We start from the raw sequence: 144179 nt of genomic DNA, 5'->3' as shown, positions 1-144179 counted from the left end.
AGTTGGGGCGACCGTTTGAGTGCCCGCAGAGATGGCTCTGCATGCCACCTGTGGCACACTTGCCATAGGTTTGGCATCACGGTCCTACATGCAATGATTGTTCTTCAGGCCATGATTTCAGAATTCGGTTTGAGAAACAGCTGTCAATTCCTTAAATAATTTAGATAGAAAAAGAAACATAGAAGATTGATGGTAGAAAAAGACCTCATGGTCCATCTAGTCTGCCCTTATACTATTCCCTGTATTTTATCTTAGGATGGATATATGTTTATCCCGGGCATGTTTAAATTCATTCACTGGATTTACCAACCATGTCTGCTGGAAGTTTGTTCCAAGCATCTACTACTCTTTCAGTAAAATAATATTTTCTCATGTTGCTTTTGATCTTTCCCCCAACTAACCTCAGATTGTGCCCCCCTGTTCTTGTGTTCACTTTCCTATTAAAAACACTTCCCTTCTGAAACTTATTTAACCCTTTAACATATTTAAATGTTTCGATCATGTCCCCTACTTTCCCTTCTGTCCTCCAGACTATATAGATTGAGTCCATTAAGTCTTTCCTGATATGTTTTATGCTTAAGACCTTCCACCATTCTTGTAGCCCGTCTTTGGACCCGTGCAATTTTATCAATATCTTTTTGTAGGTGAGGTCTCCAGAACTGAACACAGTACTCCAAATGTGGTCTCACCAGCACTCTATATAGCGGGATCATAATCTCCTTCTTCCTGCTTGTTATACCTCTAGCTATGCAGCCAAGCATCCTACTTGCTTTCCCTACCGCCTGATCACACTGCTCACCCATTTTGAGACTGTCAGAAATCACTACCCCTAAATCCTCTTCTTCTGAAGTTTTTGCTAGCACAGGACTGTCAATACAATACTCAGATTGAAACACTCTTGCGTGGCAGATACTGTAAAGTAGGATTATGCAGCCTGTGGACTTAAGTTTGGGTTTTGTGCTGTGATTGCAAAATTCCTAGGCAAGGGACCAGACCGAATCTCCTAAGTTTACAGTAATGCCTCTTTTTGAATCCTGCTGCTTGGGAGGAGGAGATGAATCAGTTAAGATAAAGAACTTCAGACTTGCATAGAGAGCCACCATGCTTCAGAGCTTGGAATTTGCCTCCGTTCTGGCCACCATGAAGAGACCCGGTAGATCATGCCTGGAGGAAATATTTCTCTGACAGTAAAAATATTGTGTTGCCATTCCAGTTTGACAGAATGGTGAGCTGGAAGCACACAAAACCCGTTTCATTATGAAAACTGAATGTACACATTGAAGCATAGTAAAGAAAGGAAATCAGAATATAAACCAGGGGAATGTTCTTGAATGAGGGCCAACATTTCATTAAGAAACGATTTTGGGGGTGGTTGTGGCGATGGTAAAATAATAGTAAACATAAGGTAAATAGTAAACATAATACTAAACAAGGGGAGTGCATAAGAGCACCAGCATGCCTTCCGTCCCCTGCCTTAATGTTTCTTTATTTTACTTGTTGAGTGTATTTTGATATTTAGACATTTACTTGTACCTTGTATTTTAATATTATCAACAAAATAAATAGATAAAAAATAAACAAATAAGGTATGCAGGAAAATCTTTGGATGGGTTTTTGCAGCTTGCCTCTTTGCTGACCAAGCTGAGCCAGCAGGGGGCACTCTATGTCTGAAGCTTCACACCTCTGGAATTGCCCTGGAAGCATGGGACACTTTAAGACACACCCTTTCCCCCCTCCCAATTCATCAGTCCTAAAGCAGAGGTACCCACAGCTGGAAAGGCCAACAACTGGCCAGCCTTGGAATATCAGAATGCTTTCCTCTCAAGCACCAGAAGATAAGCTCCAAGTGGAAATTAACTTACCATACTTTTTTGCCACACTGGCACAAGCACAACTCCACATCTGGGAGAAAAACATGTCAGGACTGAACCCGGGACCCCTTTATGCTCCCCAATGTGGATGCCCCTCATCCCAGCCTTTCCTGTTAGCAGTAAGCTTTGCGGATATCTCCCCTTCCTCTCTGCCCCCCAAATGTCTACGCTGCTTCAGTGCTGGACAGAAAGGCCTATTTTACTGAATGGTTTAAAACCAAACTATTTATTAATATAATTGAATTACACTTGGCCAATAAAGAATTCTATTCTATTATTCTATTATTCTACTCCCCGAGTCTTCGGAGAGGGGCGGCATACAAATCTAATAAATTATTATTATTATTATTATTACTCTAATTAATTAGAAATTAATGTATTGAATTGATAGCCTTTCTTTTTCTTTGAGCATCAAGGCAATTTACAAAGTAAAACTGAACAGCAAATGGAACTGAACACAGACCAAACAGTGGCACAACTAAAACATGACCAAAACATAATGTTCAAACTTTTAAAAATAATAAAATAAAACAAAGCATTAAAATCCTGGCAGAAGGTCGGCTTTCACTCTTCCTGAACTCCCATTTGGAGTCAACACTGTTATTTATCGAGGGTGCAGTAGATAAATTTGTTATTTATGCATACTTTATTATTATGGATTGTTGTATAATGTCTTTCAGTGCTGTTAGCTGCCAGGAGCCATGAATTTAATATGAGTTGGCAATATAAACTGAAAGATGAGACAGACAGACAGACAGACAGACAGACAGACAAACACTGACTGGACTGGATGGATGGGTTGATGGACAGATGGATGCAGAGAGAGAGAGAGAGACAATTACTTGAGAGCAAACTTCTGCTGGGAACCTAATTCTGTTGCTTTTCTTCCAAATGGATTTTTTTTCAAATGGGAATTTTAGAACAAAATCAGTTTATTTATTTATTAGATTTGTATGCCGCCCTTCTCCAAAGAAGCAGCAGCAGAGTGAAGCTAAGATGGGGACTTCAGGGGAGTTCTGCCTAGGATATTTTAAAATGTTTATTTTGTCTCTATTTTTTAATCCCTCTAAAGATAAAAATGTACTACTTAGGAATCTCCTGGTTATGCGTGCTTCAGCATTCTTCCTTGCTGTTCCCCACCCTTCCTGTCTTTTTATCTGCAGGCGGACATGAACGGCGAGCGAGTTATCAGAACAGAAGATGGGGAATCCTTAGCCAGGGTAAGTGAACGAGTCCAAGTGTAACTATCTTACAGCATAGCAAGATAGGTGATCCAAGCCTTCTGCCCAATTTCAGAAAAAAGCCATATGTATTCAGCAAGAATTGTCTCCTGTTAATACAGAGCAGACAGTATCCTGGTCATCGGCTTAACTGAACCACATAGCAAGATTTTCCGCCTCCACTTTGGGATTAGTATTTTTAAAGTCCCAGGGCTTTTGTTAAGGTTCCAGCACAGGAATTAAAAAAAAATCATGGTGCTTGCTGGCAAGATGTTGCCACTTTTTCTTGCTCTGTTTTCATTCCAGGAATACGGAGTGCCTTTCATGGAGACCAGTGCCAAGACTGGCATGAATGTGGAACTGGCATTTCTGGCCATTGCAAAGTGAGTAACAGTCTGCAGATAGTTTGCCTTCAATCCCTGGGATTAAAAGGAGCATTTGGAGAAGATGTTCAGCAATTTTGGTTTTGTTTTATCAACCCCTTCCAGGATTCGAGGCTGGTGCTTTAAGATATTGGGGATAGTAAGATCCAGAGCACCTGGCCATCCTGGTGGGACTGGTAGGAATGAGCTCCAAAATATCAGGAGAATTTGGGAAAGGGGCTCGCCAAGATACCGTATTTTTGGAGTATAAGATGCACCAGAGTATAAGACGCACCTTAGTTTTTGGGGAGGAAAATAGGTGGAAAAATCTGCCCACCAGGTATTCATCTGGCTAGCGTCCTTAGTCTGGTCAGCTTCAGCATATTATTTTATCCCCTGGTTAGCACTGAAAAAAACCTTATTCAGAGCGAGTAGCAATGAAAAAAAGCCTGCAAAGACTTAGGACTGGAAAAAATATTCTTTGAAAAAGCTACACTCAGAGTATAAGACGCACCCAAATTTTCAGGGAGGGGGAAGTGCGTCTTATACTCCGAAAAATATGGTAACTGGTCATTGGGTTGCTATGAACTTCCTTAAGAAAAGTCTATCGTAGGGCGAGACCAAATAAAACTCAACCTTCAAAAATGTAAGGAGTTCCCTCTGGTATCCATAATCAGAGAATAATCCAATCCCTTGGCAGAAGGGTTAAATGGGGCAACCGAAATTACATACCTTAGTGAGGTTTTCCGTGAGAGTTCATCCATCTCCTCCTGACACTTTTCACCCCCCTTGGATGTTTCACTATTTTTCCTCCCCTTTTGCTGCTTGCCCACTTACGCAATTTGTGTTCTGTTCCTCCTGGAACCCTCCGTAATCTTTGTGTTGAAATGAAACATCCAAGGAATGGTGCACTGTAGCTGGTTTTCAAGGTCACGGCAAACCAGGAAGGAGTTGTGAGTGGCATCTATTTCTGGGCATGGGTGGGAGGGGTAGACATTCACACGCTGTACTGTATTTTAAATTTTCTCCTAGAGGTCCAAGAAAATGTTTCTCTTTTCAAAAGTCCCTTTAAAAAAAAAAAAAGTAAGATCTCAGCATTATTTCGACCCTTTGATTTCCAGGGAGCTCAAGCAGCGAGCTGTGAAGCAGTTGGATGAGCCCAGGTTCCAAATCCATGACTACATTGAGTCAGAGAAGAGACGGTCCAGCTGCTGTACTTTTCTCTGAAGTAAGGAGAAGATGCTGAATGACCTACTGCTAAAGAGACCAAGGAGCAGAGTGCCACCCAGGACATGCAGGGAAGGAAGGAAGGGAAGTAATTTGGGGTGGGGGAATCTACTCCAAAGACATTACTTTTTAGAGAATCCTTTAAGAGACTGTACATAAGAAGTTTTTGTCTGTTGCTGGTTGCCATGTGTGGATGTGACGGAAGAGTTAAGAATGCATGTGAGAAAGCATGCAAAGGCAATCGGGTTTTATAGTATTACTCAGTGTAAGAGGAAAGGTAGGGCCCACACCAAAGCAAATCAAGCTTTCCCTTAACCTCTTCACAGCTCTGCGCTTTGCCTTGAAAAAAGAAGTTGGGGGGGGGGGGTTGACCAGGAGGTCTCTCTCTCTCTCTCTCGTTCAAAAGCCATGGGAGACATTTGGATAACATTTAAAAGACAATGTCTTAATTAAAAGCATTGCCCTAAAAAAGCCACGGTTTGTACGAATACTGAAACCAGCAGGAATATTCAGTAAAGTAAAAGTAGGCAGATTTCCTTTGACCTCTGGCCTTTCCTGCTTCCCACACCCAAAGATCCTGCCAAGAGGGCTGCTTTGCTTCTCCTCCCTTCCTCCCTCGGCCCAAGGAAAGGACTCCGGGATCTAAGTGTGCCTTTTGTCCTGGCTGGAACATCAAGAAAATGCGGCTGACCGGAGTTAGGTGAGGGGGGGAGAGGGAGAGAGACCACTATATTTTTATGAGCGTAAACAAAGGAAAACGTTAGAAAGTTGATTGTTTGTTTTGATGGTGCAACGAAGGACCATTTGTGGGTGGTTGGGAGAGAAGAGTCAGCCTGCTGGTGTAGCAGGCTAGAAGGCTCTCGCATCTGCTCTTCAGGTGGACAAAGGCTGCTTCTAGAGTTGCTTCCCTAAGAAAACAACCAGGATACGTGCCCATCGTGGAGTGGTGGCTCCTCTGAGTTTTTGGTCCCTTCTTACAAGCACATCTTGGGATTCTTCAGAAGAACTGAATCTTTTTTATAATGACCAAGCACTCGGATCCTAAACATTCTGGAAGGGGAAAATTTATGTTTGAACCAAGAAGCTTGTTTCTGTCCCACCACCATGTTTTCTAAGCACATGTCGTTTGGAACAATGCTGGGTGTTTCGCCATCATTCCAGTACACCCAACCATTCAAACAACAGATGCAATCCAGGGAAAACTGCATGCATTGGCAGCCCTAAATATATATATTTATATATCTCCCAGACGGGGAGGCTGTAACATTGGGTTGCAGTAGGATTTATCTCCTGGATGGCGTTCAGTGAGCCTTCTGTCTTTTGCTGTATCTCTTTCCATTGGATTGGAGGGTTATTGCCAACAGCTGTTCAACCAGGACAATCTCAACCAAATTAGTCTGCAGACTTCTTTCCGTGAAGGAGGAAGATGGGGAGCCCTTCCTTCAACCAGTGAAGCAGAGAAGGGTAACATATAAGCTGCGCTTGGATGGGAGGGAGACAGAGGGAAAATAATTGGCTGGGTGAGGCGAGGGCCCAGGAACACTCTGTGACGGGTCAGGAATGCTTTGGTATTAGGCTGAGACAGCGCAGAGGAAGATCCATGAACAAATGCCAGGTTTTGTCCACCTGTGTTCAGATACACCACACTGTGCAATACATTTTTGACTTGAATTTTCCTTACATGTTTAACTTGTCATCTAGCTCACGGCTGTCCTTCCCCTCTCCTGCATCTGGAAGTAAGCAGCTAGTAGATTGTATTTAGATCAGAGTCCCCCAACCTTTTGGACTTTGCAGACTAGTGGGAGTATGAAGGGCAGGAAGATGGTTCCATGTGAGAGGTGGGCAAGTGTGCATGCGTGCACAGGTGCACAGCTCCATTTGCACAGGCGGTGGGCATACACGCCCACCGCTCATGCAAATAGAAATAGTAGTTAGTATTGTATACCACTTTGCGCACATGCTCACCTACTGTTCACACAAGTGGGGATGCGTGTGCGTATACCTGTACTTACCTGCAACTTCCGCAACCTGGTTTCAAACAGCCCAAGGCCCAGAGGTAGGCTGCGGATCAGGGCTTGGGGAAACCCCTGCTCTAGTTTGATTGAGCTTTGCTGAACTAGCACGGTGGCCTTTTGCTTCTTTTTAAACCTCCTTCTAAGCTTTCTTTTTCTTTTTCCTTTCTAAAGTTCCAAAATGTGATGCTATTCTTATTGATCGTCCCCAACACAATATATCCCTCCGCCTTCCGTTTCCCGTGGGAGGGTTAGGCAGGACCCCTGTGGGTTAGGCAGAAGCTCTCTGTAGCCGGCCATGCTCCTTACATGTTATGCGAGGCAGGTGCAGCTAGCACTGTGGCAAGAAATGGAAGCCTTCTCTGCGAAAGAGCGCTCTTCCTAGCAAAGCCCACGTATTTGTTGCCCTGGTAGCGTGCACAGCTTCCCAGAGAAACAACAGCAAGAGTGCCAGGGTTTAAGAGAGGGAGGCGGATTCTAGAAAAAATCGGAGCATAGTTTCATATTGCCTGCACCTTTCCTGGGCTCGGGCAAATGCATGACCTTTTCAGATCTTTGTACAAGCTTAAGTACCTCGAAATCAAGAAAAGGAATAATGTCATCACCATCGTCCTTTCTTGGATCTGCTCATCCTTTTTTCTCCGATCAGAAATTCAGAGCTTTTTGTTTTTAATGCCTGTGGGAAGGCACAAGTGCTTTTTCAGCTGTTTCCGTGTTCAAATCATTAACAGACCTGTGCAGTTGTGACCCAGTACATGTAGGCCGTATAGCAGAAGTAGACAATCTTTTGGGTCCACCACACATTTGGAATTTTGGCTCATGCTTCTTTTAAGAATGGGTCACCCTGCGCAGATCTCCTGTTCACTCAGCTGATCTATGCCTTTGCAGGCTTGAAGGTACTACAGAAAATAATTCCTATGTTTGAAGCTGGCACAATGCTTTGCAACATGTCAATTTTATTTCTTCTTTAAAAAAAAAAAAAAAAGCATCTACCAAATGTACTCCACCTCTGTCTACTCCCTGCTCCAATTCAAAGAATCTCAGGTAACATTGTTGGGGTCAGGCAGTTGCCTAAAACCTTGGAGAAACTCTTACAGAATAGTTAGGAATGGTATAGACCAGCGGTAGGCAAAGTTGGCTCTTCTATGACATGTGGACTTCAACTCCCAGAATTTCTGAGCTAGCATGATTGGCTCAGGAATTCTGGGAGTTGAAGTCCACAAGTCATAAAAGAGCCAACTTTGCCTACCGCTGTTATAGACTGGCACTTTCATTTCTGCACTATATTTTCTGAAAATTAGATAATATATATTTTAAATAAGCCTTATCTACTGCTTTGGCCTTAATTTGAGAACAATAAAAATAGGAATAGTAGAAAGAAATAGGAATACATGGTGAAGAACCACCTATAACTGCCTTGCAACTAGCTATAATGTTAATCATTATCCGAATGGTTGATAAATGGGGTGTCCTTTGGGTGACAAATAAGATTGTAAGGCCATACGTTGGAATAGGAGAGACAATGTGAGCTCACTCCTTTGCTTTTGTTGTTAAGTTTCCTTTCTGCATTTTTTTGTATAACAAATCTTTCTGCCTGATTCACCAGGCATTAGCGGGATCAATTTTCCAAAGAATTAAAAGGGGACATGAGGAATGTGTAATAGAGTACTGTATTTGATTGTACAACAGATTGTTGATTTTTTTTAAAAAAGGTTGATCTGCATTTTGATGTGTTTGATTTTGTTGTGAACTACTCTGGGGAAGCCTGTTTTTGAAGGGCAGCGTATAAATAAATGATACATGATTGTACATAGCTTTGTACTCGTAATATCCCCTATAAAATAAAGAAAATTGCTTCTTACTTTAAAGAGAACTTATAGTTGTTCATTTGCTTGAAAGAAAGACCTTGATACATTTCTGCAATTTTTTTTTACAAAAACTCTGCTGTTGAGATTTATTTTGGTGAAATACCTTTTTAGATTTGGAATTGGGATAAATTCTTCTGGTCTTGAGAAACTCCCTCCCTCTCATAGTTGTACCAACTCTAGTAGCACCAACTCTACCAACTCATGTACCAACTCTAGTAGTAAGCAAATATCTAAAGCCCTACAAGTAGTCTTCAATTTACAGTCATTTATTTAGTGATTATTAGAAGTTACAACAGTCCTGGAAAAAGTGACTTATGACCAGTCCTTAACAACTCTAGTTGAGCCATAGTGGCGCAGTGGTTAGCATAGTACTGCAGGCTACTTCTGCTCACTGCCGGCTGCCTGCAATTTGGCAGTTCAAATCTCACCAGGCTGAAGGTTGACTCAGCCTTCCGTCTTTCCCAGGTTGGTAAAATGAGGACCCAAATTGTTGGGGGCAATATGCTGTGTAAACCACTTAGGGGGACTGTAAAGTACTGTGAAGCAATATATAAGTCTAAGTGCTATTACTTATCCCCATGATTATGTCACCGGAATCCAGGTGCCCGGCAATGCCCTGTTCTTAAAACAGTTGCAGCATCCCAGGTGTTATGTCCCGGCAACAGCCGGACACTGCTGATTGGCTCTCAAATCAAGCGGGAAATCCAAGGGCGCCTATTGGCTGCCGCACCTGACAATAGGGTATTTAAGAGCTGTCAGGGCACATGGTGAGGTGATCCTTTCCAGCTGCCCGTTCTCTGCATTGTGACTGTTGTTCTTTTTCCTGAATAAAGCAGTAACCGTTAATGAGTCTTCATTCTTGCAAGGATCTAACACCAGGGTCATGGGAATCACCATTTGTGACCGTCCCAAATGGCTTCTGAGAGGCAAAGTCAGTGAAGAAGTTTGGATTCAATTAACAACTGTATGGTTCAACTAACAACTGCAAAGATTCCGTTAACTGGTCAAAAAATGTAAAGTTGGATGTGATTCACTTAACAGCTTGCTTTGGTTAGGCACAGAAATTTGAATCCAAGTGTAGGCTACCTACATAAGACCAATGAAGACAGTAACTTCAGATAAACTCACAAAACATTCCCCCCCAAAGAGTTTATTTATTTATTTATTTATTTATTGGATTTGTATGCCACCCCTCTCCTGCATTAGTGTATAAATTTAACCCTTATTGCCCTGTTGTTGATTAGTTTTATTGACATCAATGGTATCATAATAACTCATAAACAGTTTATTAAAACATTGAATAAAATGTAAGTATTTGTTTCATCTGTCGTGTTGAACTGTTGAAATTACCTGTTCAAATCGATTGAGAAGCTAAGTCCTCTTGCTGTGACCTTCCTTAGCAATCAGGGATCTCATAGGAAGAATGGAGACATATGGCAAGGAACGGCAAATTAGATTGGACTCTGGTTATATGATAAATTGCAGTAAGAATCTGAAACAATGGCCTAACTGCATCAGCTTTACCAAGAACTCTGTCTGCTAAGTGCAGACAAAGATTCCTCAAAGGTTAAGTCTTCTTCAAGTCAAACTTGATTCATGAACACGTGCAGTAGTTTTCTTGACCATACTACACGTGTGGTTTGCGAGCACTTTCAAATACTGTTTTGACTTTCTAAGCTATTCCTGAATAGTTTTACATCCAAGTGATAGTCTGATTTGATGCTGGTAAGTTTTTCTGAGAACAGCCTTTTTGAAGTACAGTACGTCACATTGGCTATAGGTATGCATTAGATTAAAAATCAGGGTTTTGCTGGCTTAGGATATTCTTTAATTTAAGCCGTAATGTGCTCTACTTAACTCAGTGATAGTAATGTGTTAGGCCAAAATGAATCAAACCCTTTTATAGATTAGTGGAATAGGTAAATCCAGCCACTGAGTTCAATTGCCTAGTCCAGTGATGGCGAACCTTTTTTCCCATGGGTGCCGAAAGTGTTCACACATGGGCTATCGCACATGCGCGAGTGCCCACACCCATAATTCAATGCCTGCAGGGGGTGAAAACGGCCTCCCCCTTCCCCCTGGAGGCCAGAAATGGCCCATTTTCCAACTTCTGGTGGGCCCTGTAGGCCCATTTTTCATCCTCCCCAGGCTCTAGAGGCTTCCCCTGGAGCCTGGAGAGGGCAAAAATGCCCCCCTCCATTCCTCCAGAGGCCATCAGTAAGCTGAAAACGCCCTCCCATAGCCTCTGTGTGAGCCGAAAATCAACTGGCTGACATGCAAATTGGAGCTGAGCTAGGGCAGTGGTTTGTGTGCCAACAGATATGGCTCCAGGTGCCACCTGTGGCACCCACGCCACAGGTTTGCCATCACTGGCCTAGTCATTATAGACAGCCTTCTAATGTAAAGCATGAATTTTTCATTAGTCTATTTATGAGATGATTCGGTGCACGATGATTACCAGATGTATCCCAACAAAATTGTCCATAGAGTTGAAATGTACAGTTCCGATTTCAACTAATCTCTGTCATTCTCATTCAACCTTTTATTTCCAGATTCACTTCTGCTTTCTCTGCTCTTGACAAGAAGCTTTCCCATAATTACATTGCACGGAGCTCTCAGAATTTTTTTAAAAATTTTTTTACTGCCCAAGCTTATCTGGTTAGGATTTCGCATCTGCATTCACTTTGGAATGAGTGGTAGGAATGACTTACAATGCTATGCGCACAGAATAAATCACACGGAGTACAGAGGCGCTGTCTTCTAACAACCCAGGTATGTAGCTGAACTCTGTGTTCCCGAGGGAGAAGGGGAAGAAGATCCACGTTATTAGTCACTTTTATCCCACTACTGATTACACTGTTCCTTCCAACTATGGTGCATTGCATGCCTTCTTTGCCCCTGCCACTGCCCAGAGAAACAAGATGAGAGAGAGAGAGGCCCTGCTGCCTTAAAGTCACCTTGTGAGTTGCAGCAACCACTGATTTTGCTCTCTCCAGTCCAGTCCCAGCTCAACAACTTTGTATCAACTACACCAGCGAGCCTTTTTTTTCCTTGGGTGCCGAAAGAGTGTGGGTGTGGGCTATCATACATGTGTGAGTGCCCACATCCATAATTCAATGCCTGGGGAGGGCGAAAACAGCTGCTCCCTCCCCCTGGAGGCCCTCTGGAGACTGGAAACGGCCTGTTTCCCAACTTCTGTTGGGCCCCGTAGGCTCGTGTTTCCCCCTCCCCAAGCTCCAAAGGCTTCCCTGGAGCCAGGGGAGGGCAAAAATGTCCTCCCCGTCTCCCTCCATAGACTCTCTGGAAGCCAAAAAAAACCCTCCCAGAGCCTCTGTGCAAGCCAAAAATCAGCTCACCGGCATACACATGCACATTGAAGCTAAGCTAAGGCAACAGCTCATGTGCAATGTTCCCTGTAAGGCGTGCGGCTGTGTGGCCGCGTGGCCGCGTGCCCCAAAACAACCCCCTGCACACGCTTTTCCAAGGCCATGCAAGGAGCCGAGCGTTGGAGTTGGGAGCGGGGAGCGACAAAAGTGCAGAAGCCGGCGAAGGTTACTTTGAATGTTGGCCGCGGTCCCCCCGGTGCCTCCAGCCCCCTCGCTGCCCTGGCTTCTCGCCGCTGCCTCCTGCCCGCCCGATCCGCCCCTTTCTCCGGCTTTCTCCTCCACCGCCTCCCACCTTGGAGCGCTGCTCCTCCCGCAGCGGTGGCTGCAGCGGCAGTGGCGACTGCGGCTTCTCGTCCTCCTCATCCGGCTGCTAGCCACTCCGAGTGCTTTGGGAATACCCACCCCGCCCCTCTTGCAGTCCCTTTGCTGAGAGCGCTTTTGTCTTGGGCTGTCAGCGAAGGGGCTGCAGGAGAGTCGGGGCAGGCGTTCTTCTCACAGTGGAGGCCGTCGAAGATTATTTTGAATGTCAGGCGCGCCTGCGCATGCGCTCCCTATCCCCCTGCCAGCCCGCCTGGAACATTCAAAATAAGAAAAACCTTTTCTGGCCTCTGCAGAAAATAAAGGAAGAGAGAGAAAGAGAGAACGAGAGAGAGAGAGAGCAACATACAGAGCGAGTTAGAGAGAAAGGGAGAAAGAGAGAAAGGGGAGAGAGAGAAAGAGAGAGAGAGAACAAGAGAGAGAGAAAGAGAGCAACAGACAGTGAGATAGAAAGGAGAGGGAGAGAGAAAATGAGAAAAAGAAAGGGGAGAGAGAAAGAAAGGAAAAAAGAGAAGAGAGGAAGGAAGAGAGAGAGAAGAGTGGAAGGAAGAGAGAGATAGAGAGAAATGATAGAAAAAAGGGGAGAAAAAAGAGAAATGAGAAAATGATTGAGGCATGGAATGACAAGAAAGAGATAGAAAAAAGAGAGAAGTGACTCTTGATTTAAAGCATATGGTAAAAAGCATCCAAATAATAACAGAGAAAAAAAAAAACCCAGCCCTCACCTGTTTTTGGAAATGGTTCAAGGATTTATTAATAGTTGTATTTTTGGTTTTGCTGGTTGTTTTAGTTTTAACAGTAATAGATTTTGGTTTTGTTTTATTATTAATTTCTTTTAATAAAAAGAAGGGAATTTTTTAATTAATTAACTAACCCGTTTATCCATTTATTTATTTATTTATTTATTTTTATTTATACACATATACATACATACATACATACATACATACATACATACATACATACATCTATGCTGCCGCTCAGACACTATACTTTTCCACCCACACCGAAAAAAAATTAGAGGGAACATTGCTCATGTGCCCGCAGATATGGCTCCACCTGCCACCTCTGGCACCCGTGTCATAGGTCTGCCATTCATTGAACTACACCACACTGATTTTGGGGCATACTTCTCAGTAAATATGCACAGAATTTCAGTCATGAGGGAGAGAGAGGCTACTCCTGACTGGAATTTGCCCTCCCGTGGCGAGTGGGTGTGGGAGAATCTGGGTGCACGATGCCTCTGCCAAGTAACAAGCACCCAGAGTTTCGCTGACTTGTTTCATGGTCCAAAGGTGAAGGGGAAAAGTAAACACAATCTGTTAAATTAAAACCCTCCTCCTCCTTCTCCTCTTTCTCCCACTATTCTTTTCCTGCAGACTTTAGCATTCTCCAAATGCCTTTAGCATCCCACTGGTGGCCTTGCTGCTGTTGCTGGACTGCAGCTTAGGCTGCCCGAACAATATTTCCTGTGCTTCTGAGAAAAGGCCCTTTTAAGCTTGTAAATGTAATTCTTGCAGCTCAGTTTATCGCTAGCATCATCATTATCATCATCCGTCAGAGGTCACTGCTGATAAAAACAGACATGGAGTTTGCTGAGCTGTAGTCAGTCTCGTTCTTTGCTTCAACTTCAATGCTTCCATACTGAAGCTTCTAGGCCAGTGGTTCTGAACCTGGGGGTTGGGACCCCTTTGGGGGTCAAATGACCGTTTCACAGGGGTCGCCGAAGTCCATAGGAAAAGATAAGTTTCCCAGAAAGTTTCTATTCTGGCGCCTTGGAACATATTTTTACAATCCGACCAATCAGGCGTTTACAGTGGGAGTGTCCCTTTGACCTTCTTGCCAATCAGCTTAAAGCTCTGTTGGGAGAATTGGCACTAGACCTATGGTTGGTGGTCACCATAACATGAGGAACTATTAAGGGTCGTGACATTAAAAAGGTTGAGAACCACTGTTCTAGGCCAAAATGTTTATCTTTATTTTCACTTTGTCTATCGCTTGCTGGTATGGTTTTAAGGCCATTGAAGTTCTCCTTAGGAATGGTTCAGGCAGCGACACTGAAGTTTTGAGACCCAGTTTAGAGTAATGATTAAAGGAACAAGGTCAGAAATCAGGTGACAGTGAGTTCTAGTCCCACCTTAGGTAGGAACGTCAATTGGGATAGACAATCTCTCAGCCCAACTCACTTTACAGGATTATTGTGGGAAAAATAGGAGGAGGAGGAAGCAGTATTACATATGTTTGCCCCATTGAGCTACTTATAAGGTAATAAAAGAGGGATTAAAAATCACCTACAGAACACAGCAAAAGCAGAATCAGAAGTAAACTTGGAGTTCTTCAAGTCCTTTTTAAAAAAAAACCAAGAAGGGCTCACCAAGCCCACAGTAGGGAGAATATCCACTGTACACAGTACTCTACTCCAGTGTTTCCCAACCTTGGCAACTTGAAGATATCTGGACTTCAACTCCCAGAAGTCCAGATATCTTCAAGTTGCCAAGGTTGGGAAACACTGCTCTACTCCATGATGCAAAACAAGTCCCCAATTATCCAGTGTGGACATTATTCCTTGCCCCTTTCCCTCCAGCCTGTCTCCTTGGAAACTCACAAGAAATCGACCCCATTCAAGCATGCTGCCCTGCCCCTGTCTGTTTTCTGCCAGCTTCCCCACCAAGGAGGAGGAGATTAGGGCCTACGGTGCTATTGTGATTTCAAGGGTTCCTGAATGGTACATGAAACCCTGGCACCAATGCAGGCTACGGCTAGCAAAAGCCTCCCATCAAGGGACACGTTTTGAGCTACAGACCTCTCTGCCGGCCTGTTTGGATTTGTTCCCTACAGCTCCAGCTTTTGTCACATCTTGTCTGAGGAGAAGCGCAGGAGGGACAGAACCCCTCTTTTCCTGCTACTTCTCAGCTCCCCCCCCCCCCGGCACCAAGTACAGTTGCTCTGGACCTTCAAATGTAAATAGGTGGCATTCGATAGGGGCTCTTGCCTACGTGATGACTGGCATGTCTCACCTCAAGCCCAGTAAGGAAAATCCTCTCTTCCCCCCTCCCCCAAAAATGTGTGCTCACCTGATTGGCTGTTTGTCACCATCAAATTCCCTCCTCACTCTCAGCTCCCTCGGGGAACAGGGTTAAATTTGCTCCTCTGAGATTTAGCTGATCATCAAACATGCTGAAGGGGAAGTCAATTTGCTGATTCTCTGTTTGACCGGTACACACTTAATTGGGAAGCCTTTTATTTCTGTTTGTCTTCCGTCTTCTCCCAAAGCCTTAATACACTCACTCGACATGCATTTGAGATTGACTGGGTAGTATGGATAGTTTGGGGGAGTTTGTCCCATTTCTGCCCTAGGTTCTTCCTTTGCAGGCAATGTACTGGACTTTAAAGGGGGGCACAACAGAAAATTTTGTAATTCATAAGTAAGTAAGTAAGTAAGTAAGTAGATAGATAGATAGATAGATAGATAGATAGATAGATAGATAGATAGATAGATAGATAGATAGAATGATAGATAGATAGATAGATAGATAGATAGATAGATAGATAGATAGATAGATAGATAGATAGATACTATTGCAATCCAGAAAACTTTTTTCTTCCCTGCCTCTTTCCATTGGAAATTGGTAAAGCCTAGGCCAGTGTTTCCCAACCTTGGCAACTTGAAGATATTTGGACTTCAACTCTTAGAATTCCCCATCCAGCGAATGCTGGCTGGGGAATTCTGGGAGTTGAAGTCCAAATATCTTCAAGTTACCAAGGTTGGGAAACACTGCTCTACTCTATTCACAAAGGTGGGGGTGGGGGAATGAGTGAGCTGGGCCCATTCCTTGAGGGCACATTAACAAGGGTTGGGGCTACTAGGAGTGAGTCTGTTTCCTGCCTAAAAACATGTTTCTCCATTTTCTCATCCAGAGATATTCTATATAATATTCTGCCTTTTAATATTTCCTAAAATATTTTATTCCTCTAGGAGCGGGGTAGGTGCGAACTTCCTACACTTTCAATAGACTCTTTGGACTCTGGCCATGAATGGTTCCTTACACATAATACTTTACGTATAATTATTCAGCTTTTCTCCCGTTTGTATTTTTTAAAATTCCCTTTTCTCATAATACTTAGTCGATACTTGCCTTTTCTTTAGTGGTTAATCAGCTTCATAATGGAATGCATGACCATTTAAATCTTCTCCTTTAAGAGCTTGGGCATGAATCGGGCAACATTATAACGCTTGTTATAATGTTATATATAACATTTTGTTTTATGCAAATGCAGGCAAGAATGTAAAACACTTTAAAAAATATCTGAAGCCTATAAAAGGTTTCTGCACTTCCTTTTTTCCCCCTATCCCTTAAAAGGAACCAAAGCACACACCACCCTTTACGCATAATGCAGGACATGTTGATGAATTAATTTATGTATATTGGCCACATCTTCAATTTGCACAAATCTTTTACCAGATGAGGAACGAATTTCTTTTGTTGTGCTTTTGAGCAGAATTACATTCCTCCCTTTGTGTGAAGCTAAAGCCCATTTGCAGAGCCTATGTTGAAATGCGGTTTGATTTAATCCTTTCTGTAATTTAACCCATAACGTTCAAGTTAATAAAGCAACTGTGAACTTCTGGGCCTTTGACTATGCAAAAGAGGGAATTGGGGCAGCTTCAAGTGTGTAGATTTCAGGAGCATCAAATCAAACAATGTAGAGTTCAGGAGCATAAAATCAAATAATGTAGAGTTCAGGAGCATCAAATCAAGGTATCTTACCCCCCTATCTCATAGAAGGACCATGCGATTATTCCTGAAACCTACCACAGCTCATCTAAAAAGTAGCTGCAGGATTGAGACAATTAGCACAAGTTCTGTATCAGAAAATATATTCCCTTTGAGCAAGGCTTTCTCTGCAGCAGCTAAGTATCATCAAAGATCTTCTGCTACTGTAGGAAAAAAAACAGGATAGTATCTCTGTTCAATTTTCAAACTGAAGCACGAAGGCTTCAGTCAGGTCCTCCATTCTGGAGGGAAAATACTGACTGCTAATTGGCTAGACTGTCTGGCAGCTCCCTATAAAAGGACTGGCTGTCAGACAGAGCCTTTGCTGTCAATGACTCTGAGTGGCTTACAACCATCAAAGAAATTACAATGCACTCAATACAGATGAAATACAGTGGTACCTCTACTTAAGAAATTAATTCATTCCGTGACCAGATTCTTAAGTGCCGCTCTCAAACTTCCTGGGAAATTTTTCCGGGCTTGGGTTCTTAAGTAGAAAATGGTTCTTAAGAAGAGGTGAAAAAATCTTGAACACACGGTTCTTATCTAGAAAAGTTCTTAGGTAGAGGCATTCTTAAGTAGAGGTACCACTGTATTTAAAAAATAGCAAGTGTGATGAAATTCATCTTGACTATTCCAATGTACTCTACATGGGGCTACCCTTGAAGAGTGTTTGGAGACTTCAGCTGGTGCAGCAGCGCATACAATAACAGGTGTACCAAGGTATGCCCGTATTACTCCAAAATTACGCGAGCTGCACTGATTGCAGTCAGAACGCAATTCAAGGTGTTGGTTATCACCTTTAAAGCCCTAAATGGCTATTTACGAGACCGCCTCCTCCCTCATACCTCACTGCAGCCAGTAAGGGCCCACAGAGTTGGCCTTCTCCAGGTCCCATCCACCAAACAATGTTGGTTGGTGGGACCTTGGGGAAGAGTCTTCTCTGTGGTGGCTCTGGCCCTTTGGAACCAACTGCCCCCGAAGATCCACACTATCTTCACTCTCTACCAGTCTTCCTGGCAGGCCTGGAATTAAGTTGATTGCAGGTATTTTATGTCATTACTGTTTTACTGTACTGTTGGTTTTTATTACTAGATTTTAACTGTTTTTATTGTTGTTATATTTATTCCTACTGTTTGCCTCTCAGAGTCCGTTTTGGAGTGAGCAGCATATAAAACAGACAGACAGACAGACAGACAGACAGACAGACAGACAGACAGACAGACAGACAAAGAGTTGTCACTCTCCCTTGCCAAAGACCTGGCTGAAGATCTCTTCCAAATAATAGCAGAATAGGGGAGGCAGGCAATCAGATCTCAGGAGAGGAATTTTGTCCTAGTAGGCTAAATCCTTGGTTTATGAAATCATTACAATTGGCTACGTTCCCACAAATCCAAGTCCATGCCACCTTAGTAATTTGCAAAGTGCAATGTGTAAGGTTTATGTAACATATTAAGTCAAAACCAAACATAACCAAACATAATCATTATGGATTATGGCCTTGCCTGATCTCAGCATCTGCCTTAATGATCAGAATAACTCAGCAATGCTAGTTATTGCTTTCTATCAGTGACTTTTTATCTTCTTTTCTTCTCTAATCTGCTTGAGGAGGAGATGGGTATAGAATTAGTGACTTATCAAGCCAGAAATATTTTCCCCAAGAAGACAATTTGTTCAAGAGGCCAAAAGAAGAAATATCTTTTCATACCATATTAATGAATAACTTGTATACATTGTTTACATATTTTTTTATAAAGCCTCTCTTTAGTCAATATGATTATATTCCAGGAATTAATATGCTGAGCTACTCTTGGAAATGCTCTGGGGGGGAAAAAACAGCTACAGTAAACACTCACCCCCAACCCAGAATTTTTTAAAATTGTGGATTGACTCCGAAAGAACAAGCTGGACCTCTACAATATCCAACAGATAGGCTCAACAACATAGTAAGAAATCCACTGGGGTGAAAAAAGCAGGAGGAGGAAGTTGAATGTACTTTGGGCCCGTACTTTGCCCATCAATGCATAGCAGCATTTTTCAAGCTTGGCATCTACTGGTAGGTTGGATGGACTTCAACTCCTAGAATTCCCTAGTCAGATATTCTAGGAACTGAAGTCCACACCTCTCAAAATTGCAAGGTTGAGAAACAATCGTCATGGTATGTTAGCACAAAACCAAGGCCACATTCTGTATTATATGTTCAAGGATACACTGAATATTAATTTATTTATTTATTTATTTATTTATTTATTTATTTATTAAATTTGTTTAACACCCATCTTGCTACAGGGTAACTTTAGGCAACTTACAATGTTAAAAAAGATAGAACTATACAAAACATGTATATAATACAAATAAAATACTACAAAAGTATAAATTATCAACTGTGACTAAAAGTTGGGGAGGGAGAGAATAGGAGCGGGGAGCAGGATCTGTTATTAATCTATTGACCATTTCAAGCACAAGGTTCCCTCATTGAGGCTCCAGGGCAAACTGGAAGAACCAGATTTTGAACCTCTCACATAAGAGGGTGGGAGCCTATTCGATGGCACACTTATGTTGGCAAAAATGTGTACATACAGGAGGCAACCCCTTACTGACCTCTTAGGAATTGGGTTAGGTCAACAGTGGACAGTCTTTTAGAAGGACAAACAGTGCATTGGCATAGATTTATTTTCCTTTGCATTATATAGAGGAATTTGCAGCCCTTATATTCACCCACTCTCCCCCACACACACATCAGATTATGTACTGTAGTTATTAAAACTTGGGTGTGTATTATTGCTTCAAACACAGTATGACCACCAGCTGATGAATTAAGTGTGCTCTACATGTACTCCAACAGACCCTGCCTCCCCCACAGGCTTGTCTCTTATAGCTCTGTGGACGGGGGAGCCACAAAGATATCTTTGAAGTTATTTCTGTCATTTCACCCCAACTGTGAAAGGAAATGAGCAAACCTACATTATTTTCACTTTTGTTACTTGAATAATGTTGGGTACTAACTCCCAGTTTCTCATTTGTGTGAAACTTTTGAAATGGAGCACAGGGAATGGAAATGCAGCCTAAATTAAATATACTGCTGGCAGAATTTAGAATGAAGCCATGTATCACATACAGTATATTGGGTAGGTATATCTGCTCTTTAAAAAGATAACAATAAATCATATAGGTAACTGCTTTTGACCCCTTAAACAAGAATAGCCAATCCTAGGCAGCAATAAAAATTAGATACGAATATGTAGTTCACTCTAAATCAGTACTTCTCAATCTGGCAAAGTGAAGATGTGTGAACTTCAACTCCCAGAATTCTCCAGCCAAGACACATTCAAATTGCCAAGTTTGAACAACATTATTTTAGGGTTGGCTGGGGAATTCTGGGAGTTGAAGGCAACAATTCTTCAAGTTGTTAAGTTTGAGAAACAGCACTCTAACTCATGTACCTATGATTTCAGGGGAGAGTTCTTGATGTGGTAGATTTGTCTAGCCTAACCCCAAAATCTTCCCGATATGCTAGTCATGGCGAACCTACAGCATGGGTGACACAGGTGGCACACGGAGCCATAACTGCTGGCATGTGAGCTGTTGACCTAGCTCAGCTCCAACGTGCATGTGTGTGCTGGCCAGCTGATTTTTTGTTTGCACAGAGGCTCTGGGAGGGCATTTTTGGCTTCCAGAGAACCTCCGGGAGGGATGAGGGAGGGCATTTTTATCCTCCCCTGGCTCCAGGGAAGCCTTTGGAGCCTGGGGAGAGCGAAACACAAGCCTACTGGGAAACAGGCCATTTCTGGCCTACAGATGGCCTCCAGGGGTGCGCGGGGGCTGTTTTTGCCTTCCCCAGGCATTGAATTATGCGTGTGGGCACTCACATTTGTGCGACAGCATGCACACATGCTCTTTCGGCATCCGAGGGAAAAAAAGGTTCACCATCACTGCTATATGCTTTTCTTTGAGGCACTTTGGTATAGGATTAAAGAAGACCAGAAAACCAGGAGATAGTGAGCTCTAGTCTTAAGCTGGCACAAAGGCCAGCTGGGTGACCTTGGGCCGATCACTTTCAGGGCTAAAAAAAAGAGGCGAGAGCAAACCACAAGTGCAAGCAACAAAGATGATTAGGGGACTGGACACCAGTTTTTTACATATGAAGAAGGGTTGCAAGATCTAGGCATGTCTAGTCTAATGAAGAGAAGGACCAGAAGAGACAAGATAGCAATGTTCCAATATTTGAGGGGCTGCCACAGAGAAGAAGGAGTGAAGCTATTTTCCAAACTCCTGAAATCCAGAAAAAGGAACAATGAATGGAAGCTGATCAAGGAGAGATTCAACCTAGATACTGTATATGGATAAATTTTCTGACAGTGAGAACAATCAACCAATGGAACAGAAGTTGCCTTTAGACCATTGGAAGCTTTCAATAAGAAACTGGACAGCCATCTATCAGAAATGGTATGGCCTCCTGCTTGAGCTACACGGTCCCTTCCAACTCTGTTATTCTATTCTATTCACTTCCTAAAGGCCTTGCCAAGAAAACTGCAGGGAACCATCCAGGCAGATGCCAGGAATTAAATGTGACTCAAAAGCACGCACACGCAAAAGATATAGGCTTGAAATATATAAGCTTTATGCGCTTCCTTATGTGGGAAGTCCCCTCTCCTAGAAGAATGAAATATTTTGGGAAATATTAAAAAGGCAAAATATTATATTTCCCTAAAGGTGAAATGGAGAAACATGCTGTTAAAGACAGAAATCAGCCCCCAAGTGTTTCTTAATTGCCCACAGCAGATGCTAGCACTTAAGAAATAAAGAGCTGATAGAAAGAGGAAGACAAGTATCGAGATAGCTCTATTCACAAGCAAAGCAAATACTGCAGGTAGAAATCCATTCAAGATAGGATATTTTGATATTCCTTACAGCAAAGATTGACAGCTAACAATGGCAGAATGGTAGGATTGCAAAGCAGCCCTTCATCCAAGATCCAACACAGAATGAAAGCCATTAGCCACAACAGGAATTGCCCAACACCCTTTCAGAACACAAGCCCCTTCATTGCATGACCCCCAGACTGGGAGCTCAGATAAACAATAAGACAGAGTTTGGTCAGATTAGCTCAGACAAAACACCTAGGATCTGCATTTCCCCTTTTTGCCTATAGAGCCAGCTATGACCCCTACATAACCCTTACATGACCCCCATAGGAATCTGACAACAGCCAATAGAATATTAAAGGTAATTTTCTTGCACAGGAACAGGAAGCTCAAAGCCCAAAGAAAGTATAAAATCCAGCCACTCTCAACTCCATTTTGTCAGCTGCCCAGAATCACATGAGTTGGTGGTTCTGCTTCATCGATAAACCATCTTTCCCATCAGCCTCCCATGTTTCCAGTGTTTTCCTCCCAGTTTGGAACTGAACCAGATGGATATTGAATTGAATTTGAATTGAATTTATTAGATTTGCATGCTGCCCCTCTCCGAAGACTCCGAAGATATTGAATCGTATTGAATGGTATGTATGTGTTGATTGGATTGTTGAGTCATGGGTTTTAACCGGGGTTATTGTTTTAATTTATATTTGACTTCTTTTTACTGTAAATTGTATTTTTATATTGTTATAAGTCGCCCTGAGTCCTTCGGGATTGGGCAGCATAGAAGTCGAATAAATACAATATTTTCTTCCAACACTTACAAATAAAAATGTGCCCATGCACGCCTCAAAAGGATAAAACTAATCAAGGGGAGTAGTTACTATCTTGAGGAAAGGAACAGCACTGTAGTATTTTGGTAAAACAGGACTTTTCAATTAATTGCATCCCTAGTCCAGCCATTCTGTGAGTAGGGATCTACCGTAATTCTCTTTCCCAAGAGATTCTTTGAGGCCGGACCAGGTGATCTGGTAGTAACAACCATCCCGCTTAGGGACGTTTTGAAGCCGTGCACGTGCATGCATGCTGTGCATACGAGCAACACACATGGGCAGAAGGCTGCATCCATGTTTGGAAGGGGTGCATGCAAGCGTAGCGAGTACATGTGCTCACATTTTCGGTGTTGGGAGAATCGGTAGGTTAATTATGTGAATCCCACCTGATTACATTGCATTGACCCACTTAAGGAGATCAGGAATTGCTGATTATAAAGAAATATGGGAAATAATGGGAACAAATTTATTGTGCTAATAATTATTTACAATATCTGGCAGAAGTTATGCGTTGTTTGATCCAATAGTATTTGCAACTCTACCCAAAGAAATTGGCATTTTTCTTCCAGATGACCCAATATTGAGTTAACATATTTATTTCAGAATTATTGCCAGACCTTAGACTATGTTCTGATGTATGCTTGTTACTATTTTAATTTTTTTTATTCTTGAGGTAGGGTTTTCCTGTGCATGTTATTCAGTAATAACACAAGTTGTTTGAAAATGAAGTTGCTTATTTAAAATGCATGCAGGCATACATATGCATGTAAAAGAACCTGGCTATCTGAATAATTTATTTCAGATATTAAAAAATGAAAAGCTAAGATTAAAATGTAAATCAAGACAATAAAGCGGACAATTAAAAGCTAGCATGATAAATCACACAAAAGAAATAAGGGGCTCTTTTTTAAATGATGAGAATTAAAAAATAAGAGGTTCAATTTAATCTTTGGATGATACAAAGATATTAATTAAATGTTCTAAACTGTAATAGTATTAACATCATATATAATACAACAATAAACAAAATGTTTTTGATAAAACAAGAAATATTTGCTTGGAAGTCTTCTGTTTCATCCTTCTACTGAAAAAAAAAATATGGACCAGAAAACAGCAAAATGGAACTGCTACAAATCAAACATATTCTATCCATCCAATGTAGTTATATTGTTTTTGTAGTTATTGTATATTGTTGTAGTTATATTGTTTCTTACACAACAGATCGATAATTCTTGATGCCTTAACAGATTCCAAATCCTGGAGATAACGTCAAGAAACTAGCAGGCAGCCTTGACAAGCATCAACAGCTCTAAAATAATTTGCATGATTTTCAGTGTAAAAGTGTAACAAGAAGATGAAAAGTCCCCAAACAAAAAAGATGTGTTTATTTCCAAATTATTTCTTTGCATCACCATTCTATCATGTTCAACATGCACATTCAGTAAAAAACTTTTCTGTTGTTGGCAACACTTTGGAGGGGGTGGGGTGTTAAATTTTTAATAACAATCTGCAGTTTGCATGTGTGTGTATGTGTATCTACACAGAGAGGGAGAGAGAGGGAGAGAGGGAGAAATGTACACTCCTACATATAGGCGTGGCACACATAAACAAACACACACTTTATAAGAAGATAAAGCGTGCCAGGTAAGGCAGATCAGTATTTGAGAATAAGTAAATGTGGCATAGATAATTTCTTAAGAAATTATTTTACACGAACTGAGATGGAAAATCATCTAAGATTAGGGAAATATCAGCATAGTGGCTATTGCGAAGGGGAGGGAAAGGGTTCCACGGAATCCAGATGTTTTCAAGAGAAAAAGCTCTTATCTGCATCAACTTGGAGAGCTTACTCTTTAGAGCTAAGACAGTGCTGGAGCCAAACAAATGAAGCATTAAGGCAAGATTGGTTGAAGATAAGCAGCAAAATTTTCCCTGTTGATGTATAATTCCTCACCCATTTCTCAGCTTGTCGGCCTTTTGATGTAATCCAGGCAAGGAGCACTTGATTTAAGAGAGCCATCTGGAAATCAGATTAGTCTAGTCTAATGGGTAGGGAGCTTACCTTCAAGCAGGGCAAGGCAGGGCAAAGAATGTAGATTCATTATGAGTCAACCTGGCTGAATTATTACCAACTAGAATGGGTAACGAAACAATACAAAGGCCCTGACAGCACCTTCAGATCAGGTGAGTGGATGCCACTGACTGATGAAAACAGACAATAACACAGCAAAGGCCCATTTAAATCATTAGGGAAAATCCAAATCAAATAGCTGCAAAGGAATTTCATTTCTTTTATTATAGGAAATTTCTGTGCATCAGTACAGCAGAATTGCTGACCACCCAGGAGGCAGATTGTTTTGGAAAAAGGGAGAACGGATCTTATGTCCAGAGATTTTTCATGAGAACTTAACACGAAGTTAACACAAGTTAACGCAAGGCAGAAAAGTGCACCTTTTTGCCTACCGTCCCTGTCCTACTGTCTTTTATCCTTTCTATCTCTACTTTATACTTATGTTATGTTAATACATACCATAATAATATACTTGTTTGACAAATAAATAAATAAATAATAATAAAATGGAGATGCTCCCTCAGTCAACAGACAATGCAGTGGTTTAACAACTTTCCTCACTCCCAAAACAATTGTTATTATTATTATTATTATTATTATTATTATTATTATTATTATTATTATTTATTAGATTTGTATGCCGCCCCACTCCGCAGACTAGGGGCGGCTCACAAGACAACAAAAACAATCTTTAACAAATCCAATAATTTACAGTTTAAAATATTAAAAAACCCCATTATTAAACAGACATACACACAACCATACCATACATAAATTGTATAGGCCCGGGGGAGATATCTCAGTTCCCCCATGCCTGACGACAAAGGTGGGTTTTAAGGAGTTTGCGAAAGGCGAGGAGGGTAGGGGCAGTTCTAATCTCTGGGGGGAGCTGGTTCCAGAGAGTCGAGGCCGCCACAGAGAAGGCTCTTCCCCTGGGGCCCGCCAACCGACATTGTTTAATTGGCGGGACCCGGAGAAGGCCCACTCTGTGGGACCTGATTGGTCGCTGGGATTCGTGCGGCAGAAGGCGGTCTCGGAGATATTCTGGTCCGATGCCATGAAGGGCTTTAAAGGTCATAACCAACACTTTGAATTGTGACCGGAAATTGATCGGCAACCAATGCAGACTGCGGAGTGTTGGTGTAACATGGGCATATTTTGAAAAGCCCATGATTGCTCTCGCAGCTGCATTCTGCACGATCTGAAGTTTCTGAACATTCTTCAAAGGTAGCCCCATGTAGAGAGCATTACAGTAGTCGAACCTCGAGGTGATGAGGGCATGAGTGACTGTGAGTAGTGAGTCCCAGTCCAAATAGGGCTGCAACTGGTGCACCTGGCGAACCTGGGCAAACGCCCCCCTCGCCACAGCTGAAAGATGGTTCTCTAATGTGAGCTGTGGATCGAGGAGGACTGTGGATTAAGAGAATGAAGGAGAAACAAATTTCAAAACCAGTATGTGTGTGGGAAAAGACTGGGTAAAGAGGAAAACCCAATGTGTAAGGAGTGAGTGAGGTTCTTGAAAAAGGGAGAGGTGAGACATTTAAGAAACAAAACACAATATATGAAGCAACATATGGACATAATGGAAGCCAGCACCATCGGCAAATATAAAAGACATGGGGAGATTTAGTGAATACTGTTGGTACACATTTAATTTATTATTTATTTATTTACTTATTTTATTGCTTGCTTGCTTGCTTTTGTTAAATTTAAAGCTGCCTAATCCCCTTATGACTTTTAGGCCTGTTTCCCATTTTTTTTACCTCATGTCTTTAATTTCTTTAGTTTATTATTTCCCCCTCCTCTCTTTTTTCCGCATGGCAGTTCCTCTGAAAGGGAACAGTGTGATGTTATTAATTGTAACTATTGCACGTTCCAGTTGATTTTAAACTTTTTTCCCCTCAAGTAAACTACTTGGGGGTGAGGGAGGAGCAATACAATACAGAATTAGTATCAACTTAGCTGCTTTCCAACAGATAGATTTGCAGACTGATGTGCTAATGAGATGGAATGGATTTAAGGGTGAACACCAGGGGACCCGGCATAGACTGACCTCATTTTTCTGCAGCATCGCCTGCCAGACAGAATTGAGTAAAGAAGAAAGCTCATAAGCCAAGACATTTTCACAAGTAAAACTGAGGCTGTTTAGATATTTCCAAGCCCAAGCTCTCAGGAGTAGAACAGAAGAGCAGACTTTCACACACTTTATAAGGTTGAGCACAGAAGTTGAAAAACAATGGAAGTCTGGGGCATAAAAATACTCTGTTGCTCCATTTAAACTATTCCAAGGGCAAACTAAGCATCCAAGGGAGCTGACCACTCCACCACGCAGAACCAAGAGAAGGGGCTAAAGTGGAAAAAAATGTGATGAAGATGGGCAGTTTCTAAAAGACAGGGTGGGGGAGAAGGAGGCAGGCAAGATATTGTTACTTCTTCCCATACTCCAAGACCTGCAGGCCAAAAGATGGAATGTTCTCAACTAGACAGTGGTAAAATCCAGTATTTTTTTTACCACTGGTTGTTGTTGTTGTTGTTATTATTATTAATTAATTAATTAATTAATTAATTAATTAATTAATTAATTAAATTTGTATGCCGCCCCTCTCCGTAGACTCGGGGCGACTCACAACAATAGTAGCAAAACAATATGTAATACAAATCTAATAATTTAAACTAAAAAACCATAATTTAAAAACATGCACACAACACACCATACATAAACAATATAGGCCTGGGGAAATTATTTCAGTTTCCCCATGCCCCACATCGTTCTGTGGGGATGGCAGGGGAAAGATATTCCAAAATCTCCATTCCCACCCACTCTAGGGAAAGGATACTGTGAAATCCCCAACACTACTCCCACTCTGGGTCCAGCCAGAGGTAGTATTTTCCGGTTCTCTGAATTACTCATAATTCTTGCTACCGGTTCTCCTGTCAAAACCTGCTAACTCTAGGGTTAGAGAAATTCCCATGAATTTCTGGGCTGCAATAATCCAGACTTCCACTAGAAAGAAACAAAGAGACAAAAAGCACCACTTACTAATTAAGAAAATGTATGATTGTGCAGAGATGGACCGGCTAACTATGGCAATGAACGACAAAAAAGACTTGGATTACTATAACACTTGGACAACATAGCATAAATAGATAGAAAAAAGGAAAACGGACTTATAATAAAAACACATATTATACTAGAATATAGGTACAGATAAATATTTTTATAGCATATGGATAAGTAGAAACTAACTGGATTTTAACTTACTGGAAAAATAGATGGATTTGTACAGTATTTGTATTTGGGTTGGCGTTCGTCTGAACATTGTGTCTATACCTTTTTTCTATGTTTTTTTTAATGTATGAAATCTAATTTAAAAATTTTTTTAAAGCACCACACTCTTGACACCCACTTGGGAATTACATTGATTGCTGTGGTCCAGATGTGATACTCCTATGCTCATAGCCATTACCAGTTCAGCTTTCCTTTGCAGAACTGTTCAATTCAGGGAATGTCAAGTCTATGAAGGGGCCAGAAGACAGGATAGTTTCCTGGAGAGGTAGGAAAGACTCAGATTGATTTGACTGGTTCAATTTCCTGCAAACGGACTCCTGCTAGCAAAGAAGGCCTAACTGGTGCATGGGCTCTAGTTCAGATGTTTCAAGAATAAACTGAAAGCATAGAAATAGCCCAGCCCTTTCATTTTTATGGTATACCAAAAATGGAGGGAGATCAGAAATGAAGAGAGAGAGAGAGAGACAAACTACTATAAATTATCCAATTATTCAATCAATAAACACTTAATTTAGTTCCTGTCCAACCTATTGCTATAAACCTAGTTTGGAATGTTACACAGAAAGGATTGTTCTACAGATCATATCTTCCTATGTAATTTTGCTGTTTCTTGGGAAATTAGATGATTGAGATCAACTCCTACTACGGTAATATTGCTCCAATATAATATCCTGTAACCTGAAGCAGGGGGGCCGGTCATTGGATGACCTAGCTCAGAGTAGGATTCAGCTATAAGAAAAAGCCCTGCTTTATGTGAGATAAATTGGGCTGAGAAAGATTATAGCATAGCATTCATAGAATTTAGACTTATATACCACTTAGAAACATAGAAACATAGAAACATAGAAGACTGACGGCAGAAAAAGATCTCATGGTCCATCTAGTCTGCCCTTATACTATTTTCTGTATTTTATCTTACAATGGATATATGTTTATCCCAGGCATGTTTAAATTCGGTTATTGTGGATTTACCAACCACGTCTGCTGGAAGTTTGTTCCAAGGATCTACTACTCTTTCAGTAAAATAATATTTTCTCATGTTGCCTTTGATCTTTCCCCCAACTAACTTCAGATTGTGTCCCCTTGTTCTTGTATTCACTTTCCTATTAAAAACACTTCCCTCCTGAACCCTATTTAACCCTTTAACATATTTAAATGTTTCGATCATGTCCCCCCTTTTCCTTCTGTCTTCCAGACTACCTGTATACAGATTGAGTTCATTAAGTCTTTCCTGATACGTTTTATACTTAAGACCTTCCACCATTCTTGTAGCCCGTCTTTGGACCCGTTCAATTTTGTCAATATCTTTTTGTAGGTGAGGTCTCCGGAACTGAACACAGTACTCCAAATGTGGTCTCACCAGCGCTCTATATAAGGGGATCACAATCTCCCTCTTCCTGCTTGTTATACCTCTAGCTATGCAGCCAAGCATCCTACTTGCCTTTCCTACCGCCCGACCACACTGCTCACCCATTTTGAGACTGTCAGAAATCACTACCCCTAAATCCTTCTCTTCTGAAGTTTTTGCTAACACAGAACTGCCAATGCAATACTCAGATTGAGGATTCCTTTTCCCCAAGTGCATTATTTTACATTTGGAAACATTAAACTGCAGTTTCCATTGCTTTGACCATTTATCTAGTAACGCTAAATCATTTACCATATTACAGACCCCTCCAAGAATATCAACCCTATTGCACACTTTAGAGTCATCGGCAAATAGGCAAACCTTCCCTACCAAACCTTCCCCTATGTCACTCACAAACATATTAAAAAGAATAGGACCCAGAATAGACCCTTGTGGCACACCGCTTGTAACCTGTCTCTGCTCAGAATACTCGCCATTAACAATAACTCTCTGATGTCTATGCTTCAGCCAGCTTGAAATCCACTGAACTATCCAGGGATTAAGTCTAATCTTCACTAATTTATCTATCAGCTCTTTATGTGGAACCGTATCAAAGGCTTTGCTGAAGTCCAGATAGGCAATATCCACGGCACCACCTTGATCCAACACCTTTGTGACATAGTCAAAGAACTCAATGAAATTAGTCTGACACGATTTGCCTTCAGTAAAGCCATGCTGATTTGGGTCCAATAAGTTACAGTATTGTTTTTTAGATGCTGATTTATCCTCTTTTTGAGTAGAGTCTCCATCATTTTAACTACAACTGATGTCAAGCTAACTGGCCTGTAATTACCAGCTTCTTCTCTACTGCCCTTCTTGTGGATAGGCACAACACTGGCCATTCTCCAATCCTCAGGAACATCTCCTGTTAACAGGGATTGGTTAAACAAATCAGTCAGGGGGGTAGCAATGACAGATCTAAGTTCTTTAAGAACTCTGGGGTGGATGCCATCTGGACCCATTGCCTTATTTATCTTTAATCTTTCAAGTTCTTCTAAGACATCGGCTTCTAAGATCACTGGAGCTGAATCCGTACAGCTGGAAGCAATGCTATATCCCTCTATAGTATTATTTTGTAAGGTGTCTTTTGAGAAAACTGAACAGAAGTAGTTATTGAAATGGTCAGCGATCTCCTTATTCCCATCAATGCATGTATTATTCCCAGTACTAAGCTTTGTGATGCTGCAGTTTTTCTTCTTCCTATCACTAATATATCTGAAGAAGGTTTTATCCCCCTTCTTTACAGATTTTGCTATTTCTTCCTCTTTTGAGGCTTTAGCAGCATATACAGTGATCCCCCGGTCATTGCCTCCCCGACCATTGCGAACAGGGTAATTTGCGATTTTTCAACCCGGAAGTCAAAATACCATCTACGCATGCGTGCCCTTTTTTTTCTATGGGCACGCATGCGTAGATGGCAACCGGGAGATCAGCTGCTGGGCGGCTTCCCTGGGTCTTCCCCCTCTTGCTGGCATCAGCGAGGAGTTTCCCCACCGCCCACGCAAACTCCTCGCTGCCGCTCGCCCGCCCTTCGCCTGCCCACGCCGTTCGCTCCCCCTCTTGCTGGCGGGAGGGCGAGAAGCCCTCCCCAGCACCCGCTCGCCCGCCCTTCGCCGCTCGCCCGCCCTTCGCCCTGGCGGAGAAATTCCAGCCCCCACCTGGTCCCGCCCGATCCTCCTCCCTGAGGCAGCTCGCCCTCCCATGGCCGCTTCCTCCACCCTCCATCGCAAGCCCTCGCCACCGCAGCCAACGCGCGCTGCGATCTTCAAGCCCGGCTCCTTTCGGCCCAGCATCCCGGGCCAAGCAGCTGCCTTCCGTGACTGAGCCTGGCTGGCCTGGAAGATCGTAGCGCGCGTTGGCTGCAGCGGCGAGCGAAGCCAAGCCGGCAGCAATGTCGCCGCCGCTGCAGCCAACGCGCGCTACGATCTTCCGGGCCAGCCAGGCTCAGTCACGGAAAGCAGCCGCTTGGCCCGGGATGCTGGGCCGAGAGGAGCCGGGCTTGATCCGCTGAGCCTGGCTGGCCCGGAAGATCGTAGCGCGCGTTGGCTGCAGCGGCGGCGACATTGCTGCCGGCTTGGCTTCGCTCGCTGGCCGCTGAGGAGCCGAAGATTGGGGGGCGGCGCGGCGAGCGAGCGAGCGAAGCCAAGCCGGCAGCAATGTCGCCGCCGCTGCAGCCAACGCGCGCTACGATCTTCCGGGCCAGCCAGGCTCAGCGGATCAAGCCCGGCTCCTCTCGGCCCAGCATCCCGGGCCAAGCGGCTGCCTTCCGTGACTGAGCCTGGCTGGCCCGGAAGATCGTAGCGCGCGTTGGCTGCAGCGGCGGCGACATTGCTGCCGGCTTGGCTTCGCTCGCTCGCTCGCCGCTGAGGAGCCGAAGATTGGGGGCGGCGCGGCTCTTTTAAAACATCGCCGCCGACATGGGGGGCTTGCTAGCACCCCCCAAACCCGGGTTGGGGGTTCGGGGGGGTGCTAGCGAGCCCCCCATGTCGGCAGCGATGTTTTAAAAGAGCCGCGCCACCCCCCAATCTTCGGCTCCTCGCTAGCGCTGCGGAAGTTTAAAACACCATCTGCACATGCGCAGATGGTGTTTTTACTTCCGCAGCGCTACTTCGCGAAAACCCGCTCGTTGCGGGGGGTCCTGGAACGGAACCCTCGCAACGAGCGGGGGATCACTGTATTATCTGTTTCGCCTCCTTCTGTCTCATTTTATACACCTCCCTATCAGCTATACTTCCAGACTCCTTATACCTCCTATAGGCAGCCTTTTTTTCATTGACTATAGCCCTTACATCATTGCTAAACCATAGCGGTTTCTTCTTCCTTTTACCTTTAGTTACTTGCTTTACATAAAGTCTTGTGGCTTTTAAGATGGCCTTTTTTAATACAGTCCACTGGGTGCTCGCTCCTGCCATTTTATTCCTCCCCTTTAATTCATTATTTAAATATTCCCCCATTGCATTAAAATTTGTTTTTCTGAAATCCAATACTTTGGTTGCAGTATAGGATTGCTCACAATCAATTTTTACATCAAACCACAAACATAGATGGTCACTGCAACCTAAATTTTCTCCCACCTTGACCTCTGAAACCCAATTCCCATTTGTAAAAACTAAATCTAGAATATTCTCCCCTCTAGTTGGTGTCTTAACTAGCTGTGCCAGAGCTGCTCCTGTAAAGGCCTCTACTATATTCTTACTTTTGCATGTAAGGGCACTGGGGATATTCCAGTCAACATCAGGCATGTTGAAATCACCCGTAACCACAATATCTCCCTTTACTGCCATTAGGGTAATCTCATCCACCATCTTGTTGTCATGTTCCTCAGATTGCCCTGGAGGCCTATAGATCACCCCAATTCTAATGACAGAACCGTCTTTATTTTGTATGCAAATCCAGAGGGTCTCCAGATCTTTACATGTATTTTGAATTAGTATTGTTTTTAGACTTTCTTTAACATAAATGGCTACTCCACCTCCCCTTCTCTCTATTCTATCCTTCCTATACAGTGTATATCCTGGTATGGATATTTCCCATTCATTAGAATCCTTAAACCATGTCTCAGTTACGGCAACCAGATCCAAATTATCTCTAGATATTATGGCCATTAACTCACAGAGCTTGTTGCTCAAGCTTCGAGCATTCGTGTACATTACCCGAAGAACATTATTTTCATTATTAGTTTGCCCCTTATCATCAACAACTACATCTATTTTATTTACAGCTCCCTTTTCATAAGCTTCCAGAAACTGATTTATCCTCATTGGTCGGGGACAGAAATCCTCCACATCTGGTACATCTCTGTCCCCTTTACCTAGTTTAAATGCCTGTCCAAAAAAGTTCTGAATTCCTCACCGAGCACCTGGGTACCTCTGTATGATGGATGCAAACCATCCCTCTTAAACAACTCCCTATTAGACCACCTACTGACATCATGACTTACATAACCAAAACCTTCAGCTTTACACCACTGCCTTAACCACACATTAAACTCTCTGATACAACTTGTTTTACCCTCCTGGCCACAAACCGGTAACACCTCTGAGAAAGTCACTGAATCAGTTATTTTACCCAGTTCCACACTTAGACATTGAAAATCTCTTTTTACTACATTAACATTTCTCTGGGACAAATCGTTTGTGCCAAGATGCACCACCACATCAACTTTATTACCTTTACTCACAGCCTTGACAATGTTTGTAATCCGCCTCCTGTCCCTGTGGGCAGTGGCTCCTGGAAGACACCTCATCACCTTCACCACATCCTTCCTCTGTCCCAAATCAACATTTCTGACAATCGAGTCACCCACAAGAACATGTGTCCTCTCTTTATTTCTACTAACTGGACTTGGTTTGGTGACACTATGCTCCTCATTTACAACAACTTCTCCTTTGAACATCCCCTCATTCTCCGCCTGAGGGGCCTTGCTAATATCTACAACATCCTTACTATTTAAATCCACAAGAACATTATAGGAATTGGATACAGAGAGACCAAAATTGTTATGTTTTTGTTCAACTGCACGTAATCTTCCTGAACCAATAGTTGTCCAAACAGCCCTCCTCCTCGGGGGGCGCTGTGGAAGTGGAGGCTGCACACATGGCTGCATTACAGCACGTGGCTGGGACAATCTTTCCACTTCTGCCTGCAAGCTACAAACTAAGGACTGCAATCTAGAGATCTCGCCATCTAACCTAGATGTCCTAATGCAAAGAGGGCAGTACCCCAAGTTCCACAAGGTACTACGGAACACAACAGCCAAACAAGTGTTACACTGCACCAAGCCAATCATCTTAACAATGTATTGAAATACAGGTACTTGGCAAGAAAATGAACCCCTATTGCTACCAAACTTTGCTGATTTTGGTTTATAGTTATATAATTCGCACGCCGCCAGGCGCGCGGGCCACTAGTTATCTATCCTCTTCCTCTGTGTTCTGGAAGTGCAGTTTAAAATGGTTTTTCTCACTCTGTTAAACTTCCCAGTCAAGTCCCCTCCTCCCTGAATTCAAAAACAATCAGCCAATAGAATTTCCCCTTACAACCAGTTATATCCTCTCCCCCTTGAATTCAGAAATACAAACTGTAAAAGAGCACTAGTTATCTATCCTCTTCCTCTGTGTTCTGGAAGTGCCTTCATGGTGCTTTACAGCCTTCTCTAAGTGGTTTAGAGAGTCAGCATATATTGCCCTCAACAATCTGGGTCCTCATTTCCCCCACCTTAGAAAGATGGAAGGCTGTGTCAACATTGAGCCTGTGGTGAGATGTGAACTGCTGAACTACAGCTAGTAGTTAGCAGTTAGCTGGCAGCTGGTAAGCAGAAGTAAGCTGCAGTACAGCACTCTAACCACTGCATCACCGTGGCTCTGGTTCAAAGGTACCTAGAGAACTTCCATGGCTAAGACAGTCATTAAATATGGGTTTATCCACCTAGTCCAACACCTTGATTGCTAGTTTATACATGGAATACTTGGGTTATGATGGTAATTTGGACCAGGACTGCCATTGCTAAGCTATGCAGTCATGAAGCGTCTTGGCACATAACTGCATTACTTAGTGACCGCTATCTTGGCAGTCCTAGATGCTGCTGAATGCCTGAGGTGTATGGGTCACTAAGCAAGAGGAGGCAGGAGCCCCAGGTAAAGAGCCTGGGGTTGCTGTGGGGTTGGTGGGGGATGTCATTAGTGAATGGGGCTGGGGAGGCCAATATAGATCACATGAAACGTAGGATAGGGTCTACATAGGCGATGTAGATAGGTGCTCTGGATGAGAGATAAAATGGGAGTGATTTACCAGAGTGATTTGCAATCCCTGCCAACTTCCCCATTGATTTTATTTATTTATTTATTCGATTTGCATGCCGCCCTTCTCCTTAGACTCAGGGTGGCTTACAACAGGTTAGCAATAGCACTTTTAACAGAGCCAGCATATTGCCCCCACAATCTGGGTCCTAATTTTACCCACCTCGGAAGGATGGAAGGCTGAGTCAACCTTGAACCGGTAATGAGATTTGAACTGCTGACCTGCAGATCTAGCAGTCAGCTTTAGTGGCCTGCAGTACCACACCCCACCCACTGCACCACCTCGGCTCATATTTTGCTTTTGTGAAGCTGGCAGGGAAGGTCAAAAAGTCATGTGATCATGTGATTGCAACTCCCTCTTATGTTATAATCATAAGCTGGGCTCCTGAATGCCTGGACTGCAATTATGTGACTGCAGGGGTGCTGCAATGGATATAATGCGGTGAGCCGCCCCGAGTCTAATAAATAATAATAACAATAACAATAACAACAACAACAACAACAGCAACAACTTTGAGGACTGGTTGTACACATCCATTGGTTCAGGCACTGCTGTAACTTTAAACAGTCACGGTACAAATGAATGGAAGTCAAGGACTATCTGTATTTATTATATAGTAAAATATGAAGCAGAGGCAGTTTGCTGTAGTGGTGTAGGTATTGTGTAGACCAGGAGTCTCCAACCTTAGCAACTTTAAGACTTGGGACTTCAACTCCCAGAATCCCTCAGCCACCAAAGTTCCCTGAGGAATTCTGGGAGTTGAAGTCCACAAGTCTTAAAGTTGCCACGGTTGGAGAGCCCTGGACTAGACAGTGAGAGACTGAGTGTTACTTCTGCCTTGGGCACAAAGCCAGCCAGGTGACCTTAGGCCAGACACTTTCCCTTAGCTCTGGGAAGGAGGCAATGGCAAACCATGTCTGAAAAACTTTGCCAAGAAAATTGCAGAGACTTGGCCAGGCAATTGCCAAAGGCAATACATATTCCAAGGCATCCACAAAACACATATAACACACCAATAAAATATATGAGCCGGGATAGTGCAGTGGTTAGAGTGCAGCACTGCAGCTACTTCAGCTAACTGCTAGCTGTAGTTCAGCAGTTCAAATCTCACCACTGGCTCAAGGCTGACTCAGCCTTCCATCCTTCCAAGGTGGATAAAAATAAGGACCCAGATTTTGGGGGGCAATAGGCTGATTCTGTAAACCGCTTAGAGAGGGCTGTAAAAGCACTGTGAAGCGGTATATAAGTCTACTGCTATATTGAAATATAGAATTGAGGTTTGAAACAAAACAACAGAGAGCTAGAATTTCTCAGGAAAGACTTGTGAGAGATCCCATAGAGATAGGTTACATTTGCGACTCAGAGACTCGGACTATCTTTCCATTTACAGTAGGTAGAAACATTAGCTAAAATCGTCTTATCAGCTTTGGACAGAATAAGATCCATTTCGTCTCATAAGGCTTTATCTCCTGGACATATGTAATTTGTGGTATTGGAAGGCGTTTGTGGCATGTGGCCATCCCTCTGTAATCTGTTTAGGATAAAACAAGCTCAATTCCTCACAACGGGGCTTCAAAAATAGGCTGCAACAGACTTTTCAGAGATGTGTGTTGGATTTCGGGTGGTCAAAATATATTTTCCTCCCCCGGTACCATCTCCAGTTCCTTGTTCTTTTCTTTCCCAGATGAGTAAGATACACGAGTGTTGCCCAGAACATAATGCACCACATTTTTTTTCTTCAACCATTATTTATTGAACACAATGAAACTTACACACAAGAATGAATGATGTTTCTTCTACACTCCCTATTTTTCCATGTAATCTCCGTCCTGTTCTATGGCCTTCCTCCAGCGAGACACAAGGGCGTGTATGCCCTGTCAGTACCACTCCTTGTTCTGGTCACGAAGCCATTTCTGCACTGTGCGAATCACCTCTTCCATACTTCCTTTGCTGGTTGACAGCTTCAGCGCCAACTGTGAAGCCGTTATGCGTTGGTTGTCGTGAATGAGCACATCAGAAAACTGCGTCTTGTCAGGTGTGACAGCCGTGGTTAGCCACCCTGAATGCTGCAAATCTTGGAGCTCTGCCAAACCGTCTTCTAAGGGCCTCACCCTCTGTGCCCAGTGACTAACCGTACTTCTGTCAACTGCAGATTCTCCATAAACTGTACACAAACGTTTGTGAATGTTCCCAACAGTTTCTTTCTCCGTAGTGAGAAATTCAATCACGTACATCACTTAGAGATGTCATTTCAAAACACTGATGCAGCTATACTATCGGTCTGAAGAAACACAAAATTTACACACGCACTCCTGACAATTCAAATAATGTACAGTATATCTAAAGTTTCGCATTCCTACCATTACTGTATGCTGAGAAAAAAAATGTGGTGCATTACTTTCTGGGCGACCCTCGTACATTGCGAGAGCACCCAGAGCTTAATTTGGAAAGAGACACCTGTGTTCTCCCTCCATTAACTTGGAAGTGTATTTTATTTAATTAAACTTCATTAGGTTTAAATGTAATTGAAGGCGGTCGCCTTTAAATTGTTTTCTGTACAAAATGAGCTGTTTTTTCCGTAAAAGAAAATTTATATTTACCTCGTTAGTATCGGCACACTTAAACGGCAACCCGGCTTCGTGGAAAGAAAAAAAAATTGTTACCACCTGGACGGCCAATAAAGAACTACAATGAAGAATAAGAGGGCGGGGCTTTTCTATTTGCATGTTTCCGCCTCCGTTCCCATTTCCGATTCGACTTCGCCTTTGAGAGGCGTGCTTAAGAGCCTCGCAACTCCTTTCTCCCGAATTTCATTGGTCCGACCGTCCTCCGTCGTCATCGTGCCCGCCCCTCCCATAAAATGCCATTGATATTCTGGAACGCCTTAGACGCCGATGAAAGATGTGATTGGCGGAGAGCGGAGGCTTCTTAATAAGATTCGTAATCGGGATCCTGTCGGTCTCAATATCGTTCCGGACCCGCCCTGTGGAAACACCTGCTAACTTGCTCCGAAACGGGACTTGCCGGAGTTGCTTCGGGCTAGTTGCTTCCTAACAACTTTGCATCCTTCAAGTAGCTCGGGACGCTTCTTTTTTTAAAAAAAATCCCTGTTGAGATTCTTTGGGACGTGTGTGATCAATCGAAGGAGAAAACCATGGACAACGGGGGAGGGAGCGAACTCTTGCCTCGGTTGTGCTGCCCAGAAAAGGGACCGAACGGCTACGGCTTCCACCTACACGGGGAGAAGAGCAAAACGGGCCAGTTCATCCGGTTGGTGGAGCCCGATTCCCCGGCCGAAAAATCCGGTCTGAAGGCGGGGGACCGCTTGATCGAAGTGAACGGGGACAACGTGGAGAAGGAAAGCCACCAGCAAGTCGTCAACCGCATCCGAAACTCGCCCGGGTCGGTGCGCTTGCTGGTCGTGGATTCGGAGACCGACCAGCATCTGCAGAAGCAGGGCCTCCAATGCCGCGAAGAATTCATCCGCGGGCTGCCCGAGAAAGCCGAGGCGAAGAACGGCGAGCGGGAGGAGGCTGCCCGACAGGACCAGGAGGACGAAACCAAAGCGGACGGAGAGGAAAACCACCGCGATGCCCAGCGGGTAAACATCTAGATCTCGTCCGCGCGGCGGGGGCGGGTGGGGGGGGGGAGGCTCTCCATGCAGGAGGCGGTCGAGAAAGGTTGATCCGAAAAAGGCAGAAATGCTACCGGATTTCCCATCGCCAAATCGGTCAGGGATCCCCTATTCGTGTTTTAACTTCTTTAGGCGAGGTTTTCCGAACGTGGCACTGCGGTGGCCTGCGGAACTACCGTACACCCGATTGAATTTTTGCCAATCAGTGTGCTCCAAAAAAAAAAGCAAAAAATCCGTGTTGGAAGGGTGGGGATAAAGGAAAAACTTGAGTGTTGTACCATCGAGATCCGGCCATAAATAGCACGTATGGTTTTAATGTGGTTTTTAAATTATTTTAAATTGCTTTTTAAAGATGTCCTAATATTATAGTGTATTTTGTGGGGGTTGTGAGCCGCCTAGAGTCTGCAGGGAGTTGGGTGGTATACAGATTGAATTAATGAAAGAAGTAAAGGAAGGGAGGGGAAGGAAGAAAAAGAAAGAGAGAGAGAGAGAGGGAGGGAGGGAGGGGGGAGGGAAGGAGGAAAACAAAGAAAGAGGGAGGGGGGAGGGAAGGAAGGAAGGAAAGAAGGAAAAAAGAGAGAAAGAAAGAAAAAGGAGGGAGGGAAGGAGGGAAAGAAAGAAAGAAAAAGAAAGGAGGGAGGGAGGGAAAGAAAGAGAGGGAGGGAAAGAAAGAAAGAAAGGGAAAGAAAGAAAGAAAGAAAGAAAGAAAGAAAGAAAGAAAGAAGTGGGTTGGGCGAGGATTAACTCACGGGAAGAACCGGGAAAGCACGTTAACAATGTTTATCCACTGTGTGCGTTTCCAAGCGCGACAAGTAGAAGCGCCTAGAAGTAGGAGCTGAGGTAAATGTTTTCGTGGTTGGTCGATCAATGGCAAAACAACAACAACAACACCAAATCCCGACCCCCTTCTCCTTGCGATATAGATGAGTAAGGTTGCTTATGTTATCAACACACGGCGGTACTTGTTTAGAAAGCCAGGAGTAGCCATGTTGACTAGAAAGAGGGAGGAGGAGGAGGGAGGGAGAGAGAGTGTAAACCGAAGGGAAAGCAACAGTTCTGTGGTGCCTCTTCCTCCCACCGCCACCCCGATCCGGGTGATCTTCGTTTTTGGGGGGAGGGAAAGCTGTGGGTGGCTTCCGCCGGGTGAGAAGCTTGAGCCGTGAGTTCCACACGGTTGCGTAGCGCTGCCCTGGCCTCGGGGCTTGCGGAGGAGCTGAGGGCAGACTTCGGATGGTGACGAACAAATTGAGGAGAGGCGATATGTGAGCCCTGCCAGTCTGGGATGCCTGCTGCGTTCCCAAGACTTCAGACTCTGCAGAGGTCTTCAAACTTGGCAACTTTAAGACTTGTGGACTTCAACTCCCAGAATTCTATGCTGGCTGGAGAATTCTGGGAGTTGAAGTCCACAAGTCTTAAAGTTGCCAAGTTTGAGGACCCCTGCTTTAGAGAGATCCCCGTGGGAAGAGAACTGGGCATTCCTGTGCTCCAGCGGCCCAAATCGAGTTTGGGGTGTTCCTTTAAAAACCTCAGGTGGGGGGAACATCATCGTTGCCTCCCGGTGTTTAGATCTGCCAAGCGGAAAGAACATCGCGAAGGGTTTGGGCTTGGCTACTTGATCGCCTCCTTTTCCCCATGTACCTGAATTAAGAGATTAAGTGGTGCCTAGTACTCTTTGTAACAACTCCGCCTCCCCTGTGAAACCCTTTTTTTTTTTTAGTGGTACACATCAAAGCTGAAATCCAGCCTTCTTCAATCTGCTGCATTCCAGATGTGCTAAAGCTACATTGGGGAATTGTGTTCTCAAATCTGAGTGGGTGTTATTAAAGAAAGGCTTAGCTTTCCCGGTAGAAGATACTGTGGTACTTCTACTTAAGAACTTAATTTGTTCCAGGTTCTTAAGTAGAAAAGTTCGTAAGAAGCAATTTTTTCCCATAGGAATCAATGTAAAAGCAAATAATGCATGCAAACCCATTAGGAAAGAAATAAAAGCTCGGAATTTGGGTGGGAGGAGGAGGAAGAAGAGAAGGAAGACAGTCGCTGCCGAAGGAAGAAGGTGAGGTGAGGGGAATCAAAAAAATCCAAAATTTTAAGCCTTTAAAAAAAAAGAGCACGCACCTCCCATACACCCAGCGCGAGGTTGCATCCCATGCACTGCGACAGAAACCTAGGGGGAATGGCAGGAAACTGGCCGGGCCTTCCTGGGAAATTTTTCCGGGTTCAGGTTCTTAAATACAAAATTGTTCTTAAGAAGAGGCAAAAAAATCTTGAACACCCGGTTCTTATCTAGAAAGGTTCTTAAGTAGAGGCGTTCTTAGGTAGAGGTACCACTGCACTAGGAAAAAATGGCCTTCCACTTAAATCACCTTGGTGTGCTTTACTTGAGCCCTACTTGGATCAGAGGGTCACTCATGCCCGTATCACCTCATGGCTGGATTATTGCAATGTGCTCTACATGGGGCTACCCTTGGAGAGTGTTTGGAGACTACAGTTGGTCCAGAATGCAGCTGTGCGAGCTATGGTGGCTGTGCCCAGATAAAATCACACTTTGCCAATTCTTTGCGACCTGCACTGGTCTTCGGTCACAATTCAAGGTGTTGGTCATTATCTTTAAAGTCCTATATGGCTCAGGGTCAAAGTATCTTTGAGACTGCGTTCTACCACATGCCTTCCAGTGACCGGTTAGATCCCACAGGCTTGGTCTTCTTCAGGTCCCGTCAGCTAAACAGTGTTGGCTGATGGGTCCGTGGGGAAGAGCCTTCTCTGTGGTTGCCCCCACTCTCTGGAATCAGCTACCTCCTGAGAATCAAAGACCTGGCTTTTCCGATAGGCCTGAAGCCATTGACCTGGGGGTGGGGTGTTTACTAGCGAGGTCATCCCATGAATGTATGGATGGCTGTAATTCTTTTAAATTGAAATGTTTTTATATTGATCCATGTTTATTTTTGTTGTGAGCCTCCCTGAGTCCCTAGGGAGTTGGACAGCATAGAAATGTAAGTAAGTAAGTAAGTAAGTAAGTAAGTAAGTAAGTAAGTAAGTAAGTAAATAAATGCTGCACAAATTTAGTTAGGTCACCTTATTTTACTTCATTATGTCATCCCATTCTATCAAAAGTAAAGGTGTTTTTGTGTGATAAATGGGACTGCCGCCTTATTTTCATGCATGCTAATTTATTTCTCCCCTTGCTACTTTGCTAAATCAAACGAGGAATTTATTAAGGTTTTTTTTAAAGCTTTAAAAATAATTAGCACCTTCCTGCACACTTCCTAAACTCTGGAAGGCATACAATAAATTAAATACTTAGTGCTTATTGAGCTACCATAGCCTGGTATTGAGCATTTGGTGAATTTTTAATTATCTCAGTGAAACTGGCCGCATCTTGAGCCCTGCAAGGCAAAGAGAACTTTGAAGTTTTAAAAACATAGGGGTTGGAAAAAAGAAATCCAGTTATCTGAACAAGAGACTGGAACTGTTGTTTCCTGAAACTAAATCTTGTTTTCCTCCCCATTTTTTAAATATAATATAAATTATATTCAGATCTTTTCTGCTACTTTTATACATTTTGGATTGCTTTATAGAGAAATTAAATCTGTTCCACTGATCTGAGAGATAAATTTAATTCCAAGATATGTAGGACTAAGTCACAACTCATTTACATGAACTTGAGGAAGAAGAGGGCTTAGTAAACTTGTTGAAACGTGAAGCTAAGCTGTAACCAAAAAGTCCCTGTTTGGTATATCCGCAAACATATCCTCTCCAAGGGATAAACCATACATTATAACTTTAGGAGATCATACTTTAGGGACCAACATGCTCATTCAATGATTTGACCTCACAAGTTTTTTAACCAGTACCCAACATGGATTAATATAAATAATGTTTTCTCTGCAGTCTCCAAATAGATAAGAAATAAGATAATGATAAAACAGTTCTTTTACTTTAAAATCCTATTCAAATAATTTTGATTGAGAAGCCTTTCTCCATCTTGGAGATATAAAATGTTGTTGCTCTCGAGGTCCTGTGATGGATACATGTTATAGATTTGTACCTGGTGCATTTTGGGATTTCCTCTGTTAACAATGAACTTTTGATGGGCTTCAGTCTTTTGATGTATGAACCTTGGTTGATAGCTCCCTAAAGAAATGTAGCAATCCACTGAAACCATTAAATTGAGTTTCAATTTAATTCTTGTGCTACTTTCTGTTTCTGATTTTGCTTGAGAGGCGCCTTAGGAATATGGCTATGAACAGTTGCTGAAAAGCATGTTGCAATGCAGGCGAATTTGCATATGATCCTAGACATTTGAAATCAGGATTAGGGTATTTGGAGTCTTGGATGTGGTTAGACTGACAAAAAGGCAAGCTCTTTGGAGCTCTTTGGACAACGCTAAGAATGGGTTTACTATTAAGCATTGATCAAACTGGACTTAGAGCAATATGACCAGCAACAACCTTCTGTAAAATAGAGAAGTAATTTGCTGCTATAAGGGAAAGCTGTACATATAGGAACGTAGAAGAGGCTGAAGTACAGGCTTCCCACCAACAAATCAAGCGATTGCGATAAGTTCTGTAATACAAAGCTCAATTAGATTAGTTTATTAAGTCATAAATGTCTGGCTGATTTGACAGTTTTCATATTTGTGGAGAAATGGATATACGAGATAAAGGCCTGCAGGGGCGTTTGAAATGTGCAGTTGTAGAAAGAACACAATTTGGACTTGAATCAGCTTTGCTGGAATGTTTAATACTGTTGGGCAATCTGATACCTTTTAAATATTTTGGACTACAGCCGCCACAATCCCTACTAGGCATCACCGTGCCTATACCCCTGTCCAAAAAGTTGGGGAAAGGAACAGGTTTGGCATTAACTGAAGGGATGCCAGTCATCCAGAACAACAGCTCTCAAGTTGCAAATTTGGGAGCTATCGCGGAACCTCAGCATTGGCTTAAAAACATTCCTGCTTCTTCACTCTTGATTTCAGTCTAATATAAATCCTTGGCTACATTCCTACCCATTCTATATTTTTGGCTGCAACATAGATTGACCAATTGGTTATGGGCCATCAAACCGAACTCTTGGCTTGAAACTGACCTGATTTGACATCTTGATTTGAATGTCCAGATCAAATCAAACTGGTTTTTCCAAATTAGATTGATATTCAAATGGCAGAGTTCCTGATTTGAATAGACGCAAGAGTTAGTGAGAGACACAAAAGCTGCAGTGGCATGGAAAGTTGGTGAAGAATTGGGGGAAGATACAAATGCAGAATTTATTTTTATTTTATTTATTGTCAAGTGTATATTGGTGGCATGCAAAGATATAATAATAATCATATACATGATTAGTCAAGGGCTACCAAAATGTTTACTACCACACTGTGGATATGGCTTATGCATTTTCTTTCAACATCTTTCAGTGCAAATTGGGTGCTCTGGGGTGGAGCTCCATTTTTGCTACCCCACTACGTGCCCCACCCCACGTCTGGGCAGTAGCCCACCCCTGTACATGATACTAGTAAAAGAGAAACATTAGGACAGGGGACAGAAGGCACTCTGGTGCACTTATGCGTGCCCCCTTCTGTGCTTTTATTCCTCTGAATATTGTAGTAGGAATAGCCATAGTATAGGCTGTTTAATTGGAGCACCAAATCTTATAGACTCCACTATGATTTATTTTTTATTGATTGATTTTGTCCAATACACAATGAGGGTTTTAGTGGGTATACACATAGTAAAATACATGATGAAGGTTATAGAGGAGATACTCGTAGTAAAATATATTTAAGAAAGAAGAGAAGAGAAGTTGTAGGAATAGAACATATCAATGAAACAATAGAAGAAGAGATATAGGAATAGAAGAAAGGTATGGGAGATATAGGAGAGCAATAGGACAGGGGATGGAAGGCACTCTAGTGCACTTGTACTCGCCCCTTACTGACCTCTTAGGAATCTGGATAGGTCAACCGTGGATAATCCAGGGGTAAAGTGTTGGGGGTTTGGGGATGACACTATGGAGTCCGGTAATGAGTTCCACGCTTTGACAACTCGGTTACTGAAGTCATATTTTTTTACAGTCAAGTTTGGAGCGGTTAATATTAAGTTTAAATCTGTCGTGTGCTCTTGTGTTGTTATGGTTGAAGCTGAAGTAGTCGCCGACAGGCAGGATGTTGCAGCATATGATCTTGTGGGCAATACTTAGATCTTGTTTAAGGCATCTTAGTTCTAGACTTTCTAGACCCAGGATTGAAAGTCTAGTCTCGTAGGGTATTCTGTTTTGAGTGGAGGAGTGAAGGAGTGACCTGTGAAAAAAAATATATTAAAGAAATATACTTAATATGCTACCGCCTATATTCATAATATTGTGTGACCAAGAACATTACAGTACCTTTTTAAAAATTTGATTCCTGTCTCTTTGGGCTTGATAAGTTAGAAACCCTATGCAAATCATTGGAAGCAGATAGTCAAATCTGCCTTAGTTGAGGGTTACTTCTTGGGAGGGGAGGCAAAGAGAGAGGATTCTCGCCACTGCCAACAAGTAGGAGTCCTTGATTGTTTGGAGCTTCTAGGCATCTGGAATTTTGAAAGTGTATAATGGGCGTCCTCACAAAATGGCTGCTAGGGAAGGGATGAGCTAGCCCTCAAACACCCATTTACGAGAAGGTTGCAGCAAAGCAAATGTGGTACATTTGTTCCCTGCCAACATTTTTGACCCCCTCCCCATTAAGCCTCATTTTCTCTTTCTTCTGAGCATGCCAATTCATGTCCTGCAGCTACTCATCGCTTTTTAAAAAAAATTCTATGAACTGGGGCCCCCAGAAAGCATGACTGGGAGCTGTCAGCTTCCCATTTTTATTCCCACTTAAAAGAGAAGATTGATGAAGTGGGCAGAAATTTATACTCTTTTTCTGCTGCTTCTGGGGCAAAATAAAACCAATTACTCACATTTGCCTGTAAACTGTATTTCTGTTTATATGCCACAATCCTTCTGAGAATTTTTGCTTTCTGTTGAATGTCTCGCAAGTGTCCAGGACTAACTTTGCAAAAGAGAGCTCCATGCAGATTCAGAATGCTACATTTCAGGGATGAAATCCAGCAGGTTCTAACAGGTTCTGGAGAACCAGTAGCAGAAATTTTGAGAAGTTTGGAGAACTGGTAAATACCACCTCTGGCTGACCCCATTTTGCAATATCCTTCCCCTGCCACGCCCTCCAAGCCACACCAGACCCACCACACCAGACCCACCGAAACAGTAGGGGGAGGGAATCATATTTCACCACTGCTACATTTCCTGGGAAGGTGTGTTTCCCATAATAGGATAAATTATAAGCTCCATATTCTTAACCATTTAATGTGCTAGGTCAGTGGTACATAAATAAAATCCATCCATATGCAACTCTGTTATGAAAAACCCTAAGAAAATTGCCCATGTACCATGTAAGGTTTTGAAAGCTGACCTGTAAAGAGGTAGCTAAGTACACTGCTAAAAAAATAAAGGGAACACTTAAACAACACAATATAACTCCAAGTAAATCAAACTTCTGTGAAATCAAGCTGTCCACTTAGGAAGCAACTCTGACAGTCAATTCCACATGCTGTTGTGCACATTCAACTTTGTACAGAAAAAAGTACTCAATGAGAATATTTCATTCATTCAGATCTAGGATGTGTTATTTGAGTGTTCCCTTTATTTTTTTGAGCAGCATAGTTTACTGAATTCTTCTGGGGACTGATTGAAGAATACAAATACAGTGGTACCTCGTGATACGAACCCCCCGTGATACGAACATTTCGAGATACGAACCCGGAGTTTGGAAATTTTTGCCTCTTCTTACGAACTTTTTTCGACTTACGAACCTACCGCAGATCACAAAATGGCGCTGCGGTGGGCGCCGCCGCCTGGCTGTCACCTTTTGAAACAGCCGGGGGGCTTCTCGGTGTTCACCCGAACCCAAACTTTTGCCGAACTTTTCGGGTTCGGGTTCGGGAGGCCGCCGAGAAGCGCCACCGCCCGCCTGTCACCTTCTGAAACAGCCGGGGGGCTTCTCGGCATTCTCCCGAACGCCGAACCTGGAAGTTCGGCAAAGGTTCGGGTTCGGGTTCCGGAGGCCGCCAAGTAGCGCCCGGCTGTTTCAGAAGGTTACCGCCGGGCGGCGGCGCATGGTGGAGCGCCGTTTTTGCGATTGGCGGTGGCGTTTTCGGCCGATCTGGAGGCTAAAATGGAGGTGGGGAATCCCAATAGGGAATTCCATGGGCCGAGCTTTGACGTCACGAAGATGTCCTTCCTGGAGGCTTCCTGTATAGTAAGATGTCAATCAAGCCTTTCCAGGGATGAAAATGATTTTATAATACTTTTTTTTTTTGCTGCTGGCAAAGATAGCTGCTTGTCACTAAGTTTTAAGAAGTCCATTTATTTCTGCATATTCCTTTTCCTCTCATGGACTCCCAATTTATACAGTATCGCTCATCTGACTGAGCAGTCAGCATCAATTTGCATTGCTCCAATGTCAAGTACTCTTTTGACATTGGAGGGTGATAAAGGAAGAAAGGCATGTGAACATTTAGCCTGTTTGTGTTCTGTGAACATATTTCCAGTGCGTGTGTTATTGAGATCCACCCTGAATTTCACTGAGTATAATTAATAGAAACATAGAAACATAGAAGTCTGACGGCAGAAAAAGACCTCATGGTCCATCTAGTCTGCCCTTATACTATTTCCTGTATTTTATCTTAGGATGGATATATGTTTATCCCAGGCATGTTTAAATTCAGTTGCTGTGGATTTATCTACCACGTCTGCTGGAAGTTTGTTCCAAGGATCTACTACTCTTTCAGTAAAATAATAAATACGTACCGGTAGTTTAAATAAAAATGGCACATACTGAGCTGTGTCAGCAACAGCCTTTCTTCTAGTTTTGGTATACTCTAGATTAGTGTTTCCCAACCTTGACAACTTGAAGATATTTGCACTTCAACTCCCAGAATTCCCCAGCCAATATGCTGAACTCAGATCAAAGAACCTACATTAAGGCATACTGAAACGTATGAAGCATGCCATTGTTTATTCAGAAATGTCTGTAAAACTGAGCATCGTTGATAATTGGTGTATGCTATCAAATACTAGGTTTCTTCAAATGCCCCAGTTATCAATGGTCAGCTTTTGGGATGGTGAAAGTCCCAGAAGTCGCCTTAATCTAGCACAGTGTTTCTTAACTTCAGCAACTTTAAGGTTGATGGATGGATGGATGGATGGACTTCAAATCCCAGAATCCCATAGCCACCCAGTCCACCCAAAAGTGTTCTGCTTTCATCAGATTGTTAATTTTTAAAAACTCTCTGTTTCGCCAAATGTATCTTTTCACTTTTTTTACAAGTACACCATGGATGATTAAATGTTCCTTCAGTTTCACATTTCTAACATTGATTAGAAGTACCATAGTACTGTCAGACGCGCTCTCTGGTAATAGATACCAATGGTATATCATTTTTTAAAATGTTTCCTTTTAAAAAGTAAGGCATAGATCTTGTTCTCCCGGCATGTCCCAACCGCCTGTAATTAGAGGGTAATTAGTCCAAAAAGACACACACCACACAATAGAAGGAAAACCAAAAGTCTTTATCAACAGAAAAGCAGAAAAAACTCCCTTATTAAATGTCAAAGGGATTTTCTGGTACACACAAGGCACAGGTTAAATGCAATCCAATTTCTTACCCAGTAACTGGGAAATTTGAGTCCAATTCCAAAGTCCAGAAAGTCCACACACAGTCTTGAACAGGGAAACAGCAAAACCACGAGCACGCTGCTCTTTTTATCTGTAGCACTAATTACAGCAGCCCCACCCAATCACAGGTGGCCTCACTTATCTCCTGTAATAATCCTTCAGTTGTTCTCTCCTATGCATCACTCTACGCATGCGTGGATCTGTCGTAAGTTCTTGTTCAGAATCCAGGGATGATAAAGATGATTGATCTCCTCCTGGGCTGTCTGCCAAACTCCCCTCTCTCCTGCCACTCATGCTTCCTTCGTCAGAGGAGACTTCGTCGGGAGATTCCCCCACATCCACCTCCACATTCCTTGGGGCAGGAGCTGGGCCAGAGCCAACCACAACAGACCTATTAACCACATTTTCTCCAAATGGTTCATTTGAATGTTACTTTGAATGAAATTACAAAGTATGGTTAAAGGGCTACATTTAGAGAGAAGATGGTGACACCATCTCTTAATGTACTGGAATAGCTGTATGTCTCATGAGAATACAATCCTGATCAAGTAAGGTGTCCACTAAATACTTCTAAAGTTCATGAATATATCTAATTGCTAACTAACAGAAGAATTGTTAATGTTTATTTGCTTAGGAATTTTAAATATGTGACCACAAATGACCATTTATCTAAATATTTAAATAGGGACTCTAGCAGGATTTGGAGATTCTTTTAACTAAAGAATTTCGGAGAAGGAAATAAGGGGAAATGGGGAGTTCCTGTTCATAGTTGTAATGGACAGAAGGGATGGCCTTGAAGGAACATGAGGAAGAGCCTCACCACGACAACAGTCAGACCAAAGAAATCTGAGTCCAGGGCAGAAATGTAACTTAAGAAAGTGAAGGGTCTTTGATGCTGTTTGAGCTTCCTTGTTTTCTTCAAGATATTTCATTACCCAAAGTAATTAACCCCAATCAAGACATTTCCAAGCAAGCCAACAATAAACAGCCCAGCCAAAGAACCTCTAAGATAGTGATGGCAAACCCATGACACATATGCTGTAGGTGGCACGCAGAGCCATATAGCAATAGCATTTAGACTTATATACCACTTCATAGTGCTTTTACAGCCCTCTCTAAGCAGTTTTACAGAATCAGCCTATTGCCCCCAACAATCTTGGTCCTCATTTTACCCCCCTCGGAAGGATGGCTAGCTGATTTTTGGCTTGGGAAGGCGTTTTTGACCTCCGGTGGGCAAGCAAGAGCATTTTCGCCCTTCCCAGGACTCAAGAAAGCCTATGGAGCCTGGGGAGGACAAAAAACAGTCCCACTGGTAGTTGGGAAATAGAACAGCATAGGGGTCATGCGCGGGGGCGGGGCAGCATGGGGAGCATTGAATTATGGTTGTGAGCACACACACACATAGTATGTATATGCGCACTTTCGGCACTCGAGGAAAAAAAGGTTCGCCATCACTACTCTAAGACTATCCCATCCAACATCGATAGAGCAAGCTTGAGAGCAAATCCCACTCCTTACTCGTACTGATGAGGTTACCTAGTTTGGCTAATGAAATGTCTGCAAGTAAAAAAAAATCAAGCTCAGAGAACACCAAAGACTCCTCATTTCAAGCCTGAGCTACAAATATTCTTCTTGGTTGGTATTTAAGAAACAGTCTCTGGACTATTCAATCCTCTGGAGTTCTTGCAAAGACAAAGGGAGGAAGGGGGTGGGGCAGGTATATTCAGACTTGAAAGATTATGTTATTATAACTATAATAATAATAAGCAGTTTTAGCGTTTATATCTTTGGTTTCCTAGTCTGGTGTAGCTTGAGGGATTGATAATAATATTTCAATGAATACATTTGGTGAGTCAGTACAATTTTAAAAAGAGGTGGCTCTACCTTGACTGACAGCAGTAATGCTGGGTTTCAGGCATAACTTTTCTATTCTTGGATAACTGTACATTATGTTTATAACCAATGAGTTGGAACAATAAATGACATTGCTATTTATTTCTTTTTATTCATTAAGGCAGTGATTTTCAACCTTTTTTGAGCTGCGGCACATTTTTTACATATACAAAATAATGGGGCACCTTGAGCGAGGGGGGCAGTGGGGGGGCTAAAAAAGGTTTGGACAAAAAAAATTCTCTCTCTCTTCCTCCCTTTCGCTCTATTTCTCTCCTTCTTTCTCTCTCTTCCTTCCTCTCTCTCTCCATCCCTCTTTCTCTCTTCCTTCCTTCCTCTTTTTTGCTCTTTCTATCTCTCCCTCCTTCCCTGCCTCTCTTTCTCTCTCTTGCTTTCTTTCTCTTTCTCTCTCTCTCTTTCTTTCTCTTTCTTTCTCTCTCTCTCTCTCTCTCTCTCTCTCTCTATTTCTTTCTTTCTTTCTCTCTTTCTTTCTTTCTCTTTCTTTCTCCTTTCTCTCTCTCTTCCTCCCTTTTGCTCTATTTCTCTCCCTCTTTCTCTCTCTTCCTTCCTCTCTCTCTCCATCCCTCTTTCTCTCTTCCTTCCTTCCTCTCTCTTTTGCTCTCTTTCTATCTCTCCCTCCTTCTCTGCCTCTCTTTCTCTCTCTTGCTTTCTTTCTCTTTCTTTCTCTCTCTCTCTCTTTCTTTCTCTTTCTTTCTCTCTCTCTCTCTTTCTTTCTCTCTCTCTCTTTCTTTCTTTCTCTCTCTCGCTTTCTTTCTTTCTCTCTCCCTCTTGCTTTCTTTCTCTTTCTTTCTCTCTCTTGCTTTCTTTCTCTTTCTTTCTCTCTCTCTTGCTTTCTTTCTTTCTCTTTCTTTCTCTCTCTCTCTCTTGCTTTCTTTCTTTCTCTCTCTTTCTTTCTTTCTTTCTCTTTCTTTCTCTCTCTCTTGCTTTCTTTCTCTCTCTCTCTTGCTTTCTTTCTCTTTCTTTCTCTCTCTTGCTTTCTTTCTCTTTCTTTCTTTCTCTCTTTCTTTCTCTCTCTCTCTCTCTTTCTTTCTCTCTCTCTTTCTTTCTTTCTTTCTCTCTCTTGCTTTCTTTCTCTTTCTTTCTCTCTCTCTTGCTTTCTTTCTCTTTCTTTCTCTCTCTTGCTTTCTTTCTCTTTCTTTCTCTCTCTTGCTTTCTTTCTCTTTCTTTCTCTCTCTTGCTTTCTTTCTCTCTTTCTTTCTTTCTTTCTCTCTCTCTTGCTTTCTTTCTCTTTCTCTCTTTCTCTCTCTCTTGCTTTCTTTCTCTTTCTTTCTCTTGCTTTCTTTCTCTTTCTCTCTTTCTCTCTCTCTTGCTTTCTTTCTCTTTCTTTCTCTCTTTCTCTCTCTTGCTGAGCTTCGTGGCACACCTGACCATGTCTCGCGGCACACTGTTTGAAAAACACTGCATTAAGGAACAGTACAGTAGAAGGAAACAAAACCAATCACATGAGGAACTGTATTAAGGGGTCGCGGCATTAGAAAGTTTGAGAACCACCGAAATAGAGATAGTGTAATACTTCAACTAAACTAAGCCTTGAAACCTTTTAATGAAATAATAATTTGACTTTGAAGCCAGAGAAATAGTTTTCTGTCTTCTCCTGCCTATCATGTAGAAAACATGTTTGCAGCAGGGATTCCTTGCCACTGAAATTCGGGAGGAATTTTGATTTACAAAAGTAAGAATTGGTTTGAAATATCTCCACAAAAGTTTCCTGGAATTAAAAGAGAGGAAATCTACCTTCAAGCCCTGCCCTTTAATACCTTTATCTTGTTAATACGCTTCTGCTAAAGGTCTCTGTGACAAATTGGTAAACTATTTATCTAAAACTCGATTCCTTTCCTGATTCTGCAACTCTGGCCATTGTGCTGCGCTATACCTATTGTCCTTGGTGTCAGAGATTTGTCTTTGAAATCTCCAAGTAGTAACCACTGCAAATATCTAAAACAATCTGTTCAAACACTAATTAATGAGGAACAATAGCTGGTCTGCCTTTCTCTTGATCTCCTTCAATAGCCGAACACCAGTTTTCAAACACTAGATAGAACAGGTTGGCACAAATAGACTGTGAAAAGATAGAATTTAAAAAATGGAATGTAATGATTACCTGATTTGTATACGTGAGTTCCAAACTGCAAAATAAATATCACATAAATATAAAAAGAGGGAGAAGAAAATATTGAGAAAGAGAGATCTGTGTGTCCTTCTGACTCCCTAGGACAGGGGTCAGCAACCCGTGGCTCTGGAGCCGCATGTGGCTCTTTCATCCCTCTGCTGTGGCTCCCTGTCACTCAAAATATGCATAACAACCACCAATGGCTGCCGATCGGTTTCCGGTCACAATTCAAAGTGTTGGTCATGACCTTTAAAGCCCTACATGGCATTGGGCCAGAATACATCCGGAACTGCCTTCTACCGCACGAATCCTAGCGGCCGATAAGGTCCCACAGAGTTGGCCTTCTCTGGGTCCCGTCGACCAAACAATGTCGTTTGGCGGGCCCCAGGGGAAGAGCCTTCTCTGTGGTGGCTCCGGCCCTCTGGAATCAACTCCCCCCAGAGATTAGAACGGCCCCCACCCTCCTTGTCTTTCGCAAATTACTCAAGACCCACCTTTGTCGCCAGGCATGGGAGAGTTAGGATATTGCTTCCCCTAGGCCATTACAAGTTATGTATGGTATGTTTGTGTGTATGTTTGGTTTTTATAATAAGGGTTTTTAGTTGTTTTATTAAATTGGATTGTTACATGTTGTTTTTTATCATGGTTGTTAGCCGCTCTGAGTCTGCGGAGAGGGGCGGCATACAAATCCAATAAATAAAATAAATAAAATAAATACCCGCTGGTACAAGATTTATTCAGCTTTTCAACTCCCGGTAGGCCAAACATGAATAAATCCAAGGGGGAAAAGTTTCAGAAGAGAACAGAATATTTAATTCAACTACATATGCTAGTTCTGTTGCCGCTCAGGAAATAGTCAGATCCTGGAAGACTTTTGTGGCTCCCGGTGTTTTCTTTTCTGTGGGAAACAGGTCCAAATGACTCTTTGAGTGCTTAAGGTTGGCGACCCCTGCCCTAGGAATGTATCTGGTCTTCCCAAAACAATACAGAGACTTTAGGCTTACAATAAAAGGCCGGTTAAAATATAAATCAGCCTGATCTTAGGCATTTAAATTGGCATACAATCATTACTGGGTGTAGTTGACATGTTTCCAAGCCAGTGTGTTATCAGTCATAAACCAGATCTGCAAAGCTAATAAATAACTCTGCAAACTGAACTTTCATTTCTGATCGTAATACTCCTAATTCCGAAGAGGCAGATCTGTCTTGTCATTCTCTTTCTCCTCCCTCTGATCGTTATAACTTTCTTACCAGATAAGCAGGTAAATAATGTTTGGATTCCGATATTGATCTGAACCATAAAGCATAGCTTACAGGTTACAATGTCCTGGATCACATATCACACTAACATGGAACCAAATAAGCAATGTGACTGATAACATAGCATGAAGTTCACAGCCAGTTGCTCTAACCAAGAGGTCTCCAAACTTGGCAACTTTAAGACTTCTGGACTTCAATTCCCAGAAATCTCCAGCATGGCTGGCTGGAGAATTCTGGGAATTGAAGTCCATAACTCTTAAATTTGTCGAGTTTGGAGACCTCTGCTCTACGCCATCAACAGGAAAAGTCAGGGAGGAATGAGCTTTTGAATCCTTGTGCCTGTACTTGTTTGATACTTGAATTAGCATCTTGGGATGTTTGTTTTTTCCTTTAGAGAACTTATTCAAGTCATTTGAGTCTATCATTGAGTTTGTCCAGGTATTTGACTGGCCTTTACTTTTAGCTGAGCTGAAATTTTACAATAGCTGGATTTCACTTTTTGCAAATGCTCCAAGTTTGTTCCCATTACTACATTCCTGTGAGTTGGTAACCAAATTTGGAACGGTAGTTTATTCACACGCAAATATGTTTATCAGCTTACTGTGTGTTGATTTTAGCAGAATCCCCCAAATTAAATGGGCAGTAGGATAAATAATTCTTATATTTTGTGTGATGGGTCCCAAAGGATGTGGTCTTTAATTATTTTGTGAGGAAACAGCTAGTGCAATTGTATAAAGCAGTGTTTTTCAACCAGTGTGCCGTGGCACACTAGTGTGCCGCGAGACATGGTCAGGTGTGCCGCGAAGCTCAGAGAGAGAAAGAAAGGAAGAGAGAGAGAAAGAAAGAGGGAAAGAAAGCAAGAGAGAGAGAGAGAACAAGAAAAAGAAAGCAAGAGAGAGAGAAAGAGAGAGAGAGAGAGGAAGGGAAGGAGAGAGAGAGAAAGGCATAGAGGTAGGGAGGGAGGGAGAGAGAAAGACAGCAAAAAAGAGAGGAAGGAAGGAAGATAAAGAAAGAGGGATGGAAAGAGAGAGAAAGAAAGGAAGGGAGAGAAAGAGGGAGGGAGGGAGAGAGAAATAGAGTGAAAGGGAGGAAGAGAGAAAGAGATAATTTTTTTGTCCAAACTTTTTTAGCCGCCCCCCCCCCCCCCCCACAATGTGCCCCAGAGTTTCATAAATGTAAAAAATGTGCCGCGGCTCAAAAAAGGTTGAAAATCACTGGTATAAAGAACAATAATGCATTATGTAAAGGAATTATTTCTCAACTTTTTGTGGCAGAGACTTTGGTTTCACTTCAGAGTGATGTCAAACATTGTTCCCGGGGGAGGGAATTTGTGCTACTGCCCCCCCAAAGCTTTAATGGCTGCAATTATTTTATAATTCTTACAAGGCAGAGATGCAGTAGAATTCCCCTCACTGGGAGGAAACTGCCTATAAACACCTCTCAGTTCTGGTTCTTGTCCAGTAAGTCGTAACCGATAATGGGTTGCAGGTGGTGCGGCTGTGATCGGGGTTCCGGTGGCGGAAATTGATATGCGCACGCATCTCCGCACCCCCCAATGTGTGCACGCCCGAGATTTGGCTGCACATGCTCAGCAAGTGATATCTCGCGCAAGGATGTTCTCGTGCGTGAGATTTCGCCAATTTTTGGCGGTTTTTTGCTTCCGCGCATGCATGGAAACTAAGAAATTGCTGGAAATCCGGCAGGTGCCCACATGCCTGATGCACACCGCCCACGACAATCCTGGAGAACATACCGGTAGCGGCCAGTAAGTGGAACCCCCACCTGGTCGTAACAGTATCTCAAAATAACTCATCCATACATGAAACAATTAAAATGTGCAGAAAAGTTCCCAAGGCAAAAAAAAAAAAAGGACATCAAGCATAGAGTAAAATGTGAGAGGAGAAGAAAAAAGTTGTAATACTACAAAAATGTTAAAATCAAATTGAAGACTTAGATCCCAAGTGTTCCCCCCATTGTAGAGGTGAAGAATATAATAATACTAATGCTAATACATTTAGGGTCTGTTCCCTGTTCCTGAGCCGAGGTGGTGCAGTGGGTAGAGTGCAGGACTGCAGGCCACTGAAGCTGACTGTAGATCTGTAGGTCAGTGGTTCAAATCTCATCACCGGCTCAAGGTTGACTCAGCCTTCCATCCTTCCCAGGTGGGTAAAATGAGGACCCGGATTGTGGGGGCAATAGGTTGGCTCTGTTAAAAAGTGCGAGGTCGTGGCAGCTGTCAGCCTTGATAGCTTCAAGACAGGAGTAGATAGATTCATGGATGCCAAGTGTATCAGTGGTTATTGAAACGGATGTCCAAGTGCTGCCTCTATGTTGGTTGATGCATTCAGGATTCCCTTGAGTACCATTTGTTGGGGGTCAAGGGAAAGGGAGGGCGAATGCTGGCTGGGGAATTCTGGGAGTTGAAGTCCAGATATCTTCAAGTTGCCAAGGTTGGGAAACACTGCTGTAGAGCCTGTGCAAACCAGGAGGAACCCACCTCTGATACACACATAGAGTAGCTTGCTCTTTTGGGGAAGGCATCATTTTCTCCTTGGTAGTTCCTTGAGTAAAGTGTTGTTTTTCTTTCTGCTTGCTTGATTGTTTGCCTGGTGTTAATCCCTGCTTAATGGGGTGTTGGCTGCTAGAAGAGATGTGTTCTGCTCTTTTTATTTCCTTCTTAGCTTTTTTTTTCTGTTTTGAATTGAGTATAAATATGATTTGTTTCTCTGTGCGTTTCTGTGTGCTCAAAGCTCTAAATGCCAAGCTTTCAGAATTCCTTAGTGTTTTCGGATTTAAGCTTGGTCTAGAGTCAGTTTGATGTAGTAGTTAAGACATCCAGCTAGAAACCAAGAGACTGTAAATTTTAGGTGTGTGTGTGTGTGTGTGTGTGTGAGAGAGAGAGAGAGAGAGAGAGAGAGAGAGAGAGAGAGAGAGACCTTAGGCCAGTCACTTTTTTCTCAGCCCTAGGAAGGAGGCAATAGCAAAGTTTCTGAAAAACTTTGCCAAGAAAACTGCAAGGGCTTGTCCAGGTTGTCTCAAAGAATTGGACACGCTTGAAAGAAAGTGGGGTACATGGTGTTCAGTTTCCCAGTAGAAGCTATGGGTGCCCAACTTTTGGTAGGATCTACAAAGTGGTACATCAGGCTTGTGTGTTTTGTGGCATCTATAGACGTATGGAAGGACAGTCTCCACTGCTTTTGATATAGGCCAATGTTTTTCCGCCCCAAGTCTGCGGAGAGGGACGGCATACAAATCTAATAAATTATTATTATTATTTTCTTTTGTGATTTAACCTTTCTTGGTTAGGTCATTGAAGAATCTCCTGATCAGGTAGTCTAGTTTCTTTTGGGTTGGTATTTACGGGGTGATAAGTTTCTTTGTCCTCCAGTAATCAATTGGCTTTTTGTATGTCTTGTTGCTTTTCTGTGGTAATTGTGGTTTGACCTTTACCTGCTGGGAAGATGGTAACGATGGTTCTTCTTTATGTTTTGAGGGCTTCTCTTTCCCCAGCTTTAAGTTGGTTCTGCTTTTGTGTTCTTCTGGTCTGTGGGGTGATTATGTTTTCTTGCATCTTTGTGGCACATCCTGATGATTTCAAATGCTGCTTCTAAGGCTACGAAAAATTCTAACTGATTCCTATTGTCTATATCAGTGATGGCGAACCTATGGCACGGGTGCCACAGGTGGCACACGGAGCCATATTTGCTGGCACATGAGCCGTTGACCTAGCTCAGCTCTAGGGTGCATATGTGTACCAGCCAGCTGATTTTTGGCTCACACAGAGTCTCTGGGAGGGTGTTTTTAGCTTCCAGAGAGCCTCCAGGGGGATGGGGGAGGGTGTTTTTACCTCCCTTCGGCTCTAGGGAAGCCTTTGGAGCCTGGGGAGGGCGAAACATGAGCCTCCTGGGCCCACCTGAAGTTGGGAAACAGGCTGTTTCTGGCCTCCAGAGGGCCTTAGGGGGAGGGCTGTTTTTGTCCTCCCCAGACATTGAATTATGGGTGTGGGCACTTGCGCAATAGCACACGCACACACTCTTTCGGCACCCGAGGAGAAAAAGGTTCGCCATCACTAGTCTATATTATAACTGAGGCCTTTCATGTGTTTTGCAGTGGGTAGTGGGCGGCTGGAGTGTTGACTCCTCATTTGACTTCAGATATCTCTTTGCTTCTGGAGTTTAGCTTGAGAAGTTTGGTTTGCAGTTTCGTTTCCCTTTTTTCAGCGTGTCTTAGAGAGATATAGTCTTGATGGCATTTGTTCGTGTTTTTGTGTGTTCTGGGATCATGATTTGTTCCAGTTACTCCCTGAGATTATATGCGGTGTACTGGTATTTCTCTAGCCTGAGATAAGCTTCAATAATTGTTATTATCATATCATTTTTGGCTGTTTTGGTGTTTATTTAATAAATGATTAATTAAACCATTGGTGTTTATTTTAACTTATAAAACGTAAGAAAAGCATGCTATAACGTATGAGTGGGTGAATTTACTTTTCGTATATATAGCAGCCACCTTACCCAGAGGTTCCCTACCAGTTCGCTGAGCACTGACAATGTCAGCTCGCTTCATTTGCATGCGCAGTTTCACATAAGTTCCCTACCAGTTTGCCGAGAACTGACAATGTGAGCGCTTGTACACGCTCACTTCATTCGCACATGCCTTCCATACATGAGCTTTGCTCGTGTGCCCAGCTTCAGGCATGTACATGGCTTGAAAGCGTGGCTAAATAGGACGGCATGGCCGCTATTACCAGTTCACCAGAACCGGCTGAATGCCACCTCTGACCTTACCCCAAAATATGTTGCCTAAGCATGAGGGGGGGTTCTTTAGGGCAGTGATAGGAAAGAGTCAACGGATTTTGCTTTAGCAGCTGCTGAGTCATCACTTCTTCCTTCTCGGGGCAAGTGACTGCCTCTAGGTCTGTTAATGGTTCTCAAACATTTATGGCTCCTTCCCTTTGGCCATCCTGACCTCTTCATTAGGAGTGGCAGCCACAGTTCATGGTGGAAGACTTCAATGGAGCTGATAGCAGAGAGAAATCAGAGTAAAAAAAAAAAAAGAGAAGGGAAGTTCTGGAGAGATAACAACCAGTTCCCCTTATCTTTCATTATGGGGATAAAGACTTCTGGGAATTACGTTGTGATATATGTGATTACTGGTCCTTCCCTGGGTAGGATGTTAGAATACGGATAGGAAATCTTACATTAGCTGGCAGTTTTTAATAACCCATTTTCACCCCATCGGTTTTAGGATAATTAGCCCTATTTAGTGTCACAGAGAATTTCATCACACGAGGAATGATGTGAACAAGCCATTTTACCCTTAAAGCTTTTGGATTCTTATTCTGAAAGTCAGTGATGGTGAACCTATGGCATGGGTGCCACAGGTGGCACGCGGAGCCATATTTATTTATTTATTTACTTACTTACTTACTTACTTACTTACTTACTTACTTACTTACTTACTTACTTACTTATTTATTTGATTTTTATGCCGCCCTTCTCCTAAGACTCAGGGCGGCTTACAACATGTTAGCAATAGCACTTTTTAACAGAGCCAGCCTATTGCCCCCACAATCTGGGTACTCATTTTACCCACCTCGGAAGGATGGAAGGCTGAGTCAACCTTGTGAGCCGGTGATGAGATTTGAACCGCTGACCTTCAGATCTACAAGTCAGCTTCAGTGGCCTGCAGTACAGCACTCTACCTGCTGCGCCACCCTGGCTCATATCTGCTGGCACACTAGCCGTTGCCCTAGCTCAGCTCCAATGGTAATGTGTGTGCCGGCCAGTTGATTTTTGGCTCACATAGAGGCTCTGGAAGGGCATTTCTGGATTACAGAGGGCGTCCGGGAGAATGGGAGAGGACATTTTTGCCCTCTCCGGGTTCCAGGGAAACCTCTGAAGCCTGGGGAGGGCAAAAAATGGGCATACAAGGCCCACCAGAATTTGAGAAATGGGCCATTTCTGCCCTCCAGGGAGAGGAGTAGGCCATTTTCACCCTCCCTAGTCATTGAATTATGGGTGTAGGCACTTGCACATGCACAACAGTGCATGTGCAAACACTGTCAGCACCCATGGGAAAAAAGGTTCGCCATCATTGCTCTATGTTATGGCTGAGTAACACTTAAGGAACATTATTAAGAGCCGGGGTGGCGCAGCAGGTAGAGTGCTGTACTGCAGGCCACTGAAGCTGACTGTAGATCTGTAGGTCAGAGGTTCAAATCTCATCACTGGCTCAAGGTTGACTCAGCCTTCCATCCTTCCGAGGTGGGTAAAATGAGGACCCGGATTGTGGGGGCAATAGGCTGGCTCTGTTAAAAAGTGCTATTGCTAACATGTTGTAAGCCGCCCTGAGTCTAAAGAGAAGGGTGCAATAAAAATCGAATGAATGAATGAATGAATGAATGAATGATGAGTTGAGAACAATCTAATGTCATGTCTATGAAGATTCTCAATTATCCAGGTCATTTTTCATAAGGCAACTGGACTTCCTTATTTTTTTTCCCCCTTGAACATGTTCTCCTTCTTATCTGAACTGAAGAAGCTTCTTAGATGAGAAGCAAAACATTTTCAAGGGGAAAAAAGAACCTACGAAAGTCCAGCTGCCTTTTAAAAAACATCTTTGAGAAGACCTAATGCCGTGTTAGTCAGGCCACTTAAAAGTGAATCGCAACCAGTACAGCATAATTGCATGCAATGGGGAGTTTTCATTCACACATCTGCTAGCATTCTTTAGATTTCTAACCCAGGTGGGAGCATATGTGAAAGGTGCTTTGCTCAGATAAATGCACCACTTCCACAGTCCACTGGCTATTTTCTGACATCACAGCGTGCAACCTAAAGAGCAGAGGGACTACTCTCTGTCCCTTGCATGCTGAAATGTAAAAAATAAAATACAGGAAATTGTGGAGATTGGGCTAATAGGAGGTGTCTTCATCCAACACATCTAAAAGTTGGGCTCGGTTGACCATTCAAGAACTTACTTTCCAGAGGGAAGGGCACGGTAATAATGGAACAAAGGACAAAATGGGAAGGCCTCAGATTCAAAGTGCATTGAGAATTATTTCTTGAGAAAGCGGGACATAATTCTTCACTTATGTAAGGGTGCACCCTTTGTTCTGCTTACGTAAGCTACTGTATAAGACCTTTCCTCCCTTAAAAAAAAGGCTGAAAATTTGGATGTAGCTTTTTTCAAAGCTTCCCCCCCCCCCCAGCCCTAATGAGGTGATAATGATCTTCCCAGCTTCCTAATCCCTCCAAAGTAGGTTTTTCCAGACCTAAGCCTTTGCAGGCTTGTTTTCATTCCTACTCCCTCCAAACATTTTTTTCAGCCCTAACCAGGGGACAAAATAATGTGCTGAAGTTGACCAGACTAAGAACGCTAGCCAGATGAATACCTGGCAGGTAGATTTTTCCTCTATTTTCCTCCCCCAAAACTAAGGTGTATCTTATACTCTGGTGCATCTTATACCCCTAACTCGTGTCTTTAAAAAAAAATATTTATCAGATTTATCCTGCCTTTCATTCAGCTGATCAAGATTACATAGAGCTTCTATTATTCCTCTCATTGATAATTCTATGAGTTAGACTGGGCTGAGTGACTCCATGAATTTTTGTGGCGATGGGGAGATTGGAACCTGTGCTTCCCTGCTTCTCATCCAGCATCTCTCTCTATATTGTGTGTGTTTCTTTTCTATAGAATATGTTTCCTGGGTTTCAATCTTATATGGATTTTTATAATAAGAGAGAATATTTGTAACTGAAATGAGGGGTCCTTGCTTGCTTGTTTTCTCGTAGAGGTTTCATTATCCTAAGTCAGTGGATCTCAACTTTGCTAATGCCGCAACCTCTTAATACAGTTCCTCATGTTGTGGTGACCCCCAACCATAAGTCTAGTGCCAATTCTCCCAACAGAGCTTTAAGCTGATTGGCAGGAAGATCAAAGGGACACCCCCACTGTAAATGACTCATTGGTTGAATTGTAAAAATATATTCCAACGTAGTTAGAGAATAGAATAGAATTCTTTATTGGCCAAGTGTGATTGCACACAAGGAATTTGCCTTTGGTGCATATGCTCTCAGTGTACATAAAAGAAAAAGATACATTTGTCAATCATGTGGTACAACACTTAATGATTGTCATCGGGTTCAAATAAGCAATGAAGAAACAATATTAATAAAAATTTTAGGATACAAGCAACAAGTTACAGTCGTAGAGTCAAAAGTGGGAGGAAAAGGATAATAGGAATGATGTGGAAAAAAACTAGTAGAAATAGAAGTGCAGATTTAGTAAAAGGTTTGACAGTGTTGAGGGAAACATTTGTTTAGTAGAGTGATTGTTTAGTAGAGTGATGTTAGTTCCTAACACCATGGGAAATTTGTCTTTTCCCATGGTCTTAGGCGACCCCTGTGAAATGGTCATTTGACCCCCCAAAGGGGTCCCAACCCCCAGGTTGAGAACCACTGTCCTAAGTGGTTAACTTACTCAGTGCTAGTAAGGAGTGCTGTTTGCTGTCAGTTTATATTCTGGTGACTTGCCTGTCTGTGTCTAAGAGAGCAGTACAATTAACAGAACCAGAAAACCTTGTTTTTCCTTTCTTGGTGATTGTATCATCAAAATCACATTTCCTGTAATTGTTGGCTTTGGTGTTAAGTTGCATAACTCCATTGAACACCTACGATATCCAAACTTCTGTCGTGTGGGATTTCAACACGTATAAGTATTCTGTATCTTGCTGGTAACCCGCACTGAAAGCCCGTAACCTCTCAATTAGGGTAATCTATGGATTAGGCCAAATTCCCACAAAATCTGCCATCAGAGCAAACTCAAGATGTCAGGAGGACAGAAAAGATCTCGCTGATGATCTCGCTGATGAATAAACTTCAGGATGTGGCTTCGGCTGCTGGGGAGGGCAATCCTCTTTCTCTCCAGCTAGCAGCACAGCTTCCTCTGAGGACTATTAAGGGAGATAATGCTAATTAGAAGTGGCTTAAGATATAAATCCTTATCAACAGGAGGTTAATGATGTCCTTGTCCTTTGCTACACCTTTTATTGCAGCCGAGGGACAAAGGTCCCTCCTCCACCCAAGAAGGGGGTGTGCTAAAGGGTCAAGAATGGTTAGGCAGAGGGTTAAAAAATAGCAGCAGATATAGACAAGGAACAGCTGAATCTGCACAATGTTTTCTCGGGAACCTGGTTAATAGTTTCACTGTTAAATCATTCCCAAAGCAATTGCTAAAGATGAACTTTTCCCTGTTCCCACTCCCTGCTCTCACTGCAGAACTCTTAGGAAAGTAGATGGTTTGCCTTTTCAAGAAGGATGGAGAAATGTGGCTCTCCAGCTAGTCACAGTGCTAGTGAAAACCAAAGCATTCCAACCCTGAATTGGATTGGATTGGATCTCTTCCATGAGGATCCAGTCAAAGCCCAGAAGGAAAGAGGGAGGCTTGATGAAGGGGATGAAGTGCCCTGCCCTCATTGTTGCATGGACTCTATTGGCATGGTCCAGGGGTAGGCAAAGTTTGCTCTTGTATGACTTATGGACTTCAACTCCCAGAATTCCTGAGCCAGTCATGCTAGATCAGGAATTCTGGGAGTTGAAGTCCACATATCATAGAAGAGCCAATTTTGCCTAACCTTGGCATGGTCCAACCTTCTATACAGGTAGCATGGAGGAAGGAGGTGTCTCATAAATAACTGCCTGCAGGAACTCATTGATGCATCTAGAGACAGTCTGGTATTTCTTGAAATTTCTGCTCAGGTGGGAACCTCCATGGGCACAGCTAAAGGTGAAATCTATCTTAGATTTGTTGTAAACTGTTTTTTTTTTCACTTTGTTCTGAGCCGCCCCGAGTCTGCGGAGAGGGGCGGCATACAAATCTAAATAAACATAAACAAACATAAACACATGTTCTCTTTCCTAGCACTGTAGGTGAGGCAGCTATGGAAGCATATCAGAGAAGAAAGCCAACCTCCAACTAAGGAGAAATCTCCTGACAGAACAATTGATCAGTGGAACGGCTTGCCTCCAGAAATCATGGGTGCTCCATCAGTGGAGGTTTTTAAGAAGAGATTGGACAGCTATTTGTCCAGAATAGTATAAGCAGAGGTGGGTTCCTCCCAGTTCGCATTGGTTCTATACAACTGGTAATAAACCGGTGGTGATGTCACAGAGCCAGTTTTGTTGGTGCTGGTCTGTGGACGCTACCATCTTTAAAAAAAAAATTTTTTTTTTGAATTTTTTTTTGGCTAGTTTTTGCTTTTGTGCATGTGTAGAAGCTGAGTTTTCAGCACTGCGCATGCGCTGCCATCTTGTTTTCAACTGGGGTTTTTTTGGCTATTGTTTGCTTGTTTTTTGGCACTCTGTATGTTTGTATGTCCACGTAGTGTGGCCATGCGGCATACAATGCGTGTGCCGACACGCAGTGCAGAAGGAAGTGAACCAGTGGCAAGATAAATTAGAACCCACCCCTGGGTATAAGACAGTGATGGAAAACCCATGGCACACGTGCCACAGGTGGCACACAGAGCCTTATCTGCCAGCACACGAGCCGTTGCCCTAGCTCAGGGGTAGGCAAAGTTGTCTCTTCTATGATATGTGTACTTCAACTCCCAGAATTCCTGAGCTAGCATCATCGGCTCAGGAATTCTGGGAGTTGAAGTCCACAAATCATCGAAGAGCCAACTTGGCCTGCCCCTACCCTAGCTCAACTCCAGCACGCATGTCCATGCCAGCCAGCTGATATTCAGCTCATGTGGAGGCTCTGGGAGGACATTTTGGGCCTTCGGAGGATCTCTGGGGGTGGCAGAAGTCTCTGGAGCCTGGGAGGGTGAAAAACAGACCTACGAGGTCCACCGGAAGTTGGGAAATGGGCTGCTTCCGGCCTTCATAGGACCATTTTCGCACTCCCCAGAGGGTGTGGACCCTTACATGTGCATGATAGCATGCGTGCAAACACTTTCGGCACCCGAGGGGAAAAAGTTCGCCATCACTGGTATAAGGTATCCTGTTTGAGCAGAGGGTTGAACTAGAAGACTTCAACTCTGTTATTCTATAATTCTATAATATGACCTCAAGGCAGAATAACGTAAAATTATGTTCCGCTTTCATGTGAACTAACTGCTCCGCTTAGTACAGGGGCTTCAAACTCGATAGCATCACGGGCCGGATCATGACGTATGATGACATTTTTTGCCCTTGCAGGATAGGCGTGGCCTGCGCATGATTTATCCGGCCTGTGGGCCACCAATTTGACAGGCCTGGCCTAGTACTTGCTGAGGACACTCTGGACTCTAAATCCCATTCAGTCCGCCTCCTACCTAGATGTTCATGACCTACACTAGGGCTACACTATCTTTTTTCCCCAAGTTCAGGACTTTGCTTGTGGTATCATTCTAAAGTCCCACTTCAGTCATCATTGAGTGAGAAGAGATTATCAGAGAATTGCCATGCTTTATTTACTGTGGGAATGTAGCTGCTTTTGGTTTTTGGAAAGTGGCAGGGTGAAGTTTGTGGGAAGCTTTTCCTGAATCTTCACGCAGGCAACACTTCACAAGGCTTCAATGCCAAAGGGTGATCTCCAGTTGAGATTTCCACTTCCTGCATGTCCAAGAAGCCAGAAGTCGCCTCTCTCAGGCTGTGAGGTGAGATCCATTACTGTGTCATTCTGGGACAGTTCTCAGAGAGACAGCATTCCTAAGCAGTTCTCCCATCCTGAAACTGAGAGTTCGAATAGTGAATACCGTCCTGTGAGTGACTTGCTTTGCACTTTTGCTGCATCTACTCCGTACATAATGAGTTCAGTTTCACTTTTTATATTTTGGAAAGCTTCTGCTATTCAGATTACTCCCAGGCCACTCAACTTCCTGTGGGACCTCTGTTACATACTGTGCTGAAAACAATCCCAGTTTCAGAGGAAGCTTCCAGAAATAATCTATTGCATTTGTTCACACAGTGAGGAAGTGCAGAACCTGGGTGGGGTAGGGGTGGGGATCGGTTTACTCTAGGTGACAGAGCTCTGGATTTTTTATTACTGATTCGGATTTTCCCACATGTGCCAGTATGATATCTCTAATAAATTTAAAGCTATGTGATATAAGGTGAAAGGACGTTTGAAGAACGGAATTAAGTAAACATAAACAAATAATATATAGTATAAGCAAGGGTGAGCTTCTGCCCGGACCCGGAGGAATGCAGTGGGGTAGCGAAAATGGAGCTTCACCCCATAGCACCAAGTCTTCGGAGAAGGGTGGCATACAAGTCAAATAGATAGATAGATAGATAGATAGATAGATAGATAGATAGATAGATAGATAGATAGATAGATAGATAGAAACATAGAAGTCTGTTTCTATCTATCCATCCATCCATCCATCCATCCATCCATCTATCTATCCTATCTATCTTATTTATCTATCTATCTAACCTATCTTATCTATCTATCTATCTTATCTATCTATCTATCTATCTATCTATCTATCTATCTATCTATCTATCTATCTAACCTATCTATCTAACCTATCTATCTAACCTATCTATCTTATCTATCTATCTATCTATCTATCTATCTATCTATCTATCTATCTATCTAACCTATCTATCTTATCTATCTATCTATCTATCTTATCTATCTATCTATCTTATCTATCTTATCTATCTATCTATCTATCTATCTATCTATCTATCTATCTATCTAACCTATCTATCTTATCTATCTTATCTATCTATCTATCTATCTATCTATCTATCTATCTATCTATCTATCTATCTATCTGACTTGTATGCCGCCCTTCTCCGAAGACTTGGTGCTATGGGGTGATAGATAAATAATATGTTGAAAGAAAATGCAGGGCATCCTCTTTGAACAGCCTCTGCATTGAAAGCGTTTAAAAGCGTTGAAAGCATTTAAAACCCCCGAAGTCGGTGATTCTGCTACAAACAAAAGTGTCTAAGGAAAAATATAAGGAGATAAGATCTGGAATTAATTCTATGTGATCTGGGTTTCTGCCTCCCCCTCCTTTCCGAATGGCTATAGTATTCTCTAGAACAGAGGTCTTCATAGCTGGCTGGAGAATTCTGGGAGTTGAAATTCACAAGTCTTAAAAGTTGCCAAGTTTGGGGACCCTTGCTGTAGAAAATAAAAATGAATAGTGCTTGAAAGCTAATGTTTTGCCAGAAACCTTGATTTTGTTTGGTAGCCTGCAGGAAGGAGGGTTAAGACTTGTTATGTGGAATGGAGCAATGGAGCCATCCTTGGTCAAGTCACATAATTGTCAAACCACTCTCACTTGGTCACATGGCTGGCAAACCACTCCTACCCTGTCACATGACCATCAAGCCATACCCACAAAATAAGTCACGCCCACAGTGTGGTAGTAAAATATTTGGCAGCCCCTCACTGCGTATATGATAGATGCAATGTAAGAGATTAGGGATAGATCTGTGTTAAATTATTGTGATGTTCTAAAATGAATAAAAATGAATAAATAAAACATTTTTTTAAAAAAAATGGAACTGAGGAAACTCAAGCCTCTGAGTTTTCTTTCGTTAGGGGTGTTACTGGAAACCCTGACATTAGATGTATCTAATATGGCTCAATTTTTCCCCCAGGCTAAACTCTCTATTCCGCAAGAAGCATTATTGCTCTGTGTTTCTGGGAGCCACTATGTTGGAGAAAGAAACACTCAGTTGCTGGTTGCTATATCCCAGACCTTGCTTCTCCGTGTTCTGTGTTCTCTTCTGAATCTTGAAATCCCTTCTGGATTGTCATCAATCCATATACAGTGCCACCTCTACTTACGAACTTAATTCGTTCCATGGCCAAGTTCTTAAGTAGAAAAGTTTGTAAGAAGAAGCAATTTTTCCCATAGGAATCAATGTAAAAGCAAATAATGCGTGCGATTGGGGAAACCACAGGGAGGTTGGGGGCCCTGTTTCCTCCCAGGAGATTCCTAGAGAGGCCCCATGGAGACTTCTCCCTGTCTTTTCTGGCCCTGTTTCCTCCCAGGAGATTCCTAGAGAGGCCCCACAGAGTCTTCCATCGCCTTCTCCAGTCCTGTTTCCTCCCATGAGATTCCTACAGATGCCCCAATGCTTTTTCCTACAGATGCCCAGATGCTTTTTCCGGTTACAGTTTCGGAGGCTCAGGTTTGTAAGAGAAGAGGCAAAAAAATCTTGAACACCCGTGTCTTATCTAGAAAAGCTTGTAAGTAGAGGCATTCTTAGATAGAGATACCACTGTAAGAACTGCATTTACAGATCCTTTCTTTGTCCTATTTTAGAAGCTTTCATTCTTGAGACTTGTCGTAAAGCTAGGGTGCAGCACACATGAAGTTGGGATGAACAGCTGTGTGTAACATCTGAGGAGTATTCCTGATTCCTCTGGCTTGAAAGTCTAATATCCTTTTGAACTCCTGCTCGCTAGCTGGGATATTTACATGTATTAGAGTCCTGTTTACTTTATAGGGATAGCCTTGGCTTTTGTTTGCTTAACAAGCTTGAAGCACTTTCCCCACCACCACCACCCCCTCCTGCTGGACTGTTGTGTAGTGGGTGATTCACACTCTGCTGATGAAGGAACTCAAGCCATGGACGACTTTTGCATTCACGTTTTGGAAGCTCTCCAGATTCCTCTTTCCAGTTTCCCCAAGACTAATAATGCTGGGGACTGCTCCATGTTTGCCGAACACCTCATTGTAAAGCATGTTTAGTGCTGAAATTGAAATGGGGGAGTAAGCAAATTTTGGAGGTGTTTTCTTTCTTTGGAGGCATCCATCTCCGTTGTCTCTGTGGGTCATGTTGTGCTTTGGGATGGGGTCTTAGGAGGGTAGGTAATAGCATTACTATATTTCTGCATCATTGTTCCATTTGTATTGTGTGAGATGGGGACTCCATGAAATTTATCAGCAGGGCTAATTGAAAGAAGGAGTGTGGATTCCACCAAGACACCTGGCTCCATAGGCCCACTCATAATTTATGGAAATTTGAGCCATAGCCCATCACCCTGTTTCATGAAGAATTGTCCTGACTGGCACACATTTGGAAAGTTCATGGGTTTTGGAGTGTGTGTGTTGTGTTTGTAAAAGCAAGAGAGATTGAATGAGGTGTCTAAAATTCAGCTTTAAATATCATCAGCATGTTGAGATGGGAGATGAAGAAGGATATTGGTAGTTTTTATAAGTCCTGCCGGTTCCTGTACTAAATTCGTTTTTCTCCCAATGATGGATGAATATTTGTGCTCTCTTTAAGCCAGATTTGACTTGTCATCTTGTCACTGTTTGGCAAACTGTCTGGCCACAACATTTGACAGGAACAGGATAAAAATGGAAAAGAAAATCACCAAGAGCTCTAAGAAGTTTTATAAACAACCATGGTGGTTATGAATCTGCAAAAACCTGTGTTACTACTTTGGTAGCTGCTCTCAGAAGAAAATCAGAGAGCTGAGTTTGTGTGTAGGAGGCAAGTGACGTTTGAGAGTGGTATTCAGTTCCTATGCTGCTGGTGCCTGAATGGGAGAGGGGGAATTGTGTTCAAAAAAATACATTAAAGTGAAAAAAGACAGCATCAGAAATGCATTTCTGAGTATTTGATAGCGGGTTAAATTCAGGATACATTGACAATTAGAAAGCAGGTAAATGGGATACCATGAATTCCTGCCACATACCTCCTGTAAATTTACAAAGAGAGGAGAAGAGGTTTGATATTGTTCTGTCGGGCTCTCTGGTAGAATCCTCCCAAAACTTCACAGGTACAAATTCCAGACACACACGTTTGAAAATTCAAAACAATGTTCTTTATAATGAAAATTCACTTAAACCAAGCCCTCTTTTGGTATAGCAAAGAGCACTCGTCTCCAAACAAACTGGTAATTTGTACAAGTCCCTTATCAGTTCTGTGATACTTAGCTTGCAGCCATGAGGCAATTCACAGTCCTTCTTCTTTCACAAAGTGAAACACACTTTGCCCTGGTTTAGTTTCAAAGTGGGGAAAAATCAGCACACAAAAGGTCAAAGTCAGTAAAGCAATCATGAAACACCACGATCAGATAATCCTCCACAATGGCCAAACCCACAGGCTGCTCTTTATAGCAGCCTCACTAATTACCACAGCCCCACCCAACCACAGGGGGCCTCATTTTCTTTGATAATCTCTCAGTTGTTGTTGCCTATGCATTGCTCTCCAATAATGGCTGTATCATTAACTCTTGTTCTGAATCCAAGGAGGAGCTAGATAATTGATCTCCTTCTGAGCTGTCTGCCACACTCTCCTCCTCCCTGTCACTCATGTCTTCTTGGTCAGAGGAGCCTTCAGCAGCAGATTCCACCGGGGGCAAAACAGGCCTGCAGCATGTGGATGTCTCCCCCACATCCACAGTCCTTGGAGCAGGAGCTGGGCCAGAGCTAACCACAACAGATATGAAAGCCCCTCTTGGTGTTTAGAGCGTCAATAATCTCTTAAGGAGCTCTTCATTTTTGCTCTTTGTGTAAGTAACAGCGTTTTTGTATGGTCACAATTCATATGGAACCTTACCTGACTTTGAAAGACACTGAAATATAGAGTTATATTTTGAATTTGGGTGTATTTACTTTCTCAGGAAAGGAAAGGCGGTCATTATCCAAATATAGCAAATGTGTGTACAGCACTTATATTTCAGTCAAGCATTTGAACATTTGCTCAGCCGGCCAGCAATGGTCTTGTGTTACGCAATTTGACATCTGAAATTAAACAAGGCTATTGTCTTCAATTAGCCTGCACGCCTCAAAGCAATTTCAATGAGATGAGCCCTGATGGTGCAGTGGTTAGAATGCAGTATTGCAAGCTAATTCTGCCTACAGCCAGGGGTTCAATGTTGACATTTGTAAACTTCTCAGAAAGTGTTGTAAAGCACTATGGAGTGGCCGCTCCGAGTCTACGGAGAGGGGCGGCATACAAATCTAATAAATAAATAAACTAAATAAATATGGGTCTAAATGCTATTGCTATTTCCAGCACCCTTGCTTCTTGTAGTGCACTTAACTAAAAATCGGCAAAAATTTAACTTTGCTACAGTATTTCTGTGAGATATTTTGGAGAATCATATCAAATGTAGAGATTTCATTAATTACTCTTCAGTAGGTCATATATAGTATTTTTATTCTCCCCTCAAGACCTATATCAGATCTGGAGACAAAGAGATAACTATTAGTATATATATTTGTACAAATATTCTGTATGTAGTCCCCAAACCTATAATGTAAGGATTAGTGCTAGGGTTTAGCATCTACCAAAACTGTAAATAAAATCTTGATTTGTCATGACTAAAGGAGAACCGTGAATAAATCCCACTCTATCTTTGTGTAGGATGGGTTAATCTTTAAAATCTCCAATGGAATTTTAATCTTTAGAACTCCAACAATGTGTAAACAGTTCTTAAGTAGAAGTGGAAATACTTTTAGTTCTTATACTGCGTTTTCTCATCCATTGATGGCATTTATAAAATCGGTTTACACCAACTTGGTGGCATTAAATAGGCAAATAGGGAAGAAACAGGAAAAAAAACACCCTGATTTAAATCCATTCCCATTTAGTAGAATCCTTGATTAGCATGCTTACTAATTGGTAAAATTGAACTTATTTGCAATTAAATAAAATCTTTATACCTAGAAACATAGAAAAATAGAAACATAGAAGTCTGACGGCAGAAAAAGACCTCATGGTCCATCTAGTCTGCCCTTATACTATTTTCTGTATTTTATCTTAGGATGGATATATGTTTATCCCAGGCATGTTTAAATTCAGTTACTGTGGATTTATCTACCACGTCTGCTGGAAGTTTGTTCCAAGGATCTACTACTCTTTCAGTAAAATAATATTTTCTCATGTTGCTTTTGAGCAGAATTTGACACATCAAGTCATACAGTCCACATACTTTTTATATACCTAGTTTCCAGGCTCAAAGGAAAAATTGTGAAATTAATGGATTTCTAGCATAAATATTTCAGCCAGTTGGATCTTGTTTATAATTATTGATTTTAACTCTTATGTATTTTTCCTTCTAAATATAATAACAGAAATCAATCAGAGTATAGCTGGAAGGGACCTTGGAAGTCTTTTACTCCAACCCCTTGCTTAAGCTGGAGACCAAAACGTTTCAGATAGATGGCTGTCCCTTCTCTTCTTAGAAACCTCCAGGGATGAAGCACCCACAACTTCTGGAGGCAAGCGGTTCCACTGGTTAATTATACTCACTGTTAGGCAGTTTCTCCTTAATTCCAGGTTGCTTCTCTCCTTGATTAATTTCAATCCATTGTTTTCTTGTCTTGCCTTCTGTGCTTTGGAAAATAAGTTGACTGTCCTTTCTTTGTGGCAGTTCCTCAAATACTGGAATTTAATTAATTCTGTATGTATAGATTGTGGGGAATCATTAACTGACTTCCTAAGAGAATTGTGCTTTTGCACTAAACTGAAATTAATTTCAAATCAATTTCTTTTAAAAATATCTCTATATCTATCTCTATATATCTATCTCTATATCTATCTATCTATCTATCTATCTATCTATCTATCTATCTATCTATCTATCTATCTATCTATCTACAGGAGGGAAAGGGGGGACATGATCAAAACATTTAAACATGTTAAAGGGTTAAATAAGGTTCAGGAGGGAAGTGTTTTTAATAGGAAAGTGAACACAAGAACAAGGGGGCACAATCTGAGGTTATCAGAAGCAGCGTGAGAAAATAGTATTTTACTGAAAGAATAGTAGATGCTTTGAACAAACTTCCAGCAGACATGGTTGGTAAATCTACAGGAACTGAATTTAAATATGCCTGGGATAAACATATATCCACCCTAAGATAAAATACAGGAAATAGTATAAGGGCAGACTAGATGGACCATGAGGTCTTTTTCTGCAGTCAATCTTCTATGTTCCTTCCTTCCTTCCTTCCTTCCTTCCTTCCTTCCTTCTTTCCCTCCATCCCATCCCATCCCATCCCATCCCATCCCATCCCATCCCATCCATCCATCCATCCATCCATCCATCCATCCATCCATCCATCCATCCATCTATCTATCTATCTATCTATCTATCTAATAAATCAGTTTTATTACAGTAAAATTGGTATAATGTAGTGTTTAAAGACCCTGGATTTGAAACTGGGAGGCTGTGACTCCTAGTCCTGACTTAGGTATGAAAGCCATCTAGGATATGTTGGGCCAGTCACACTCTCTTAGTCCAGTTTGTCTCCCAGGGATGATGTTGTGAGGGAAATAGGAAGCAGGAGCATTAAGCATACTGCCTTCAATTGTACCAAATAAAGGTAAGATATAAAGCTAATTATCATCATCATCATCATCATCATCATCATCATCATCATCATCAGAATTATAGCTTTTATCTATTGTACCTCTTTATGAATCATTGACATAGGAGCCATGTTTTAAAAATAGTTTAATGCCCCAAAGGGCCCCATTTGGAGGGGACCTTTGAAATGATGGGTGATTTGGCACCTACCTTCCTCTTTTTCATGCTTGATATCTTTGCTGCTTTTCTGGGATATCTTCAGTATAGGTAGTCCTAGACTTACAACTGTTCATTTAGTGACTGTTGAAAGTTAAAACAGTGCTGGAAAAGAATGTGGCTTATGGGCACTTTTCAGAGTTACGATCTTTGCAGCACCCCCATGGTCCACATGGGATCAAAATTCAGATGCTTTGGAAACTGGCTCCTATTTATGACCATGACCCAAGGTCATGTGATCTCATTTTGCGACCTTCTGACAAGCAAAGTCACTGGGGAAGCCAGATCCACTTAACAAATGTGAGTTATTAACTTACCAACTGCCGTGATTCCCTTAACAACTGTGTCAAGAAAGGTCGTAAAACCCACTTAACAAACATCTCACTTAGCAACAGAAATGTTGGGGTCAATTGTAATTATAAGCGGAAGACTACCTGTGTAACTTAAATTGACAACAAAGGAAAACTGGGATGTACATTCTTCCTGTCAATGGCTGCTTGGCATTTGCACTGCTGGTCTAGGTTAGAATGTTCTGACTTCCTGGACAGACTTCAGAGATCCTGAGGACTTGTATGAGGTGAGAATTACATGCACCTTTGTCAAACCTATCTTGGTAAATGTACTGGATGCCCTTCCACCCCGTAAGCAATTAAAACAGCCCACTTGGCTCTTATATGGCAGCTCTCTCCTCCTCTCCCTACTCCCTAAGAGTTGACTGACTTGCTTATAATTGTGGTGAAACAGCAAAAAGAGGAGGGCATCTCTCTTTCCTTGCTGCTAGTTGTCCCATCCCCATTCGAAATGGACCTTTAAAAGGATGGGTCATTTGGTACCAACTATTTCTTTTTTCATGCAAATTAATGGGGGGGGGGAGGGAAGGACCAAAACCTTTTTCTTGATCCATCTGCTTGAAGAGTTGGGGGCAGGAGGATTTATTGGGACATTTTGGTTTGGCTAAGAGTCAGTTTGCCAGTGATTTCCACCTTAAGCACATCTTTTTGCAACTCATATATTGCTTCCCGGGCTCAGGTGCCATGACTGAGAACACAGCTCTATTGCCTTTGTCATCTCAGTCAACTTCCTGAGTTGCCTGAGTACCTTGATCTCTGCTCCTAATACTTAAATTGTGCCTTTGTCTGGCTGGCATTTGAGGGGTTTCCATTGTGGAGGAATAGCTTGCAAGATGGATGGAAATAAGAATACATCTACTATCAATTTCCTCCTAACCTTTGAAAACTAGATCAGAGAGTACTGAAGAAGTTGAAGTCTTTATTTAGAATGTCTGAACTTTTGCCCTTTCCTTCTGGGATTAAAAGCAGAGCCCCAGAACCTGGACAGCACTTGTAAGCAGATGTAAATGAAGACATTTTAAGGAAATGCTGAAGCGGACCAAAAATCAACACAAAAGCTGGTCTGGGTGCTTGGTGCGCACCCACCCACCTCACCTCTAGCAATGTTTATATAATAATAATATTATTAATAATAATAATAACAACAACAACAACAACAATTATAAAAACAACAAAAACAACAGAGTTGGAAGAGACCTTGGAGGTCTTCTAGTCCAATCCCCTGCTTAGGAAGGAAACCTTACACTACTTCAGACAGATGGTAATCCAGCATCTTCTTAAAAACTTCCAGTATTGGAGCATTCGCAACTTCTGGAGGCAAGCTGTTCCACTGGTTAATAGTTCTAACTGTCAGGAAATTTTTCCTTAGTTCTAAGTTATTTCTCTCCTTATTTAATTTCCACCCACGGACTGCATTGGTTGCCAATTGGTTTCCGGAGACAATTCAAAGTGTTGGTAATGACCTATAAAGCCCTACATGGCATCAGGCCAGATTAATTGTGAGACCACCTTCTGCCGTATGAGTCCCAGCGACCAATTAGGTCCCACAAAGTCGGCCTTCTCCAGGTCCCGTCAGCCAAACAATGTTGATTGCTGGGGCCTAGGGAAAGAGCCTTCTCTGTGGGGGGCCCGGCCCTCTGGAATCAGCTTCCTCCCAGAGATTTGCACTGCCCCCACCCCCCTTGCCTTCCATAAGAGTCTTAAGACTCACCTATGTCGTCAGGTTTGGGGCAATTAGGTCTCAGCCTCATGGCCAACGAAGTGAGATAGATGTTGTATGATTGAACTGCTATAACTGTTTTTAAATATTGGATTTTTACATTGTAATTTTAAATTTAATTAGATTTGCCATTGTATGGTTATATTGTATGTTGTTAGCTGTCCTAAGTCCTCGGGGAAGGGCGGGATAAAAAAATAAAAATAAAATAATAATAATAATAATAATAATAATAATAATAATAATAATAATAATAAAAAAAAGTGGTCGAAAATGAGCAAGCAAAACTACTGTGGGACTTCCGACTTCAGACTGACCGAATTCTGAAGCATAACACACCAGACATTGTGATCGTGGAGAAAAAGAAAGTATGGATCATCGACATCGCAATCCCAGGAGACAGCAGAATTGAGGAGAAGCAGCTAGAGAAATTAGTGAAATACGAAGATCTAAAAATCGAGCTGCAACGACTCTGGCATAAGCCAGTGAAAGTCCTAGTGGTACTTGGCATGCTGGGCGCAATACCAAAGGATCTCAGCGGACATTTGAAAACCATCAGAATTGACAAAATCTCCATCTGTCAATTGCAAAAGGCTGCTTTACTGGGATCGGCAAACATAATTCGCCGCTACATCACGCAGTCCTAGGTGCTTGGGAAGCACCCGACTGGTGATGAAATACGAAATCCAGCATAGTGATCTCGTTTGCTGTGTTGTTCTGACATAATAATAATAATAATAATAATAATAATAATAATAATAATAATAATAATGTTGTTATTTTTGTTTTGTTATGTTTTCAGAGAGGGGCGGCATATAAATCAAATAAATAAATATTGTTATTATTGTTATCATTGTTATTATAATTATAATAATAAAATTGGAATTAGAATTAGAATTATTATAATCCTGTGCATGACTGTTTCCAACTACTACTTGCCTTCAAGGTCTCAGGCAGGACTGTCAATGAGAAGCCATAGAGTACGTCTTAACATTCCTTCCTTTATATTGATAAAGATTCGTAGTGATTCAGGTAGAGTTTACTGGTAGTTGAGTCATGGCAAGAAAAGAAGTCCAGTTTCATGACTCAACTTCCAGACAGTTCCCCTTTACTTAACAAAAGTGGCATGCTCTCATTTGATCTTTGTAAAAATTGGCATGGATCCCTCCATTAATAAATACAGTAGCCAGGCTGAGAGAAGTTTCATTTGATTTTTACTTTCTGGCCAAGTGCTCACAATGAAGGGGATGTTAGATTCTATTTCATTGTGGCATGAAACGGATGTGACCACATTCTCACAGTCCTGCATGAAAATAACCCCCTTTGAAACTGTTTTTGTGTGAGGTGCCTTCACAGGGCATGTTAACCACACACACTTACTTGCCCTTTACTAGCAATGAATCTGGTGCTGCAGTTGGGTTGCGTTTAAAAGCCATGAGGGCGCATCGTGGGAGGGTCTATCTGAATCTGTGTATGAGAGTTCCATTCTGCCTCTTTCATCTGCAACCTGGAATGGAAGCTCGAAAAGCCTGCAGGCATAGCGCTAAACACTGCTCCTCACCTTTCTTCTGTGTGAATAGTTGCATAGATCTAGGAGAAATTAGGATCTAAGCCAGTGATGGCGAACCTATGGCACGGGTGCCACAGGTGGCATGTGGAGCCATATCTATTGGTACGTGAGCCGTTGCCCTAGCTCAACTCCAAAGTGTATATGTGTCGCGGCTAACGGAGAGGGGCGGCATACAAATCTAATAAATTAAATAAATTAAATTAAATTAAATTAAATTAAATTTTTTGGCTTGCACAGAGGTTCTGGGAGGGTGTTTTTGGCTTCCAGAGAGCCTCCAGGGAGATGTGGGAGGGCGTTTATACCCTCCCTCGGCTCCAGGGAAGCCTTTGGAACTGGAGAGGGAGAAACACGAGCCTACTGGGCCCACCAGAAGTTGGGAAACAAACCGTTTCCGGCCTACAGAGAGCCTCTTGGGGGCGGGGGGAGCCGTTTTTGCCCTGCTCAGGCATTGAATTATGAGTGTGGGCCCTCGCACACACGCTCATTCAGTACCTGAGGAAAAATAGGTTCGCCATCACTGATCTTAGTAAACCATGTTATAGGTAGAATGCACCTCAGCCTGGAAGTAAACAAGCCTGGGGCTTTAGAGCTCTTATGGGTGGACACAATAGGCAGCATTGGTGCCAGCCAACCAACTCCTTGCCTATTCTGGGACTCAGCCTGTTCACATGCTGTTTATTTTCCCATTTCTATTGCAGGCATCGAGGATATTACTGATCTAACACATAGCTAGCACAGAGAGCAAACAAAAAATGGTCCTTTTTGAATTCAAGTGGACCAGTAGACTAGATCGTTTCAGTGCACTAGATCAGTGTTTCCCAACCTTGGCAACTTGAAGAGATCAGGACTCCAACTCCCAGAATTCCCCAGCCAGCGAATGCTGGCTGGGGGATTCTGGGAGTTGAAGTCCAGATATCTTCAAGTTGCCAAGGTTGGGAAACACTGCACTAGATCATATCTCATAATGAATCAGGTTATAAAGTAGTCTTCGGATCAGCGCTCAACAAGCCTAAATTGTGGAATGAGAGGGATGATTATTATTCCCATTGTTACTCCCATTATCAATTTGGGCAATGAGGCTGCGCTCCTTTTACCCTAAACTGCCATGAACCTCTGCAAGCTAAAATAATTGCTTCAGCCTTGACTGCGAAAAATCTGCAAAACGTTTGTTTTTGTGGAAATTTTAAATTGCATGGAATAATCCAACTAAACCAACATCATCCCACTGAAGAACTAGCATTGGGCTTCAGTGGTTTAGCAAACCCCCCCCCCCAACCGCCCCATGTGGATAGCTATATGGGAAGACACGGCTCAGAGGGTAACTGTTGTGATTCAGCCTGAGGCTCCTCAGGGACCGGGTGGAGCTCTGCCGGATCCATGCCCAGAGGAGGAGGACAGTGACCAGGAGGGGGAGGACCAGGCAGACGGGGGAGAGGAACGTCAGGAAGAGGAGGAGGGAGAGCAGCCTGAGACCCCCGGGGGGGGCTCTCCCCAGCTAGTAGCCTGGATTCATTGGATGAAGACGCACAGGCTATAATAGACATGAGGCAGAGACGAGCAGCTCAAAGACGGGGCCAATTAGAAAGGTATTTCCATCCCTGAATTGGCAACAGCTGGGTTTGGGTGTGGTTCTCCTCAGCAGGGTTGAAAACGCAGGCCCGCCCTTACAGTCTTGTGGAGAGTTATCAATTGGGAGTCCTGTGACCTTGCTTCAATTCTTGGCGTCTCTGATCTTGGTTTGTGGCCTAGAAGGCTGAAAGACTTGGGGAGGCATGGGTTTTATTATCTCCAGTGTTGTTTTTGCCAGCAAGAATCCTGTTTTATTGCCTGGCCTTCGTGAAACCTCTGTGAAGCTTCATCGTGTTCCTGTCTGTAAGAACAGTTTTTGTTACCTGTGTTTGCTTTCCAGTATATAAACTGCCTTTGCTTTTTACCAGTGTGTCTGGCTACTCTTTTTGGTTGGTGTTGGCGTCTGGGGGGACCCAGACAGAACAGTAACTAGCCACCATTGTCATTCTTTCATTGATTGGAGGGGAAAGCCCCAATCAGTTGTTAGGACAGTGATATGGAAATGCTTGAAAATTGTAGTCTTCTGAGACTTCTGAAGATGAGGGGATTGTTGAAATTCAAGCAGGATGGATATGCCCCTTGATTTTCATTGGAATCCGTGATAAACCTTTTTTTTTTTTAAAGTCCTTAGTATCTGAGGGGCCAATTCATCTCTTTCATCGCCAACTTTCAACTATGCTTGAGGCTACATAGCTTTGGCTTCTCCGACCTAAATGCAGTCCAGATGGGTAGGTTCCAACTTCCAGATTTCCCAACAATGGTTATGGTAGCGGGGGGAATTCTGGGTGTTGGATTGAAACATCTGGAAGGTACCGTGGTTAGGAAAGGCAGCCAGCCGCAAGCCAATGCATACAGAGTTAATGGGTTTTTTTTAATCTGCACTGCTAGAGGATTTAGTGAAAAAGCAGATAGCAGATTCTGAATTTGAAAGGAGGTAAGAGGGTAAATCTAGGAGGGATATAACAAAATATTTTTCATTCCCAGTTGTTTTAATAGAGCCTCGGTGGTGCAGTGGTTAGAGTGCAGTACTGAAAGCTACTTCTGCTGATCACTGGCTGCCAGCAGTTTGGCAGATCGAATCTCAATAGGCTCAAGGTTGACTCAGCCTTCCATCCTTCCAAGGTGGATAAAATGAGGACCCAGATTGTTGGGGGCAATATGCTTACTATCAGTAAACCGCTTAGAGAGGGCTGTAAAGCACTGTGAGGCAGTATATCAGTCTAACTCTAAATGCTATTACTATAATGGCCATAACAAGAAAATACCTTCCCTCTTAAATTATACTATGAAAATAAAAATGTGGGATTTGTGGTAAGGACTTGGGGCGTTTATTTACTCTGAACAAATCCCTCAGTTTGGGATTTATTTTCTTCTAGGTGTTGTGTGGTTTTTTGTGTTAGCCTCCAATTACAGGGTCTATTCTACCGGAATAGAACAAAACCATAACCACCAAGAACAACAAAGTAGATCCTACGAATCTGACATCTGCCCACTTCTATTCTACAGAATCCTTTAAAAAAAAAAACACAGTCTGAAAGAATAGCACCTCTTGAAATCCCTGGGCGGACCTGATGAAGTGACAGATTACAGAGGAAACACTAGGGTCTTGAAAGTAGGAACATCTGGCTTGGCAACGTGGATGACTTTTCGAATGCTGGGCTTCCCCTTAAATTTGTGGCAACAGTTAGAGATCAGAGTGTAGGCAAAAGTGCAGATGTTGCTCGTAGGGCTTAGAAACTCAGAAACAGATGTGTATGTGTGTGTGATACAGAGAAAAACTCCTTGTGTTGGAAGAGAGGTTCAACTTTCCTAGCTAACTTGTTCTCTGTCCTTGTACAATTATTGCCACTATGCAGATGTTCCAAAGGGTATCTAACATGCTTGGTCCATAAGGTTGGCCACTGTGATATCCAATGGTTTGGATGTCTCCTGTTCCTGTGTTTTCAAGTAGCTTACATTGACTTTCAAATAAAAATAATTCTCCATGAGCAAAAATGCCCTAAATAGTGGGAGTAAAGTTGAGCAATCAACTTTAACTCAAAATTTAATTTGAGTTTAACCCTGTCTGTAGTCCAGATGTTTGGGAGGAACTGGGGAAGGGAGGGCTATGTCTAGAAAGGAACTTGGATTTTTTTTTTTTTTAAACTGCACTCATGCTTCATATGATCTACACTTTTCATTTCTATCAGAACTTCCATCAACTCAAAAGTTTTCACAAATTGTTCAGGGCACTTTGAGGACTTCACTTCGGAAGACAATAAAGCCAAAGTCTGAGCACATCCAGTTTTGAGAATGTTTGAGACACTTTCCCAACTCAAACAGTTATCTTAAACTCCTGCGAATTTTACGGAATCCATTCTGTCCTTTATAATTCTGGCAGAGGCACCCCTTCCTCCCTTGGCCCACCCCTGCAGAGTAAAGGAAGTATCTGAATAGAGCCAAGTGCTCCTTCTGAAATTGGAATCATTTAAGTTTCTGGCTCTAATTATTACATTTGGCTTTAAGCCAGGTCTAACTGGTGGTGGTGTTGTCTCTTTAAATAGTATTCATTATTATTGTTGTTGTTGTTATAACTTACAGGACCGCCTTTTGCCACATGAGCCCCAACGGCCGGTTAGGTCCCACAGAGTTGGCCTTCTCCAGGTCCCGTCAACTAGAAAATGTTGCTTGGCTGGGCTTAGGGGAAGAGCCTTCTCTGTGGGGGGGGGGGGGGGCCCTCTGGAATCAGCTCCCCCCAAAGATTCATACTGCCCCAACCTTTTTTGCTTTCCGCAAGAGTCTGAAGATCCACTTGTGCCGAAATGCCCGGGGACATTAGACATCAGCTCCTGCCGATGAAAGGAATATATGTTTGGTTTGTTAGAATGAGAGTGACTGGGTTTTTTTTAATATATTGGGGGTTTTAGAGTGTTAGTTTTAATTTAAAAATTGGATTTAGGACATTTTGTATTGTTTTTTTATATCCTGTAAGCCATCCTGAGTCCCCAGAGAGGGGCGGCATACAAATCTGGTAGGTAGGTAGGTAGGTAGGTAGGTAGGTAGGTAGGGACGGACGGACGGACGGACGGACAGACAGACAGACATTATTACCGTATGTACTTTTAAAATAAAAGGTTTGGCTAACTATTAACATTCAAAAACAAACTAAAGACTGGATAAAAATGATGTATGAATCAGAAAATATCCGCTGACGGGAAAAGTCTGGACACAGGGAAAGTTTAAAAAGTTTGAACAAAGGTGCTATACGGGAATCAATTCTTATCAGACCTTTTCAAATGATTATCTTTAATGTTTTACAATACAAGTGTTAATTCTATAGATAAATCAGAACAAGTCAACATATTGCAGCTTATGGGAGTTGCTGTCTAGCACATAGTTGGGAGGATTTGTCACTATGAGTTGACTGAAGTCACGTATGAATGAATGGAATGGCCAAGGAATTTTCTAAGGAATGGCACTTTTGCAAAGCTCTCTGCCTGGACCATTCTGTGTCCACAAAGCCTTTCTTTTAAAATCAACATTGCTATCAAAAGTCAAAACACACATCAACATTTAAGAAGGGGAAAAAAAGAGGAGGAAGCGTGCTTATAGACGCACAAGGTCGACAGAGAAAGGAGGTTTCACTTTACACGTTGAAAACCTGTCAGCCATGCAAGAAGTTACCAATGTCCAATTGGAGAGTTGGCATAAATGAAGCAAAATCCAGATGAATGGTCCTTGTCTGTCATGAAAAAGGACTTCTGATCATTGAAGAGAATTTTTCCCCCTGCTCCTGAATGGGTTGCATTGCCATTCAAGGAGCAGTAGCGTAGCTTGAGAGTACTCTCTCAATGCAACACTCCTCCAAAAGCTCCAGTGGTGGATTTATCTATAGGCCTTTTATCTGTTTGCTTTTATTTACTAGCTGCAGGCAGCATCTCTTGCTATCATCTCTGTGTTGATTGCTTTCATGGTCCCTTTGCAATGCTCTCATGCTTATGTGGCTGCCTTTTTAGAACCAGCCAGAAACTTCAGCTGGCCAGAAATATGAAAGGCCATCTTTTATCTGGTGCCAACCATTCAGACATGTCTTTCTAGCTCTATTCTAGCGTCATTTGATTATCTTCCTCTTAGATTTAAAGTATGAACTGTCAGCACCAGGCTTCCCCCATCTGGCATCTGCTAAATATGGAGAGATTGTCAAACGTTGAAGATTATGCAATCTTCAGTCTCAGCAGTCTATGAAGAACACCTGTTGGGGAGACAACAACCGCAAAGATCCTTATCTCTTCGTTCAGCTTTTTTGGGGTTTTAGACCTGCGTGGGAGGCTTTATTCTCTATGTTGTCATCTTTCAAAATCAAGTGAGAAGCGAATATTAAATATTTGACTTATTTAGTGGTGACAGTGGCAGCAACAAAGTTTAGGGAAGCTGTAAAAGTTCATTGGACTCGCTTTCTAAGTCCACACTGTAAAGCAGTGGTTCTCAACCTGGGGGTTGGGACCCCTTTGGGGTCGAATGACCGTTTCACATGGGTCACCTAAGACCGTGGGAAAAGACAAATTTTCCATGGTGTTAGGAACTAAAGCTTCTATTCTGGCGCCTTGGAACATATTTTTACAATCCGACCAATCAGGGGTTTACAGTGGGGGTGTCCCTCTGACCTTCCTGCCAATCAGCTTAATAGGTCTGTTGGAAGAATTGGTGCTAGACTTATATGGGGGTCACCACAACATGAGGAACTATATTAAAGGGGGTTCGGGGGTTGGGGATCACTACAACATGAGGACCTGTATTAAAGGGGTCAAGGCATTAAAAGGTTGAGAACCACTACATAAGGTTAGGCATGTTTGATTTTATTTTTTCCCAAAAAGGCGAAATTATTTCAATATTTTGTTATATCAGTTTGCTTTTTAAAATATGAACCAGGAAGCTGTGACTTAAATGTAGAGTAAAAAGGGTATTTTCAAACAAGGAAATGAGAATATGTAATCGTTGGATTTATGCCACAGAATTATAACACAATTACAGAGTTGGAAGGAACCTTGGAGGTCTTCTAGTTCAACTCCCTACTCAGGCCGGAAATGCTATACCATTTCTTTAATGCTTCCAGGGGTTAGAGCATCCACAACTTCTGAAGGCAAATCATCCCACTAATTGTTTTCACTGTCAATACATTTCTCCTTAGTTCCAGGTTGCTTTATTTATCTAGATACTTTTTAACAAAATGTTCAAACCTCAAAGGTCTTCATCCCGTGCCAAAATGATCAGCACTTTGATTGGGTCTGGAAACAGACTGAAAGTCAGTGTAGATGTTGAAGAGCTGGCATAATACGTTTGTATCAGCCAAGCCTGGTGAGCCGTTTAGCTGATTTTGAAACAACTGAAGTTTCAAGACCATTTTGAAGGCAATTCCTTGTATAATGTATTGCAATAATCTGATTGGGAAGTTACCACTGCGTGAATAAGTTGTGAAATTTTATTTGTCCAGGTAGACTTGTAGCTGGTGATAAAAGGCACTCCATGCCACCAAGGCCATAGACCAGTGATGGTGAACCTATGGCACGAGTGGCATGCAGAGCCATATCTGCTAGCATGTGAGCCGTTGCCCTAGCTCAGCTCCAGTGTGCATGTGTGTACAGGCCAGTTGATTTTTGGCTTACACAGAGGCTCTTGGAGGGAATTTTTGGCTTCCAGAGAGCCTCCAGGGGGGATGACGGAGAGAGTTTTTACCCTCCCCTGGCTCCAGGGAATCTTCAGGGAGCCTGTGGAGGGCGAAATACGAGCCTACTGGCCCACCAGAAGTTGGGAAACAGACTGTTTCTGGCCTACAGCGGGACTCGGTGTTCTGAACTTTAGCTATTAAAAATAACTCTTACTAAATGCAGTATTTCATAAACAAATAAACTCCATATTTATTCTCTTCACTTCCCTATTCAAAATGCAGTTCAGACTAGCACATTCCTTTTTTCCCATTATCTCTCTTAATTACATTCCACATGCATTCCTCCTAGCCTCCTCCATCTACCAAGATTTATGTACTCACACCATGATTCAAAAACAGCAGAAATGACTGTAAAATAACACAGAATGAACTTGTTCGCTGGGGAGCTGAACAGAAACACCTTTCATTTTAGCACTACAACATTGAAACTCCACCCTTCTTCCCCACTGGCTCCCTGACGTACCAAATACATCACTCCAGTATTTAACCCATTCCTCCCCTTAATATCTTCTTCCAAACACCTGTTCCTTATGTTTTTGGACCCTTCTGAATTGAGGATTGACCCAGCGAATGTCTGTTTCCTCCTCGCTAGATTCTGGACTCATAGCCACAGCCTGTGGCTGGCTTCCCACCTGTTCTACTACCTGTAACCCAGGGCCTACCACTAATTTATAAACACTATCTGTATCAGAATCCTCAAGTTCTTCATCATCCTCCAACTGACCAGGAATATGTACAACACTCAGGGGGTGGGGGAAGCTGTTTTCGCTGTGCCCAGGCATTGAATTATGGGTGTGGGCACTTGCGCTTGCACGATAGCATGCGCTCACGCTCTTTTAGCACCTGAGGGAAAAAAGGTTCGCCATCACTGCCTTAGACTAATAATAAAGGGTCTAGCACAGTAATGGCGAACCTTTTTTGGTTCACATGGCGAAAGGGAGTGTGTGTGTTCCCTAGCATGTGTGAACATGCCCACACCCGTTCCCTCCCCACCCAAGCATGTGCACCCCTCTGCACTGCCCCCTGCACAGGCTCACAAGCTCACACACATGCACACAAACTTCAAATGAAGTCTGGGACAATGGAAAAAATACCCAAATGGGCAAACCGGAAGTGTGGATAAACAGATTTCCAGTTTGCCTGTTGTGCTGTTTTTCGCACTCCGGAGGCTTCAGGGTAGCTTCCTGAAGTCCTGGAGTGCCAAAAACCAGCACCACGGGCAAACCGGAAGTCTGTTTTTCCAAATTTCCGATTGGGCCGTTTTTCGTACTTTGGGGCTTCAGGAAGCTTCCCTGAAGCCTTCAGGGTGTGAAAACCAGCACAACAGACAAACCGGAAGTCCATTTTTCTGAACTTCTGGTTTGCCCATTGGGTCATTTTTCACACTCCGAAGGTTGTGAAAATCAGCTGGCCAGCATGCGCATGTGCGCTGGAACTGACATAGAGCAATGCCTCGCATGCCCTCTGATATGGCTTCACATGCCACTTATGGCACGCTTGTCATAGGTTTGCCGTCATTGGTCTAGGAGCATCGCCAGACTGTGAACATCTGCCCTTCAATGAACGTATAACACACACACACACACACACCAGGATTCAAGTGGACATTCTCCACAAAAAGTTTCTCCACCTAGGGTGGATTGATTTCAGGTTTTGGCCCTCATCCAATATGTGACTGCTTCAGAAAACCAACCTTGACACCTTTATTGATCAGAAGGAGAGGCAGGACTGATGTCATCTGCATATTGATGGCATCTTAGTTAACATGGTAGATTACCTCACCTTGTAGTTTCAGGTAGAATTTAAAGAACCAAGGAGATAAAATGAAGACTATATAATCCAACTTCCCCAAGGCAGGAGAATAATCTTAAAATGATCATCCAGATTTGGATTTCCTCCCATTCCGGCATTGCGTTATATAAAAACTATAGTTCAGAATTGTGCTGCTTGTGATCCAGAATATAATATGTTTTCTATGGAGATGGGCGGCATAGAAATCTAAATAATAATAATAATAATAATAATAATAATAATAATAATAGCAGCAGTAATAATAATAATAGTAATAGTAGTAGTAGTAGTAATAATAATAATAATAATAATAATAATAATAATAATAATAATAATAATATATCAGTGATGACAAACCTACGGCACGTGGAGCCATATTGGAGGGCATGCGAGGCATTGCCCTATGTCAGCTCCAGTACACATGTGCGCCCTGGGCAGCTGATTTTCGGCCTTGGGAAAGGCCTTTTTTCACACCCTGGGGCTTCAGGAAGCTTTCCTGAAGCCTCTGGAGTACGAAAAACAACACAACAGGCAAACCGAAAATCTGTTTTTCCAAACTTCCAGTTTGCCCGTTGGGCTGTTTTTCGCACTCTGGGGCTTCTCTGAAGCCTCCGGAGGGTGAAACAGCCTTCCACAGCACACACATGTTGCTGACATAGGTCAATGGCTCACATACCCTCTGATATGGCTCCCGGTGTCATAGGTTCACCATCAATGATATAGTTTCATACATCTTTAGCTTAAGGGCTTTGTTCTCAGAAGATTTGTATAAACATCTCTTGTGAAAGAGATGTGTTGGTGGATAATCATAACAAATTCCAGAATGATTTATGATCTAAAGCAATATTCCTTTTAATGAATCTCATATTCCTTGAAGGGGGGGAAAACAAATCTCTACTTTCTACATACATGCAACATCTGTAGCCTTCTATAATATAGTCTGTAGTTTGTAGATTTCTATTTGGTTACAAGATCAAACATAATAAAGGTTTTTATTTTCAAAATCTTCCAAGGAAAATACGTGTTTGTGCAGCTAAGTTAGTCTACAAAGCAAATACATTGGCAGTGGTTTTCCATACATACTTGTTGCCTTTCAGTAGAAAGCCCACGCACGATCACTTGTTGTGAGGTGGGCGGCAATGTAAATATACTACATACATACAAAAAATAAAAACAAATAAATAATCATGGCACCTCCTTTCAGCAAAGCCCTGGAAAATTTTTGCTAAATCCAAATCGGGTGTCTGTAGCCAAGAAGTTGTATATGCACATGGTGTTCATGTATTTTTTGTATATTGCAAGTTTTTGTGATTCTGACTAGTGTGACAGGGATGTTTTACCGATTTCGCTCAGCATGGGACACTGGGACACTTCTGTCCAGATTATTAAGCCTTGAAGCAGATGCTAGCGCCCTTTGTTCCTTAGTTATTCACTAGAGATATGTCCATTAATGGCGTTGACACTGGGTCACACAGTTTGAAAGTTCCCGAGTCTACACGTTCCTTGGCCATAGCTAGCCTTTTTAATGCCATCATGGGCATTTAAGACCTCTGCATACCACCAGGCCATTCTGAAAGCTGGAATTTGCAGTAGGGAATGTATAACACATGTTGATATGCTTGGCAGTGGTTTGATATCATTAGTTATGTGCACAATCATGTCTGGCAACTACAGGGAGCCCAACCACAGTGTGACAAACTGATACTTTATTTTATTTTTGCACTGAGTGGCAGACACAAAAGTAAATGGTTACAATTATTATGATCTTCTGTCTTTGGAGGCTAGTAAAGGCAAATTTGTCAACTGGCAGAAATTGTCTTAGATCCTTTATCATTAACATATGGCCACAATAGAGGAGGATAGTTCTTCCTTCTTTATCATTAAACTTTTGTATGAATACATTTCTCCCTCAATATTATTATAGGCATACTCTAAAGATATCACTTCTGGTCATGTGGAGAACCTTGATGCCAAAGGGGACTGAATAAGCATAGCTTAGGCGCAGGAGATAGACAAAGTTGGCTCTTCTATGACTTGTGGACTTCAACTCCCAGAATTCCTGAGCCAATCATGCTAGCTCAGGAATTCTGGGAGTTGAAGTCCACATGTCATAGAAGAGCCAACTTTGCCTGCCCATGGCTTAGAGGAAGGCATTGTGCGACTAGAAAAAGTAGAAGATGACTTTATCTTTCCCATGGAATAGATGCCTTCAGGTATATGCAGGTACTAGACAGGGGATTCAGCAATCTCAGTTTCCAGAAACCATTCCCCCATTTTGAAATGATGTTAAATTGAAGATTTTTAAACCTCAAATGCTTTAGTTTAAATCAGCTAGAATTTGGGATGCCTTCTGACATCAAAGGTTAAGGAAACCAGAGTTTTGCTGAAATTGCTGCTTCAGGCTATACTTCCTGATTCATGCTGGCTATTTATATCATCATAAGTAAATTGCCGGAAAACAAATGTAAACAGTATTGTGATCATTGCTCCACTTACAACTTTATGCAACCAAAGAAATTAAGGCAGAAACCTGTAGTGAAGACCTAAAAGCTATGCACAAAATGGCATGTTATTAAATTGGAATTACTTTAATAATCCCAGTTTAAAATCATTAAGGGTTTATTGGACTTGCTGCCTCTGGAAGGGTTTGGCTTGGATATTCACTTCCAGGTGTAACACGCCTGCAAAATGCTGATGAGGCAACAATCTGATTTCATAATAAATGAGAGCTACAAGCTAGTTTCCCCCAACCTAATATCTTGCATACATGTTGGGCTATGTCTTGCACCCTCCATATATTGTTTGAGTGTGACGGCATTTGTAATCCAAGATATCTGAGAGGCACCATTGCTAGCTGCCAATGTTCTTGCTCGATCTCAATTTTGTAGATTTTTGTTCGTTGCTGGCACTGTTAAAATGGAGAGAGACAGGAGGAGAGAGGGAAAGAGATGCTAATGTAAAGTTGATGCCAACTAGACCAGTGGTAGGCAAAGTTGGCTCTTCTAGGACATGTGGACTTCAACTCCCAGAATTTCTGAGCTAGCATGATTGGCTCAGGAATTCTGGGAGTTGGAGTCCACAAGTCATAGAAGAGCCAACTTTGCCTATCCCTGAACTAGACCATTCATGACACTTGCAGAGGAGCAGAGATTAGGGTGATTTCTGCCTCTGCCTTTTCCTGTCTTGTCCCAAATATTATAGATGTGGCCTCTACTATGTCGGACTGTTGGCGCTCATTTAGGGAATCTGTGGTAGAATGGTCATCCTGAGTTGCTATTCATGGGCCATTCTCTTTGTGAATGCCCCTCTCCTTTCTGATTTGCATTTCTAAAGCTATTTTTTAAAATTTCTTGAATATTCTGGCTTTTTCATTTAATGTCTTGAATTTGCCTAAGGAGCTCAGGGTTGTAGCTTTTTGCCAGTGCAACATCCCTGTGAGGTAAACTAGGCCGAGGCCCGAGACTTTTAAAAGTGTGTCAAGACCAGTGAGTGCTGCAAACTTCATAGGGATCTGAAGACAGGGATCTGAACTTCTAACTGAATATTTATTTTTTTGATTTGATTTGATTTGATTTGTATGCCGCCCCTCTCCAGAGACTCGGGGCGGCTAACAGCAATAATAAGACAGCGTATAACAATAATCCAATACTAAGAAAAATTAAAACCCATTATAATATAAAACCAAACATACATACAGACATACCATGCATAAAATTGTAAAGGCCTAGGGGGAAAGGGTATCTGCCCATTTACATTAACATCTTTTACTGAAAGAGTAGTAGATCCTTGGAACAAACTTCCAGCAGACGTGGTAGATAAATCCACAGTAACTGAATTTAAACATGCCTGGGATAAACATATATCCATCCTAAGATAAAATACAGAAAATAGTATAAGGGCAGACTAGATGGACCAGGAGGTCTTTTTCTGCCATCAGACTTCTATGTTTCTATGTTTCTATGTTTCTTTTTTTGCTCTAGGTAAAAAAACAAATTTAAGACTTGCGGACTTCTGGGAATTAAAGTTTTTAGTCAGCATGCACAGCTGGCTGAGGAATTCTGGGAGATGAAATCTTCAAGTCTTAAAGTTGCCAAGTTTAGAGACTCCTGGTGTAGGCTCTGAAGCTAAACACCATTAACCTTTAGTTCTTGAAAGTGAGCCCATTGGCCTATTCGGGAATCCTTCATGCTTTTCACATTGCAGAAAAAGATAACGCAAAGCACTTCTGTACAGTTGCTTTAGAAAACTGCATGAAATGTATCTACTTGGGTCATCAGAAGTTACTAAAAGCATTTTTTTCCTTTCAATTCCCATTTATTTTCCCAAATGCTGGGTCTTATATGTTGGATGCATTTATGTCTATTGCTGTAGAGTAGTCATAGACTTTAATTTTGTGGTTTCCATGTAGTTCATTTTAGAAATCTAGTTTAGAAATACCAGGCTGGAGAGAAAGAGAACAATGGGCCAGTCACTCATATCAAGAAACCAGAGCTCTGATTTAGCAGGAGCAAATGAGCTTCAACTGGTATTTGCTATATAATTATTCTGCTTGGTTCCTCTTGACAGCCAGAGCAGATAAATCATCTCTTGCTCCATTAGTGGTTGGCTTAGGGTTGCACGCAAACTGGTCCCTCTGTCTCTCGTTGCTTTCCTAACGTGCCAGTTATGTAAGTAACCTTAGTTGGAACAGCCGAGCGTACCAGTATGTTTTTCTCAACCACAAGACATCAGACCTGATCAGGGCGTATGAGAATTGCGTGGTTGAGTTTGGGATTGTTCTGTTTCAAAAGGTTGTTGGAGGTCAGCACAATATTTTCCCTTCCCTTCTAACCAGTCCCAGTTTCCAGACTTTCACTTTGGTGTTAAAAGTTCATCACACTCCATTCTAGTCAATTTGGATATCAAAGAAGCCAAATTTCAAGTGCTGGAGCTTTTTTTTTTTTTTTTTTTTAAATTCTAGTTGCCTCTTCCATGAAAGCCACTAAAAAAGTATTTCAAGGAAACAAGTTGCCTCATTTAAATTTTAAAAAAACCACACTCCCGGGTTTCAGTATTAAAATCTGATTGCATAACTCTGATCAACACAGAAGCAATACAGAACAAGACGCTGTCTTTAGAATACCAGTGGTTTCTCCTCCACTACTACTCATTTTGCCTTCCCCCCCCCCCCAAATGTGGGTGATAAAACAGAAATCAGATACTTTTTTTCCGCCTGGGACAAAAAAGGGTTCTGCAATCTCTGGAATTGTTTGAAACACAGAAGGTGCCCAGAGAATGGTTGAGGAGGCGAATGTTAGGAGCAGAGCTGAAGAAACCAGTCCAATCTCGACTAGAGTTTTGCAGAAAGAGAGAAAAGCAAAGCCATTTATTTATTTACTGGCTAAAGTTATGCTGGGATGCCCATTGGTTGGGAGCATGTTATACATTGTGTGATGGATGGCTTGGCCATCCATCTACTCTCTACTGAAGATTATAAAATGAAAATGTCATTCAATTTGTGGATTAAAAGGATTTAAAAAGGAATAAACATATATCCATCCTAAGATAAAATACAGAAAATAGTATAAGGGCAGACTAGATGGATCATGAGGTCTTTTTCTGCCATCAGTCTTCTATGTTTCTATGTTTCTATGAATCTTTACTGAATTTGGCTATTGAAATGAAACCGGTATGTTTAAATGCAATATTATAATGATGATGATGATGATAATAATGATAATGTGGAGTGATAAATGATTGTTTTTAATCTCATCCAAGCAAAATTGTTATTGCCTGACAAAATGAGTTATGGGCATTTTGTGTGTTTGTTGTGATAGTTGCCATTTTTCTTTAGTGTACAGGAAGTCCTCAACTCACAAGTTCATTTAATGACCGTTCAAAGTTACAACAGCGCTGAAAAAAGGGACTTACTGTTTTTTGTTGTTTCAACCTTACAACCATTGAACGTCCTCATGGTTACGAGATGCCTGTGAAGGGGGTCATCTTTGTGACAGTTCCAGTTTCCTGGGGTTGTGTGACCCTCTTTTGAGACCTCCTGATAAGCAAGGTCAACGGGGAAACCAGATTCACATAGCAACTGTGACAAGAAAATTCATAAAACAGAGCAAACTTCACTTAACAAATATCTCACTTAGCAATGAAATGAAAATAGAAAATAGGCTGAATTACGGTTGTAAGTTGAGGATTACCTATACAAGCGGTGGGTGCATTTTAGAAGGAATGACTGGCAGCTGCTACCATAGCTATCATCAGAGTGGAGGGCTATTCTTTTATCATTTCCGTCAACAAAAAACCTAAACATAACTTCTTTTAACTTTAATGCCATTTTGGGGGGGAAAGGCGTCCCTTGTACGTGTCTAACAAGCAAACAAACAAAAAATAATATTCACCCATGTATATATTTGACCTTTGACAACATAAAGCTTTTTTGTTTCTGAGAGTAGAAGCACGCCTGCTAAGAGAAATTTGGGTGGTGAAGACCAATTGTCCTATGTTCCATGTATTCATTCCCAGCAATCATTCCATATCCCGCAAGACAGATATGTGGAAAATTAAGCTGAAACCCTATATCGCAAATCCTTTGATTCCTACATTTATAAGTGGGAAGAGTTTGTTTGTTTGGGTTTATATGCTGCCCAATTCCTGAAGGACTCTGGGTGGCCCACAGTCAAATACAAATAAAATATAACATAAAACCTCCTAAAAATAATTTAAAACAATCTAAAGCAAACAATCATGTAATTCATAACAGTTAATGCCAAGTCTTTATAGCTTTTCAGAAGGCTAGTAGGGTGAGTGCAGTCCAGATCTCGGGAGGTACATGGTTCCAAGGAGCCGGAGCAGCCACAGAAAACGTCCCACGGCCCGCCAGCCGACAGCTCCGGGTCCCATCAGCTCTTTAGGTGATGGGACCTGGAGAAGACCGACCCTGTGGGCCCTTATCAGTCACTGGGAGGTATGCGGTAGGAGGCAGTCTTGAAGATAGTCTGGCCCTAAGCCATGTAGGGCTTTAAAGGTAATTAACCAACACTTTGAATTGTGTCCGGAGACCAATCGGGAGCCACGAGTTGAGATCTCAGAGAAAGTCCCTCCTGTTGTTGGATATTCTTCGGTTCATGTAAAACGTTCCTATAATGTGTGTTGTTTTCTTGTATCTGCCAGCATATTTTAGAAGGTGCATCTGATTTTTGAGAATTTTTTTTTTTAAAAAAGGGGTTCCAGATCGAGATTACTGGGTAGCTAAAACAGCTGTCTGTTGAAAAGGCAAAGAAGGCATAGTGTGCCCCTTAATAGTGTTGTTGTTTAGTCACCGTGCCTGTCTCTTTGTGACACCCTGGACCAGAGGTCTTCAAACTTGGCAATTTTAAGACTTGTGGACTTCAACTCCCAGAATTCTCTAGCCAGCTATGCTTGCTGAAGAATTATGGGAGTTGAAGTCTACAAGTCTTAAAGTTGCCAAGTTTGAAGACCTCTGCCCTGGACTGTAGCACGCCTGTCCTCCACCGTCTCCCTGAGTCTGCCCAAATTTACTCCACTGCGTGGATGACACAATCTAACCCTCATCATCCTCTGCTGTCCCTTCTGTTTTGCCTTCAACCTTTCCCAGCCCCAGTCTTTTCCAGTGAGTCCTCTCTTCTCATTTGGTGCTAAAGTACTTGAGCTTCATCCCTTAATATAACGTGGGACAAAAGCCCCTATAAAGATTTTACTCCCCCCCCCCCAATGTATTGGAGCTCCCAAAATAACTTTTCCTTTTCTTATGGGGTGATCGGGATTCTTAATATTCAGCTCGCATTCTGTGATTATATGTATGTGCTTTCCGCAGTCATCTTGCTGTTGCTTATTTTTCCATCGGGCCCTTCAGAACATTTGTCTGCATCCTTCAATAATAACTAAGGTGATGAGCATCACGATGCTGCTTTTCTTAAACATTTGGTTTTGCTTGAAGCCATAATTAACTACCGAGTGTTAAATAGGTCGTTCCTCGTGGTGGGAAGGACGGTGAGTCCATTAGCGTGCTTAGCAAATCAGAACTCAGTTTCTAATAAAAGATCATACAGATTGTCTTGTGTAATAACTGCGTAAGAAGAGCATTGAGGCCAAGAAGGGATGTGTCATAGCTGTAGACTTCTTGAATGCAGAAGTGGCTGTTATGGAAAAGAGCACAGTTCATGCATAAGAATAAGACTCAATCCAGGTCAAATCAAGGGAAATATTTCTTCACCCAGAGGGTCGTTGGTTTATGCAATTCACTTCCAGAAGAGGTCGTGACAGCTGTCAGCCTGGATAGCTTCAAGGCAGGATTAGACAGATTCATGGATGCCAAGTGTATCGGTGGTTACTGAAATGGATGTCCATGTGCCGCCTCTATGTTGGTTGAGGCAGGCAGGATTCCCTTGAGTATCATTTGTTGGGGGTCAGGGGAAAGGGAGGGTCTTGCCTTCTCTTTCTGCTCAAGATCCCCATGGACAATTGGTGGGCCACAGAGTGACACAGAATGCTGGACTCGCTGGGATTTGGCCTGATTCAGCATGGCTCTTCTTGTGTTCTAGGTCTCTGACACGGCAGGCTGATTCCCACACGACAGACAGAAAAGACAATATGGGTAATCCCAGAACCTTTTGACAGTGGCTTAGACCAGTGTTTCCCAACCTTGGCAACTTGAAGATATTTGGACTTCAACTCCCAGAATTCCCCAGCCAGCGAATGCTGGCTGGGGAATTCTGGGAGTTGAAGTCCAGATATCTTCAAGTTGCCAAGGTTGGGAAACACTGGCTTAGACTGAGGCTACATTCAACTGTCTCTTCTACTGGCATACAACTGTTAAACAGATTGATTCCAAATGTATTCATCCCACAACAGAAGGGGGAAAAAAGCCCTAAATGGCTCAGGGCCAGACTATTTAAGGAACCGCCTCCTCCATCATACCTTGCTGTGGCCAGTAAGGGCCCACAGAGTCGGCCTTCTCCATGTCCTGTCTGCCAAACAATGTCAGTTGGCGGGGCCTTGGGGAAGAGCCTTCTCTGTGGTGGCTCCGGCCCTTTGGAATCAACTAACCCCAGAGATCCACACTATCTCCACCCTAGCTGTTAAGGCCTGGCTTTTCCGACAGGCCTGGAATTAGGATTGACTGCAAGTACAGTATGTATGGGCTTTTAAAAAATGATGTTATTGTTTTTGATTGCATCGTTGATCTTATTGTTATAGTTTTATTGCTTTTTATTGCTGTTGCATTTATGATTACTGTGAGCTGCTCTGAGTCCGTTTTGGAGTGAGCGGTATATAAATACAAACAATAAATAAATACATAAATAGAAATATTTCCCAGATATTTGTGCCTGTGTAGCGGTGATCTGTCACGCATGAAAAGATATCATGAATGGTCTGCCCCCAGCTTGCCTTAGATCCGATTGTCTGAATTTCTGAGAGTTTTTCCACGTATGGCAATTGAGGATTCCTCAGGCTGGAAAATATGGCTATGTGAAGTGGAGATAATACCCTGTTTCCCCGATAGTAAGACACCCCCGATTGTAAGACGTATCGGGGGTTTCAGGGGGGTCAGCTAATATAAGCCGTACCCCGAAAGTAAGACATATGTCTTACTTTCGGGGAAACACGGGGGTATTGCCGGGGGGGGGGCCCGATGACGTCGCTTCCAAGCTCCCCGCGCACCCTTCGCCTCGCCGCAGCGCCACCGCCTCTTCCCCGGCTTGGCAAAGCGAAAGACGGCGCTGGTCCGAAGCGATCTGAGCGGGCCACGGCTTGCAGCGAAGGCGCTTGTCCCAGCAACCGAGTCCTGCCGAAACTCGGCTGCAAGCGGCCAGCAGGGCCGACCAGCTCCGAGGCGAGCGGCCGGAGCTGCGCCCTCCTTCGCCCGCCTCCTTTCCGGCAGGCAGGTGGGGCTGCCCAACTGCACAGAGCGGCTCCTCCCCTCCAGACACACGCTTCCCCGACACGCGTCTGTGGCTCCACGCATGCACGCCGCTTGGAGCCCTGAGGTTGAACTTGGAAAAGGGCTCACGAGGCTCCTGTCCCGCGGCTGCCCTTCTGGACTCTGGGGAGATGCCTTCGGGAACGCGACCCTTTCGATTTTTTTCCAATGTAAGACATACCCCGAAAGTAAGACGTAGTGGGGCTTTTGGGGGTAAAAAGAAAGTAAGACACTGTCTTACTTTCGGGGAAACACGGTAGGAGTTGTAATCAACACAATTCTATTTATTTGTTTGTTTACCTGCTTACTTACCTTCACTTCTATGCTGCCTATCTCGCCAAAGCAGCTCTGGAAGGAGCCAAATTTTTCAGACTTTCATGCCTTGTTTCATGTCCTCCGTTCTCCAGTATTAGACACCAAATCAACCCATGGGGAAAATCCCAGAACTGGCATTTTCCTGGAAACGTCTTTCCTTCCTCCCGAATAATGAGGCTGTGCAGCCTTCGCTTTCTCTTTCTTTTTTTTAGGAAGAGCATTATATATGTATTATATATATTATATTATATTAGATTTATTAGATTTGTATGCCACCCCTCAGTGCAGTCAGGCGGTAGGGAAAGCAAGTAGGATGCTTGGCTGCATAGCTAGAGGTATAACAAGCAGGAAGAGGGAGATTATGATCCCGCTATATAGAGTGCTGGTGAGACCACATTTGGAGTACTGTGTTCAGTTCTGGAGACCTCACCTACAAAAAGATATTGACAAAATTGAACGGGTCCAAAGACGGGCTACAAGAATGGTGGAAGGTCTTAAGCATAAAACGTATCAGGAAAGACTTAATGAACTCAATCTGTATAGTCTGGAGGACAGAAGGAAAAGGGGGGACATGATCAAAACATTTAAATATATTAAAGGGTTAAATAAGGTTCAGGAGGGAAGTGTTTTTAATAGGAAAGTGAACACAAGAACAAGGGGACACAATCTGAAGTTAGTTGGGGGAAAGATCAAAAGCAACATGAGAAAATATTATTTTACTGAAAGAGTAGTAGATCCTTGGAACAAACTTCCAGCAGACGTGGTAGATAAATCCACAGTAACTGAATTTAAACATGCCTGGGATAAACATATATCCATCCTAAGATAAAATACAGAAAATAGTATAAGGGCAGACTAGATGGACCATGAGGTCTTTTTCTGCCGTCAGACTTCTATGTTTCTATGTTTCTGCGTGGACTCGGGGCGGTTAGTAGGTAGGTATGTTTATATTGCCTGGCAATCCATAAGCCACTTCTGGTGGTTTATGCTATCTCTGGATAGAAAGTGCTTCGTTTTTTTCTTAACAGTTCTACAATTAAGATAAGGTAAGCGGATTGGAAACTAAGCAGGTTCAGACCTGGTTAGTGGTTAGCTAGGCAGCCTCCAGAGAATAACTGGGTGGTAGGCAGTGAAGGGCTACCAAAATTTTTACTACCACTCTGTGGGTGTGGCTTATGCAGGACACCCTGTATTTTCTTTCAACATCTTTCAGTGCAAATTGGGTTCTCTGGGCTGGAGCTCCATTTTCGCTACCCCACTGCGTCCCTCCATCCGTCCCCCCTGGACAGGGCAGTAGCCCACCCCCTGGTGGTAGGCCAAATTGGCCATTTCAATGCATAAACTGGCTGCTAAGAACTCTCTGTGGCTGTGTCCATGAAATCACTTGAGCTCTATACCTGAAGGAGATACTCTTGACAAACCAGAGACTAGCAGAACTAGGTAAATAAATCTGACCACATACGCTGCGGGGTGAGGTGGGAATTGTTATTACATGACATCAGATACACTTCGGCTTTATTCTTCTCTGGGAGACAGTTTGTGAGATGCAAAATTTGATGTAAATAAACCACACTATGTTGATGAGTGAGATAGCTCTGGCAAGATCTGGGCACAATCTTGTTGGTGGTGGAGTTTTCTGAGTGTTTGCTTTTCCAGAAACCTCACCTATTCCATCCGAGAGGTTGGCTTCAGTATCTGATGAGGTTGAAATGGCTGCGTGGGAGATTGGGTGTGCCATCTTCTTCTTTTCTTCTGGACACCTTTAGCAGGTGGTAAGAGCTACTACCGCCATGTTCGATCCTCCTATGCCTTGCCTGTGGTCAAGAAAGAAACCTGGAACAGAGTAGCACCTGGAAGTGACCCAGTCCAATAGAGGAAGTCTAAAAGGCAGTGGTTGTCAACCTTCCTAATGCCACGACCCCTTAATACAGTTCCTCATGTTGTGGTGACCCCCAGCCATATGTCTAGTGCCAATTCTCCCAACAGAACTTTAAGCTGATTGGCAGGAAGGTCAGATTGACACCCCCACTGTAAACACCTGATTGGTCAGATTGTAAAAATATGTTCCAAGGCTCCAGAATAGAAACTTTAGTTCCGAACACCATGGGAAATTTGTCTTTTCCCATGGTTTTAGGCGACCCCTGTGAAACGGTCATTTGACCCCCAAAGGGATCCCAACCCCCAGATTGAGAACCACTGCTATAAGGGGAAGGCTACTTACCATATGTGTACCTGCAAATGTTATTGGAACTGTTAGTAAACATTCAACTGGCGCTGTTCTTGAGAAGCCTTAATTAGCCCAAAAGACCAAATTGCTTCCCCTTATAAACATTCCAAGGGAAAGTCACTTTTCAATGACCTTCTACTGACTTCTGATGTTCACCTGCCTGAATTGTTCTTCTTTGTTCCTGTCGGCATATATATGTTAGCTTTTTTCAGAAAGGCCTTGCTGAAAACTGAACGCTTTCCCTGCTTTGAACGAGGTGCTTATGCATATTATGTAAACGCACGTAAGCGTTTTATGCAATGCAGTTCCGTACAAATCCAGCTTTTGTTAAATAGGACTCTTATGCGCTACCATGAAATATACTGTATATATACACACCAGGACATTTAGTTCCAGGAGCACCCAGGGAATGGGTGGAGGGAAGGTTAAGAGACAGAAATGCCCTCAGCCTTGAAGAAAGAATTTGAGTAGTAATTGAACAGCTCTGGCCTTGGGCTGTTTCCCCCGCCCCCCTTCCTCCATAAATATCACTCGCAGGCAATGAGAAAGGTGTAATAAACTAGAAAGGCATATCAATCCATAGTAGCAGATAATTATTTCCTCCTTCTCTACTGTTTTTTAAGTTGGTTTATTAGGCTGACTTCATAAGTGGTTGTACTACTAATATTTCTGGGAGCGTGCACCAAGCTATGAAAGCTAGCCCGTCAAGGACATAACCCACTCCTCTAGAGCAGTGTTTCCCAACCTTGGCAACTTGAAGATATCTGGACTTCAACTCCCAGAATTCCCCAGCCAGCATTCGCTGGCTGGGGAATTCTGGGAGTTGAAGTCCAGATATCTTCAAGTTGCCAAGGTTGGGAAACACTGCTCTAGAGAGCCCACATTTGCATTGTTGTATACAGTGTTCCCTCGCTTTTTGCGGGGGATGCATTCCGAGACCGCCCACAAAAGTCAAATTTCCGCGAAGTAGAGATGCGGAAGTAAATACACCATTTTTGTCTATGGACAATATGACAAGCCTTCCCTTAACACTTTAAACCGCTAAATTACCATTTCCCATTTCCTTAACAACCATTTACTCACCATTATTACTGGTACTCAGCATTGAATAAGACACTTAGTGATCCTGATATTTATAAACATAATTATTTATTAACAATAACTATTTTTTTTGTTATTTATTTGCAAAAATTATTAGTTTGGCGATGACGTATGACATCATCGGGCAGGAAAAAACGTATAGAAAAAAACCCGCGAAGTATTTCTTAATTAATATTTTTTGAAAAACCGTGGTATAGGCGATTCGTGAAGTTCGAACCCGCGAAAATTGAGGGAACACTGTATTAGGCCTGCTGCTGGCAAGACTCAGATCTAAACAGATGCTGATCAAAAAGAAATGGATTCAGTGACAATAACTGAAAACTGATGTCCCCGGTATCTTTTATCGTTTCTCTTCTTTAGAAAGAGTTGAGGCCTCGTCTCTGCCAGATGAAGAAGGGCCCCAACGGATATGGGTTCAACCTCCACAGTGATAAGACAAAACCAGGCCAATACGTCCGGGCTGTGGATCCAGATTCTCCAGCTGAAGCTTCAGGGCTGCGGCCTCAAGACCGTATCATTGAGGTATGTATTGGGGGGTGGGGGGGTGCACTGTGAGTTGTTTGTTTGCACATTAATTGTTTGTTGCACATTAATTAGCGTTTGACTAACCTAGACACTGTCTTTTCAAAGAGAACTGATTCAATGGAAGTTGTGATCCAAGAGTTGTGCCAGCTTATGCATTTCTGGGCTTTTCGACATCACCTCATACCCCTTGCTTGTTTTTAAGCCAAATAAATTTGCCCAATGAATTTGGGAAAGTAAAATTATTATTATTATTTATTATTATTATTTATTAGATTTGTATGCCGCCCCTCTCCGTAGACTCGGGGCGGCTTACAACAATAACAAGAACAATGTAAGAACAAATCTAATAATTTAAAAAACGCTAAAAAACCCATTATTAAAAGCAAGCATACACACAAACATACCATGTATAAACTGTATAGGCCCGGGGGAGATGTCTCAGTTTCCCCATGCCTGACGGCAGAGATGGGTCTTAAGAACTTTATGAAAGGCAAGGAGGGTGGGGGCAGTTCTGATCTCCGGGGGGAGCTGGTTCCAGAGGGTCGGGGCCGCCACAGAGAAGGCTCTTCTCCTGGGTCCCGCCAAACGACATTGTTTAGTCGACGGGACCCGGAGAAGGCCAACTCTGTGGGACCTAATCGGTCCCTGGGATTTGTGCGGCAGAAGGCGGTCCCGGAGGTATTCTGGTCCGATGCCATGAAGGGCATACCCATTGTCTGATGTGAGAGTAATTATTGTTATACAGTATAATATTTCTATACCTTGTCATAAAGCATGTAACTGTGTCTTTCCGAAATGCCTTTTCCTTACAGATAAGTAGAATTCTCTTTCTTGTCTAAGATCTTATCCTCAAGGATCCTTGTAGACTATTTTAGAGTAGAGAGTAGAATAGAATAGAATACAATAGAATATAATAGAATTCTTTATTGGCCAAGTGGGATTGGACACACAAGGAATTTGTCTTTGTTGCATTTGCTCTCATTTGTCAAGAATGATGAGGTACCTATTAATATATTTTAACATAAATTAAGATCTCAATTCTTGGGCTCCTCTCACAATTGCTATCTCAGCTGGCAACAGGGCTCAACTGGATACCTTTGGCACAGGAGCTCGGTGGATCCACCTCCGTGATGCTTGTTTGGAATCTTCAAATTGTCACCACTAATTACAACACCATCCAGCAAGGCATGTCCCCGCCCTGAGGAATTTGCCAATTAAATTAGAGCATGGAAAAGCAATTTTTAAAAAATGTTGGAGGCAAAGGTAGCAGGGGAAGAATGTGCTTATGATTTAAAAGGAATATCCTTGAGTTGGGCTTCAGCATGAGCTTAACGCTAGATGAACGTCTCGATGGACAGTGTCATAAGCACAATAGGATAGATTGGATCGGGGTGAAATACTACCAGTTCAGCCCGGTTCAGTGGTGGCGGCCCATGGTTCAGAGAACTGGTAGCGACGGCAGCACAAGGCTCCGCCCAGATGCCGCCATTTTTGTTTTTTAATCCTCTGTGCATGCGCAAATCCTTCTTCACATGCACAGAGGAGAGGAGTGTGTTATGGTGTGCAAATCACACACGTGCAAATCACACAGCTTCCGAACTGGTAGAGAAGGTAACTAGATTTCACCGCTGGATTGGATGTTGATAACCCAGGCTCAGTTTCATGCCAAATAGCCTCTTTTAAAGATCAGAGGGGAAATGCCAATGGTAGGGAAGTTATGACCAAGTCTGGGAACCAAAGATAAGCATTATTATTTTTTTATTATTTTTCATTAGACAAACAAAAACAAACAACATTCAACATTCGAGGAGCTACCATTGCTCTGCTTGTAGCAGAAGTCTAACTAGTACAGAAAAAAAATCTAACTATAATCGGATCAATACAGAAATATAACATGCACGCTCTACGTTCTTGTTAAATTTAACTCTGTATTCTTTATGTTATAGTTTATATAACTTTAATTAATTTTCTTTTCTATAAAATATCAAATACTTAAACTAGTAATAAAATATAAAAAATAACACTTTAAAATTTATAATATTGCAAAAATACTCTGTGTTTATATTGTTTTTAAACTATTACATTCTATCTATTATCATGTTATAGATTTTTAAAAATTCACTTATTTAGTATGGTGGAATTTTAAAAATAGTTGTAAAATTAAATAAGTAAGAATTTATAATTATTTGAACTTATTAATTTGAATGTTAACTGTATGCATACATGAAAGAACATTTAGAAATTAATATGACAAGGTTTCTCATTTTTAGTTATACTAAATGGGAACCAAACACAAATAGATCTTCTGCACTGGGTCATTTTACAGAAAGGCTTTGGAAGGGCTAAGTTAAACCAAGATTATTCCTCTGCACTGTCCGAGGATTTGTAAAAGGGTGAGATTTTTCTGAAGCCATCACCGTTGCATTGCACAATCAAAGCTGTCAGACACGCATGGCTAGAGATGAGGCTATGCAACACTGTAGATATGTGACATTTTATACAATCTCCCAACTACCCACTTCCATAGATGCCTTCTCAGCATGGAATGCTGTTCCAGTCTTTAGGGAGAAATGAGCACGAATGGCACTTTTTGGAGGATATGAGTTTAGCCAAACGGAGTGGAAGTGAAGGCTAAGAAGGTAATTCTCTAGATTGTGTCAATATACAGTATAAGCTAGGAAAAGGAGAGATATAAACATATACAGCTTCTACTGTGTGTACATTTATAGACCCATTATTAGTATTTCACTCCTATAAAAAAGATAAGCCTAAGGCCAAAGGTTCCATAGACAATTTAAAGCCCTACATAGACAATTTAAAGTCCTACATGCAGTGAAGGGCTACCAAATTTTTTACTGCCACACTTTGAGTGTGGCTTATGCAGGACACCCTGCATTTTCTTTCAACATCTTTCAGTACAAATTGGGTGCTTTGGAGAGGAGCTCCATTTTTGCTACCCCACTGCCCTTCCCCCCCCCCCCCGTCCAGGCGGTAGCCCACCCCTGCCTACATGGCTCAGGGCCAGAGTATCTCCGAGACTGCCTTCTACCACAAACCTCCCAGTGACCAGTAAGAGCCCACAAGGTTGGCTTCTTCTGGTCCCATCAACTAAACAATGTCAGCTGGTGGGTCTGCGGGGGAGAGCCTTCTCTGTGGTGACCCCGACTCTTTGGAATCAGCTACCTCCTGAAATCCGTACTACCCTCACCTTCCGGAAAGCTGTCAAAACCTGGCTTTTCTAACAGGCCTGAGACCATTGATTAGTGAGGTCAGCTTATGAATGTTTGGATGACTATAACTATTCTAGATTGAAACGTCTTTTACATGGATCTATACCTGCTTTTTATTGTGAGCTGCCCTGAATCCCTATGCAGTTGGGTGGCACATACATACATACATACATACATACATACATACATACATACATACATGAGTTTGTTTGTTTAAATTGTTTTCACACATATTATTTTTACCCTAAAGTGTGCTTCGTTTAGCCTTCTACGGATCAACTGCACAGAAAGGAGATCTAGCAACTAGGTTATTTGTTACTTCATTATGTCACGAAACCAAGCTTGGCCAGACTTAATTGGTCGGTGTTGTGGGTGTGCCTTTTGTGTTACATGCGTTGTTTTGCATGCGCCCAATCATAAAGCCTTTGGGGCCCTAAAGGCATTCTGGTAAATAAAGATGATGATAGAGTCGGTGCTTGCTGTGCAGCACGCCAGCTACGCTTCTATTATGTTTTAATTAAAAGATCCTTTAAAGCAAACTAAGAAATTTGCCAACACAGAGGGGGAGGTGTCAGAAAGATGCTGGTGCTCACGAAGTCTATATTGCTGACCCTGAATTGAATGATCAAGCCAGCTTTGTTAAACGAACAGGGGTGGGAAGTTGGGCTGGGCAGATCAGTGCAGCAGCATGATGAAGTGAACCCCATGCCTTTTCTCCATGCATTGCAATGTTGCATGTACTGTATACTCCCAAAGGGGGAAGGTCATCTACATTCTAGAAAAAAGCAGTGACTTGCCAATAGATCAGGGGTCCCAAACCCCCAGGCCACATCCCAATATCGGGCTGCAGGCTGCTTAGAATCGGGCCGCGTAAGTAGTGAGCAAGCGTGCACGCACAGTTTTGCTTGCGCCAGCAGCAGGAGAGTACATCATCATTATTATTATTATTATTATTATTATTATTATTATTATTATTATTAATTAGATTTGTATGCCGCCCCTCTCCGAAGACTCGGGGCGGCTCACAACAGTAATAAAAACAATATAGTAGTGGAACAAATCTAATATTAAAAAACATATAAAACCCTGTCATTACTTAAAAAACCAAACAGCACATTCATACCAAACATAAAACAAAGTATAAAAAAGCCTGGGGGAAAGGTGTCTCAATTCCCCCATGCCTGGCGGTATAAGTGAGTCTTGAGTAGTTCAGCTCCATTTGCGTGAGTAGCAGGCTTATGTGTCTGCCCCCAGGCAAATGGAGCTTCACCCGCACTTGCCCACCCACCCTCCTGCCGGCCTGCAAAGCCAGAAAGATTGGGAACCGCTGCTACAGATGTCTATTTTGCGGGGAATGAAACAGGAAACCTTTTAGCTCAAAGCGAAATTAATGCAAGGGTTGTAATATGCAAGTCATATATCCATATACCCTCTGTGGGTGCGTTTTGTACTTCCTTTTAAAACTACTTGGGTGGAAAATTATTTATAAAGATAATAAAGGTGGGATAAAAGCAATTATGGATAAATAAATACAGCCGAGTTTCTTATTCTCTGCTGTGAAGTCATACTGACTAATAAGAATGACTTAAGTTCAGTGAGCAGGAGTTATGGCATCAACTAAAGGTCAGGGCTGGGAGTATCCACTTTCAGTCTAATTAAAATTCTGATACATGTTGTAATTTATTTTTTATGATTTATAGATTGCCTTTCAGCACATGGGTGCTCATTAGGCTCTGGGGACAAGTCAGGATTATACTGCTGTTGCTACAATCTAGCCATATCCATTCCTGACCTGTTTGTTGTGTTATACAAGACACTTCCCTTTCGAGATAACAACCACAATGTGGCCTTATATTCTTGGTCAAAATAATGCCTGACCATATTTGTTAAGAAATCCAGAAACCACAAACATGGTATTTTAAAAATGATAATATAATCTGCAGCAAAATTTAATGGCCATGTTTCCTTCTTCCTTCTTGAACCTTCAGATAGGGCAAAATTAGGCTCATCTTAATATAGAGTAGTGTTATGTTTTTGCTAAGCTGTGGCTTACTTCAAATTTAAAGTGACCCAGTGACCATTTCCTCATAAAGATCTTGGTATCCAAAGATCTTGCTGCTCTTGAATGACACTACATAAGCAATGGGTTTTATAGACTGCATCTGTGGTTCTGATGTTCTCATCCTCTTATGTGGACCCTTGCACTTCCTTGGAAACCCATGGGAGAATTTTCAATAGGAATGCTTATGTTATTGGACAACTTCTGTCCATCAAAAGTAACCTTGTCTTCCACCCATTGATTCCCACTGAAATACCAGTTCATAATAATGAGAAATAATGTAACCCAGAAAAAGAAACAGAAAGAGATAGAAACAAGGTAATTTATAAAGCGTAGTTTACAATAAAATCCAAAAATGAAATAGAATAAAACATAGATAGGCTGTATAGAATAAGGTCCAGCAGAATAGCTGGCATATATGTTAATCGTTAGACCCTTAGGTTCTGATACCAAAGTAACCTATACAGCATAAAGTTGTATGCTTTTGTATGTTATGTTTTTGTTTGTATACTTGTGTGTCTCTGTTTCTGTCGTTTTAAATGTAAATATTCAATAAAGATTTTTTTTAAAAAAAGTAATCTTGTCTTCAAGGATTATGCTCCATGATTTTTTGCAATGTATGTGAAGGATTAACGTCAGGTGTAAGGAACAAGGTTTTAATAGAAATGCAGTCCCTTGAAGATGGAGCACAGCCATGATTTAGATCCAACTACCTCATGTTCACATGGAGTGCTAAATTTGGAAAGGCAGTTCAAGCTCTAAAGCAGCCTTTCATTTTGGAATTATTTTGCCCAAAAGGCAGTGTCATAACCCAAATATCCTTGTCCACAAAAAAATATTAAACATTAAAACACACTGGTTAAGGATGTTGAGAATTATAGCTTGATACATTCGGAGGGTACAAGATTGAGGAAGATTGTTTGAGGGGCATTTACGTCACACACACACCCAAAAAGGCCTTTACTACATGTGTCTCCCTGAAAAGAAGACCCAGTCTCATGTTCTCTTGACCCCCTGAAAAAATGGCTAGGGCTTCTTTTCAGGTGGGTCTAATTATTGACTCACCTCGCTGTGGCAGCTCCAACAGCCCTCTCCAGCAGGGACCTGCTGCTGGCTCACTTCTGCATCCGCTTGTCACATGCCGCCTCCAGCCTCCATTTTGCTGTCAGAGCCTTCCGGAAAGTTCTCTGCAGCCGAGAAACTGGCTCTGGAATGACACGATGGAACTCCCCATGGCTTCTGTTTTGCCAACAGAGACCTTCTGGAAATCCCTCTACAGCCGATGCAGAGGACTTTCCAGAAGGCTCTGGTGGTGAAATGGAGGTTGTGGGCAACATACGCTTCATTCTGGGCCTGGTTTTTTAGTTGCAGAGAGCTTTCCAGAAGGCTCTGATGGCAAAATGGAGACCATGGGTGATGGGGGGTGGGCAAGTGGACACAGAAGAAGCGACTGCAGAAGAAGGTGAGGCAGGTGTCAGGGTGTGCAAGGTCTGGTAAGTAGGGCAGCTCCATCCCACCATCCACACCCTAGCTTAATTTTACCTCACTCTGCACTCCGGGATGGGTGGGATAGGGCTAATTTTGGGGGTAGGGCTTCATTTGAGCACATACGTTCAGAATATGATAGGCTTCTTTTCGGGTGGGTCTTGTTTTAGGGGAAATACGGTATATGTAATTTAGACAGTTAAACATAATTTCAGACAATAGAGTGCCACAGTTTTAAATATCTTATCACATTGGCCAAAGACTCAGCTCTGATGATTCCTATTACTTTTGTGGGAGACAAGATACCATATCAAATCATAAGATATCATATCGTGTATCATAAGATACCAATCAGCAATCGGTACTTGCTGATTGTTGTGGGGTAGACGCCAACATTTCTAAAGTCTCAATATTTGGGTACTTGCCTAAATACGTGTTTCCTGAGTCCTACCAGATTGGGTGGCATAGAAGTCACTCAGGCCCTCATCACCTCGAGGTTCGACTACTGTAATTCTCTCTACATGGGGCTACCTTTGAAGAGTGTTCGGAAACTTCACATCGTGCAGAATGCAGCTGTGAGAGCAGTCATGGGCTTTCCCAGGTATGCCCATGTTACACCAACACTCCGCAGTCTGCATTGGTTGCCGATCAGTTTCCGGTCACAATTCAAAGTGTTGGTTATGACCTATAAAGCTCTTCATGGCATTGGACCAGAATATCTCCGGGACCGCCTTCTGCCGCACAAATCCTAGCAACCGGTTAGGCCCCACAGAGTTGGCCTTCTCCGGGTCCCGTCGATGAAACAATGTTGTCTGGCGGGACCCAGGGGAAGAGCCTTCTCTGTGGCGGCCCCAACCCTCTGGAATCAACTCCCCCCGGAGATCAGGATTGCCCCTACCCTCCTTGCCTTTCAGAAACTCCTTAAAACCCACCTCTGCCGTCAGGCATGGCGAAGTTGATTCCCCTGGGCCGTTTCCGTTTTATGTATGGTTTGTATGACATGTATGACTGTTTTTTATATTAAGGGTTTTAAATTGTTTTTAATAATTGGATTTGTACTGTTTTGTTGTTGTGAGCTGCTCCGAGTCTTCGGAGAGGGGCGGCATACAAATCTAATTAATAATAATAATAATAATAATAATAATAATAATAATAATAATAATTTTAAAAAATAAATTAAATTTGTTTGGGCTCAGAGACTTATTTCTTTCCTGGCAGGTGAATGGACAATGTATGGAAGGCAAGCAACACTCCGATGTTGTTTCAGCCATAAAGTCTGGTGGAGATGAGACCAAACTGCTGGTAGTGGACGGTTTAACAGACGAATTCTTCAAAAAGTGCAAAGTCATCCCCTCCGAAGCACATCTGAAAGGTAGGGCATTCGTTTGCTAAAGAAGATATCATTGTGGTTTGAGTGAGATTTAAAGAACAACTCCTTTCTAGACAGAGACGGTGTGAGTGTGTTTGTTTGAATGCATGTGTGAGGCAAGCATGGGCCTACTGGATAGGTTAGCAAAGAGCCCCTCCTGACACTTCTCATTTTCTGCCTTGGAGTCCTGGACCTTCTGTTGAAAGAGAAGGTGTGGTGTAGCTATGTCTTGGTCTTGAGTAGAAATAACTAATCTCACCAGAAACAAGACAGAAATTAGAAGTCCCGTTAAACATTAAATAAATCCCAGTAGTCTAGAATGGTCAGGAGCAACGTGCTATGTGAACATCCTCAATAGTTGAAGTATTTGGCATGAAAGAACTAAAAAGTGGGAGCACGATGTCATTGGCTCATTCATAAAGGCAGAGTTCATTTTTAAATGAGTTACAAGATGTTCTTCCACCTTTAGGGAATGTAAGAAGCTGCTTCGTTTTGAATCACCCTCTTGGTTTATTCAGCCCAGAATTATGGGTACAGAGTGGTAGCTGCTGTCCATGGTTCAGCACAGTTTGCCCAGGACAGTCCTGAAGGGGATGAAGATAGATTTTTTTTCTGTATCCAAAGCATGTGCTGTACTATTGAGGGGTACATTTTCCCTCAATAGTAGAACAAAGACAACACCTCCGCAAATCTGGTTAATGTTTTCAAATGCTGGCCTGGTTCTACAGATTAATGAATGTTAAATTTTATATCAATGAAATTAAATATTGGATATATAAGCCAGTAGGCCTGTCCTTGAAAAGCATGGGAGCTGGAATGCCTCACTGCTTTCATACAAATAAGAGTCTGCCTTTCTTTTTTTTAAAAGTTTTTTATTTATAATACAATTAAAATAAGAAAGGGAAAAAACCTTTGCGCATGATGGGAAAAAAAGTTGGACATGATCTAACATTCCAGTCTGAACATTTCCATCAAGTTATTTCTCCTCCTAAATACAACTCTTTATCTTTCTATAAATATATTCAAATTTTATATACAATACTAAATCCATTTTTCTATAAGAGTATCTATATCTCCAATTTATCTCTGATTCATAATCCTAACAATCCTCCTTGATTCCCACCAATGGTACAATTTATCCCAGATTTCAAAATATTCTGATTCGTTCTTGTCTTTCAATTCCATCGTAAATCTATCCATTTCGGCACAAGACAGTATTTTATGTAATATTTCTTCCTCTGTGGGAGTTTCTTTGTTCTTCCATTTATGTGCAAAAGCCAATCTAGCAGCAGTCAAGATACACAACATCAAATAAATGATTCCCTTGCCATATTTATCTATGCCCAACATCTATGCCTAAACCCAATAGGAAGAATTCAGGTTTGGGCTCTTTCTCCATCCTCCTTGCTCTCCACACCCAGACACAAAATATAATTTTCCTAAAAACCAGAAAGACATTAAAACCGAGCTGGTTTAAATGATTGTGATGAACTAGCACAAAGCACATTTGAGACACACTAAGCTCTTGCAGGGGATCACCAGCATCCCAGTAATGGAAGGATAAGAAAACCAAGAAGGTGAGAGACACATGCCAGCTCACCCTTTTCACATGCTCTTGGCACTCAGATGTCAAATTAAGAGCTTGTACTGTTGTTGAGATCTGCAGACAACAGGTTTGAAGCAGGGGCTGCCGTACTTCACAATCTTACGCTTTGAGCATTGATAAAAACTGGGAGGCTCAGGGGATGTGGCTGCCAGGATTTTTGATTTGTGTTTAAATTTCTGGATTAAGCTGCCAGAGTCATTGTACCTCAGTTTTAATCTCTATTTCATCAAAGCAGTAGCAGCAAATGCCACACTGCCCGTATTAACAATGCATTCATGGGCATGGAAATACAGATGACCTGCAGGTTGCCCATCCCTGCTCTAGATTCTGGCCTTAGAGTTCATGGCTGGCATAAGGTGAGGGCTTCCCAAAACATCTACGCCCTGGAGGGGGAATTCCCTTTAGCTCCTGCACAGAATTAAGATTAATGGATGACTGTGGTGGAATCTGCACCTTTAAAAGATGTCCAAGGCATCACGGGTGTCATTCAGACAGATTTACAGATGGGGATCACAAATGGATACAGTGATGGAGCTTTGATGCTGGCAATTACTTGCTCAGGCTTCTGTCCGGAATATATGAACAGTCTCTGTTTCTCTCTGCACAGTATAATTCTTGGATTAAAAACCTATGGATGGATGGACGGATGGAAGGAAGGAAGGAAGGAAAGAGAGAGGGAGGGAGAAAGGGGGGAGGAAGAAAGGAGGGAGGGAGGAAGAAGAAAAGGGAAGGAAGGAGGGAGAAAGGGAGGGAGGAAGAAGAGAAGGGGAGGGAGAAAGGAGGGAGAAAGGGAGGGAGAAGGGAAGGAAGGAGGGAGGGAGGGAGGAAGAAGGGAAGGGGAGGAAGGGAGGGAAGAAGAAGGGGAGGGGAGGGAGGAAGGAAGGGAGGAGGGAGAAAGGGAGGGAGGAAGAAGAGAAGGGGAGGGAGAAAGGAGGGAGAAAGGGAGGGAGAAGGGAAGGAAGGAGGGAGGGAAGGAGGAAGAAGGGAAGGGGAGGAAGGGAGGGAAGAAGAAGGGGAGGGGAGGGAGGAAGGAAGGGAGGAGGGAGAAAGGGAGGGAGGAAGAAGAGAAGGGGAGGGAGAAAGGAGGGAGAAAGGGAGGGAGAAGGGAAGGAAGGAGGGAGGGAGGGAGGAAGAAGGGAAGGGGAGGAAGGGAGGGAAGAAGGGGAGGGGAGGGAGGAAGGAAGGGAGGAGGGAGAAAGGGAGGGAGGAAGAAGAGAAGGGGAGGGAGAAAGGAGGAAGAAAGGGAGGGAGAAGGGAAGGAGGGAGGGAGGAAGAAGGGAAGGGGAGGAAGGGAGGGAAGAAGAAGGGGAGGGGAGGGAGGAAGGAAGGGAGGAGGGAGAAAGGGAGGGAGGAAGAAGAGAAGGGGAGGGAGAAAGGAGGAAGAAAGGGAGGGAGAAGGGAAGGAGGGAGGGAGGAAGAAGGGAAGGGGAGGAAGGAAGGAGGGAGGTAGGGGGGGAGGGAGAAGGGAAGGAAGGAGGGAGGGAGGAAGAAGGGAAGGGGAGGAAGGAAGGAAGGAAGGAGGGGGGAAGAAGGGAAGGGGAGGGAGGGAGGAAGGAGGGAGAAAGGGAGGGAGGAAGAAGGGAAGGAAGGGAGGGAGTGTGTTTTTTCTAAAGGAGAATCCTCGTATGAAAATCTCTCATAGGTAGCCCTCAATTTACAACAACAATTGAGCTCAAAGTCTCTGTAGCTAAGCAAGACATTTGTTTTACCCCATTCTATGACCTTTCCAGTTAAAATTGTTCAGTGAATCACTACAGTTGTTAAATTAGGAACATGATGGTTAAGTTAATTTGGCTTCCCCATTGACTTTGCTTTTGACAGTCTTTTTTTCAATGCCCTTCTAAATTTGAATGGTCCTCAAGTGAATACTTGTTTATCGAGGACTACCTTATTCAAATGGATTGATTGACCTTGGGAAGGATTTTTATGTTTGTGTGAACAAACGGGGGCTGTGTGTGTGTGTGTGTGTGTAGAGGCAGAAGAGATTGCTGCCCATTTTAACTGCGCCATGAGTTCTGGCCCTCATTCCTCCTGCGTGAGGGCGCTTTTTCTAGCAAGACCACATTCTTCCTCTTATCAACCCACATAGATGCTTTTGTGTTTTTGTCTGCAGGAGACTTCATTTATGGAAGGGTCAATAGAAATAATTGCAGTGATGCAAAAAGAATCCATATGTTCTATGTATTCATTGTCTATTCTGCTTCAAAGTTAATTGGGCAGGAAGAAGTAATTCAGGGGATGAGATCTTTTTAATGATGATTAAATAATGCCATAATAAAGGGCCTTACCATTAACTAAATAATAACAGCTTCCACAATGCATAATGAGGGAGATGCTAGGATCTTGAGGAGTGGCTAGGAATGACTTATTTTAACACATCGCCCAATCTATTTTCTTGCGTGACATTATTAGAAACAATTAAATCCTAAGTATGTGGATGGGGTCAAATAAGTTTGGCATCCATATATAAGAGGAAACTATTTTCTGGTACTTGGAAAAAGTAGGTTTCTAGGTTAAGCATAATCTAGTTTTTTAAAGAGAGGAACATCTGAGGGGAAAGCGTCTGTCCTTGGCTTGATGGAAGAGTCTCTTGTGCATGCTCTGTCTTGGGAAGAAAGGAACTGGATCAGCAATCCAATCACTCTGGAAATGTCAGGATTTAAGAACTATCTCTAGTAGGGCAGGTACAGTAGTACCTCTACTTACGAACTGAATTCATTCCATGACCAGGTTCTTAAGTAGAAAGGTTTGTAAGAAGAAGCAACTTTTCCCATAGGAATCAATGTAAAAGCAAATAATGTCTGCAATTGGGGAAACCATAGGGAGGGTGGAGGCCCTGTTTCCTCCCAGGAGATTCCTAGAGAGGCCCCATGGAGGCTTCTCCCTGCCTTTTCTGGCCCTGTTTCCTCCCAGGAGATTCCTAGAGAGGCCCCACAGAGGCTTCTCCCCACCTTTTCTGGCCGTGTTTCCTCCCAGGAGATTCCTAGAGAGGCCCCACGGAGGCTTCTCCCTGCCTTTTCCGGCCCTGTTTCCTCCCAGGAGATTCCTAGAGAGGCCCCACAGAGGCTTCTCCCTGCCTTTTCCGGCCCTGTTTCCTCCCAGGAGATTCCTAGAGAGGCCCCACGGAGGCTTCTCCCTGCCGTTTCCGGCCCTGTTTCCTCCCAGGAGATTCCTAGAGAGGCCCCACGGAGGCTTCTCCCTGCCGTTTCCGGCCCTGTTTCCTCCCAGGAGATTCCTAGAGAGGCCCCACGGAGGCTTCTCCCTGCCTTTTCCGGCCCTGTTTCCTCCCAGGAGATTCCTAGAGAGGCCCCACGGAGGTTTCTCCCTGCCTTTTCCGGCCCTGTTTCCTCCCAGGAGATTCCTAGAGAGGCCCCACGGAGGCTTCTCCCTGCCTTTTCCGGCCCTGTTTCCTCCCAGGAGATTCCTAGAGAGGCCCCACGGAGGCTTCTCCCTGCCTTTTCCAGTTACAGTTTCGGAGGCTTGGGTTTGTAAGTGGAAAATGATTCTTGAGAAAAAGCAAAAAAATCTTGAACACCCGGTTCTTATCTAGAAAAGTTCATAAGTAGAGGCGTTCTTAGGTAGAGGCACCACTGTATAAGACACCTTCATTCATTCTTCTTCTTCTTCACAAGGCTCAAGGAAAGGGACCATCCCAAGTCCCTCTGCTCCATGGAGAGGGGCATACAGAGTAGTTTTGCAAGAAGGAGGAGGCCTCCGATGCCAGATCATTGAATCAGAGGTGTGAGGCATGGGGAAAGAAAAAGCTATGTGTTACGGTATTGACATCTGACCTTCAGACCTTCAGGGACCTTCCAACAAGCAGCCTTTTGCGAGATAAAATGCTGTGTTTTGCTCAATAGCTCTGAGATGAAAAGGCACAATAGCACTGAGTCATCTGATTACTAAATTATTTAAACGACTTTCAAAGGCTAATTATTGGCTTTTAAGAACCTGAGAAGTTCTTCACCTCTTAGTTTGCATGGCTGTCTAGCACCGAGTGAGTATGTGGAACTATCTTCCAATTTAACATATGGGACATGTATTTCACTTCTGATTTGTGCTAGGATCTAATTAATGACCAATCGGCAAGAAAGTTCTCACTGAGAATCCAGATTGGGGAAGGTTCGTAAGGCAGGAAGAGTCCAAGAAAGAAGAGCTTCCTATTTTATGATTCCCTGGATCAAAGCTGACCTTTAGTACACAATTCACTCATTTGTTTAGCACACAACAGAGCTGAAGATGTTGCTACTCTGTATTGATCTCTCTTCACATGATGCATTCTCAAACCGACCTCTCTTATACAATATATTTTTGAATTTGGATTGCCTGCTTTGGGATCCCATGAAGAAGGCATAGTTATGAGTGGTAGATTGAGGTGGGGGTGGGTGGGTAAAGGAACATTTCTGGGGCATTTCAGTGGGACAGGATCAGTTACCTAAGACAGAGGAACAGTGCTCTTTGGAATCTCTTAATCCATTTAAGCATTCCTCTTCTAAATAGAATTGGTTGCTTGTTAGCAGGGTAGTTGATTTTGATTGTTCTAACAAGATAAGCAACTTTTGGTTATGGCTGGTCCTTAGCTAAATAATCCCTAGGAAATCCCTAGGCCGTGATGTTGAAGAATTAGCCTAGAAAAAGGCAAGATTGCCATGAAATTGCCAAGACAACTGCTTGGATGCTGTCCCTAAGTGTCTCCCTAGCAGACCATAGAAATAAACCATATTTACACATATGTAAAAGAGGCAACAAAAAGCTAATAAGGAAACACGTCTACAATATATATCTTCCAACAACCAACACTCAGATGAAGAGGAATTAGTACTAGACCAATGGTTCTAATGCCATAACCACTTAATATACTTCCTCATGTTGTGGTGACCCCCAACCATAAGTCTAGCCCCAATTCTCCCAGCAGAGCTTTAAGCTGATTGGCAGGAAGGTCAGAGGGACACCCCCACTGTAAATGCCTGATTGGTCAGATTATAAAAATATGTTCCAAAACGCCAGAATAGGAGCTTCGGTTCCTAACACCATGGGAAGTTTGTCTTTTCCCATGGTCTTGGATGACCCCTGCGAAACGGTCGTTCGACCCCCAAAGCGGTCCCACCCCCAGGTGGAGAACCATTGCACTAGACAAACAATCACGCAGTAAACAACAGTGTAATCAAGAAACTATCAGGGAGAAAAACACAACCCAGCACCGGCAGTGCAAAATTCCTGCGTATAGACAGGGAGCAAACCTCACACTCACCAGCATGATGATGATGCTCTCTAGTTGGGTAGCAAAATGTCTGCAAGCAAAGAATCAAACTCATAGAGCAGCAGGGATTGCAACAGTTCAACCCTGAGCTGCAGATAGTCTCTACTGTAGGACAGATGAATATACTGTAAATATAAAGTATTAGCATTTGGAAAAGTATCTAAGGTATTCCAAATGGTTAAAAGAAAAGTTTTCATCTTCAGACACAATATCCCTACAGCAATTGCTAATGCGTAAAACAGCAGGAAAGTCTCGGTGGTGCCAGATGGAATAAGCTCAAGTCAAGCACAGAAGTGAGTACGCACGGGGATGATGAAATTCCCTTCTTAGTTCCATCCTACTGCTCTGGACAGGGACGGGATGGGCTGCAAGGATATTGTCTGTAGCCTTAGGCTGTGCTTGCCAATTTCCAAGAGCTCAAGCAACACATTGCTGAGGAGCAACTTGAGTGAGCTTCTGAAATTTCTGGATTCTTCCCAGAGGATTTTTGTTTCCCTTTTTCCAAGGGCATAGAGTGTTTAAAAGCTCTGCGTGTGTCTACTGCAAACCTTAGAAACATAGAAGACTGGCGGCAGAAAAAGACCTCATGGTCCATCTAGTCTGCCCTTATACTATTTCCTGTATTTTATCTTAGGATGGATATATGTTTATCCCAGGCATGTTTAAATTCAGTTACTGTGGATTTACCAACCACGTCTGCTGGAAGTTTGTTCCAAGCATCTACTACTACTACTACTACTAATTATTATTATTATTATTATTATTATTATTATTATTATTTATGAGATTTGTATACCACCCCTCTCTGCAGACTCGGGGCAGCTCACAGCAGTGATAAAATGTTGGCTATAACCTATAAAGCCCTTCATGGCACCGGACCAGACTATCTCAGGGACCGCCTTCTGCTGCACGAATCCCAGCGACCAGTTAGGTCCCACAGAGTGGGTCTTCTCCGGGTCCCGTCAACTAAACAATGTTGCTTGGCGGGGCCCAGGGGAAGAGCCTTCTCTGTGGCAGCCCCAACCCTCTGGAACCAACTCCCCCCAGAGATTAGAATTGCCCCCACCCTCCTTGCCTTTCGTAAGCTGCTTAAAACCCACCTCTGCCGCCAGGCATGGGGGAATTGAGATACTCTTTCCCCCTAGGCCTTTACAATTTTATGCATGGTATGTCTGTATGTATGATTGGTTTTTATAATAATGGGTTTTTAACTGTTTTTAGTATTGGATTATTGTTATATGCTGTTTTATTACTGTTGTTAGCCCCCCCGAGTCTGCGGAGAGGGGCGGCATACAAATCCAATAAATAAATACATAAATACATAAATACATAAATAAAATATACAGTAACAAATCTAATATTAAAAGTCTAAAATAACAAATCTAACATTAAAAGTCTAAAAGCCCCATTATTTAAAAATCATACACACAAACATACCATACATAAAACTACATAGGCAAGGGGAGATGTCTGACGGCAGAGGTGGGTTTTAAGGAGTGTACGAAAGGCAAGGAGCGAGATTAATGTCCTTAATAACCTTAATGTCCCAAAGGTGTTTTTTCCAAAAGGAAACTAGATTTTCTTGGTGGTTTTTAAAAAAAAAAAAATTTCACTTTTCATCCAAGAAGCTTCTTCAGTTCTAACAATTTCCAGCCAAAAGTGAAGAAGCTACTTTGATAAGAAGTGAAACATTTTCAAAAGAAAAAAAACCCTAAGAAAGTTCAGTTGCTTTCTGGAAAAAGCACCCTTGGGACAACCATGACCTAAATAATTGGGAATCTTCATAGACACCTTGTTCCTAATCTTAGTGGCTTGTTCCTCGGTGTAAGGAGCCCTTCTCAAGCTATCCATATTTGGATCACATTCCAGGTTCACACATTCATGCCTTCTGATGTAGAACCTCTGTACTTGCAGCAGCTTACATTGGCTTCTTTCTTTCTTTCTTCTCTTTCTTTCTTCTCTTTCTTTCTTCTCTTTCTTTCTTTCTTCTCTTTTTTCTTCCTTTCTTCCTTCCTTTCTTCTCTCTATTCCTCCCACCCACCATCTCTCTCTCCCCTCTCCCACCCACCCTCTCTCTCCTTTCAAACATCTGTGCTGCCCTTCAGGTGACCCTATGCAGCTTGGCATCTGGGGAATTGAACCTACAGAGGTGACAATATTATTGCTGCTCTTTCTCTGGCTTGTGCCACAATGACTCTTGATGATATTGCAGTCTGACTTGCAAGACCCAAGGGAAATAAATTACATTCTCTCTTAGCTGAGAATTTGATCCTCAGAACTTGCCCATTCTGGATGGAGACTGGCCGTCCTTCTAGTTTGGCCCTGAGCTTTGTCTCGCCTGAACCAGAGCCAAAACTATACTTGGATTATGAAAGATGGCCATTTGTTTTACTTAAAGGTGTCCTAATACTTTGCAATTATGTGCAAGATGCTATAATTGGAAGGGGCCTAAAAAGTTAGGCAGGCTTCCAGCTGGGTCTAGTTTTTTGTGTAAGGCAACATGGGGACATGCTTTTTCGCTCCTTCCCTATAACAAAAGATTCATTGTTGTGGCACCAGGCACCAACTGCCATTTCCTTCAGCCCTTGTGCATTGTTTGTGTCTTTGGCAAATACACCTCAGAATTATCTCTGTGATTGTTGCTAAACCACAACTCCAACGCCAGCTAACAGCCTTTTCTTTTTCTTTGACGACAACACAGTATCTGAGCCAGAAAGAAATAGATTCTGCCTGCTGCTGCTCTTGTTTAATTTTTCAGGAAACGTGGTTGAGGATTAGAGTTGGCCTTGAGTGAAAGTTTTTGCATTGGAGGTGTGGATGTGAATTTTTAGAAAGGGAGAGGGAGTGCCATATTTTTAGAGTATAAGACGCACCTTAGTTTTGGGGGAGGAAAATAGCAATGAAAACAAGCCTGCAAAGACTTAGGGCTGGAAAAAAGCTTCCGAGGGAGTAGGAATGAAAAAATCCTGCAAACTGGGAAGCTGGGATCATTAATACCTCATTAGGGCTGAAAAAAACACTTTTGGAGGGAGTAGCAATGAAAAGAAGGTGGGAAGAGCCAGGAAAAATCTTTAGCACCTTGTTGAGGCTGGGAAAAAGCTACCTTAGGTGTGTATAAGACACACCCAAATTTTCAGCTTCTTTTTTGGGGGAAAAAGGTCCATCTTATACTCTGAAAAATACGGTAGATCTGAAATAAATGAGCAGAAACAAGAGACTTTCTTCGGTTTCTGGGGCTGAGTACATAATTTCCACTTTGTCACTAGTAAAGATTTATTGACATAACCTGGAGACTTGTGGAAACTAGTTGAACAACTGGGGCACCTTGGCTGAACTTTCAGGTGATGCCAAATGAGGATTACTGCAGAAGCCCTAGTGGTTCATTACTCTACTTTTAAACCAAACGAAATGCAGCTCATTGTGACTTTCCCCACTGCTGAGATAACATTTTTCTCTTCCTGTCTTGACTTGTGGTAACTTCTGGTCACGTAAAATAGTGTCTCCCACTTCCGCTCTGTGCCCTAGCTTTGAATCTGATCTGATTCCCCTGTCAGATGCCGGTCAGGGGGAAGAGTTAAATGACAAGCATTATACTGTTGCCCTGCAAGTGCCATCCTTTTTGTATATCTGTTGTAACATCATAGCAGACAAAAAGTGCTGTGGTTTGTGTTGTGATTCTATATCAGGTCCTGTGCATTCCTCTGTTTGTGCCCTGGTTAAATGCAAGGGGGGGGGGCAGCCTGTAGTGTAATATGTAAATCCGGCCACTGTGCTTGGTTTCAGAACAACCAGGTCTTAACAGGCCTCTTTGAATAGATCGCAAATTTAATTCAAGAACTTGCTTTTGCAGTTTTCAAACTTTCCATTAAGGTCCTTGTCAGGCCGAAGCCATCATTTTGAGTTGGAGACTTTGTCCTGCCACAAGTAGAATAGTACTGTGGGAATTTAGGAGGAGTGCATGAAAGGGAAAAATACTAGCCACAACAAATTCCTTCCAAAGATTCAAGGTCATCTTTTGTTCAGCACCAGCTGGATGTACATGGGAGGATTGTGGACATTGAGAGAACCGGAGTAGTTGTTGATGAACTTGTGGATGTGAGGAAGGGGATGAACGTTAACCTGGGTGAAGAACTGTAGGAAAAATTAATATCGGTTTGACTACAGTTCATATCCAACATGGCTCTGTTAATAAATTGGAACTTGGAAGAAGGCCAAGGTTTGGATTCTGATTTATTTCTCGGATGTTAATTGGGACGTTGACGGTACCATTCTGAATTTTTCAGATTGTTTTGCATATTATTGGTTTTGTGAGTGTGTTCTTTTCCCCACTACCCAATTAGTATTCAAGAATGCACAGAAATGAAGCTTTAAACCAGATCAAGCATCAGCCTGATGAAGAGTGGCTATCCTGCTTAGCAGGCAGAATTCCTCATCCTTTGCTACTTCACCTTTTTCCTGGAAATGCCAGGAACAGTACTTGGATCCTCCGGTGTGCAAAGTGGGTGTTGCACCACAGAGTTGCAGCTCTAGACCCTGAGTCACTTCCTCTAACGACTTTCAAAAGTTGAACTCAATTCAACATTTGTGAAGGAGCTAATTATCCTGCCTCGGTTTTTCTTTTGATTTTATTCCATGAAATAATAAGACCAGCGGTTGAAAAGTGTCACAGGTTTAGATCTCAAACATCTGAATCGGATGCAATAGAAAAGAAAAAATTTGATACTGTAAAGGAATGCTAACTCTGCAAGTGCATAGAGAAAGATTTAGGTTAGAATAGCATATCTGATAAAAAGACTAGACAGAATTAAGCAAGAAAAATCTTGGGGCAGGGACAGCAGATTTGGCACCAGCAAGTTACTTAGAAGAACTGAAAAGATGACTGTAAAGATCTTTAAAGTGTATGTAAATAGCTCCTATTCTTATATAAGGTTGGCATATATTCATGAATCTTCTGGAGTTTATTTTGGGGGAGGGAAACAAAAGTGAAACTTAACTTGCAGAAATAAAATCATCTGTAATAGTAGGTTCTGTTTCATCGTTGCATTATTAACAACTACGCGGGTGAGTTTTAGAAGTGCTGGTAGACAGTCATGTCTTGGTAATAAAGCTGAAACCCAAATCTTTGGGCATGCAGGTCTTGTGAAAGGTTTGTCAGGTATGAACACCTGCCCATCCCAAATCATTGCCCTATACCAGTGGTTCTTAACCTGGGGGTCAAACGACTGTTTCACAGGGGTCGCCTAAGACAGTATTAGGAACTAAAGCTCTGTTGGGAGAATTGCCACTAGACTTATGGCTGGGGGTCACCACAACACGAGGAACTGTATTAAGGGTTCGCGGCATTAGAAAGGTTGAGAACCACTGCGCCTACACCTTAGCCTTTTAGATGGCTGCTATCAACCCCAAGAAAGCTTGGGAAAATGAATAGAAATTAATACATTGCTGCAATTGCTCCACAGCAGAATGCCCTTCACTCATCTGTCACTGCATTTAAGCAGCTCATCCTATTACACTACAGTGTTCCCTCGATTTTCGCGGGTTCAAACTTCACGAATAGCCTATAACACGGTTTTTCAAAAAATATTAATTAAAAAATACTTCTCGGGTTTTTTTCTATACCACGGTTTTTTCTGCCCGATGACGTCATATGTCATCGCCAAACTAAAAGTTTTTGCAAATAAATAACAAAAAAAAAATTAATTTGTTAATAAATAATTATGTTTATAAATATCAGGATCACTAAGTGTCTTATTCAATGGTGAGTACCAGTAATAATGGTGGGTAAATGGTTGTTAAGGGAGTGGGAAATGGTAATTTAGGGGTTTAAAGTGTTAAGGGATGGCTTGTGATACTGTCTGTAGCCAAAAATGGTGTATTTACTTCCGCATCTCTACTTCGCGGAAATTCGACTTTCGCGGGTGGTCTCAGAACGCATCCCCCGCGAAAATCGAGGGAACACTGTATTCCTATTCACCCCATGAGGTGTGAAGTAAAAGCATGAATGGCACAGTGATAGCAAGGGGAGATTGTGCTAGGGAGAATTGGTCTACATTCCATAGCTCATGATATACAAGGGTTGCTCAGAAAGTAATGTGCCACATTTTTTTCTTCAACAATTGTTTATTAAACACAATGAAACTTACACACAAGAAAGAATGATGTTTCTTCTACACTCCCTATTTTTCCATGCAATCTCCGTCCCGTTCTATGGCCTTCCTCCAGCGAGACACAAGGGCGTATATGCCCTGTTGATACCACTCCTTGTTCTGGTCACAAAGCCATTTCTGCACCATGCTTCATCTTCTTATGGCCCCACCCTCTGTGCCCAGTGACTAACCGTACTTCTGTCGACTGCAGATTCTCCATAAACTGTACACAAACGTTTGAGAATGTTCCCAACAGTTTCTTTCTCCGCAGTGAGAAATTCAATGACAACACGCTGCTTGTAGCGTACATCACTTACAGACACCATTTCAAAACACTGCTGCAGTTACACTGTCGGTCTGAAGAAACGCAAAATTTACACATGCACTCCTGACAATTCAAATAATGTATATCTAAGTTTTGCATTTGTACCATTACTGTAGGCTGAGAAAAAAAATGTGGTGTATTACTTTCTGGGCGACCCTCGTACTTCTTCCATTTGTGCCCTCCCCTGGAAATTTTCTATAAAATTATAGAAAAGGTTCTGCACAAAATCCATGAAATTCTATGCATTTATTTGTGCATTTATTTGTGCAATTGAGTGTGTTGGACACTTGAAATAGGAGTGTCTATTCTATGTTAGGTTGGGGGGGTTATGGCTTTGCTACAATCTTCACTGGGTGATCTCAGTGACCTCTCTCACCACAGCTTGCTTACCAAAGTTTCTATGAAAATAACACAAAGGCAGGAGTGAAACCACACTTGTGCCCAGTTCTCCTTGAAGGCACCTGTGCTATAATTGAAAATGGAGCAAATCTCTGTATGTAGGCAGGAATAATTGCATCGGTGTTTCAATCTGATCACTTGCCTATTGGACGATTGAGAAAGTATCTGTGGCAGATACTGCCTTGATGGCTTTGCAATTCCTGTATGGCATGTAGGCCAGAAGCGGTGCTGGTACTATTTGCCTAACACAAAAATCTGAGAGATTTTAATGGTGCAAGGCACTCACTGAAAACCATACACAACTGGGCCAGTTTTGGAGGGAGCTAAGGGCCAAATGGATGTTTTAAGCAACTGGAAGGCATTAATTTGACCCCTTCACCCCTAATTGTCTCCATGTTGGCCTTCTCTGGGTCCCGTCGACTAAACAATGTTGTTTGGTGGGCCCCAGGGGAAGAGCCTTCTCTGTGGCAGCCCCGGCCCTCTGGAACCAACTCCCCCCGGAGATTAGAACTGCCCCCACCCTCCCTTTCGTAAACTACTCAAGACTCACTTATGCCGCCAGGCATGGGGGAGTTAAGATATTCCTTCCCCCTAGGCCATTACAAGTTATGCATGGTATGTTTGTGTGTATGTTTGGTTTTATAATAAGGGCTTTTAGTTGTTTTATTAATTGGATTGTTACATGCTGTTTTTTATCATTGTTAGCCGCCCCGAGTCTATGGAGAGGGGCGGCATACAAATCCAATAAATAAATAAATGTAAGGTACCTTGAGTCCCTGGATAAAAGTGTGCAGGGGAATATAACCATTCATCTGTCCATTATGTACATATGTACATATACATACATACATACATACATACATACATACATACATACATACATACATACAATAAACTGTATAACAGTGATTAACTACAAAATCTCATGATGTCAAATATTATCTGTCGTGCTCCTTAACCAATTTCCAAAGACAAAAAAAGATGTCAATTTTTGTGCTGGATTGGATTTGCTCTTTGGAACTGACTGCAGGGAGTTTCATGTGTGTGTCTCATGTGTGTGTCTGTGTGTGAGAGAGAGGGAGGTGCAGTCTGATGATGGGATATATTTATGTAACAAAATTGGGAGTTCCCAGAGGAAGAAATGATCCTTGAGTCAACCTGTTAATAGTTATGGTATATGCTAAGTAGTATTGTAATGGTTTGTAGAAATCCTGCTAGAAGAAATAAAACTTACTCCCTTCCTTTTTTGTTTATTCTGTTCTTTCTCCCCCTTAGGCCTTTTACCAGAGCCAGTTGCCAATGGTGATGTGGAGAAGGTAAAAATTACTGCCAATCACACGGTTCCTTGATAGAGGAGTGTTAGAGCCAAAACACTCAACATTGCCGATTCCTCTGCTCAACATTTGTTGTTACTGGTGGTGGTGGGGAGCATCAACAGATTACTTAACAACTCTGATGCTTTCTAAGTCTACATTGTTAGGAAATCTTAATTGGCCCTAGTTTCCCAATACACTCACACCAGTGATAATACAGAAGCATTGCATATGCCAATATTGTCTGCAAATAGTTGTAAGATATTTTCTTTCTCTCTGTTTTTTTTTTCTTTTAAAACCTTCCCTGAACAAACTTCTCAGAGCAGCCCTTGGCTGGCTGCCAGATCAAAAGGGTGAACTCTTCCTAAATTGGTAAAGGAAGGTGGGCTGTGAAATCATTGCTCTTGATGTTCCTGTAGAAAAAGCAGTCTGAAGAGAAGGAGGACCAGGGGGTGGGTTCCTCACGGCACTGGTGACATCATGATGACATCACCGAACCAGATCAGTCGGTGCTGGTCTGTGCATGCCACCATCTTTTTTAAAAAAATTGCACTTTTTTTTCCTTTTGAGCATGGGCAGAAGCTGAGTTACAGCACTGTGCATGTGGTTGCCACCTTTTTTCAGCTTTGATTTTTTATCATTATTATTTTTGGATTTTTCATTACTGTCCATATGCACACGTGCACACGAGGCGCGCCCAAGCAGTGCAGAAGGGAACAAACCGGCAGCGAGGCAAGTTGGAACCCACCTCTGGGGAAGACCAATGCCTTGGAAGGCCTGTCACTCATTTCAGAGGCTGCCTCTTGTCACTGAATAGAATGGCCCATTCTTCACCCGATGGGTGGAATCTCACATCTTTTAAAAGGCCAAGTTACTTCCAGTCTGCTTTGAAAAAACAAAGCCTAATTAAAGTCGGAGAAGAAAGAAAACCTCATTAGAAACTTTTTTTTTAAAGGGCTGGGCTTTTTTAAAACATTTGAATATACAATTAAGAAACAGAATGAAGATGTTGCCAGACCATGGGTAAACAGGATAGATATGTCATCCAATGTCATTTTTTCCCAAGTTGGTCTGAATGTTAATTGCAAGCCAATAGTTGTTGATCCGCATCGCAGATGAATAAGTCTCCCATATGATGTAATGCAACAGTCACTTTCAGAATGATTTCATATACGTCTATAGAACTAATATAGAAGTATATTTATTTATATTTATATTCATATTCATTTATATATCTTTCACATTTTTGAACCACCCATCTCACTCGGAAAGAGAGACTGTTTTAAAAGACTCTGAAATGCAAATATTCCTTGGGGCAACATTTCAACAGAATTCAGATCTTTCAGTCTTTCATTTTCCAGAAATTCCTCTCCCAATTTGTCCAGCTGATCTCTTTTCCAGAAATTTAATAAAACCTCAATAGGTGCATAGCATTTTACCAAATCCAGACTGGTTAAATTGTGTACATGAGCTGAAATTTGGTGCTAAGGCTGCTGCAAGACATTTTCTCCGTACTGAAGGAGCGGGTCCAGCAGTCACATGGGTTGCTCATGTCCAATCCGGTGGAACTGAGCCTAGTGTTAAAAAAGCTTGCTGGATCCGCCCCTTCCCCAGAATTCGCTCAGTTCGCATATCCTGCGGTTGTATTGTGATAGCTCGTTCAACATTCTAACACCTTCCCTTCGATCTTTCCTTCAAAAGTAGTAAGAATTGTTTATCCTTATTTGTTTACTTGCACTAATAGCGCCAGCCGTTTGTGGCTCGGCTTTTTTTCCTTTGGGAGAAGTTGCGGTTTCGTTTTCCCCCGGCTGTTTTGCCGTTTACGATCCCCGCTGCCGCTTGTGGATTCCTTTAATCCTTTGGCCTGGAGGTCTTGGTGCAAGTATTGCTTCATTGATTTATTATAATATTATTGTTAAAGGGCTTAAGAAATACCTCCTGCGGAGTGAGACGCTTGTTTTAGTCTCCTGGACTTAGTCGATCGCTTCCCCTTTAAGAATTCTATTACGGAGCGATTTTTCGGCGCGAAGGCCTTCGCGCCCTTTTTAAATTTAGCCCTCTCGTGTTGGCCTTCTGCCAGCCGCGTAGGCCTCAGTCCACCGCTTGGATCCCGGAGTGGGCTTTGGGACGCTCAGGCTTAATTCTCCACCGGCTAAGCCTCCAACCAGAGTGCCTTGGTTACTTTAATTAAAGTTTAGGGAGGCTGGCCACGCTGTATTTGGGGACACGAACTCTGGGTTTGCCCAGATTGCCCTCAAGTCTCAGCAGCTCCGAGGCCTCGGAGCAGGATCCATTCCTCTTGGGAAGTCTTTGAAATTCTTCTCCCTAATTATTCAGTTATTGGCTCAGCCTTGTCTTCTGTTAATTGTCAGACTATGGCTACTTTTCCCAAGAGAGGCACCACTCAAGGTCCCAGAGAGGCCAGGCCTACAGGCGATGAGATTACCAGTATCCCCCAGGCCTCATCCTCCTCTTCTTCAGGGGCCCGCCCCTCGACCAAAGTCACCAGGGCCGAGAAGAGAAGGGACCTAGCCCTACAAAAAATCCATGACAAATCAGCAAAGCGTTTGAAAGTACAGGCCCAAGTACTCAGTAGTCATGACCCCCCAGAGGCTTCTAATCTGCCCTCTTCTGGGGTCACTGTGTTATCTCTGGATGAGCCAAACCTAGACAGACCCCAACCTAACCTATGGGGAGTAGGTCCAGAGGAACCAGATATTATTGAAGATTCCTCCCAGCCAGGATCCTCCCAGGCCTTCAGGGATTCTTCTGCCATTCCTGCTGATATTTCTAGTTTACCTCCTGAATTCCAATCTATTTTTTCTGTGTTATCCAAGGCCATTGATGCTAAACTCTCTACCATCAATGCGCTTCCCTTACCTCCTCCTCCTCCTCGTCCCTCCCGCCCCTTGGGTTCTTCCCCAACGGTTAGAGCTCCTATTCAGGATGAATCAGATTCCTCTCAGGACGAATATGAGGATATGGAGGAGGATGAGGATCCCTTTCAAGGCCTCTCAGACGATGAGGAATCCCAAATAAAGGTTCCTTCTCCAATTACTATTTTTCCCTCTCAATTGTTCAAATCTCTCCTCCTCAAAGCTAGAATTTCTACGGGATTGGCGGCCCAGGAGAAACAGGCCTCCACATCCACTGATCCCCCGGAGGAGAATTTACCTTACTTCACAGAGGAACAGGAGGATAATGAGGTAATTCCTATGCCTAAATTGTTTAAAGATGCCTTACTTAAGCAGTGGGATTTCCCAGCCTCTGGGCTCAATCCCACATCCAAGGACAAAAAGTTGTACAAACTCTCCTCTTCCTATGAGGAGCTCCTTTCCTTTCCTAAACCGGATGAACCTGTCAAGATCCTTCACTCGGCGGCTGCTGTGCCAGGCGAAGCAGAGGAAGTCCTCCGCCCAGAGGACAAGCGGATTGAACAGATGCTCAAAAGAGGATTCACCGCAGATTCCTGGGCCATTAAAAGTTCTGCAGCGGCTTCCTTTTTCTCCAGAGCCATGCTTCTGTGGCTTCGCCAACTTCAACAGCATATTCCTCCCGATGACTTGAGAGGTCAACAAGACTTCAACAAGGTCTTTGCAGCTGCTCAGTACGTGGCTGATGCCACTTTACAATCTACTAGATTTTCTGCTAAGTCTATTGCAGCTTCTACAACGGCAAGAAGACTCCTATGGCTTCGCCCTTGGCAAGCAGGAGTACGTCAGAAGTGGCAGTTATCTCTGGGACCCTTAAAGCGCGACCTTCTTTTCGGGGATCTTCTGGATCCACTCCTCACGGAAACCACGGACAAGAAGAAAGTATTGGGTCCAACCACCAAAAAGGCTACCAAAACGCAGTCCTTTCGTCGCCCAGGGCGTCAGCAAGATCAAGCGGCTTCCTATCAGAGTTCTCCAGGTCAGTATTCCCCCCGCTTTCGATCCCAAGGTAGGAACTCCAGGGGCAGAGGTTTTCGCTTCCATAGGGGAGCGTCCTCTAACAGGGCTTCAAAAAAACCTAGATGGTAGTTTTTCCTCGATTCCCATAGGTGGCCGTCTAGCCCATTTCGCCTCTAATTGGCGTCTCACCTCCAAGGACCCCTGGGTCATTGACACTGTTCAAACAGGCCTTCTTTTAGAATTTACTTCTCCTCCCCCTAAACGTTTTATTTCCTGCCCTTCTCCCAGGTCCTCCTCAGATTGTAACCGTATGGAGGAGGCCATTTCCCACTTATTGTCCATCAGAGCCATTCAACCGGTTCCCCCCGGTCAGAAGGGTCTAGGTTTTTATTCCATCCTATTTATGGTTCCAAAATCCTCCGGAGGTTGGAGAGCTATTTTGGATTTAAAGAAGCTGAACCTATTCATCAAATATAGGAAGTTTAAGATGCACTCCTTATCATCCATTTTGGCCGCCATCCACCCGGGAGATTTCATGGTCTCTTTAGACCTCACTGAGGCCTACCTCCATATTCCTATAGCCAAATGCCACAGAAAATTTTTACGTTTCTCCTTTCAGGGCAGGCATTTCCAGTATAGGGCGATGCCATTTGGCCTTTCCTCGGCCCCTCGGGTCTTTACAAAGCTCTTGGGGTCTCTGGCGGCCTATATCCGGGCGTCTCCCATCCACATTTTATGTTACCTTGATGATATTTTGATTCATGGGAACTCCCTAGAGAAAGTGAAAACAGACCTTTCTGTCACCATGTCAGTTCTACAGGACCATGGATTTTCCATCAACTTTGACAAAAGTCATCTCCAACCTTCCACATCCATTTTACACCTGGGATCCGTTATTAATTCAGAATCCTCCCAGGTCTTTCTCTCTCCTGAGAGAAAAATCAGTATAGGGGAGTTAATTTCATGCATTTTATCTCAACCTTCAGTTTCCATAGTATCCCTGTCTTCCCTTTTGGGGAAGATGGTGTCATGCATAGGCATCATTCCCTGGGCTCGCCTTCATGCTAGGGAACTACAGTGGCTCCTATTACCCTTTCAGAGATCGGGGCACAGCAACTCAAGTCGTCGCATTGTCATCCCACCAATTGTTCGCAGATCCTTCAAGTGGTGGAAGTCTCCGGCCATGGACAAAGGATCCCCGTTCAGGTGCCCGGATCAATTTGTCATCACCACAGATGCCAGTCTATCGGGATGGGGCGCCCACGCCCAGGGGATGATAGCCCAGGGCACGTGGTCCCCGGAGGAAGCTTCCAAGCCAATCAATTGGCTAGAGTTAAGAGCCGTATCCCTGGCTCTGAAGCATTTCTCTCCTCGCATTCCCAACCGGCACGTTCTCATTCTCACCGACAACATTGCCACAAAAAGCCATATCTGCAGACAGGGGGGCACGAGATCCAAGGCCCTCATGAGGGAGGCCCTCAAGTTAGGCCTTTGGGCGGAAAAACATCTTCGGTCGCTCCTAGCCGATCACATCTCGGGGAGCCTCAACGTCCAGGCGGATTGGCTATCTCGAGCAACGATAGACCCAGGAGAGTGGAATCTCCATCAAGACCTGTTCCATCAAACCAGCCTCAGATTCGGCCTACCAGTTCTGGATCTCTTCGCGACCAATGCGAACGCCCAACTCCCTCGCTTCTTTTCCAGATTTCCATCCCCGGGAGCGGAAGCAATCAATGCCCTCCGGAGTCCATGGCCTCCAGGCCTACTTTACGCATTCCCTCCAATTCCAATTCTCCCGGACGTGATTCACAAGGTCCTCACCGAGAGGGCCCGAGTAATCCTAATCGCCCCTCATTGGCCCCGCCGGCCCTGGTTCGCAGATCTCCAACAGTTGTCCGTCCAGGACCCTTGGCGACTCCCCGTTTCGGGGGATATGCTGCGGCAGGGGGCCTCATTCCATCCAGACCCGGAGTGGTTCCACCTCACCGCCTGGCTGTTATCAGGAGAGACTTAGAACTGCGTGGCCACGACCCCGATACAGTGGAGGTCATTTTAAAGGCCAGAAGGGGTTCGACCAATCGAATCTACGACCATACGTGGTCCAAGTTTCACCAGTGGTGTCTACAGGAAGGCCTTTCTCCCCTGTGCATCCCCATACACAGGATCATTTCCTTCCTTATGCAAGGTTTCCATCAAGGACTTTCCACCAGCACCCTCCGGCGTCATCTGGCGGCCATTTCCTCTGTCCTAGCGGGGCCCCGCAGACAGCCTCTCCGTTCCTTTCCAGAAGTTCAGGAATTCCTCAAGGGTATAGCCAACCTCAGACCTTCCAAGGTCCACAGGTATCCATCCTGGGATTTGCCACGGGTTCTCCAGTCCCTCACGCAGGCACCATACGAACCCCTAAAATCGGCGTCCCTCAGGTACCTATCCTTTAAAGTAGCATTCCTGGTGGCTATTACCTCTGCCCGACGCATTTCGGAGCTGGCTGCCCTCTCAATCAGGCAGGACCTCTGCCAATTCCATCAGGACAAGGTAGTCTTGCGACTGGACCCCACCTTCTTACCCAAGGTCAGTTCCATGTTCCACAGAACACAGGATATTGTCTTGCCTTCCTTCTGTCTCCAACGGGACCATCCCTTGGCAATTAGATGGCACACCCTGGATCTCATCAGAGCGCTGAGGATCTATATCCAACGCACAGGACCCTTTCGGAGGTCAGAAGCACTTTTTATAGCCTATCACCCCAGAGTCATGGGTACCAAAGTGTCTTCAACAGTGATTGGCCGTTGGATCAGAGGGACTATATCTAAGGCCTACGAGTCGGCCTCCCTTTCAGTTCCAAAGAACATTACAGCGCATTCCACCAGGAGCGCAGCCACCTCGGCCGCTTGGGCGACTCAAGCCCCGTTGGAGGAGGTCTGCAAAGCAGCCACTTGGGCCTCGCCAAATTCCTTCATCAGGCACTACAAAATTGACTCTTACGCTTCAGCGGACGCTGCCTTCGGCAGAAGGGTACTCCAATCCGTTATCTCTCACGATAGCAATCTAATCCCACCCTAGGGACCATCTATTGGGTATGTCCCATGTGACTGCTGGACCCGCTCCTTCAGTACGGAGAATAGGCGTTGATTGCTTACCTGAACGCCTCTTCTCGTACGGTGAGCGGGTACAGCAGTCACTTCCCGCCCTTGTATGTGTCTTCTTTACTTTCCTATAACCTTTCTTCCTCTAACAATGAGAGTTGAACACTACAGAGCTTCACAGCTGAGCCTAGTCTATGGATTCGCGAATTCTGGGGAAGGGGCGGATCCAGCAAGCTTTTTTAACACTAGGCTCAGTTCCACCGGATTGGACATGAGCAACCCATGTGACTGCTGTACCCGCTCACCGTACGAGAAGAGGCGTTCAGGTAAGCAATCAACGCCTATTTAATAACTATTTGCTTATCGTTCATATGTGGACAAATTGCGGTCATTCTCAGCTATATCTAGTGGAAACAAGCAAGAAGTTATCAAACTGGCTTGCTTTTTCTAATCATGAATCATAGCTTAGAGTTTATGGTGGCATGATAAACTCTAATAAATAGGGGAAGCAGAAGAACTGGATAGGGAGTGGCTCATTGTAATAATACTTAGTCATGTTTATTATCTGAATACAGTCACTGGTATAAGAACAATTGAAGAAAATACTCTCCCATGTGGATAACAAATTTCAAAGTCTAAAGGCAAGCAACATGAAAGGGGAATTTGCTCTGACTTAGCTTGAGGAATTGCTGCTGGTGGTTCATTTGCTTCTTTCCAAAAAGCTGAACTGGCCAGTTTGTTTTAAAAAGAGAGATGAAGTTAGAAGATGAGTAAAAGAATAGCTGCTGGGCATGGATCCCTCATACCTCCTCCCTCATACCTCGCTGCAGCCCTAAGGGTCCACAGAGTCAACCTTCTCCAGGTCCTGTCCGCCAAACAATGTTGGCAGGATCTCAGGGAAGAGCCTTTTCTGTGGTGGCTCCAACCCTGTGGAATCAACTGCCCCCAGAGATTCGTATTATCTCCTCCTTACTGGTCTTCCGGAAAGCCATTCAAATCTGGCTTTTCCAGCAGGCCTGGAATTAAGATTGGTTGTCTGTACACATGGTTCTTTAATGATATATATCAGATTTTATTTATGTTTTTTTACTGTTTTTTACTTGTATTTTATTTATAACCATTGTTAGCTGCTCAAAGTCCATTTCGGAGTGGGCGGCATATAAATGTAATAAATAAATAAAATTCCTAGGATTGTCACCCCTTTTGTAATTCCTGCTGATCCATTCTGTTTCACTTTCTATTCTATATTGTTTCTAATGCTCTCCAAGTGATTGGCCAAAACAGAAAACATAGCTAGCTAGCACAGCTTCCCTGTCAAATAAAGAAACATTCCTCCTACTAAAAGTTCTCAGGGAAAGTGAGGATTTGCTACTGCCCCCACAGTTTAGAATTGTACAAGAAAAAATCTTTTGAATCAACTTGTTATCCTTGTATTGTATATTAAAAAGACTTTTTCTGGCCTTGTTGCCAGCAGCTCAGGGGAGAATTTAAATGAACCTTGATGCATCAAACAATGATCTTCTTGCAGAAGAAAGAATGGACACAGTGTGTTTATTAGACAGACTGACCCGTGACCCGTCCCTTATGGGAAGCTACAGTGGGATAGCAGTTAACAATTTAGTAGGGAAATAGGACTATGAGATCATCATGACTGGCTAGAAAGAAAGAAAGCATTACAATAAAATGTGTTCATTTCCACTGCCTTTAATTTGAAATAATGCTGCGCCTACTACTGAAAAGAGTCCTCTCCTGCCATTAAGTTTTTTCTTTCTCATTTCTAGGGGGACCTTAGAGATGAACAAACAGAGATTAATCCTGAAAGCCCTTGTAGCCCTGTGAGCATGTCTCCTTCTTCAACTCTAAGTGAACCTTCCATTGAGGTATGAACACAGTCTGGGTGTAGTAGGCAAATGGGAGTGATGAGTAAGGTCGATCGTCCAATGAGACATGTAGGTAAATATTGCTTTGACTGTCTCAAAGGATGCCGATGGTACTGTTTTGCAGTGATGGACAATCTAGGTCCCAGTTTGTTTGGTGGAAGAAACATTTTTCTCTTAATAACATAGCAATAACAATAGCACTTATATATCGCTTCACAGAGCTTTACAGCCCTCTCTAAGTGGTTTACAGAGTCAGCATATTGCCCCCAACAATCTGGGTCCTCATTTTACTCCCCCTCAGAAGGATGGAAGGCTAAGGCAACCTTGAACAGGTCAGGATCGAACTCCTAGTAGTGGTCAGATGCAGCCTGCAATACTGCATTCTAAACCCTGCACCACCATGGCTCAGTGATAACAAAACTTCTGCAGTTTCCTTTTGTGGCTGCTTGGAAAGATTACATTGCCCATGCTTTTTTTTTTTAAAAAAAAAAGAGGTTTGTTCAATAGTTCTACTTTTTATCTGGTGAAAAATAGCTATAGGAGATTTGGTAGCACACTAGGAACTGTAAAATATCCCTGCTGAAAACAAATGAAGGGAGTTTAATTGTTATTTGTACCCAACACTAATCTAAGGATCTAGTTGTGTCCAGGGAGAGTTATTATTTAAAAGGGGTGGGGAGTAATATTCCCCTTGGCCATAAAGCAAATTTGTTATTAGGCAGAGTTACCCCAGCCATTTCTGCATATATCCAGGGGAAAGCCTCAAGTGTAGCGTATTTTAATACTCTGCGAGTGTGGCTTTTGTGATCCTGAAAGTGGATGAGGCTGAATTATGTAAATGCCTAAAAGAGAGTTGTTTAGCCTAGCCTTACACGTTTTTTTCTGCAGGCTCCCAAAGTGGATTAGATCCTTTCTGCAAATTATGGTGCTGTTGCGCTCTTGAAGAACAACTTGGCATTGCTGTGTGGCTTAAACACTAAGACCAAACTGACCTTTACTTTGATTTCCTTTGATCAGCCTAAAGCTACCTGTATTTAAAGTAATTTTAAAAAACACACACACACACCAAAAAATAACAGTTTAATAGCGATCAATAGATGTGTTAGCATGTTAAATGAAACATGAATTAGGGTTAGAGTGACCTTTAAAAGGATGTGTGAGTATTAAGATAAGAGAGCGTTAATTAGTCTAGGATCATGGCTTATAGATGTGGTTGTGTGACTTCCTGAACCCAGACAGGAAATTAAAGAACAGTGACCCAACTCACTGCTCTCTGGCCCTCCAGCCTGTGGTCACAGAGCAAGACAACAGGAAGAGACTACAAACACAACTGCTTCTGCTGCTGTGTTTCCATGATCACTTGGTTGCTCCTTTTTTCTTTTCATGTTCACAATAAGTTCTTTTTAAAAAGTAACCTTTTTAAGGTTAATATTTTCCCATCCTGCAATAAATCAAAATATTCCAGGCCCTTTAATACCAGGAGACGAAAATAATCTGCCTGCTAGGTGCCTTTATACTGTAGATGTCCTTCATACTCATGGCTGCTCCAAACTATAGAGAGTTGGGGTCATGTAAATTCACCCAGTAATAAGTGTGCGGGCTTTGGTTTATGCATAAGGCAGAGGTTGTTTCAGCGGAATAGGTGATAACTGTTGTCTGTTTTTGCACACTTTCGTTCTTACAGCTGTACTCTCATGAGAAGGAGGACAAAATCAGCACCACATCCGATCCCATTCTTGACTTGGACATCCCACTGGCAGTAGCCAAAGAGCGCGCCCATCAGAAACGTACCAGCAAACGGGCACCACAAATGGACTGGAGCAAGAAAAACGAACTCTTTAGCAATCTGTGAAGCACCCCAAACCCCCCCAGAGAAGGGAGGTGATGTAAGGGCAGTATTGGAACATCTGGCCAGATCATGCCTCCCCTTCCCCTTCTCCTACACATTCCTGTCCCCTAAATACATTTCCTTGCCCTCCTTCTCTTCCCCTTGCTTGGAAATGTAGATGCAAGATCTCGTCTTGCTCTGGGTCACCTGGCAGGGCAAACATGTGGCCTGATCACTCTGCCTGCACTATTTTGAAGAAGCAGTTGTATTTAAAGAGGAGGGTGAGACATTTTTCATATACCCTCTCTGAATAGCTTAAGCTAGCGTGTGGATATGAATTTGGTGTCTCTGTTGGGTCTGTAGTAGAAGACACATACACATATCTCTATGTAAAGAGAATGTGTGCACAGGACAAGGAGGTAAGACGTCAGGTGCCACACTGAAAAGGGGGACAGTGTGATGCATAGCTGTACTGTAGGTCCATTAACTCTTAAGATAGCTGAAGTTAAACATTTAAAACCATTAATCCCTATAATCTCGACTGGCTCTCTTCAGAGAAATCATGTTGGATGCTGATTGAACTATTCCAGACTATGTCCTATCAGGACTATAGTCTAAGCTTGCATAGAGTACTTTAATTCCTAATTTGATTACAAATGAACATCCTTTTGTGGGACAGTTCCTTTGTCCACTTTTCAAAGAACTGCTTTGCTGTGAGTGGAGAGAAAGATTTCTGTTGCTCCACCGTCTTTTCTCTTCTTTGGTAAAGACATTCCTGGATTGCCCCTTCAAGAAAGGGCCTAGTAGGCAAGACCCAATACTTCTTTCTTCATGCTTTGGTGGTTTCAAAGTGTGGGAAGAGGAATAATTAAAAGCTGTTGTAGCAGCCAGCCTGTGAGATTGGCTTTCTTTTTTCCAGGAGAGGTATTAAGGAGTTGCACCTAATGCAGCAGTTGAAAGCACACAAGGATAATATTCTATGCTCAATTTGCTCCAGAAATGGAGCCAATCAGGGTTTTCAATAATCATGATTAATTAACAACTTACTGATAATAGTGTTTCATTTCTGGAATTGTTTTCTAATTATGGTTCATTTCCTTGTATCTGTGTATAGTATAAAAATCATTCCGCTTCCATAAATGTTTGTTTTGTTTTTGTTTTCCTTGATTAATATTTGATATCAAATGTACTTATTTAAAATTAAGGATTTTTTGGGAGGGGTGGGGAGGAAGCCACATACACAGGCCACAGTATATGTGAAAGTTGAAGTCTGCATGATATTAGTCAATCTCTCTAGTCTTATAATTTAATTTATAACCTTAACCGGGGTAGAGTGAGAGCTGTAAATCCAAGGCCAGCAGCTGACTGATATAATACAAATAAAACACGCACACACAATATTTTTCCACTCTCCAAATAAGAATAAATGAACTTCTGTCTCTGCCTGTTGGGCTGGATAATATATCAGACTTCAGGAATGATATGAATTACCATTTTATCTGCATTTGTTTTCTACCCCCCACCCTGCCAAATTAGGTGAGCTGAGCCATGTCAATACTCAACCAGAACTAAAAATAAGATTGATATGGCAACAGGTAGGAGAAATTGGTCACCATCATCAACCTCTTTATCAGTCTAGCTCTGTTTCTAGGGCTGGAGAGATGCATTACGGGATCTGCTTCTTTCTAGAACCACAAGCAATTTGTAGCCTCTAAATTTCAAGGGTTGTGTTTGTAAAATGAAATCTTGTTAAAACAAGCTACATAGAAAGCCAGAATGTTCAAATGAGTATTTACTATTTTGCATTCATATTCAGGTGATGACGGTAAGAATAGATAAACAATTTGCCCACAAGACGGTTCCTGACTTTCACTTTCCATGTATTGTTTGCTGTCAAGTGTGATATAAAGTGATTATCTCAAATAGTTCCCCGATCAATGTCCTGGGCCTTGTACCTGGGAATCATTTTACAACATGCAATCAGGCAAAGGCCAAAGATTAGGAAAGCAAAGGCTTTATTAAATGGCTCTCCCATTCTTCATTAAAGTCCACAAAGATCTTGCTTGATAAAGAGTTGTCCATTCTGATTTTTTTTAGTTTGGGTGAAAGTTATTAAAAATGACTGAATGAGCGAGAGTGGGAGAGACTAAGTATCCAAGTTTAGGATAGGTAGAGGTAAAGGCAGTTTACACGTGAATCCAAGATGGTTCCCAATTTAGGCACTGATTAAATTTAGGCTCTCTTGGTTTGAAAGATGTTTTGAAGTAGGCCATAAGGTTTGGGGAGTGATTGGGGTTTGCTAACTTAATTACAAATCAGCACCCCATTGGTTCCAAAGGACTTTCCTGTGGGATGGTTGCCAGAGAAGCCATGGTAATAGGTTGCTGCAAAAAATAGCTAAGAACCTTATGTCACTTTAAAAGCCAACCTTTTTAATGCTTCTGTGACTTATTACTCACTTAATCAAATGCACAGTAATAAATCCATCATTTTTCTGATGCAGTGGACTTGGACACCTTGGCATAATCAGTTGATTACATTAATCTACCAATGAGACCTACAATAAAATGTGAGAGCTCCTGGGCACAGCTACTTTATTTATTATTTATTGGATTTGAATGCCGCCCCTCTCCGCAGACTCCATCCTGAACTCTTCATTTCAAAATATACTTCTCAAAAAAATAAAGGGAAACACTGTAACACATCCTAGATCTGAATGAATGAAATATTCTCACTGAATACTTTGTTCTGTACAAAGTTGAATGTGCACAACAGCATGTGAAATTGATTGTCAATCAGTGTTGCTTCCTAAGTGGACAGTTTGATTTCACAGAAGTTTGATTTACTTGGAGTTATATTGTGTTGTTTAAGTGTTCCCTTTATTTGTTTTAAGCAGTGTATTTCCCTTTCAATTCCTGCTACTCAAGATCACCAACTGTAAATAGGATCCATCCTAGAGACTATTTGAAGTATGTTTGCTTTTAGAGCTCTGACTTTTACTAAAACAGTTTGGGCTTTGCAATTATTTTCTTTCGGAGCGCCTTGAAAACCCACCATCCTTCTGTATTCACTTAACATTAATATTGGCCTGAAAGAGAAGCCAGCAGATCCAGCTTTTCATGACATTGAGAATAGCTTGAGATGAGGCTTCTTATTACAAGTCGGACTGCTTTGAAAGGGCAAAGGGCAGGGCCCACTGATAGGTGGGGATGAGGGTAGATCATGAAGCAACACCAGATTCAAATCTTTGAAGATTTCCCCAAGGTTCTTTAATGGTTTTAAGTCAATAACCTCTTAGAAAGAATCACTCCATAGTAGTTAAAAATCTCCAAACTCTTTCCTTTTAATTAGGCCCAGACCAGTGAAGGGCTACTAATTTTTTTACTACCACACTGTGGGCGTGGCTTATGCAGGACACCCTCCATTTTCTTTCAACTTCTTTCAGTGCAAATTGGGTGCTCTGAGGTAGAGCTCCGTTTTTGCTATCCCAATGTGTTCCCCCGTCCGGGCAGCAGCCCACCCCTGCCCAGGCCTGATTATCCAGCTTTCACCCTCTGCTTGCCAGAGGGGTACAGGTCATCTGTGGAACATCATTCTGCGAACTATTTCCATTTTATTGTAGGGCCAGAGGTGTCACACAAATCTTAAGCCCGGTAATAATATAAAGAGTTTGGCCCATGTAAAAGCAGCATTAGCATTTAATAGGCTGAAATCCTGCTTTATAATTCCTCTGTGTACCAGGTTGCTCAGCTAATTCACGTGTTCCCTGAAAACGGTGTAATTTACAGCACAATCCTGGGCAAATTTAATGACTGAATAAATCCCATTGTGTACAGTACAGCTTATTCCCAGATAAGTAGATATTAAACTTTCTGCCTTTGCTTAACAAATCTTGCCAGACTTCTAAGTGCAATGTCCAATGTAGCGGAAGCTGATAACAACTTACCTGCCATTTTTCTGTCAGTGAACTCCAGAGCATCAGGACTTCACTCATGCATTAATAATATACAAACAGCAGTACAAACCAAGAACTATGCCCAGAAAGAGCTTTAGAAATGCTAGCCGTATTCTGGTTTTGGGGGAGTGGTTGGGACAGGTTTTGGCTTTTCACTCAAAGCCAGCACATGGACTTTGGTTGTTTCTCTCAGAAAAGTCCTCATTCCATCATGGTTGGTTACATTAAAGAAGTGGTTCTCAACCTTTCTAATGCCGCGACCCCCAAACATAAGTCTAGCCCCAATTCTCCCCACAGAGCTTTAAGCTGATTGGCAGGAAGGTCAGAAGGACAACCCCACTGTAAACGCCGGATTGGTCAGATTGTAAAAATATGTTCCAAGACGCCAGAATAGAACCTTTAGTTCCTAACACCATGGGAAATTTATCTTTTCCCATGGTCTAAGGCGACGCCTGTGAGATGGTCCTTTGACCCCCAAAGGGGTCCCGATCCCCAGGTTGAGAACCACTGCATTAAGTGTTATTGACAGGGCCACATCAATATTTACTCCTCCTCCTCCTCCTGTGAGCATGTCAGTCTGCTTTATGGAAGCATTAGTTTCTGAGATGCTTCACCCCTGTAAATTTTCTTCTAAAGAAAGAAGAATAATCCAGTCTACCGGTCTTCTGAAAAACTGGTAAATCTCTGTCTAAATGTAGTCCAGCTGATTGGTGATGGGGTAAAGGGTGAAGTGGGAAGTATTCCATTTTAAGAGAGGTCCTTCCCACTTTGTCCGGTCAGCTGGATAAAATTTACCAGTCCTCTAGTAGACATGTTCTTTCTTCCTATCCACTGGAACTGGAATATCTTAGTCAATTTTATCCTAGCTTCCAAATACAGTACTCAAAAGTGATATATGCTCCAAGCTAGCAAAACAAAGTAGGGAAGTTTCTCAATAGAAATCAAGTTTCTCTTACAACTAATGCTGAAATGATTGTGGTGGGTCATGTTCATTGGAGAGACAGAGCTACGCTTGCAGCAATCTCAACTAACATTTAGTTCACACAATCCAATCTCTGATTATGTAATCACAAAGATTATGAGTGAGAAGTTGCACATCATTTGTACACCGAGCCTTGTGTGGGGAGAAGAAGGAAATACTACTGTTTTGGAATATAAATGTACCCATGACAGCAATAGCACTTTAATAGCACTTTAGACTTATATACCGCTTCATAGTGCTTTTACAGCCCTCTCTAAGTGGTTTACAGAATCAGCATATTGCCCCCAACAACCTGGGTATTCATTTTACCAACCTAGGAAGGATGGAAGGCTGAGTCAACCTTGAGCCTGGTGAGATTTGAACCGCCGAACTGTAGGTAGCAGTCAGCTGAAGTAGCCTGCAGTACTACACTCTAAGCACTGTGCCATCTCGGCTCAATGAAATGGAGTTGATATGGAGGCTACATCCTCTAAATTTGATTAGTGAGTCCAATAATTGTGGGAAATATGGAAAATGTGATCATTTAACTATCCATGGTGTGCAATAAATGAATTACTGGATATAAACACACAATGATAGAATGTTAAAGATGAATATTAATTGAATTTTTTTTTATTGAGACTTATGGATTATGAATTTAAAAAGAGCTATGGAAGCTTGGTTTTGTATATAATAAACGTAGCAAGACTGTTGCATGCACAAAATGGAAAAACACCAAAATATCCACAATAGAGGAATGGACCTGTGAAGATAATGGAATGAGTAGAAGTGACGAGTTGAACTGTTAAATTGGGGAAAAGATAAGGTACACTGTTATTAAAGGTTTGAAAACTTTTGTGGACTTTTTACTGAAGTGATTTTGTGTTTTATGGACTTTCTGATTTTAAAAAAGGGCTGAACAATGGAAAGAAGAGAAATATGTAATTTTAAAGAGGGGTGTGTGAAGATTGATTCTAACTGCTGCGAAGGAAACCAGGAATTGCTTCTTTGCATACTTTTCTTGTTTCTAATAACTTTTTTTCATGGAATTGTTTTCTTCTTTAAATTTCATCTTTTATATCTGACAAAACATTTTAATAAAATTATTATAAATGCAATTAGAGGGGTGTCTCCATGCCATGATTAGCAGGATATAAGGAGAGCCTAAGATCTCTATATGTCGGAATATGAATGTTGTGAGCTGTGATTACAATCTGTGGCTCTGCTTTGTTGGTGTTCGGAGACAAGCAAGCATAAATAAAACCAGAGGTGGGTGCCACTTGAAGGGGGGAGGTTGGAAAGAGCTGCATTTATCAAGCCTGTTCTCACCCCATTTGGAGCTCTCCAAACACTCAGCCGAGTGTTGGTGATGAATATGAAACAGCCATGAAACAGCCATAACTATAGCCACAACTGTTGTCTCCCTGCCCCCATCCTTCATAGCTGATTGCTAAATAATTCTTGTCTCCATTGTATCTCTGAATTTATTCAAGGACTAATCAGGAATTAGAAACACAAATTTCCATATTATTAAAAAAAATCACTCTTAAGGTAAGGCTTGGTCTTTATATGTTGGAGTCAACATTTGTTGCAATCAGCATAAATTTTTCATCATGGCAAGGATCAAATTGAAGGTCAAACAACTTATAGTTAAGTTGTTAGGTACAGCTGATTTTCTAGTCTAGAATCAAATCTTTTTGGAGAACTTGATATTTATTTACAGAATACCAGCTAGTCCAACCCCCTGCTCAAGTAGGAGACCATATATTATTTCAGACATATGGTTGCCCAATCTTTTCTTTAAAGCCTCCAGTGATGAAGCACCCACAACTTCTAAAGCAGTGTTTCCCAACCTTGGCAACTTGAAGAGATCGGGACTTCAACTCCCAGAATTCCCCAGCCAGCAAATGCTGGCTGGGGAATTCTGGGAGTTGAAGTCCCGATCTCTTCAAGTTGCCAAGGTTGGGAAACACTGTTCTAAAGGCAAGCCATTTCACTGGCTAATTGTTCTGACATTACACAATGGATCAGTAAGCAGTTTGAAGCTATATCCACTTTTCCCTTCCTCATTTGCCTCTTCAGAAAATGTACGTCCTGAACCCACCAGCACCTAAAATGTTGATTTGATGGAGGAAAGTGTTTTTGGGTCCCCAGCATACGTCACACAGTTTCCATCACAAGATCAAGGCTGGGTCCACAAAGAGATCTTTGCCTGTCCAAATGTAGCTATAGTTCAGTGAATGTGTTGCCTCTCCTAGTTCATCAACATACGACCTCGTGAAGCTCAGGAGCAAAATTTAAAAGGAAGTAGATTGTGTTAGAAAAATCACATGTGCTTCTCCCCCCCCCCTCAAATGTACTGAAGGATTCTCGTTACTGCCAATGTCCTTTATTTCCATGTTCTTTACAAGTTTTAATTATATATCCTACTTTTCACACACAACAAACTTTGTTGGAGTTCAGAAACTAAGCAAGTTTTGGCCCAATTGCTGCATATATGTGAAAAACTCAGGAAATACCCAAAGCTATAGATTACACTAGGAAAGTGACAGATTATCCTCCAAAGAAAGCAATGACAAACAATTTCTGCACTGCTGCCAATAAAAGTATACAGTCATGTATTCAGACTCAAGCCTTTCCCTTCTCAATTTTTGCAGAGGAATAAAATCATAATACCCTTTGATTATTTGCAATCTGGGCACCAGAAATGAATTTAGTTTTAAAATATTCATGTCTGGTTGATAGTTCCTCTCTATCTCCCACACTTCTTAACCAAACTAGGTTCTGACCAGCTTTTTTACAAATAGCCCTGTTTTGAGCATCAGTGTTTCTCTGCTTGTATGTCCTTTCCCGCAGTGCGGTCTTCCATTCATTTCACAATGACAAAATGGCAAAAATTAATTTTTCTTCTTTCTATTGGTTTGTGGTACAATAGCACATTTTTTGTAAACTGCAAATCACCATATAGTCTGGAGGACAGAAGGAAAAGGGGGGACATGATTGAAACATTTAAATATGTTAAAGGGTTAAATAAGGTCCAGGAGGGAAGTGTTTTTAATAGGAAAGTGAACACAAGAACAAGGGGACACAATCTGAAGTTAGTTGGGGGAAAGACTAAAAGCAACATGAGAAAATATTATTTTACTGAAAGAGTAGTAGATCCTTGGAACAAACTTCCAGCAGACGTGGTTGGTTAAATCCACAGTAACTGAATTTAAACATGCCTGGGATAAACATAGATCCATCCTAAGATAAAATAGAAAAATAGTATAAGGGCAGACTAGATGGATCATGAGGTCTTTTTCTGCCATCAGTCTTCTATGTTTCTATCCTTCAAGTGAAAAGAGAGGGTTAACAACTTTAGTGAAGTTTTCAAATATTCTACAGACAGGAATTGCATCTTGCTGCTTGGCTGCCCTCTTGTGCTCAGTCCTTGGCATAGGGGTCAGTGGATAAAAATTGCTGCTTAAAATAGGGGTCACCCAGCTAGATCCTAAAAAGCATGCTATTGGTAATCACAGGTGTGCCTCAGTAACACCCAGCAAACTTAACCTGCAAATTAATTCTTTCTTGATCAGATCCTTCAATTTGGAAGATGTCAAGTATGGAACTAAGGCAGGGGTGTCAAACTCATGGCATATCATCACATGACATATTATAACTCCCCCCACTTCTTTAAAACGGGTAGGCATGGCCAGCGTGTGGCACATATGGTCCACGGGCCATGAATTTGACACCCCTGAGCTAAGGAATGATGGGATTTGAAACTACAGATTGCAAAATCACCAAAATTTGGCCAGTTCATCAGTATTTATTTATTTATTTGTTTATTTATTTTATTACTTAGATTTGTATGCCGCCCCTCTCCGAAGACTTGGGGCGGCTCACAACACATGGAAACAAATCATAAATAATTTGACAAATTTAAAAATATTTAAAGATTTAAAACAGACCCCATATACTAACAGACATACACACAAGCATACCATATATAAATTAAACATGCCCAGGGGGAGTATTGCTGGAAGATTATGGAAGTACTATGCATATGATGCGCACAAAATTATCATTTTGACAAAATTTAGTTGGAAAAAGTGCAACCCGTCTCCTCCTGAATTTTTGAAATAAAAGAAGTCTAAATAGATTGAAGAGAAGCAAGATAGCACTGCAATTTCCCCCCTGCAAGACAATATTCTTTTGAGGGAGCCTTTTGGGAACTATGCAAGAGCTAAAGCTAAAGGAAATGGAGTTGGTTAGAGCCAAGAATAGGTGCAAATAATTCTTATTTTGATTAATGGATTTTATTGAGTTTAAAATTTATGTGCCATTCCTTGCAGTGGCTTATTTTAAAACTGTTTTAAAATGACTGAAAGTAAGAGTGAAACTAAAAGCTTTTAGCAAAAAAAAAAAAAAAGGTCAATGTTAAACTGCCCCCTTCTAAACAGCAGACAAGAGGTGGGGACTGGCTCACTTATGAAAGCCATTTATTCCATTTTTTTCCATCTGTTTTCCAGGCTGCAGGGAAAGGAAACCTAACTCTTATCTGAAGCGTCACCGTTTTTTCGCACAAGTATGCTACCCTTGCTTTATATGGAATGGATGCTTTGTGATATATACTTTTATCCAATTAGCTAGTTATCTCTGTAGCTGGACATTTCATCTTGGTGAAAAACTACTGTATGACATAAGTCTCCAACCTTGACAACTTTATGATATGAGGACTTCAATTTCACTTCAATTTTGGGAGTTGAAGTCCACAAGACGTAGAGTTGCCATGGTTGGAGACCTCTACTCTGTGAGCCTTAAAAGTAGCTCTTCTTGTCTTCTCAATTGGGAAGAAGAGACAGAGATTTGCTGCTGATGTGCAATGACATTGATTCAGCTGAGCAAAGACAATACCCTTTCAGTAGATCCTGGGATGAAAGAAGTCACCTCTTGAAAGCTGGCAACTGCCTCACTCTTATAGCCGTTTGCAGCACTCTGTGACCATGATTGGTGACATTTTTTTGCTTATTTCCAGCATTTATTTCCAGTTTACAACAATAACCCCCTCCCCCCCATCTATTGCCTTGTTCTGTTGGAGCAGCATGAAATGAATTCATTTAACAACTTAATCACAATGACATTCAATGACAGACCATTGCAAAACCTGTCCC

General features: G+C 42.5%; 2 protein-coding genes across 4 annotated transcripts in view; both read left to right on the top strand.

Moving 5' to 3' along the window:
* RAB37 (RAB37, member RAS oncogene family) overlaps nt 1-8565 on the top strand; it is a 58723-nt gene extending 50158 nt beyond the window's left edge. For all 3 annotated transcript variants that reach the window (XM_070739976.1, XM_070739975.1, XM_070739974.1), the window contains 3 exons: nt 3035-3091; nt 3398-3474; nt 4575-8565. In XM_070739976.1, coding sequence (XP_070596077.1) covers nt 3035-3091; nt 3398-3474; nt 4575-4680 — 240 coding nt within the window. In that variant the 3' untranslated portion in view covers nt 4681-8565. The remainder of the gene's footprint in view (nt 1-3034; nt 3092-3397; nt 3475-4574) is intronic.
* A 29619-nt stretch (nt 8566-38184) lies between these two features.
* NHERF1 (NHERF family PDZ scaffold protein 1) lies at nt 38185-135247 on the top strand. Its single transcript, XM_070739971.1, has 6 exons — nt 38185-38899; nt 100064-100225; nt 108221-108374; nt 123383-123423; nt 132181-132279; nt 133964-135247. Exons 1-6 carry the CDS (start codon nt 38453-38455, stop codon nt 134129-134131), a joined length of 1071 nt encoding a protein of 356 aa, XP_070596072.1. The 5' UTR covers nt 38185-38452; the 3' UTR covers nt 134132-135247.
* The last annotated feature ends 8932 nt before the right edge of the window (nt 135248-144179 follow it).

The sequence above is a fragment of the Erythrolamprus reginae genome, chromosome 2 (genome assembly GCF_031021105.1).
Source record: "Erythrolamprus reginae isolate rEryReg1 chromosome 2, rEryReg1.hap1, whole genome shotgun sequence".
Taxonomy (NCBI): domain Eukaryota; kingdom Metazoa; phylum Chordata; class Lepidosauria; order Squamata; family Dipsadidae; genus Erythrolamprus; species Erythrolamprus reginae.
This window is presented reverse-complemented; position numbering and strand designations above follow the sequence as displayed.

Bases quoted from the DNA above. Each gene is read 5' to 3' on its own strand.
- NHERF1 (XM_070739971.1), top strand. From the start codon at position 38,453: ATGGACAACGGGGGAGGGAGCGAACTCTTGCCTCGGTTGTGCTGCCCA. The intron at 100,226-108,220 runs GTATGTATTGGG...CTTTCCTGGCAG, and splicing joins CTCAAGACCGTATCATTGAG to GTGAATGGACAATGTATGGA. The intron at 123,424-132,180 runs GTAAAAATTACT...TCTCATTTCTAG, and splicing joins CCAATGGTGATGTGGAGAAG to GGGGACCTTAGAGATGAACA.